The 139,308-nt window shown below is 49.5% G+C and overlaps 3 protein-coding genes and 1 long non-coding RNA gene across 6 annotated transcripts in view; 2 read left to right on the plus strand and 2 right to left on the minus strand.

Moving 5' to 3' along the window:
* Positions 1–1,438: 1,438 nt before the first annotated feature.
* SNAP29 (synaptosome associated protein 29) lies at positions 1,439–14,272 on the minus strand. Its single transcript, XM_064168482.1, has 5 exons — positions 13,797–14,272; positions 12,076–12,272; positions 10,191–10,276; positions 9,133–9,237; positions 1,439–5,477 (listed from the first exon to the last, which is right to left on the minus strand). Exons 1-5 carry the CDS (start codon positions 14,016–14,018, stop codon positions 5,320–5,322), a joined length of 768 nt encoding a protein of 255 aa, XP_064024552.1. The 5' UTR covers positions 14,019–14,272; the 3' UTR covers positions 1,439–5,319.
* Positions 14,273–14,477: 205 nt separating this feature from the next.
* Positions 14,478–108,461, plus strand: PI4KA (phosphatidylinositol 4-kinase alpha). 2 transcript variants are annotated; one of them, XM_064168770.1, is made up of 55 exons: positions 14,478–14,690; positions 20,898–21,014; positions 22,149–22,242; positions 23,382–23,470; positions 24,492–24,564; positions 24,882–25,141; positions 27,518–27,584; positions 29,574–29,722; positions 30,764–30,829; positions 31,081–31,177; positions 32,161–32,352; positions 32,871–32,971; positions 33,943–34,072; positions 35,296–35,428; positions 37,161–37,256; positions 38,392–38,575; positions 39,361–39,464; positions 40,858–41,026; positions 44,714–44,764; positions 61,195–61,303; positions 62,770–62,906; positions 64,238–64,371; positions 66,827–66,909; positions 67,188–67,258; positions 67,376–67,500; positions 67,910–67,991; positions 69,259–69,342; positions 70,894–70,983; positions 73,972–74,091; positions 75,843–75,935; positions 76,621–76,777; positions 77,052–77,179; positions 78,396–78,554; positions 80,062–80,213; positions 80,689–80,796; positions 84,249–84,376; positions 84,457–84,576; positions 86,128–86,207; positions 86,932–87,125; positions 88,066–88,156; positions 89,146–89,313; positions 90,242–90,295; positions 90,927–91,047; positions 91,883–92,012; positions 94,111–94,181; positions 94,958–95,030; positions 95,150–95,220; positions 97,660–97,769; positions 98,336–98,440; positions 98,883–99,008; positions 99,318–99,438; positions 101,925–102,084; positions 103,277–103,366; positions 104,666–104,749; positions 107,757–108,461. In XM_064168770.1, the coding sequence occupies exons 1-55, from the start codon at positions 14,478–14,480 to the stop codon at positions 107,806–107,808; spliced, it is 6,366 nt and encodes a 2,121-aa protein (XP_064024840.1). In that variant the 3' UTR covers positions 107,809–108,461. The 2 variants fall into 2 exon arrangements, with proteins under 2 accessions (XP_064024840.1, XP_064024841.1); XM_064168771.1 differs by having other exon boundaries at positions 14,570–14,690; positions 35,299–35,428.
* On the minus strand, positions 47,522–59,538 carry SERPIND1 (serpin family D member 1). 2 transcript variants are annotated; one of them, XM_064168772.1, is made up of 5 exons: positions 59,378–59,538; positions 57,253–58,124; positions 51,160–51,433; positions 48,961–49,105; positions 47,522–48,013 (listed from the first exon to the last, which is right to left on the minus strand). In XM_064168772.1, the coding sequence occupies exons 2-5, from the start codon at positions 58,106–58,108 to the stop codon at positions 47,822–47,824; spliced, it is 1,467 nt and encodes a 488-aa protein (XP_064024842.1). In that variant the 5' UTR covers positions 58,109–58,124; positions 59,378–59,538; the 3' UTR covers positions 47,522–47,821. The 2 variants fall into 2 exon arrangements, with proteins under 2 accessions (XP_064024842.1, XP_064024843.1); XM_064168773.1 differs by lacking the exon at positions 59,378–59,538 and adding an exon at positions 58,397–58,444.
* Positions 108,462–114,846: 6,385 nt separating the features above from the next.
* The window catches only part of LOC135188711 (uncharacterized), a 114,963-nt gene continuing 90,501 nt past the window's right edge, over positions 114,847–139,308 (plus strand). The window contains exon 1 of the long non-coding RNA XR_010307796.1: positions 114,847–115,508. This is a non-coding gene — a long non-coding RNA (uncharacterized LOC135188711). The remainder of the gene's footprint in view (positions 115,509–139,308) is intronic.

Here is a 139,308-nt window from a genome sequence, read left to right on the forward strand (position 1 = left end):
TCTGAACACAGTATTGGTAGGGAAAGGTATTCCCCTGATTGATAGAAGCCAGCATTTGGAGGAAGTATGTGCATGATCTAGGGTAGGGTGTCCCTGCCCATGGCAGGGGGGTTGGAACTGGATGATCTTTGTGGTTCCTTCCAACCCTGCCTGATTCTGTGATTCTATGACAAGCTCTGGTCAATGTTTTCTGATGCAATTCAGCACAAAGGTTCCAGTTACCTTTTTTTTTGTTCAACAGGAATGACTCTGCCACACAATTAGGGTGAGAAAAGCAGACCCACTAATGCTCTTTTGTTTCTAAAAGGCCATTTTCATGCCTTTTGAGAGCAAGGCTACTTTTGATGTGCCACAAATGCCAGTATGTTGCATGCTAGAGTTGTTCTGTAGCTTAACAGGGTTGATGCATTGATATCAGGACCCTGACAAGCCAGTTTCCTCACCTGCACTTTGCTTAATGTTGCAGTTCAGTTTTAGTTCATTGGATCTTGCTGAATGTACCAATAAAACTTAATCCATTACTGCAACCATATAATTTAGGAGAGAGCTTCCTTCTCTCCCTTTTGCAACACAGCATGCTCTGATGTTTTCTACCTGGCTGCTGTGTGCAGCTTTGGGAATGGAAATGTCAACAGCCTGGAACACAGCAATGCACAATGAAGCAGATAAAATGGCTCAAAGGTCTCCTCTGCTATGGTGCTAGCAGCCTAAATATTTTTTAGGCAGAAAGATGCAGATCTTATAATGGGAAAGGATCATAGAATGGTTTGGGTTGGAAGGGACCTCCTCATTCAGTCCAACCCCACTGTAGTCAGCAGGGACATCCTCCACTAGAGCAGATTGCTGAGCCTCGCCTTGAGGTTCTCCAGGGATGCACCTCAACTACCTCCCTAGGCAACCTGTGCTGGTGTTCCACCACGCTCATGGTGCAGAACTTGTTCCTCACATCCAGTCTAAATCTGTTCTTTAATTGCAAACCATTGACTCTTGTTCTACCACAGCAAGGCTTTGGAAAAAGTTCCTTCGCAGCCTTCTTGCAGACCTACTTCAGCTACTGGCAGGCTGCTAGTAGGTGTCCCTGGAGCTTTCTCTTCTCCAGGCTGAACAATCCCAGGCTGAGGCCTCCTGGTCATTTTTGTGGCCTGCTTGTAGACCTGCTCCATCAGGTCCATGTCCTTCCTATGTCGAGGGCTCCAGAGCTGGACACAGGACTGCAGGTGAGGTCTCACCAGTGCAGTGTAGAGGGGCAGCATTCCCTCTCTCCATCTGCTGGCCACGGTGCTTTTGCTGCAGCCCAGGATGCCACTGGCCTGGGCTGAAGCACACAATGTTGGCTCATGTCCAGCTTCTCATCCACCATCATCCCCAAAGCTCTTTTTTGAAGAACTGTCTAATGAAGTAGTAACCAAAGAATCTGAGGAAATAAATAGACCACCTCTGCAGGAACAGTAAGCATCTTTATTGATCATCTTACCATTCAATACTCATTGCATTCCATCTCCTAAGCTGCTGAACTACAGTCCAGTTTAGTGTTTAAATAAAAGAAACTGCTAATTTTAGTTTGTCTTGTATCAAAAGGGGCAGAGAATTAACATACTAATAAAAAGACACATAGACACAAATAATCCCTGCCTGTGATTCTGAAAATCAAGTGCCCTGTATTGCCAAGTCAAAATGAACACATATCCTCTAGATGATATTATGCTTGTAAAAACACCTTAAAAAAAAAGAGTTTGTTCAGAAGGCAGAGTGGTGGGAAAAGTACTTCCTACTTCACCATTTCACAAATGACATCACTTCACAAAACCTACCAGGCAGCAAAATATTTCAGATGAATTCCACACATGAAAGCCAGCCCTGACACCAGTTTCAGCAAGACAATTAAGAGTTCAGCACAGCAACAAATCTTCATAGTGCATCATAACACTCAGCTACATGTCATTTGTTACAGCATTTAATTCAGTGCTCAGGAGACATAAAATAATCAAATACCCCTAAGAATCTACCAAGCAGACACTGCTTATTCCCATTTGCTTTCTTTTTTTTCTTGCTGTTTTCAGAGTATAGTTTATATTTGTTCTAAAGGATTTGCTACTTCCCAACTTTTAAAACCTCTTCCAAGATTTCTTAGCAAACTTTGGAGAAGTGAGAAAATCTTTCAGGAAGACTTTTAAGCCTTTTAGAAAGAAGACTTGAAATATTACTTTTTTTTGTTTGCTACCTTCTTTTCACCTTAACATTAAACTTCTACTCAAGCCAGTAATAAACTTAACCAGAGTTATTTTGCTGCAATAGGGATTTCTATGCCAACATAATGTATTTAGGCAGATACATTTAACTCAAAGCCAGCATTTAAATGCAAATTCAGTTTCTTCTGAAATTCCTACACCTTACACAGGTTTTTCAAGGTTATCCAAGACATAACACCCTGATCTCAGGAAGCAGTAAGAAAAGCTACTGAAATAAGTCCTTCATAAGACATGCAAAATGACATTTCCAGGAAAGGCAAAAATCATATGATGTGGGGATTTCCTCCCCCCTTTACATTTCCCCTTTCTGCAGGAAGCACAAAAATGCATTGCTCTTACAAGAGAGTCTTGTCTCATGTTACTTAGGCTCAAGTTCTTTATCAGCATAAAGCATCTGTATGAAAGCTGAGACAGGGAATTCAGTCTGCAGCTGAAATTCAGTTATACTCACGCATAAACTTTTATTCCCCACAAAAGAAACCCAGTGTGGGAAACAATCCTTTAAAATAAGGCCATTAAAACAAACTCCCACAAACACAAACCAAAAATAACAGAGCAGGAAGGCATAAGCACAGACATACATCACTGAGGCAGAGGCTAGGACTGGTAGAAGTGGGAAGTTAGACCTCTGTCTAATTTCCACATGGCTGAGATCCTGGGTTTCTAGGCTGCTAGGGCCATGAGGTGTTCAAAGCAGAAACAGGGATTCATTTTTTATCCCCCTTGCCTGCCTGTGGTTTTGAAGGCATCAGAGATATCCAGGATGCAGTAAACGTTTTGTAAGGCTGATACAACCAAGCAGTCGACCAAAATGTTGAGTTTGTTTGGTGAAAACATGTAGATTGAAGACAAGGAATTAGCTTCCAGCAGAGAGGCAGCACACTTCACTCTTAGATCAGCTAATTTTTAGCTTAGATTCAAGCTCCACATTTCCTATTACAACACAGTCAGATCCTCCAGCTGCATTTTCCATCTGTTGGCTGTAACTTCATGCAGAAAGTCTCAGCATTCATCCAAAGTCTTACTTTGGATAAAATGGAGCTGTGAAATAGCTGCATACAGGTGAAGGCAGATTTCACACTTCAGAAGTGTAGTTAATTACTGTGCAATTTTTCAGTGCTCTGTTCTGGAGAGAATGAATGTATCCTTTCTAAGATGCAAGTCTTAACCAGCACTGGCATTAGGAAAAAGTCTTTCTAATGAAAGCAGAAACTCAACTAAGAAACTAAACCAAGTATCATCAAAATTCCAATTTCCCTTCACCAAGGTACTTAACATTTTGAAAGCTGATGACTGTATCATTTACTAAAGAAATGTATCAACTGTCTCAAGACATCAAATCATGTAACTCATAAACATTCCAAGAGAGGAGGCCAGAATTAATCGTGGGATACACTCAAAGTTAGATGATACATACATGTTAATACAGTTTGTTATGGTTTCAAATGAGCAGGAATGACACAAAGTGAAAATTAAAAAGCAAAGAAAGGTTCTTACTAAAATCTAATTCACATTTCTACTTTGCTAATGATTCCAGGAAGGCTTTTTTTGGTTATGTAACACCATGTGCAAGCAGTGCAGCTTTGAGTGATAGATCTGTCTCCAAGTGCACTTTCAGCAGACACAGTAAAACAGAGGAGACTTGAACTTTCTTTTATCTCCTCAACAAGTGGGTGTGCTTTGTAGCAAGTGAGCTCAAGGTAACAAATGCCTTGGGGAAAAAAAGAAGCAGCAGAGGGTGTGAATGAAGGACACAAGCTTGATAGCCCTAAACACCAAGGTCTTCCTTTAACTCACAAGATAATGCGGCACCAGCTTACAAAAGCAAGGATCTGCTCTGAGCCACCCATTGCCGCTTGTGATAGGGAGGGTTGCAATATTGACACAGGTCCCTCAGCCTCTCCAAACCAAAAGAACTTCAAGGCAGACACCAAGTTCTCATTGTTCTATTAGGCTGAGGCAGAATTGTATTTTGTTCTGCAGAAGAACAAAAATAAGAACGAAACAAATTGGAAGGGTCAGCTTCTAGCTGGAAAACTCAAAACACATTTGGAGCTTTTCTTCATGTGCTAGAACTTTTCATACCCACTGAGGTGAAGCAGAAGTGTGTGAACCACACACACCTGAGTGTCTTAAAAGCAGCCACATGACCCAGGACAACACAGCATCTGCTCAACCCTCAGCCTCTTTGGAAGTAAATGTTAAAACCCAATCTCCCATGGTCTGTTTGGGCACTATCAGCCCAATTCCTCCTTTCTAACACAGCTGCTGTTTTTCAAACAGCCATCTAAGGGAACAAGCCAGAAAAGGGCAGAAAATAAAACATTTAAGTCCTGGTTTTGTTACCCAAACTTTTTGAGCCACTGTCAGTCAACACTACCTGCAGAGAATACTGGAAAGGAGATACCATTTAGTGACCCAAACATAAACCCCACAATTTGTGGATCAACCATTTGGCTAAAAGTCAACTTAGGGAAAGGAACATGCACAGGATATTATCATTATTGCACAACACCCTTGGTATTCTACAGCTTCCACAGAAGAGTTTGTTCCTTAAGCCCCAGAAGTACCAGAGAATGCTCACTTCAAATGATTTTTCCAGCTGGAAATCAGCATCTTTTTCAGAATTTAAAACAGCTGCAGGTAGACAGAATTAGCAACATTGGTTCTGAACAACACACAGCACATTCTGTTCCCCCTGCCCCCTGCTCAAAACAGAGGTAAAAATGCAGTTACGTTTTATATCAGAGCAGGCCAAGGACACTGAAGCTCTGCAGATGGCAAACTCCTCCCAGCAGGTGACTCTGAGTTGGACAGCTGAGCACAGGGCTTCCAGCCCCAGGCATTTCCAAGTGCTGGGAGGTTTTACTCACTGTACATCAAGAAGAAGTTGAAGGTATTATGCTGCACTGAGAGTTATGCATTTAATGACAGCAAGACCAATAACATGTCAGACAAAAAAAATCCCAACCAAAACCCAGCAGATATTGTCCAGGACTTTTTAAAGGCCTGGTTGAGAGGAGACATCCAAGAAGAGCTGATGCTGGACAAGAGAATGTCTACAAATCCTCTAAAGTTGTCGGACTTTCTTGTCAGTGCTTTTAATGTTGACGTCCAGCGTCTCTACTTTCCTGGTCAGCCGATCCAGCATTTCATCCTGCTCATCTATCTCTGTCTGCAGACCAAGAGCTAGGTTCTTCAGACGACTCAACCCAGAAGACATCTCATCTGTCAATGAAGAGAGGGGCCATAAGGAATCAAGGCAGTATAAAGCACACTGTTAAACAGACACCATCAGGATTCTCTCGTCTGCAACAGCCTGGGCTAGAAAATGTTAGTTGCATCTGCTCCAGCCTGAGTGTTCTTCTCCAGGAGTGGAAGCACTGATATTTAAACATTTCTACTCATAGAATGACTTTAGTTGGAAGGGACCTGAGATCATCTACTCCAACGCCCTTGCCATGGCTTGGGATGCCTCTCAACTAGACTCAGATGGCTGCAGGCCTCCTCCAACCTGGAACTGAACACCCGCCAGAGAGAAGGCATCCACAGCCTCCTTGGGCAAACTATTCCAGAGTCTTACCATCCTCATCACAGGCTCACAGGATGTCAAGGGCTGGAAGGGACCCAAAGACAGTCTCAACCACCCTCCCATAGCAGGTCCATACAGTCTAGCTCAGGTCACACAGGAACACATCCAGATAGGCCCTGAATTGCTCCAGAGAAGGAGATTCCACCACCAGTGCTCTGTGACCCTTACGGTAAAGAAGTTCCCCCTTGTGTTGAGGTGGAACCATCTCATACCAAACAACTTCTTAAGATCCAGTCTAAATCAGCTTCAAACCATTTCCTCTTATCCTGTTGCTAGACTCCCTTATGAAAAGTCTCTCTCCTGTAGGATCCCTTCAGGTATTGGAAGGCAGCTCTAATGTCCCCCTGGAGTCTTCTCTAGGCTGAACCACACTACTTCACTTGGTTTTTAATCAGCTTCTTGCAGGCATATTGTCAACACATTGAAGATTTAAGCAGTTAAGATATTTAACCTAGATGGGAAAAATCCCATTTCTGGATTTTCTGATTTGCCTACAAGGAAACTACTTTATTGCATGCTTGCCACAAAAGTGCTTCTGAGGCTGGTGAGTTTTGCATGGCTTGGGAGTAGAACAAATGTACTTCCACTAACTCTATGCTTGACTGTTCCTCTTTGATCTGCTCCTTTCAGATTTCTTTCCAATCTCTTCTTTCTAGGTCAGCTAAAAGTTGACACATATAAGCAAAGAGGCACTTTGTATAGATACCACAGAACAAAGAAAGAGAAAAATCAGTTGAACAGTTTGGGGAAGCAGGAAAAGAAATGCAGCAAATGCACAAATTAAATATTTAGTGCATTTCAATTCTATTTGATGCAAAATGTGTTTATTCCAAAACCACAGCTGTGCAAAATGATGTGCAGTTGAGTATCACAGTATCACCAAGGTTGGAAGAGACCTCATAGATCATCAAGTCCAACCCTTTACCACACAGCTCAAGGCTAGACCATGGCACCAAGTGCCACGTCCAGTCCTGCCTTGAACAGCTCCAGGGACGGTGACTCCACCACCTCCCTGGGCAGCCCATTCCAGTGTCCAATGACTCTCTCAGGGAAGAACTTTCTCCTCACCTCCAGCCTAAATCTCCCCTGGTGCACCTTGAGGCTGTGCCCTCTTGTTCTGGTGCTGGCCACCTGAGAGAAGAGAGCAACCTCCTCCTGGCCACAACCTCCCCTCAGGTAGTTGTAGACAGCAATAAGGTCTCTCCTGAGCCTCCTCTTCTCCAGGCTAACCAATCCCAGCTCCCTCAGCCTCTCCTCATAGGGCTGTGCTCAAGGCCTCTCCCCAGCCTCGTTGCCCTTCTCTGGACATGCTCAAGCATCTCAATGTCCCTCCTAAACTGGGGGGCCCAGAACTGAACACAGGACTCAAGGTGTGGTCTAACCAGTGCAGAGTACAGGGGCAGAATGACCTCCCTGCTCCTGCTGACCACACCATTCCTGATGCAGTCCAGGATACCACTGGCTCTCTTGGCCACCTGGGCACACTGCTGGCTCAGGTATGTGAGTATCTGAGCTTTGCTCTCAGTTAGCAAGTTGAACCTGTTTCAGTGGCAAGCTTTAAGAGAGGTGGTGAGCAGCCATACTGCTGTAATCTGGATGTCAATTTGAAGCAGTGTTTCTTTATTAATAATACTAGTACCTGCTTAAGGGATAACCCTGCTTGTGCCAGTGATACTTCACTCAAAGAAACGTTTTCATGTCTTGAATGGCAGCACTGTGGTGCCATTACAGCACCATTTCCCCATTCAAACGACAGAGATTTGCAAGCATTCACACCTGGGAAGAGTGGCAGCCAGTCATTAGCGGTGTTCCCCACGGGTCAGTGCTGGGCCTAGTCCTCTTCAACATCTCTATTGATGATCTGGATGAGGGGACTGAGTCCTGCATCAGTAAGTTTGCAGATGACACCAAGCTAGGAGCAGGTGTTGATCTGCTGGAAGGTAGGAGAGCCCTGCAGAGGGACCTGGACAGGCTGGATGGGTGGGCAGAGGCCAATGGGATGAGATTTAAGAGGGCCAAGTGCAGGGTTCTGCACTTTGTCCACAACAACCCCAAGCAGCACTACAGGCTGGGGACAGAGTGGCTGAGAGCAGACAGGAAGAAAGGGACCTGGGGGTACTGGTAGATAGTAGGCTGAAAATGAGCCAGCAGTGTGCCCAAGTGGCCAAGGGAGCCAATGGCATCCTGGCCTGCATCAGGAACAGTGTGGCCAGTAGGACAAGGGAGGTTATTCTGCCCCTGTACTCAACATTGGTCAGGCCACACCTTGAGTGCTGTGTCCAGTTCTGGGCTCCTCAATTCAAGAGAGATGTTGAGGTGCTGGAAGGTGCCCAGAGAAGGGCAACAAAGCTGGTGAGGGGCCTGGAACACAAACCCTATGAGGAGAGGCTGAGGGAGCTGGGGTTGTGCAGCCTGGAGAAGAGGAGGCTCAGGGGTGACCTCATTGCTGTCTACAACTACCTGAAGGGAAGATGTAGCCAGGTGGGGTTGGGCTCTTCTCCCAGGCAAGCAGCAACAGAACAAGGGGACACAGTCTCAAGTTGTGCTGGGGAAAGTATAGGCTGGATGTTAGGAGGAAGTTGTTGGCAGAGAGAGTGATTTCCCATTGGAATGGGCTGCCCAGGGAGGTGGTGGAGTCACCATCCCTGGAGGTGTTCAAGAAAAGACTGGATGAGGCACTTGGTGCCGTGGTCTGGTTGACTGGCTAGGGCTGGGTGCTAGGTTGGACTGGATGATCTTGGAGGTCTCTTCCAACCTGGTTGATTCTATGATTGATTCTATGATGTAAGAGGATTCATGCTTCTGGTGCAGGCTTTTTTTTCCTGGTCTCTTTGCTTAAGGACAGTTCAAAATCCAACTATTCTTAAATCACAAGCATATTGCAGAAGAGTTGACGTGTAGTTGCCAACAGCTTCTCAGCAGATTTATACCATTCCAGGTATCCCAGCTGCTTTGTTTCTAGCTGGTTTCACCTGAAATGCATTTCTAAGATTGGTTACCAATATTTGCAAGTAGATGACCCATAGCCATCCAAATAATGCATGTTTCAATCCAAAGTTTGGATTCTGCCATGTAGATGGTTTTGAGATGCAGAACCCAAGCAGTTTGGGGTTTAACAAAAGATGTTCTTTTGTATTTTAGTTAATTCAAAAAAAATCTATTCAAATTTCACATATTAACTGAACAAACCCAGAGTTTTCTTGGCAATGAGTTGCTTAATCATTTTCTCTGCCTTATGAACCAAAACCTGGAAACTGTTTCCCATCAGATAACTTCACTCATCTCACTCACCTAAGTTGTTATCGATTTTCTGGTGGTAAGCTCGTAGATGTTGGTTCTTCGGGTAGGAGTCTCTCTGCACTGAGGACACTGAATCTGCTTTGCCAAAATCATTGTCTGTTGAGAATTTCAAATACAGAATATTATATAGTAAAAGAGCAAGCAAGAAGAGGCTTTAAACTTTTAGAAGGCTTGCTGTCAGGTAATCACATAACCTTTTAGCAGAACCATCCAAAGCATCCCAGCACCACTATCTACAGAGCACCTCTCAAGGTGAACAGTTATTAAGCTACAATTATCTTCTTTTGGGCTGCCTTTTGTAGTTCCACTAGGCAGCAGCGAGAAAAAACAAAACCCCAAACCAGCCATGCAACCAACAAAGCAGGCAGCTTGGTAACTTGTACAAGCAATCCGTGTCCCCAGGTGAAGCCACCAGAGAGTTCTTTCTGCCCTCTGCTGGGCAGATTGTTCATGTTGTGTGGAGCGGAACAGAGACCAACAAAGCCAAAACCCGTTTATTTACTTGCAGAACTACAACCCTAAACACACCCAGCTGCGTTCTCCCTCTGACTTCACTAAATAACCAAACGCTGTCTGTTTCCTTGCTTGAACCAAGTAGTGACTTCAGCAAGAAAGGTTATAGCCCACGTTTGAAATAACAAAGAAAACATCAGAAAACAATGACAAATGATAGTACGAGAACCTCTGATCATTTGACAAGGCTACCTGCACACTGCATGCATTCTTGGCTGTACTCTGCTGCAAATATAAGCACTGGATGGTTTTAAAGCCTTTAGTATAACCCCCAACTCCCCCAAAACAGCTAAATAAAATCTGTACCCAAGTAAAAAAAGTAACTTGAAAAATTATGTCTTCAGGATGGGTATAAGAGTCTTAGGGGAAACAATCCTGTGGAATTCAAAACCACAAAGGCTGAGATCCAGATCTGCAGACAGTAGGCAGCAGTGTAAGTCAGCACCTGGGTCAGCTGAAGGGTCTCTGCATTCACCACTCTGCAAGTTTGCCCCACACTGATGGCAGACATTCAGTGTAAGATAAAGTTAACAAACCTGAATTATCCAGCCTCCTTAAGTTTGGGTGACTTTCCTGGTATTTTGACTCTTGTTCTTTACTAGACAGCATTGCTTCTTTTAATCTGGTAATAAAGAGAGCAAGAAGAAATCATTCCTAGGGACTGCAGGCCTCCTTCTGAATCTGTGAGCAAGCTGAGGAAGTGTGGGATGGAAAGGCAGACAGTGAGGTGGGTTAGGAACTGGTTGCAAGATAGAGTTCAGAGGGTGGTGATCAATGGTGCCAGGTCCAGCTGAAGAGCTGTGACCAGTGGTGTCCCCCAGGAGTCAGTGCTGGGGCCAGTCCTGTTCAACATCTTCATCAATGACATTGATGAGGGCACAGACAGAGTCTGCTCAGCAAGTTTGCTGATGACACCAAGCTGGGAGGCTTGGCTGAGACAGCCAAAGGCTGTGCTGCCATCCAGAGAGACCTGGACAGTCTGACAGCTGGGCACAGAGGAACCAGATGAAGTTCAACAAGGACAAGTGCAGAGTCCTGTATCTGGGGAGGAATAACAAACTGCACCAGTACAGGCTGGGAGGTGATGTGCTGGAGAGCAGCCCTGTGGACAGGGACCTGGGGGTACTGGTGGCTAACAAGTTCCCCATGGCACAGCAATGTGCCCTTGTGGCCTAGAAGACCAATGGGATCCTGGGGTGTATTAGGAGAGTGTCCAGCAGATCCAGGGAGTTTCTACTCCCCCTCTACTCTGCCCTGGTGAGACCTCATCTTGAATACTGCCTTCAGTTTTGGGCTCCCCAGTTGCACAGGGACAGGGATCTGCTTGAAAGGGCCCAGCAGAGGGCTAGGAGGAGGATTAGCGGACAGGAGGGCATGGCTAATGAGGAGAGGCTGAGAGACCTGGGGCTTTTTAGCCTGGAGAAAAGAAGACTGAGAGGGGATTTGATAAATGTTTATAAGTATCTGAGGGCTGCCAGGAGGGGGGGACAGGCTCTGCTCACTGCTCCCTGGGACAGGACAAGGAGTAGTGGGTGTAAATTGCAGCACAAGAGGTTCTGCCTCAACACAAGGGGGAACTTCTTTACTATAAGGGTCACAGAGCACTGGAACAGGCTCCCCAGGGAGGTTGTGGAGTCTCCTTCTCTGGAGCCTTTCAAGGCCTGTCTGGATGTGCTCTGTGTTAGATAGGATTGTCCTGCTCTGGCAGGGGGGTTGGACTCGATGATCTCCTTGGGTCCCTTCCAACCCCTGACATCCTGTGATCCTACGAACATGTATCAAGTTTATACAAAACCCCTGCAAATATGTTAGACCTGACCCATAATATTCTTCTAAAATGAACTACTGGTATCGGTCTTCAGTGAAAGCAGAAGTGGTTGCTCTAGTGCTGAAAATAGCCCATGGAAACTTTGACATCAAAACCAAAACTGTACCTTCCTGGAGGCAGCCTACCGCTTTCCTCTAGTGACAGAGGGAGCAGGAAGGGAAGGAGGAAATCAGCCCATGCAGCATTAGCAGGCTTTATGTACATCTCTCAGGTACTGTAAGATAGCAACTTCACAGCAGTTGTTTTTTATGTACAGCTTTTAACAGAAGCTAGAGGCATACAGACACTACTGAACTGAAAGCCTGTCAGTGCTACAAATCAGGGTTTCCTGCTACGACTGCAGCAGGCAGGATAATTCCAGAGACTCTGAAGAATTTCTTGTGTCATTCTGTGTAACAATTTGAATTAACTTCCCACAAAGTTATTCTTATTACTACAAACATAACTAAAGGCAGAACTGTTTTTCTCAGGAAAAGGGAGCTAGACATCCTGCCAGCAGATTGCTGGACAGAATCTTAAGTTCTGAAGTTTTGGTGGCACTTCAGAGATGCTGTCAGGAGAGAAGTCCCATGTGAAATGTTTCCTTTACTCACCTTGTGTTAGCAGAATATTCAGGGGTTCCATTCTGCTCTGGCTTGTTCTCTGGAGGTTTGGCTTTGAAGTAGTTTACCAAGCCCCCCCAAACACTCTTAATGCTATTTATGTGCTTCTGACTAGTCTTCAAGTCCTGCTCCATTTTATCTACCATCTGTTCCGTGCGCTTCAGCGCCTCTCCTTGACGTACCAGCTCCTAACAGATAAGGACAGAAAAAGAGAGGCCAGTCAAGCCAAGATAAACTGAAACATCAAACACTTAACAGCATTCTAAAGAAAAAATAACAGGGCTCCCTCATCTGTGTAGAGTCTTTCTAAAGGCATACAGCTTCTTCACTCACGCCTCTTCCTCCAGGACATTTCACTCAAGAGCTGGTAGTCAGCCACAGCATTACCAGCTATAAAATCCTCATTGCCATGCAATGCCGGGTTCCTGACACCTATTACAAGCAGCAGCCAGGAACAGTCTCTGCTGCCCTTTCATCAGCTTGACATTTGTATTTCTTCTTGATGGAATAAGTGTGGCACCAGATGGGTGCTACAGTGAAAATGCAACGGTTTCTGGCAGGAAAATGAGCAAGCAGAACCCCTGGTAGTCATGATGCACACATTCATTGGGAAGGGACTCTATTTCCACATCACTGGGATGTTCCTGGCTATTTTAGGAACAGGAAAACCAATGGAAATGAAGGCAAACAGAATTTCTTCATCCTGCTGGAATCCTTCTTCATACTGCTTTTAGCTAACGTTAATGGTGCAAGACGCAAATATTTTGACCCACACAATTACTTTGTTTTGCCCATTCAGCAGCATAGCCACAATCCCAAAGTGATGGAAAGATGGATTCTGCCTGCAGCTATCAGTAATGCAAAACAAAGAACTCATGCTCATATTCTCTCCAAACTCCAGGCAATTCTTCCCCCTTCCCCCAAAGCAGTAAACACAGACACTTCAAGCCCCGCGTTAAGCCTAAACTCTTGGTTCCTCATTTGTGTTTCTTCTGGACGAACAAATCACAGGTCCACAAGTTTGCAGAAGCGCCACCAAGAGCCATCTTCAGCATAAGCATCTGCTGCATGCAGCCTGTGGATGCTCTCGGGTTAATTCAGGCAACCACGTTACCGACATGCAAGGAAACATCCCATTAGCAGGTGACACAGGGGACAAGACCTTTATGAGCTATGCCTCTGAGTAAAGTCTGTTCTGAAAGGAGGCCCAAAGAATGAAGGAAATGATTAATCGGGATGAAGGGAGCACAACACAAACAACTAACCCAAAGTTGGCTCTTTGTCTACCCGAGCAAACCGCTGGAGACCAGGCACTAATGCCACCAACAAGGCTTAGTCAGAATTGCTAAAGGCAGGTGAAAACGCGAGTCCCAGGCTCGGTGGTACACAGGTAGGGAGGATCTAACTGCGAGTTTTTGCCCGTGAAAACCAAAACTTCTGCACCCAGAAAAGCAGGCTGCGGTGACAAGAGGGACACTGCCCCGATACAATGAGGAACTCTAAATCCCCACGTTTCGAGCAGCTTTCGGGGGAAAAAACCAAGGCAAACAGGATGCCTCTCCTCGAGTTCAAGCCGGCCGCTCCTCGCTGGAGGCGGAGGCGCAGGGCAGCCCCTCGGTGCTACACCGCAGCGGGAGAAGGCTCTGATCTCGGTTCGCTCCACGTCCCCCGAGCTGCGCTGCGCTGCGCTGCCCCGCGGGGCCGCGACCCACCTCGGAGGCGGCCACGCCGATCTGCTCCGACTCGTAGAGGAGCGAGAGGGAGCGGGCAGTGCTGTCGACGGTGGCGGCGGAGCGGCGCAGCACCTCCTGTTGCAGGTACCGCTGCCGGTCGGCCAAGCCCGCCTCACCGCTGCCCTTCGCCGACCACGACGACACCTCCTCCTCCTCTTCCTCTTCGGCGAAGGGGTTGTAGCTCCTCGGGTGGGCCGACATTGTGCCGCCGACAGCGGGTAGCGAAGGATGCGTCTGCGGTAAGCGCCTCAAGGAGGCTGCGCCTTCACCCTCAGCTCTTCACAACGGCCAAGCACGGCCGGGCCTGTCCCACCGCTCGCCCCCGAACCCTGCCTGCTCCGCTCCGCTGCTTCCGCCCGGCGCGGCCTGTGGGCGGAAGCGCCGAGCGCCTTCCCGTCCCCGGGCGGGGCGAGCGCGGAGAGCCCTGCAGGATAGGCTGGAAGGGACCGAGGCGGCGGCTGGGCTGGGCTAAGCCAAGCCAAGCAAGGCCGCTCGTAGGGCGGTGCGGCAGGGAGGGAGGCAGGGCAGCGGCGGGAGGAGGAGCGGGCAGCCGGCGGCAGCGAAGCCGCTGCGGGCGCTGCCATCTTCGCGCTCCCGCGGGAAGCGGCGCGGGGCGGGGCGGGTGGCGGCCGCCGGCGCTGCCCTCACTTCCCCCGCAACATGGCGGCCGCGGCGGTCGCGGCGGCGGCGGCTGCTGCTGCGACGGCTGCGACGGCGGCCGCGGCGGCCACCCCCGCGGCACCCCCGGCCGCGGTTCCCTCCGCGGGCGCGGGGCGAGGGAGCGGCGCCGGTACCGCGCGCGGCTTCTACTTCAACACGGTGCTGTCGCTGGCGCGGTCGCTGGCCGTGCAGAACCCGGCGCCGCTGGAGAAGGTGAGGGGCGTCCGGCGCGGCCCCGGCTGTGGGGAGGGTGGGAGGGGTCGTCTCCCGTGGGGACTGCGCCTGGAGGGAGACAGTGGTAGTGTCATAGGTGGAGGGCTGCGCCTGCGAGGGCTGTGCCTGCCGGGGCTGCGAGGCTGTCACGCGTGGGGGACGCGTGTCTGTGGGGCAGAGAGGCGCTGCGTGTGCGTCACCAGAGGAGTCTGCGTGGAAGGGTCGGCATCGTGGGGGCCGTGGGGCCTTGTCTCTAGGGAGTATTTGCGAGGCGTGGACGCCGAGGGTGGTGGGTCATGGCCCTGCGTGAGGTGGGGGTGTCTGGGCCACTCAGTTGGTGCTGTTGTGCGTTGGGACCTGTGACACGCGTGGGGAGCGGGACAGAGCCAGCATGCGTGCCCGCGGGCTTCTGCTGTGGCCCCGTGGCGCTGTGCCCGCGGGAGGCCAGCGCTAGCACACCTCTGTGCCCAGAGGATGCTGTGCCCCTCAGCGCGGGCTGGCCTGGGGCGTCGGGAGTGGGCTCCCACCCTGGCGGCGTGCGTGGGAGCTTCTGGGCTTGCATGGCCCACCCCGACCCAGAGCTGCCATCGTGACGGGACGCGCCGGCGGAGCAGCCGCCCGTGTCCTCGGGAGGAATGTGGGACCCGGCAGCGGCTGCTCAGCCCTGGAACCCCTGGTACACGGTCCTTAGAGGCACAATTAGGCTGAGCCTAATTGGACCTGGTTGCTTTGCCTATCTGGTTAAATCCAAGCGCTGCAGTCAGCTCAAGGTAAAATGTGCCTGGTCGAAACGAACCCCTGCAGGATGTGAAACCGGACAGGGGAGCTCCGACTGAGCCGCTCCCCTCGGGTGTCTCCGCAGCTGGCATGCACCACCCGGTGTGCTCAGATCTGCTGCCGCCGAGCAGAGAGGTGGGCAGCGAGGAGGTGCAGGAGGTGGCTTCTCCGAGCACAAAGTGGCTGAGGTTGCCTCCTGAGGCACTGAAAGGTGACTCGGTTGTTCAGAAGCACAGCTCTGTGCTGACCAGAACTAGTGCTTGTTCTTGGCCAGCTGTTGCAGGCTTCTTTTCTTGCTTCTTGCTCTGGAAATCTACCACTGGTCTGATGTCCCAGTTGTGAGTGAGGTTTTTAAGCCCTGGTGGTTCACTAATATGCAGGAAGTTTTTATTTCTTTGTTTACTTTCCATTTGAGAGGCTACAGGAGAGTTAAATGACATTAACAATTCAATCTAGCTACAGTTATTCATGGAATCAGCCAGGTTGAAAGAGACCTCCAAGCTCATCCTGTCCAAGCTATCACTCAGCCCTAGCCAGTCAACCAGACCATGGCACTAAGTGCCCTCATGCAGGCTTATCTTGAACACCTCCAGGGATGGGGACTCCACCACCTCCCTGGGCAGCCCATTCCAATGCCAATCACTCTCTCTGGGAAGAACTTCCTCCTAACATCCAGCCTAGACCTCTCGTGACACAACGTGGGACTGTGTCCCTTTGTTCTGTTGCTGGTTGCTTGGGAGAAGAGACCAACCCCCACCTGGCTACAGTCTTCCTTCAGGTAGTTGTAGACAGCAATGAAGTCCTCCTATGTCTGAGCTTCCACCCACTGCCCCTTGTCCTGTCACTGGGCGTCACTGAGAAGAGGCTGACTCCAGCCTCCTGGCACTCACCCTGCACAACTGTAGAAACATGAATGAGGTCACCCCTTAGTCTCCTCTCCAAGCTAAAAAGATCATGGCACTAAGTGCCCCATCCAGGCTTTGCTTCAACGCCTCCAGGGATGGGCACTCCACCACCTCCCTCAGCAGCCCATTCCAGTGGCAATCTCTCTGGGAAGAACTTCCTCCTAATATCAAGCCTATTCCTCTCCTGGCACAACTTGAGACTGTATCCCCTTGTTCTGCTGCTGGGACCTCCCAGGCTCACCCAGCCCAATCTATCCCCCAGCCCTATCCAGTCAATTAGACCGTGGCACTAAGTGCCCCATCCAAGGCTTTGCTTCCACACCCTCAGGGATGGCGACTCATGTTGCTTCAAACCCAATCCTGATGTGGAGCACAGACCCCAGAAGTGACCTTCCAAGATTCCCATTTCCTCTGCTGTACTTTTTTTCTTCTCTTTTGAGTTAAGAGGATTATTTGTGTTGTGTTTCAGGTCTGGCAGTTCTAAGGAGAGCAGGATCTTAAATTCCACTGAGCATCCAGTAAATTCTTCTAATCCTCTAGAGAAATAGTTTCATGGTTTGGAAATTTCAAGGCAGATTGTTTATGGAGCTATCTAAACAGGAAGTAGGTTGACACTGAAACAGAGGTCAGTCACACTTGGGTGTGTATTATGACAGCAGTTTTTAGGTAGTATTTATTAATATCAAGGTGATCTATGAAAAGACAACATCCTTGATGCATTTTCCCCTTCTTAATATTTCCATAAGAAAACAAAGTACTTGGGAGTTTTGATATACTCTTTAGAATCATAGAGTCTACCAGGTGGGAAGAGACCTCCAAGCTCAGCCAGCCCAACCTAGCGCCCAGCCCTGGCCAATCAACCAGACCATGGCACTAAGTGCCCCAGCCAGGCTTTGCTTCAACACCTCCAGGGACAGTGACTCCACCACCTCCCTGGGCAGCCCATTCCAATGCCAATCACTCTCTCTCTGAAGAACTTCCTCCTAACATCCAGCCTAGACCTCCTCTGGCACAGCTTGAGACTGTGTCCCCTTGTTCTGTTGCTGGGTGCCTGGGAGAAGAGACCAACCCTCACCTGGCTACATAGTATCATAGTATCAACAGGGTTGGAAGAGACCTCACAGATCATCAAGTCCAACCCTTTACCACAGAGCTCAAGGCCAGACCATGGTGCCACGTCCAACCTTGCCTTGAAGTGCCCCAGGGACGGCGACTCCACCACCTCCCCGGGCAGCCCATTCCAGTGTCCAATGACTCTCTCAGGGAAGAACTTTCTCCTCACCTCAAGCCTAAATCTCCCCTGGCACAGCCTGAGGCTGTGTCCTCCCTTCAGGTAGTTGTGGACAGCCTCCCTTCAGGTAGTTGTACACAGCAATGAGCTCTGCCCTGAGCCTCCTCTTCTGCAGGCTGCACATTCCCAGCTCCCTCAGCCTCTGCTCATGGGGTTTGTGTTCCAGGCCTTTAGCTGTGTGTTTGCTGGATATGGAGTGAGGTGAGAAGTAGTCAGAAAATAATAGTTTTGACAACTGAATCTGTGTTGTTAAAAGGATGTGAACAAAAGTTGTACTCAGCTAAGTAGCAGTTCAGTAATGTACATGAAGAAGGCATTGGTGCAGCTGTAACTAAAACTCCATCCACCTGGGGTTCTGTTCCCAGGAATTGAGCCTGCACATCCAAAATACCCAATGAATCAGTGGAAAGAAGGTTTTGTGGTGCCAAGGGATGAACGAATGAGCTCAGGTTGGGTGTTGGGGGGAAATTTTTGGCAGAGAGAGTGTTTGGCATTGGAATGGGCTGCCCAGGGAGGTGGTGGAGTGCCCATCTCTGGAGGTGTTGAAGCAAAGCCTGGATGAGGCACTTAGTACTATGATCTTTTTGGCTTGGAGAGGAGACTAAGGGGTGACCTCATTCATGTTTCTACAGATGTGCAAGGTGAGTGCCAGGAGGCTGGAGCCAGCCTCCTCTCAGTGATGCCCAATGACAGGACAAGGGGCAGTGGGTGGAAGTTGACAAATTGGAGATTCCATGTGGACCTGAGGAGGAATTTTTTCACTGTGAGGGTGCACTAGAATGGGCTGCCCAGGGAGGTTGTGGAGTCTGCCTTTGTGGAGATGTATAAGAACCATCTGGATGTGTTCCTGTGACTGCCTCTAGGTGATCCTGCTCTGGCTGGGGGGCTGGACCAGATGAGCTTTCAAGGTCCCTTCCAGCCCGTAACAGTCTATGGTCTAGTTGATTGGATAGGACTGGATGATAGGTTTGACTAGATGATCTTGGAGGTCTCTGCCAACCTGGTTGATTCTATGATTCTCTGTGACAATCACAGAATGTTAGGGGTTGGAAGGGACCTCTAGAGATCATTCCAGTCCAACCCCACTGCCAGAGCAGGATTACCTAGAGTAGGTCACACAGGAACACATCCAGGCAGGTTCTGAAAGTCTCCAAAGAAGGCAACTCCACAGCCTCTCTGGGCAGCCTGCTCCAGGGCTCCCTGCTGGCAGCTATGCACCACACAGCTCCTCCCTTCCCCTGGTGGGATGGGGTTGAGAATGGAAAACAAGTAAAACTCTTGGGTTGTGATCAGAACAATTGAATAATTGAAATAAAAATGTAACAATAGCAGTGAAAAAAGGAAGGTAACAGAGAATGAAATAACCTCAAAGACAGAGAAGTGATGCTCAGTGCAGCTGCTCAGCACCCACTGACTAATGCTCAGCCGATCCCCGAGCAGCCATCTGCCCCTCCCAGCCAGCTCCCACAGTTTGTGCTGGGCATGACATCACACCATGCAGAGTATTCCTTTGGCCTGTTTGAGTCAGCTGTCTTGGCTGTGTTCCCTCCCAACTTCATGGGCATCCCCATCCTCCTGGCTGGCAGGGCTTGAGAAGCTGAAAAGTCCTTGGCTTAGTGTAAACACTGCTTAGCAACAGCTGAAACCATCAGCGTGTTATCAGCATTGTTCTCATGCTCTGTCCAAACCAGGGCACTGAACCAGCTACTGGGAAGAAAATGAGCTCTGTCCCAGCCAAAACCAGGACAAACCAAACAGCTTGGTTGAATGTTGAAAACCAAACCTTTAACTGCCTTGAGATTTTTCTTTCTTCCTCTAGTTTCAGCCATCCATTGCTTTTGTGGCCCTTAGATGCTCTCATTAGGGTTGGTGACTAGAGGAGGGTAATGTGGCTGTCTGTCTGCCAGCAGATGGAAGGACTGCTGTCCACATCGAGCACAGGAGGCCAGGATGAGCCTTGGAAACCACAACCTGTCAGCTTGTGAAAGTGTTTGCAGTTGTTTTAGCGTCCCCTGGGGCTGCTGCTCGGTGTGCTGTGGGGCATGGCTGTGCCAGCTGCTTCTGCTCTCTGGAGAGAAGCTGGGGGCTATTGGCATCGCTTTCCTCAGGTCTGCTGGTGGAGTTTTGGAAGGCTTTTAACACCTGTGCTGTTCTTCATAGAATCAGATAACAGTTTGGGATGGAAGGGGCCTTAAAGGCCATCCAGTTCCAACCCTCTGCCACGGGCAAGGACACCTCCCACCAGCCCAGGCTGCTCAAGGCCTCCTCTAACCTGGCCTTGAACACCTGCAGGGAGAGGGCATTGTGCTGGTTTGAGGCTAATTGGAATATTTAATGAGAGAAATTAGATCATTGGTTGTAAAAATAACACAATGATCAAGTCTGTATCATTCATTAGTTTGCTGAGAGGGATAAAAAGCCAAAACACAAACACTTTGTCCAGCTCTGTTCTGCAGTGCTGCTGGTTGGTTTTGTTTGTCTGCCTGGGAAAGTAGAGAGGGTAGAGAGGGCAGCTTTGAGTCCTGTCTGGGCAGTTTCCTTTGTCTGGGAGGGAGCTTGGATTTCTGTCTTGTTTCTAATTGCAAATACTTGTAAATGTATTGTGTATATGAGCCTGTGAACGTTGCCATGCTGTAAAATATAGCTTCAGCTTACTTCCAGGATGTCTGAGTTGGTCTGGTACATGTCAGTAGTGGGGGGGAGGGAACGTTCCTAACCAACCACAGGCATCTGCAGCCTCCCTGGGCAACCTGCTTTGCTGTCTCACCACCCTCACTCTAAGGAATTGCTTCCTAATCTCCAGTCAAAATCTCCTCTCTCTCAACTTCAATCCATTCCCACTTGTCTTGTCACTCCCAGCTCTTGTCAAAAGTCCCTCCCCTCTCACCCCCTTCAATACATGAAGGCTGCTCTAAGGTCTGTCTGGAGCCTTTTCTTCTGCAGGCTGCACAGCCTCAACTTCCCCAGCCTATCTCCATAGCAGAGGTTCTCCAGCTCTCTGATCATCTTGATGGCCTCCTGGTCCTTCTCCAGCAGTTCCATGTCTTAGAGGCCCGAGAACTGGAGGCAGTGCTGCAGAGGGAGTCTCAGCAAAGCAGAGAGGCACAATCACCTCTGATTCTGCTGGTCACGGTTACGATGCAGCTCAGGGTGTGGGTGGCCTTTCCTTGTTCCCTTGGGTTGTTTTGGCTCCTCAGTCTTGCTCCAGTGTTCTTTCCCTCTGCTGTTTTTCAGGTACAGAAACTGCTCTGCATGTGCCCAGTGGATTTCCATGGCATCTTCCAGTTAGACGAACGTCGCAGAGATGCTGTTATTGCTTTGGGAATCTTTCTAATCGAATCTGACCTGCAGGTATTGCTCCCACTGGACTCACTCTGTTCCATTTGGCAGATTTTGGATGAGTTCAAGTTTAGTTGTTCAGAGAATGAAGACTCTTCATAAAAATAAACCAAAATGTCATGGGTAACAGATGGCTGCAGGCAGGAGAGCACGAAGAAATCAGGGCAGCACTGATGAGTGACAGACAGTAGTCGTGGCACTGCCACAGCCCAACTGCTGTCCTGGTTTTTGGTTGTCATAGCTTAAGATGGCAAAGGAAAGGATTTGCTCAAACCAGGTGGGTTGTATGGTGTTCTTCCCCAGATGCACCTAAATGACAGCACACTCCTGAACATCAGGTTTGTGCTTGGCTCTTTCATGCCTGGCACCAGCCAGGATAAAGAGACAAGTAGTGCACACAGGCTGCATTGCCATAGGGACTTGCCTTCTGTGCCTGCCAGCCTGTTTATGACAAGCTGGTTTTCCTCCCTCCCTTCCAGCTCTGGGTGTGGTAGTGTTGGGTGCAGAGGAAGGGATGTCCTAGGACCAAAGTCACTGGACCTCACCAAGATTTTCGGTCTTGCTGCATTTTTGCATCAGGCCTGAATTTCATCCTGCTCAGAATCTGTTTACTGTGCATGTGATTAGCATTGTGCTTTTTGCAGGATTTTGTGGTAAGAAGTTCAAGGCAGCTGTGGTCACAGTTTTCAGCATTTTAGTGATGTTTTCAAAGCCAACAGTTAGTATTAATTTATCCAACTCTGTGTGGAAGGCAAGTGCCATGCTTTGATTTGCAGATGAGGCAGCTGAAGCCTTGCACAGATGCCTTAAGTGGCTTGCATAAGGCCATGGGATGGATCACATGGACTGAACTGGGACAGGCACTGAATTTCTGGCTGCCTTCAAATTGTTTTGTGACCTTGCAGTAGACTAATAAATTGTTTGGGGTTACTGTTCTGGAACTTTTTTTCCCTCTAACTGTTAGAGAATGAGCCTGGAATCCCAGACCTGCATTTGTAGCACTCTGCTGCTTTCCTTTCCTTTGCCTGTGTCAAAATCAATTTTGCAATATTCAGGACTTCTGTGTGCAGCTGATGTTGTCATTCCATGTCTGTGATGGAGTTCAGCTTGTCTTCTCCCTGGTAAATAGAGTCTTTTCATCTCTAGCACAAGGATAATGTGGTTCCTTACCTCCTCCGACTTCTGAAGGGCCTTCCCAAAGTCCAATGGATCGAAGAAAGCAATGCACGGAAAGGCAGAGGTGAGGTTTGGGGTTGTGAGATAATCCTCATGGAATGCCAACCTGGAAGTAGACATCACAAAGGTCACTCAGAGCATGGTACAAGGAGAGGTGATAGGTCCTGCTGGGTTCTTAATTCCTGACTCAACAGACTTTAATATTGATTTTCTTTAGAAGCACAGAGGAAGTTGAATAGCTCCCAGCTGCTTTGCTTGACAGCTCTGTGGTAAATTGCACTTTCCAAATAATTCTACACTCAATCCATTTAGTTACTAAATTGGAGCAGGATTGTGTAGTGGTTGGAGCAGAGGAGTGCAACCTGAGATCTGTTTGCCCTGCTTTGAGCTTTGATGCTTAGTTGCTATTTAGACCACTTCACTGAGAAACTGGAAGGTGTCCAGAGAAGGGTGACGAAGCTGGTGAGGGGCCTGGAGCACAGCCCTGAGAGGAGAGGCTGAGGGAGCTGGGGGTGTGTGTGTATCCTAGAGAAGAGGAGGCTCAGGGCAGAGCTCGTTGCTGTCTACAGCTACCTGAAGGGAGGCTATAGCCAGGTGGGGTTGGGCTCTTCTGCCAGGCAACCAGCACCAGAACAAGGGGACACAGCCTGAAGTTGTGCCAGAGCAGGCTCAGGCTGCGTGTTGAGAAGAAGTTGTTGCCAGAGAAAGTGATTGGCGTTGGAATGGGCTGCCCAGGGAGGTGGTGGAGTCACTGTCCCTGGAAGTGTTGAAGCAAAGCCTGGATGAGGCACTTAGTGCCATGGTCTGGTTGGTTGGATGGGGCTGGGCGCTAGGTTGGGCTGGGTGAGCTTGGAAGTCTCTTCCAACCTGCTTGATTCCATGATTCTGTGATTTCTTGTTCTCTTAATATCTCTTTAAATGAATCCAGGAATATTTTTTCAGAGGGGCTGTTACAAAGCATTATTTATTTTCCAATCCCTGGAAGGCCTGGGTTGGTTGGTTTTTAACTGTCTTGTTCAAATAACTTCTGTGACATTTCAAACTCAAACGGAGGTGGTTAGAGTGTACTTGAGTTTTGTTTGTAGGATGTTTGTTTGTGATGTAAGAGTCACTCCTGTCTTAGGTTTTATTATCACTTGTTTTATCTAAGTTGAGTCTCCCTAGCAACGCTCAGGGCTTGATTTCTTTCTTGTTACTTTGCAGGCTTGCTTCCAGTTGCAGAAAACTTCAGCTTCTGCTTGGTAACGTTGCTGTCAGACGTTGCTTACAGGGATGCGTCTCTCAGAGAGCAGGTAGAGTTGAGTTTGGTTGTACTCTTGCAGTCCCCAGTGCTGCAGTAGTGACAAACGTCCAGAGAACCTCATCTTGAATACTGTGTTCAGTTTTGGGCTCCCCAGTTGAAGAGGGACAGGGATGTGCTGGAGGGGATCCAGCGGAGGGCTAGGAGGATGATGAGGGGACAGGAGGGCATGGCTGATGAGGAGAGGCTGAAGGACCTGGGGCTGCTCAGTCTGGTGAAGAGAAGACTGAGAGGGGATTTGATAAATGTTTATAAGTATCTGAAGGCTGCCAGGAGGGGGGAACAGGCTCTGCTCACTGCTGCTTGGGACAGGACAAGGAGCAATGGGTGTAAGCTGCAGCAAAAGAGGTTCTGCCTCAACACAAGGGGGAACTTCTTTATTGTAAGGGTCACAGAGCACTGGAACGGGCTTCCCAGAGAGGTTGTGGAGTCTTCTTCTCTGGAGCCTTTCAAGGCCTGTCTGGATGTGTTCCTCTGTGATCTGTGTTGGATAGCATTGTCCTGCTCTGGCAGGGGGTTGGACTGAACGATCTCCTTGGGTCCCTTCCAACCCCTAATATCCTGTGATCTGTGATCCTGTGAACAGGACACCGCAGCAGCTTCCTTTCTTGCAAAGAGGATTGACAGTTTCAGGGTGTGCTGTTGTGTTATTTTGCATGTGTTAATTATTAATCAATTACCCAGGAGAGAGTTACCTGTCTGCTGTTTCCCTTAGGTGTCAGAGAATGGCAGCTGCTGAGCCCTGAGCTTCAGAACTCAGGTTTTGATACTGAGATAAGGACTGCTGCAGTTTTATTCTGCTAGCATGCACAGCTAACTGCTTGCTGCAGCCTTGCCAGAAGCAGCTGTGAGTCAGGGCACTCTAGGCTTAGTCACACAGCAGTATAAAACGTCTTGTTTACAGAGGTGCTTATGATCATGTTTGCAAGTTCCATTTGTTGTAGGGAGCTGGGATAAGAAAAGGAACTCTCTTCACTCAAGGTATTTTTGCATCTCTCTCTTGATTACTTTAGATTTTGGATGCCATTCTACAAGTAATGCAGTTCCTGTTGGGAATGTGCCAGACCCCACAAATGCATGACAAAGGTACTGTTAAAATCGTTGCTCTCTTCGTAATTCCTGCCCTGTGAACTTCTCCTGTGTTTTCTAATCATCAGGAAGTCTGAGCAGCTTTTGCTTTCCACTTCCCTTAGCACTTATTTGTTCTGTTTGTTGCTGACTGCTGAACTTGGAAGCAGAAGTGTATCGATTTGCAATGCCTTCCTAGTTTTAACTCTGCTTGCACAGATAAACCTAAGGCAAGCTGGGCTGAAACAGTGCAGCCAAGCGGCGGCAGCACGTTGAAGGAAGAGGCAGTTGTGAGCTGCTGTGGCTCTGCTGTGACAGGTGTTTGTCTTTTGCAGAGTACTTATGCAAGTATGCAGTGCCCTGCCTGCTGGGCATTTCCCGGGCCTTCGGGCGCTACAGCAATTCCGAGGAGGCTCTCCTCTCAAAGCTCTTCCCAAAACTCCCTCCACATGCCCTGAGAGTTCCAGAAGAGCTTGAAGGAATTCGCCGACGATCCTTTAATGATTTCAGATCCATCCTGCCCAGTTCTCTGCTCACTGTTTGCCAGGAAGGAACGCTAAAGAGAAAGACTAGCAGTGTGTCCAGCATCTCTCAGGTTGGTGTGACTTGCTCTGTGGTGGTCAGTGCTTAGGGCTACAAAGATGCTTAAGGATCTGGAGCACTACCCCGTGAGGAGAGGCTGAGGGACCTGGGGCTTTGTGGTCTGGTGAAGAGAAGACTTAGAGGGGATCTGATCAATGTTTATAAATATCTAAGGGCTGGGAGTCCAGAGAAAGGGGACAGCCTCTGCTCAGTTGTCCCCTGTGATAGGACAAGGAGCAGTGGGAAGCACAACACAGGACAGGAAGTTCCTCCTCAACATGTGGAAGACCTTCTCGACTGTAAGGGTCATGGAGAGATGGCAAAGGTTGCCCTGAGAGGTTGTGGAGTCTCCTTCTCTGGAGCCTTTCCAGCCCTGTCTGGATGTGTTCCTGTGCCACCTGCACTGGGTTCTCTGCTCCTGCTCTGGCAGGAGGGTTGGACTCAGTGATCTATGGAAGTCCCTTCCCACCCTTAACATACTGTGACTTTGTGATCCTTACTTCACAGACTTGGTGGAGTAGTTAAGGCACCTTTAACTGTCCAAACAGTCTCTTATCACATTGTTTGACTGGATACAGAGATTCAGTGCCCTCAGTGCCCATGGACCTGATGGAACAAGTCCAGAGGAGGGCCATGAAAATGATTGGGGGCTGAAACACCTCTGCTGTGAGGACAGGCTGAGAGAGCTGGAGTTGGTCAGCATGGAGAGGAGAGCTCACAATGTCCTTTCCAGTACCTGAAGGAGGCTACAAGAAGGCTGCGGAGAGACTGTTTCAAAGACCTGCAGGGACAGGACCAGGTGCAATGGTTTGAAATTAGAGAAGAGCAGATTTGAATTGGATGTTAGGAACTGAGCTATGAGGGTGCTGGGACACTGTAACACATTGCCCAGGGAGGTAATTGAGACCCCATCCCTGGAGACACTCAAGGCAGGGCTTGACAAGGCTCTGAGCAGCCTTATCTAGTTGAGGATGTCCCTGGTGACTGCAGTGGGGTTGGACTGGGTAACCTTTGGAGGACCCTGCCAACCCAAACCTTTTAGGATTTATGAATCTTTATTTGGGTCTGCAGTTGAGTTGCTAAATGATGTCACTACTTCTGAGCTACAGAACAATGGGTGACAGCTAAAGCAACAACCATGGTAGTAAGTCTTAACACACAGCAGCTGCCAAATCCTATTTCTGGTGGGATTCTCATGAAAAAGCTTTGCAGTCTGTAGCTGAGTGTTTGGGATGCTGCCACTTAATGGCTGAAGTGTTCAGAAGTGCTGAGCTCACACTGGTTTCTCCAGGAGCTGTAGATGTTTTTGCCTTAGGGCAAGAATGGATTCAGATGGTGGTTTTGGAACCACAGGTGATTATTAGCTGTGTTACATGCAGTCCAGGAACCACCATTCTGATCTCTTCCCTGCAGTCAGGAGCACTGATCTAGCTTTTTGAAAGCCTTCCAGGTTTGTCTGGCATTGAGCTGTTAGCCCATAGAATCATAGAATCAAGCAGGTTGGAAGAGACCTCCAAGATCATCCAGTCCAACCTATCCCCCAGCTCTAGCCAGTCAACCAGACCATGGCACTAAGTGCCTCATCCAGGCGTTGCTTCAACACCTCCAGGGATGCTGACTCCACCACCTCCCTGGGCAGCCCATTCCAATGCCAATCACTCTCTCTGGAAAGAACTTCCTCCTAACATCCAGCCTATACCTACCCCGGCACAACTTGAGACTGTGTCCCCTTGTTCTGTTGCTGGTTGCCTGGGAGAAGAGCCCAACCCCACCTGGCTACAGCCTCCCTTCAGGTAGTTGTAGACAGCAATGAGCTCTGCCCTGAGCCTCCTCTTCTCCAGGCTAAACAACCCCAACTCCCTCAGCCTCTCCTCATAGGGTTTGTGTTCCAGGCCCCTCACCAGCTTTGTTGCCCTTCTCTGGACACCTTCCAGCACCTCAACATCTCTCTTGAATTGAGGAGCCCAGAACTGGACACAGCACTCGAGGTGTGGCCTGACCAGAGCTGAGTCCAGGGGCAGAATAACCTCCCTTGTCCTGTTGGCCACACTATTCCTGATGCAGGCCAGGATGCCATTGGCTCTCTTGGCCACCTGGGCACACTGCTGGCTCATCTTCAGCCTACTCTCTATCAGTACCCCCAGGTCCCTTTCCTGCTGGCTGCTCTCAGCCACTCAGTCTCCAGCCTGTAGTGCTGCTTGGGGTTGTTGTGGCCAAAGTGCAGAACCCTGCACTTGGCCTTCTTAAATCTCATCCCCTTGGCCTCTGCCCACGCATGCACCCTTCAGTGTTGCTTCAGGTGTATGAACCATCCTTTGGAAGGTGATATTTCCTTTTTTTAATGTTTCATGGATAGTTTTTAAGTTCTGGCTTTTGTGTGGTGTTTCAGGTTAGTCCTGAACGTGGGGTTCCCCCTCCCAGCTCTCCTGGAGGATCTGCAATTCATTACTTTGAAGGTAAGTTATTTTGCAGAGGAGCAGTGTAGCATGTGAGCATTTTGTTGCTATTTATAGGAAATTGAAAGCCAAAAATCCTTTTGAGCCTTTTGTATCTGCCCCCCTTACAATAATTCTCTGGCATGTTGGCTTCTAGGACTCAAAAAAAATCAGGAAGAGAAAGACAGCAGAAGTTTATTACTAGCAGCAGTAGTTTGCAGGATCAGTTCACAGAAGCAGTCAGGTTGGAAAAGCCCCTCAGGATCACCAAGTCCAACCAGAATCCCAACTCTACAAGGTTCACCCTAATCAATGTCCCCAAGCACCATATCATAAGTTCTAAACGCATCCAGGGTAGGTGACTCCACCACCTCCCTGGACAGCACATTCCAATGCCTGACCACTCTTGCTGGGAAAAAAAATCCTAATATCCAGTCTAAACCTGTCCAGTTGCATCTTGAGGCCATTCCCTCTTGTTCTATTGCTAATTACCTGTGAACAGAGACCAGTGCAAACCTCTCCACGAGGTGTTTTCAGGTAGAGAGTGATGAAGTCTCCTCTCAGCCTCCTCTGGTTCAAACTAACCATCCCCAGCTCCCTCAGTCACTCCTCAGAAGATTTACTCTGCAGGCCCTTCACAGCTTCCTTGCCCTCCCCTGCAGTGGCTCCAGCACCTCTGCATACCTCTTGTAATGAGGTGCCCAAAACTGAGCACAGTACTCGAGTTGTGGCCTCACCAGAGCAGAGTACAAGGAGACAATCACCTCCCTGCTCCTGCTGGCAAGCTTCTGAGAGATGTGAATTCCTGGCTGCTAGGCTGTGCCTAGCACTGAAGAGCTCAATGCAGCTAGGCCAAAAATATTTCAGGAGATTAAGCTGAGTATCTTTGAGGAACAAGTGTTAATATGCTGAGTTGTGAGACCTTGGTGGCACATTGTATCAAACTCAAACGTTTGAAGGGAACGAGATGTGGGTCGTTGTGTAAAAGCTGTTCATTCGGTGAAGGGGGGGATAAGAAAGGAGACACTGGAGTGCTCGCTAAGATGTGTTAATCACTCCAGCTTAAAAGGCAGGAAGGGGAAACAACGTCCCGAGTTCAGGCACAGAGTCTCAGCGCTGGGTTTTGGCAGAGCTCTGACTGTGAGCTCTGTGTCAAAGCAGGGCTTAACCTTTCGTGAGTGATATGAAGAAGTAGCTCTGCCTCTGTGCTGTTTTGGTGTCTCTGGTTTTGTCTGTCCCGTTGAGGGTTTTGACAGCTTGGGCATTTTCTGTTTCTGGGCCATTCCCCTCTCCAGAGCCCTGGCTTCACTTAATTTCTTCCATGTTCCCTTTACTCTGCTGTTGTGAGACGGAATCACAGAATGTTAGAGGTTGGAAGGGGCCTCCCTCCAGAGTCCAACCCCACCTTGATTACTGTGTCCAGTTCTGCTGTCCTCAACAGAAGAAGGACACAGAGCTGCTGGAGTGAGGCCAGAAGAGGCCACAAAGGTGCTCCAAGGGTTGGAGCAGCTCTGCTACTAGGACAGGCTGAGGGAGCTGGGGGGTGCAGCCTGGAGAGAAGAAGGCTTCAGAGGGACTTTAGGGCTGCCTTCCACTCACTACCTGAAGGGATCCTGCAGGAAGGCTGGAGAGGGACTTGTGCTGAGGGTGTCTAGAGCCAGACCAAGGGGGAATGTTTTGAAGCTGAGGGAGAGCAGAGTTAGACTGGAGCTGAGGAAGAAGTTCTTCAGTCCGAGGGTGATGAGTCTGGAATAGGCATCTCAGGAGGGTTTTTGATACATTGAATTCTTCCATTGTGATTGTAAACCTGTTATGAACAAGTGTGTGTTTTTGTTGTAGTTCTCTGCTATAATTTACCAGTAGATTAGCTGAGTTGTGCCTCTTGATAGCTTGCAAGATAAAGACTACCTGTGTTGGAAAGAACTCTTGAGCAGCAGCTAAACATGCCTGCTAAACCAAATGTGTGTATCCTTTCCCTAAACTTGTATCTCTCTGTTTTCCTCTGGTCAGGTTCATATCTTCCTGATGGGAGTGCACTGGATCCCGATTATTACTTCTCTACAATCAGCTCCAGCTTTTCAGTTTCTCCTCTCTTCAATGGCATCAACAACAAAGAGTTCAACATCCCCCTGGAAATGCTCCGCCAGCTGCTGAACATGGTATGTACTGGGGGCATGCAGAGGCTGCAGTGAGACTGCATTCTGGAGACTCCTGCTAGGAATGGATCCAAGTTCAGGTTTAGCTTTTTGAATTGCAAATAAAAAGACTTTTTTTTTTTGTCTCTCAAGCTTTATGTTAATGTTATTTTTATGGCATTTAGTGTCATGCTTCAGTAGTCTTCCTAAAAAGTTCTCATGGAAGTTGTAAATAGTTTGGGAAATCAAAGAAGTTTATGGCAGCTTCCTCCAGTTTGTGCCCTGCAAGCCAGGTGATCTGAGGTAACTTACTGCTAGCTGCTGAAATACCCAACTGGTTTTGGCTGTGAGAATGAGACCCTTTTCTAGAAGGGTTTAGTTGCTGAGAATCACAGAATGTCAGGGACTGGAAGGGACCTTGAATGCTCAGCCAGTCCAACCCCCCTGCCACAGCAGCATCACCTGTACCAGATCACACAGGAATGCATTCAGGCAGGCCTTGAATATCTCCAGAGAGGGAGACTCCATGAACCCCCCAGCCTGGTCCAGTGCTCTGTCACCCTCACTGTGAAAAAATTCCTCCCCATGTTTCCATGGAACTTCTGTGCCTCAGCTTCCACCCATCGCCCCTTGTCCTGTTGTTGGGCATCACCCAGCAGAGCCTGGCCCCAGCCCCTTGGCACTCCCCTGCACATCTTTATAAACATTCATGAGGTCACCCCTCAGGCTCCTCCTCCTCTCCAAGCTCCCAGCCCCAGCTCCTCAGGCTCTCCTCAGAAGGAAGATGTTCCACTCCCTTAATCATTTCCATGGCTCTGTGCTGGACTCTTTCAAGCAGTTAAGCACACAAGTGCCACAAACTACTTGCCCTGGCTGCTTCTTGCCCCAGCTACTGTGCAGCATCCCACAGAGGCTCAAATCTGTTTATCCTTGTTGCAACAAGAAATTCTTGTAGCCTTGAAGTCATCTGACACTGTGGCTTGAGTTTCCTGTGCCTTGAGTTCCTACCTAAACCAGCCACAGCAAACATCAGGATTTTGTTTTCACCTCTTTCCCCTTCTGTAGGTCAAACAGATCGTTGGGGATTCTCTGCTGAAGACCTTGGATGCAGTTGTGGCTGAAGTCTCAGAGGTGTGTTTTCAAACTCCTTTTCTAGTGACTTTGGGTACTTCATTATTTGTCTTGGTTAGTAGTTTGGAAAATGAGTCTTTTCCCTGTGTAAGGTGAGAGCCTTTGCTCTCTGCAGAGCTATACTCACCCCCTCTTCTGAATTCTTGTTTACATGTGGAGGAGAACAATTATGTGGTTGGAATAAGAGGATTTATTCAGCTGTGTGATGGCAAAGACCTGATGCTGAGCAGGTTGTTTCTTCTCTCTTTCAGATGGGTGCTAGTACAGATCTCTACTATAAAGCATTCAGTGACCCTCTGTACCTTGCTCAGTTTAAAATGCTGAGGGACACATTATACTACATGAAAGGTAGAGTGTTTGGATTTATTGCCACCTATCACTTGGTATGTTTGGGATCCAAAGCATTGTGTCCTAGGTTGAGACTTATGTCTTTAAGGACTATGAAGCATAGACCTCCAAGAGATCCAGAGCAGCATTCTGAGGTTATTTCATTCCCACATTTCTTTTTGTCTTGCTTTCCTTAGGCTGGCAGCAAAGCCAGTTCGTGCTCTTCCTTCCCTCTCCCCCTGGGGAGGTGCTCTCTCCTATCTGCTAATGGGGAGGGAGTGCCACAAGCCTGTTTGGCCTGACTGAAGGAGGGGACAGTTCAGGCCTGGCCAGCCTGAGATAGCCTAACAATGAGGGGAGGAAGAAAGAGCACTGGGGCTTATGGTGGACCCCAGGAGGGAGAAGAAAAGGGCTTCTGGGGTTTTGGTCTGCTTGGAGGAAGGCTTGGAAGAATGTTAAGGCTTGAAGGGATTCTCTGTGTGTTTCATATGCTTCTGCACTGCCTTGCACGGTGGTTTGTAGTTATTGGTAGCCTCTTCTGTTCAATCTTTGAATGTGTTCTGTATTTCTATCCAATCCGGGGGGTGGGGGTGGTGGTTTAATTACTTTGAAAGTAATTTTAGAGCTCTGTCTTCCCCCACTGTCCCTTTAAACAAAGACAGTATGCTGCCTGCATTGTATCAAGTGCTGCAGCACCAAGATTTGCATCTCCTGGGAACTTCACGTGTGCTCCAAAAGTTGGATTTGGAAATGTTTCCATGTAAAATGTTGCTATTGAGATAGAAGAGATTCAAAAAAACCAAAACACCCAACATTTTGAGCACCACTGAGAGGGTTAATAGATGGCTGCTTATGCTGGACTCTGCTATGAAATTTATCTTCTAGGCAGGGGCTGAACTTCAGGGAAGAATTTCTTTTATAGCAGTGCACTTTATATATGTTGTCGTTCTGATGCACTGACTCACATCCTTCTGGTACAATGCCATTTCCTTTCCTTTCTTTAGATCTTCCCAACTCGTTTGTGAAGGAAATCCATGATTTTGTACTAGAGCAATTCAACAGCAGTCAGTCAGAGCTGCAGAAAATCCTTCACGACGTGGATCGGCTGCACAACGAACTGAGCCCTCTGAAGCTGCGCTGTCAGGCCAATGCTGCCTGTGTGGATCTCATGGTGTGGGCTGTCAAAGATGAGCAAAGTAAAAATAAGCCCTTCAGGGTCTGCAATGTCTCTAGGGGGTTTTAAGGTGTAGGAATAGAATCATAGAATGGTTTAGGTTGGAAGGAACCTCAGAGATCATCCAGTTCCAACCCCCGCCATAGGCAGGGATGCCTCCCGCTAAAACAGGTCACTCAAGGCTTCATCCATCCAGCCTGGCCTTGAACACTTCCAGGGAGGGAGCATCCACAACCTCCTTGGGCAACTCAGAAGTTCTCTGAGTGTAGATAGTGCTTAGAGAAATATAAAATAAACTTCAGTGGAGTAGTCTTTGCTGTTAGAATGCAAGAGTAGAAGTGTCAGAAAGCTGCCAGGGGAGTTGGCTGGGTGATGAGAGATCACAGAGATGGAGTCAAAAAGCTCCTAGTATGAGGAGAATTAAGCTGATCTATTTTCTGTATTGGTCTGGAGATTCCTTTACATGTTGGGTTGTGTGTAGGCTGTTAATGAATCTGCTAAAGGAAGTGTTTCTTTTGGATTGTACTTTCTGTGTGTCAGGTGCAGAAAACCTGTGCATCAAGTTATCGGAGAAGCTGCAGTCAAAAACCTCAAGCAAAGTCATCATTGCTCACTTGCCACTGCTGATTTGCTGTTTGCAGGTCTGTCTTTACAGCATTTGACACTGTCAGTGAGTCACAGTCTGAGGGGTTGTACAGCTTGCTAGAAGAACACCTTTGCTTTTGATATTACAGGATCACAGGATGTTAGGGGTTGGAAGGGGCCTTCACAGATCACCGAGTCCAACCCCCTGCCTGAGCAGGGTCATAGAATCTAGCACAGGTCACACAGGAATGCATCCAGACAGGGCTGGAAAGGCTCCAGAGAAGGAGGCTTCACAACCTCTCTAGCCAGCCTGTGCTAGGTGGGACCCTTAGGGTAAAGAAGTTCTTCCTCATGTCACTGTGGAACTTCCTGTGCTGTAGTTTACATCCACTGCCCCTTGTCCTGTCACAGGGCACAACTGAAAAGAATTTGTCCCATCAGTGGGACAAACTACATTGGGATTTCAGGGGTCTGATATGAAAACAAGAGATGCAGTAGGGTAGTACTTCCAAAATTGTCTTAGCTCAACTACTTCTCAAAGAGTGATCTTCACAAGGGGGGAGTTAACTAGTACTTAGCTTCTGGAACATTCAGTTTCTTAGTCATCACATAGGTAGTTGAAATACTGGGGCCAGCAGATCACTGAGCTTTAAGACTTAAGGTTTGGCTATTCTAAGTTTCATGTCTTCTTAGGGCATTTACAGCCCTACAGATGTGTTTTCCAGCTGGTAGTAAGTAACCAGGAGTCTCTACATGTTGGAACTTGCCCAGTACCTCTGATTTTATGGAGTGCAGCTCATTTCATGTAACTCCTGTGAAATCACCCAGGAGGAAAGCAGCAAGGCTCAACTGCATGCAGCACTCATAGCATCAGAGAACATGAGGCTTGAATCTCCTGTTTAAAAACTGAACCTCAGAGCTCTGTGTGCTTTGGTTTGGGTGGGTTTGTACTGAGCTGAAGTTGCAAGCCCAAGCTGCTGTTAGGTTCTAAAGCTGTTCCCTTTCCTCTCTTTGTTTGTTTGTGTAGGGTCTGGGCCGTTTGTGCGAGAGGTTCCCTGTTGTGGTTCATTCTGTCAATCCATCCTTGAGAGACTTCCTTGTGATACCTTCCCCAGTGCTTGTGAAGCTTTACAAGTATCACAGCCAGTATCACACAGGTAAAGGAGCAAAAGGCCACGTTCCAGAGGAGATTCTGCTCAGTGTGGCTTTGTGGTGCCTTTGGGTATTTTGTGGGGATACAGCTGCAGGGGGAAATGGAGATGCATTTGTGGTTGTGTTTTGGGGAGAGATGGAGAGGGAGACTGCAAATACACTTTTGGTAGCATCACAGAAGTGACCTCTGGAGGTCATCCAGTCCAACTCCCCTGCCAGGGCAGGATCACCTGGGGCAGGTCACACCAAAACGCATCCAGGTGGGTTTTGAATGTCTCCAGAGCAGGAGATTCTGCAGCCTCTCCAGGGCTCTGGCACCTTCACAGTGAAAAGGTTTTTCCTCATGTTTGCATAAGACCTCTTCTGCTCCAGCTTGCATCCACTGCCCCTTGTCCTATCATTGGACATCCCTGAGAAGACCCTAGACAGAAGTGTATTTAAAGGTAAACAGTGCTTCTAGAACTGCTTTTTATCCTAGCAGCAACCTTGCTGTGTCTGTTGTAATGAAACCAGGGTAAGATCACCAACAGCTGCCGTGCTGAAGGCTCTATTACAGGTCAACCTGTGCTCACTTCAGGGCTGTTTTCTTAGGGCTTTGTCCTCATCAGCCTTTGGAAACCTCCAAGGACATATAGGCTACAACCTGGCCCAGTGCATAATCATCCTTAAAGTGAGGGGAGAGAGAAATGACATATCCAGCTGGAACCTCCTTTCTTTCAAATCAGGGCTGTTGTGTCTCGTTCTTCCACAGAGCCTTCTCCTGTGCCCTTGAAACCCTACTTCACACTCTGGAAGGCAGCCAGGTCTGTCCAAAGCTACCTCTTCTCCAGGCTGAAGGAGTCTGTGCTCCTCACACTCTCCATACAGGTCCTGTGCTCCAGCCCCATGACCATCTAGGTGGCATTTGAGAGATTTTCTGATGTTCTTAAGCTGCAATGTCAGGTTATGATGTCCAAAAGGAAAGTCTTCTGTTGAAATCACTTGCTAATGCAGAAGCAGTATCATCATGCTAAAGCAGAGTAGGTAAAATGAGACCTGAAGGTGACTCAATTTAGAGTAATTATTTAGGCACATTGTAGCTATTGACAACATCTGCACTTCCAAAGCTCTTCACTGCAGCTCTCTGAGCTGTGCCCTCACCACAGGCTGCTCTGCCTGGGTGCTCTCATCTTTGGGGTGGGGGAACCTACTTTAAGTGATGTTGATTTCTGTACTCTTGTGTTCTTAGTAGGTGGTAATGACATCAAGATTAGTGTAACCAATGAACATTCAGAGTCCACCCTCAGTGTGATGCCTGGCAAGAAAAGTCAACCATCCATGTATGAGCAGCTGCGTGACATCGCCATAGACAACATCTGCAGGTGAGAGAGACCTGCACCACATGTCCTGCTTCCTTAGCAGAAGTGTTGTGACCCTCTAGAAGGTGCTGCTCTGGGCCTCTGGAAAGGCTTTTGGCCTTTTTTTGATTGTAACTTCATTTCAATTCAGGCACCTTTTGGTTCTGTTTATGTTCTAACTGTAAAACGATAGTTCAGTGTCGTTGTTTTGCTTCCCAGGTACCTAATTGGTGCAGTCTCTGTTTCAGTTCTCAGCAGGGGGTTCTTTTCTATTTAGATTATGACGTTGAGAGAGGATAGTGGGCAGAGTTGTTTTGGTTGGAAAGGGCCTCTGAGATCATCTAGTCCAACCATCACCTCTGCACCACCATGGCCACTAAACTATGCACCCAGGTGCCATGCTCAGATGTTTCTTGAACACCTCTGTGGGTGGTGTTCTGCAGCCTGTTCTGATGTCTAGAGAGCTAGAGAGAGCTGGAGGGAAGACACATAGCTGGTGACTCGAGACAAAAGGGTTGCTGTTTCTAAAGCAGCAGGGTCTGAATTTACCTTGTAGCATGTTGGCACTTTGTTGTTTGTGGAGACAGAAGCAGTAGAAACTCCACTCTCAAAGCATGTCTGCAGCCTTCCTAGGTAGTCAGTTCTTAAACTTAAGTGTAAACCTCTTTCCCTTGTACCTGCTGTGTACCAGTGGTGGTGAATGGTGCCACATCCAGCTGGCAGCTGTCACTAGTGGTGTCCCTCAGGGATCAGTGCTGGGCCCCATCCTCTTTAACATCTTCATAGATGATCTGGATGAGGGCATCGAGTCAGTCATCAGCAAGTGTGCAGATGACACTAAACTGGGGGCAGATGTGGCTGGGTTGGAGGGCAGAAGGGCTCTGCAGCAGGACCTTGACCACCTGCACAGATGGGCAGAGTCCAAGGGGATGGAGTTCAATAGCTCCAAGTGCAGGGTGCTGCACTTTGGCCACAGCAACCCCATGCAGAGATACAGGCTGGGGTCGGAGTGGCTGAGAGCAGCCAGACAGAGATGGATCTGGGGGTGCTGATTGATACCTGCCTGAACATGAGCCAGCAGTGTGCCCAGGTGGCCAAGAGAGCCAGTGGCATCCTGGCCTGCATCAGGAATGGTGTGGTCAACAGGAGCAGGGAGGTGACTCTGCCCCTGTACTCTGCACTGGTTAGACCACACCTTGAGTGCTGTGTTCAGTTCTGGGCCCCCCAGTTTAGGAGGGACATTGAGATGCTTGAGCGTGTCCAGAGAAGGGCGATGAGGCTGGGGAGAGGCCTTGAGCACAGCCCTACGAGGAGAGGCTGAGGGAGCTGGGATTGGTTAGCCTGGAGAAGAGGAGGCTCAGGGGAGACCTCATTGCTGTCTACAACTACCTGAGGGGAGGTTGTGGCCAGGAGGAGGTTGCTCTCTTCTCTCAGGTGGCCAGCACCAGAACGAGAGGACACAGCCTCAGGCTGTGCCAGGGGAGATTTAGGCTGGAGGTGAGGAGAAAGTTCTTCCCTGAGAGAGTCATTGGACACTGGAATGGGCTGCCCGGGGAGGTGGTGGAGTCGCCGTCCCTGGAGCTGTTCAAGGCAGGACTGGACGTGGCACTTGGTGCCATGGTCTGGCCTTGAGCTCTGTGGTAAAGGGTTGGACTTGATGATCTGTGAGGTCTCTTCCAATCCTAATAATACTGTGATACTGTATTTTTTTCCCCTCTGGCTGTTGTGACAAGTTCTCTGCTTGTTGTGTTTCCAGGTGCTTGAAAGCTGGCTTGACTATAGATTCTGTGATCGTGGAGGCCTTTCTTGCCAGTTTGTCTAACCGGCTGTACATCTCTCAAGAGAGTGATAAGTAAGTTGTCAGCCATCAAACCAACTTTGCCTTCACTCAATCAACCCAAAGCTTCTATCTTAAAACAAGTACAAGCAGCATTGTTTTACAATTAAGCATCTATGTGATGAGTCAGCTTCTGTGTGGGGTCAAGATCTTCCCATGCAAATCTTGGCAGAGCTGACCCTTGTTTTCATACTGAGAGCTGTAGGTTTGGTTTTATCTGATTGAATCAGCAAATCTTTGCTATGTGTTAGCCAGTTATGACTCATAGATTGACAGATATTCTCTCAGCTGCATCTTTAAAGCTTCAACTGCCTTGTGTGGCTTGATACAGCTTGTCACTTCCAGCAGTTGACTTGCCAAGTTTTCAAGGGACTCACCAACAAGTAAACCTCCAGCAGAAAGTCCTTTCATGGCTGGTCTGAGTCTCCTGTTGTGAAGTTCTGCTGAACATTTAACCTCTTTTCACTATTGTCTCCAGCACAAGTCTGTTCATGGATTAGTGTGGGGTTTGGGGGAGATGTTTTTGGTTTTCATCTTGAAAACCAACTTAGAATCATAGAATTGGTTGGGGTTGGAAGGGACCACAAGGAGCAGCCAGTTCCAATGCCCCTGCCATGCCCAGGGACACCCTACCCTAGAGCAGGCTGCATACAGCCTCAGCCAGCCTGGCCTTAAACACTTCCAGGGATGGGGCCTCAAGCACCTCCCTGGGCAACCCCTGCCAGGCTCTCACCACTCTCATGCTCAACAACTTCCTCCTCACCTCCAGCCTCACTCTCCCCACCTCCAGCTTTGCTCCATTCCCCCCAGTCCTGGCACTCCCTGAGAGCCTAAAATGTCCCTCCCCAGCATTTTTGTAGGCCCTCTTCAGATCCTGGAAGGCCACAAGAAGGTTGCCTGGGAGCCTCCTCTGCTCCAGCCTGCACAACCCCAACTCTTTCAGTCTGTCCTGGATGCAGTACTGCAGGTGCAGGTAGATCTCTAGTGCTAGTGGTGGGAATGGATGTGTGTGTAGAGTGGCAATGTTAAAGCTGTTAGTGGTGTTTAAGTTTAAATTCTTTCTTAGATGAAGTGCTTGGAGGTCTGTGGAGCTGTTCAATAGTTACATGCAAGGTTTTGGGGTTGTTTGTTTGTTTGTTTTTTCTAATAGGGAAGCTCATTTGATTCCTGACCACACAATTCGTGCTCTAGGGCACATTGCAGTGGCACTGAGGGACACCCCAAAAATGATGGAACCCATCCTACAGATCCTACAGCAGAAGTTCTGCCAACCACCTTCTCACCTTGATGTTCTCATCATTGATCAGCTGGGCTGCTTGGTCATCACTGGAAATGTAAGGAAAGAGCTGACCTAGAGAGTGCCATTTTGTGATCCCTTTAGTTCAGAGGAAACATTTCAGAAACTACATTTGCAGAAGTTTATTAAGGTTTTCCTGCTCCCGTGGCACCTCTGCTCCAGCTGGCACCCAGTGCCCCTTGTCTTGTCATTGCACATCCCTGGGCAGAGCCTGGTGCCATCCTCCCAACGCTGCTCTACACGTTTTTAACAGCAGCACTGAGGGCAGCCCTCAGCCTCCTCTGCTCCAAGCCCCAGCTTCCTCAGCCTGGCCTCACAGGAGATGATCACTGCCTGCAGCAGCTTGGGGGCTCTGAGCTGAGCTCTCTGCAACGCTTCCCTGATGTCCTTTTTGAACTGAGAAGCCCAGAACTGGACACAATATTCCAGCTGTGGCCTCAGCAGGGCAGAGCAGAGGGACGGCAGAACCTCTCTGACCTACTCACCACAGCCCTTCCAATCCACCCTAAGATGCCTTTGTCCCCAAGGGCACATTGCTGCCTGGTGAGCATCCTTCTGCCCACCAGAAGTTTACCTTCTCTGAATGTAATTCTGAGGACTCAGAAGGCTGAGTTAAAAATGTCCATCAGGAAGGAGGAGTTAAAGAACTTTGCAATTTGAACAGTTAAAACCACTTCCACTGGGTGCTTGATGGAAGCCAAAACTCTCAGTCTAGAGGCTTCTCAGAAGAGCTTGATAATACTTAGTGTGTTTTATAGGCTCGTTGAGTTTGTATTCAGTAGGTTCTGCTCAGTGATTTGGGCTTTGTTTTTGTCTTCACAGCAATACATTTACCAGGAAGTGTGGAACCTCTTTCAGCAGATCAGTGTTAAAGCAAGCTCAGTGGTTTACTCTGCCACAAAAGATTACAAGGATCATGGATACAGGTAACTCTCAGCTGTCTGGATGCTCTACCCAGTGTCCTTTGTGCCACACCAGGGGTTGTCACTTTATCCCAGTCTAACTTTTATAGTGAGGCTATAATTAGTACTCTTTGCTTCTAAAAAGTAAAATGTTAGTTCAGAAATACAGCACTTTTTAACCTAGGGATGCCTAAAAGTGATTTCCACTGCAGGGGATTCTGATTGACTCTTTGGCCTCCATAAGAAGCTAATGTTTGTAAATGATAATTGACATTGATGCTTTGTGTGTGGGGAAATGAATCTCTTAGCCTAGCAAAGCTGTTGAAGTTTCACTGAGGTTTCTGTGGGGGAGGATTTTGGGTGTTGTTAGCCATTGACAAGGTAATTCTTAGTGTGTAAGTGTGCATTTTAGTTCCTGCTCTGCCTGAAGGCTATCCCTCCTGCCTTGGTTGGGGTGGGTATCTCTCAGTGTAGTGTGTGAATAACCAAGAGGTCAGTTCCTGTGAACATTTCAACATCCTCTGGCCCAATGCAGCCATCCTCTGGCCCACAGTGACTGATGCTGCTTTTGATTCTGCTCCAGAAGGTTCCCAGTCCAGCAGCTCTTTGCTGCTCGTTGGCTGCAGCCATATCTGCTACAGGAAATTGATGTCCTTTTGGCTGTGACAGCATCAAAAATGAAGTGTCCTCTGGAGGCAAAGTTTACAAAGCATTTTTCACTTCAGTGCTGAGTGCATTTCAGTTAGCAGCAAAGTGAGGAGCCACCAATCCTTAAAAACACCAAACCAGCTCTCCTGAGTGAAAAACTGCCAGTTGCAAGAGTTATTAGGACATTACTATGTCAGACTCCACCTGGAGTCCTGTGTACAGTTCTGGAGCCCTCAGCACAAGGAGGACATTGAACTGTTAGAGCAAGACCAGAGGAGGGCCACAAAGATGCCCAGAGGGCTGCAGCAGCTCTGCTCTGAGGACAGGCTTACAAGAGTTGAGGCTCTTCAGCCTGGGGAAGAGAAGGCTTCGAGGAGACCTTGTAGTGGCCTTCCAGTATCTGGAGAGGACCTACAAGAAGGCTGAGGAGAGACTATTTACAAGGTCTGGTAGTGACAGGACAAGGGCTAATGGGTTTAAACTGGCAGAGGGGAAATTCAAACTAGATGTTAGGAAAGGGCTATTTCCAGTGAGGGTGGGAACAGGTTGCCCATGGAGGTTGTGGATGGTCCCTGCCTGGAGGTGTTCAAGGCCAGGTTGGATGAGGCCTTGAGCGACTTGTTCTATTGGGAGGTGTCGCTGCCTATGGCAGGGGGTTGGAACTGATCCTTGTGGTCCTTTCCAACCCAAACCATTCTGTGATTATGAAGAGAGGACTGAAAACAGGGCTTTGGGGAGCTGCTTGTTCATAGCTGTTCTCTCTCCTCAGGCACTGCTCCTTAGCCGTCATTAACGCCCTTGCTAACATCGCTGCTAACATCCAAGGAGAACACCTTGTGGATGAACTTCTGATGAACCTGCTGGAACTCTTTGTTCAGCTTGGGCTGGAAGGAAAGAGGGCCAGTGAGAGGGCAAGTGAAAAAGGACCAGCCCTGAAGGTCAGATATTCACTGGTTTGTATTCACTGAATTTTAACTGGATGCAGCTCTGCACCTGCACAGCCAGCACAAGTAAAGCATGAATACAAGTGCTGAACATGAGCCAGCAGTGTGCCCAGGTGGCCAAGAGAGCCAGAGGCATCCTGGCCTGCATCAGGAATGGTGTGGTCAGCAGGAGCAGGGAGGTCATTCTGCCCCTGTACTCTGCACTGGTTAGATCACACCTTGAGTGCTGTGTTCAGTTCTGGGCCCCCCAGTTTAGGAGGGACATTGAGATGCTTGAGCGTGTCCAGAGAAGGGCAACGAGGCTGGGGAGAGGCCTTGAGCACAGCCCTACGAGGAGAGGCTGAGGGAGCTGGGATTGGTTAGCCTGGAGAAGAGGAGGCTCAGGGGTGACCTTATTGCTGTCTACAACTACCTGAGGGGTGGTTGTGGCCAGGAGGAGGTTGCTCTCTTCTCTCAGGTGGCCAGCACCAGAACGAGAGGACACAGCCTCAGGCTGCACCAGGGGAGATTTAGGCTGGAGGTGAGGAGAAAGTTCTTCCCTGAGAGAGTCATTGGACACTGGAATGGGCTGCCCGGGGAGGTGGTGGAGTCGCCGTCCCTGGAGCTGTTCAAGGCAGGACTGGACGTGGCACTTGGTGCCATGGTCTGGCCTTGAGCTCTGTGGTAAAGGGTTGGACTTGATGATCTGTGAGGTCTCTTCCAACCTTGGTGATACTGTGAAGTGAATTTTCTGTGTGTCTGAACCAGCCCCTCACTCAGAAGAAAATCAGACTTCCTTCAACTTAAGAATGTTCTGATCATGAACTGAGTGTCCTTCAAACACCTGCAGATCTCTGCAGTGGTGTCCCTCTTGTCCAGCAGAGTCTGATTTGTGCGAGGCTGAGGAGACCATCCAGAGTGCTGAGCTGTTGGAGACAGAGCTGCAAAGGGAAATACAGAATGCTGAGTCCTGGACTCCTCATAATACTTCTTGGAGTGTCTTTAGATGTGACAGAATTCTAATTCTAGTGGTCTCATGGGATCATAGGAAAATGCAGTTTGGAAGGGACCTCAGGAGGTCATTAGGCCAAACTGCAGGTCAGTGTAGCCAGTTTCTGTTGGATGCTGAATTGCTCTAAGTGGATGCAGCTTGATTGTTGTTGTTTTTTTCCCCCAAGGTCCAAGCTGCTGCAGGCTTATAATGGAAACAGTGCAGTGAAGTGGGTGGAAAACACTTGTTTAAATTCTCTGCTGACTTTAGGAGTGCTTTATTTAGAGAGCAAGATTACCACAAGAAGCTTGCCAGAGAAAGAGGAGACTTCTCCCTTTGGTAGGGTAGGAATGCTTTGCAGAAGAGTCAATCTGACTGGCTGTGAAATAGAGAGCTTTTCAAATGCACTGACCTAAGGATGTCTGCAGACAGGAAAATCTCTGCTTGACTTTTGGTGGATTTGAGCTAGGAGGCAGTGTTTCTTTATTCTGAAGATACTGGTAGCAGGTTTTGGTGGAACACTCTAGATTCACTCTTCTGGTTGTCTCAGCTTGCATCTCTACTCAGACTGCAGCAGTGTCGTCTGTCCTGATGCTAGCAAGAGTTACAGTGACCTTTTTTTCCAGTCATTTCTGCCCCTTAGAGTGACTTCAGTGTTGTTATTACCTCCAAAAACATCTAAGGAGATGTCTTTTGTTTTGCTTTATCTCAGGCACTACAGGAAAGATAGCTGGAATGTGTTTGAGTTGGGTTGTAGCCTTATTGTCGCATCTCAAAACTATTTGTCTGCACTTTCCTCCTCTTCCTTTTTTCCTCTTTCTTTCTTCCCTCCCCTTGCCCCTTCCTTTTTCCAAGAGCAAATGCAGTCATTACTTGGAGTGCAATTGAAAGCATCCTCAGGAGTGAAAGGAGATTTATTTTCCTGCTTCTTACATTTCCCTGGAGAGGGCAGCTCACCCTGCCGGAATGAGCATTGAGCCTGGTGTCTGGAGAGGGCAGCTCACCCTGCTGGAGTGAGCACTGAGCCTGGTGTCTGGAGGGGTCAGCTCACCCTGCTGGAATGAGCACTGAGCCTGGTGTCTGGAGAGGGCAGCTCACCCTGCTGGAATAGCACTGAGCCTGGTGTCTGGAGAGGGCAGCTCACCCTGCTGGAATAAGAAGCACTGAGCCTGGTGTCTGGAGAGGGCAGCTCACCCTGCTGGAATAGCACTGAGCCTGGTGTCTGGAGAGGGCAGCTCACCCTGCTGGAGTGAGCACTGAGCCTGGTGTCTGGAGAGGGCAGCTCACCCTGCTGGAATGAGCACTGAGCCTGGTGCCTTTTTGCAGACTTGTTGGTTTTGGCTTCATTTTGGTAGTCAAATTAGACTCTTGGTAAACATGTGCCACTTGTTTGTGGACACCCATTTGAGTGGAGCATTTCTCTTGCAGTCAGTGGGTGTCAGAGTAGACATGGCATCAAGGAGTATTTTACCACCCCCTTTAGCTCAAGGCATAACATCCAACTTGCAAATATAGCAGACCTTGTGCTGAAAGAGGAAAACCTCCTTTCCATCATTTCAGTCCATGAGGAGTCACCTCAACAGCTGTTTTCACAGAATCTCAGGATGTTAGGGGTTGGAAGTGACCTTGAAAGATTGTCCACTTCAACCCCTCTGCCAGAGCAGGATTACCCAGGGCAGGCCACACAGGAACACATCCAGGCAGGTTTGGAATGTCTCCAGAGAAGGAGTCTCCACAACCTGTCTGTGCAGCCTGCTCCAGGGCTCCAACACCCTCACAGCAAAAGACTTTTTCCTTAGAATCACAGAATCAAGCAGGTTGGAAGTGACCTCCAAGATCACCCAGCCCAACCTAGCACCCAGCCCCAGCCAGTCACCCAGACCATGGCACTAAGGCACCGTCCCTGGAGGTTTTCAAGCAAAGCCTGGATGAGGCACTTGGTGCCATGGTCTGGTTGACTGGCTAGGGCTGGGTGCTAGGTTGGACTGGATGAGCTTGGAGGTCTCTTCCAACCTGGTTAATTCTATGATTCTAAGTGCCCCAGCCAGGCTTGGCTTCAACACCTCCAGGCACGGCCACTCCACCACCTCCCTGGGCAGCCCATTCCAATGCCAATCACTCTCTCTGCCAACAACTTCCTCCTAACATCCAGCCTAGACCTGCCCTGGCACAACTTGAGAATCTGTCCCCTTGTTCTGTTGCTGCTTGCCTGGCAGAAGAGTCCAACCCCGCCTGGCTACAACCTCCCTTAATGTAGTTGTAGACAGCAATGAGCTCTGCCCTGAGCCTCCTCTGCTGCAGGCTGCACACCCCCAGCTCCCTCAGCCTCTCCTCACAGGGCTGTGCTCCAGGCCTCTCCCCATCTTTGTCACCCTTCTCCAGACACATTCCAGTATCTCAGCATCTCTCTTATGTTCACATGGAACCTCTTCTGCTCCACCTTGCACTCCTTGCCCCTTGTCCTTTCGTTGGACATCACTGAGAAGAGCCTTTGAAGGGCTCCTGGGTGTCTCAGGGTGTCTTTGGATTTCTGGGCTGCCCTCTGGACCACCTTGTGCACATCCACTGAGATGATACCGAGCTGTAGCTGGCAGTGTCTGTTTTCATTGGCATAGGCAGTAGGAATGTTTGATGCTCAAACTAAATCTTGCAGCAAGTATTTTAGAAGTGCTTTTGGAGATGTTTTGATAAGTTCCTTGTTTCTGTTGCAGGCTTCCAGCAGCGCTGGGAATCTGGGTGTGCTCATTCCTGTTATTGCTGTGGTGAGTATCCACTGTTTGCTTTGCTGCAAACATTTTTTTCTTGCTGCTCTTTCATGGTCCAGCACTTTGGTTAACAGCTAGTGCAGAAGTTTGCCAAAGTGTAACTAGTAATTCAGTCAGAACTTGGTGTGCAACCCTTCTAGATCTCCAGCAGAGCATTTGCTGTGCCCAGGCTGGCTTTCCATGTCTGTAAGTCTGCTTGCCTGACTGACATAGCTTCTCCAAAAAGGAGTCTAAAAGACCTAGAAACAAACTTAAACTTACTGGAGAACAAACAAAAAACCACCCAGCACATCACTTTATTACCTCCTGAAGCTGAATTCTCCTGCACAGCTGATGAGAACAGCTCTTGCAAACCTGCAGCCAGCGTGCCTGCTTGCAGCTTGCTTCTACTACACAGCCATTGAGAAGCAGAAGCAGATAACTCATTTCATACTCTGCTCTTCCACACCTCTTTACTGAAGCTTTTCAAAGAGAAGAGCCTAAACTTAGCATCAGTTAAAGATCAAAGAACTGCTCCTTTGCTTCTCCTGTCTGTCCCACCAGCTTCCAGCATCAGCTCTTCCTGAGTTTACCAGGGCCAGACCCTCGCTGTACAGAAGTGTGTTTGTCCCTGTCTTGACTTGCTGTGACTCGAGAGGTGGTCAGGTTTTGCACATAGTGCCTACTCCTGGGATGGGAGATATGTTCTAGTGAGCCTTACCTTCTAGCAGTCACTAATGCCAGCACTGATTTGAGTGAAAGCAGATTGAGAAGAGGTTAGTGCTTGTTGGAGTCTTAGTGTCCAAGTTACTCCTCTGTTTCAGATTTCTGTTGATGGTAGCTTGGTTCTGAAGAGCTGAGGACAACTGCAGTTTTCTTAATCCATGTGACCTTTAAATGCAGTCAGATAGTGCCAGAATCTGAAGCAAGAGTTAATGGTTACATTATGGTGGTTGAAGCAAATATTTGACTGTGTTGCACAAGGTATGAAGATCAGGAGTTTTGAGCAGTAGCTGATTTGCTTTACTGCTGGAGTTCTTGCTCTTGAATAATTCTTCCTACTTAGGTCTCAAAACCCCTCTGCTTCAAGATACTTCAGCTCATTTAATTATTGATAAACAAATTGAGTTCTGAGACATGAATATTTACTCCTGAATATGCTTTTCTTTTAGAATATAGACAAACCAACAAAGTGTGTGGGTGAATGTTAGTGATTCCTGTTGGGAACCTTTACTACTGAAGGTTGTCCCACTCAGGGGGGGCTTTTAGTACTGAAAATTGCCCCCCTCATGGGGGGCTTAAGTAAGCACAGTGTGAGACAGGAACAGGGAAACCTCTCAGCTTCCTAGTCAGTAGCAGCTCTTCATTATCCTTCATCTATGGATCCTCCATATCCATCATCTAATACTGAATTTAACTGGTTGCAATGTTAAAGAGTTTTGTGTGTAGGGCAAACAATTGTAGTAGGTATCAGGCTACAACAGAAAAATGAAACAAAGAAGTTCAACTTAAGAATTACCTTTAAAAGGAGTTTCCAATATTAGGAATCTTCAAAACAACCTGGGTTTAGCATAATTTGCATGGTTTTGTTAGCATCAGACCCATTTGTACTGTGAATCTGTTTAGATGGGTACAATATTTGATAAAGCAGATGCTAATGAAATGTAAAACAGGCTTTTGTAGAGCATTCCAGAAAGATAGAGAAGGTTTCCAGGGTGTTTTTTTTTTCCATTGAATTGAATATAGAGGGGACTGTATTGGAACTCTTAACATGTGCTGGAATTGCTGTAAACGGCACTTCTGTAGGGAGGATCAGGAGATATATAGCACAGGAAGGACATGGACCTGATGGAGCAGGTCCACAACAATCCTTAGGAGGCTGGAACACCACTGCTGTGAGGCTGAGGGAGCTGGGGTTGTTCAGCCTGGAGAACAGAAGGCTCCAGGGAGCTCTAATAGCAGCCTACTGGTACCTGAGTGGGCTGCAAGAAGGCTGCAGAGAGACTGTTTGCAAAGGTCTGCTGGGACAGGACAAGGGGCAATGGTTTGAAAAGAGAGCAGAGAAGATTTAGGTTGGATTTTAGGAGCAAGCTCTGCACCATGTGGGTGCTGGAACACTGCAGTAGGTTGCCCAGGGAGGTAGTTGAGGCCCCATCCTTGGAGATCTTCAGGGTGAGGCTCAACAAGACTCTGAGCAACCTGATCTAGTTGAGGATAAGGTGAGGTTCAAAAAGGCTCTGAGCAACCTGATCTAGTTGAGGATGTCCCTGATGACTGCAGGCGGTCTTGGACGGGATGAACTTTGGAGGTCCTTTCCAACCCAACCCATTTGCTGGTTCTATGTTGAGATGATGCAAAGAACAGTTTTGAGTTGCTTTCACTAGAAAAGGTGCTCTCAGGATTTCTGTGTTGTTTATGTGGGTGGCCCAAGGCTGATACAGCTTGCACTAAGGAGATGAGAGAACTGTATGGAAACCATACAAGTTAGGCTGGGGGAAAGTAGTGAATCCATTTGTATTTCATTCTTCCAAACCATTTCTATCTCCTGTTTGCTACCCCAGTCCATAAGGGTCATGGTGTGTAAGTCTGCTGACTGTTCAGTGATGCAAACCAGAGAAAGAATGTAGAAGCCTGCTCTTTTGCAGGGTAGGTTGTGTAAAACACCCAGGAGAGACTCAGGCTTCTGAGGCTCCTCAGGTGTTCCGCACCTTATTATTCCTATTGATTGTAAGGAGTCATCCTGGCACAAATGCAGAGCTAAAGTGCAAGAACCCAGACAGTCTAAGTATTTTATTGATTACATTTTATACACTGAAGTAGAAACACAAAGTGTAAGTCACTTTGTGATTTGGTTGGGTTTTTTTTAGTACACTTGTATCAATACCTGGCACTAACCCTTTCAAACTGCAGTCAAATTACCTCCTGCTGTGAGTCCATCCCTCTCAAGCTACCTGCAGATAATCTAGTTTCTTTTGCTACCTGTGCTTTCTGTGTTAGATAGTAGGACAACAGCGTTTCCTTTACAATACAGGGATAGTAATGTGTCTAACAGCCTGGGGGAGGCCTCGTCTGCACTTAAGAGGTGGCTGGGTTGACAACTCTGCCCATGAAGAGGAGGCAGCTGGTGCGGTGCTCGTAGATGAGGAACAAGAAGGGGCGGTCGACGATGAAGCGAATCTGGGTGGAGAGAGGCATGAACCCCACGGTGGTCACTGCTGCAGCCTCTGTGCCTTCCTCATTCACAGTTATTGTGCCTTGGTGATTGAACTGGTTAAATGAAACAAGTGAAGGAAAGAGATTGAGGAGCTCATGAGGTGCTCACAGCCTTGCCCCGCTCTGTACCCCACGTGTGGCTCCCTTGTGACGCTCTGTCTGGTAACTCCTGCACAGCAGCCAGCCTTTGGGCCTGGGCTGTGAATCACAGATTTAACCAGGTTGGATAAGATCTTTGAGTTCGAGTCCAACCTATCACCTAACACCTTCTAATTACCTAACCCATGGCACCAGGTGCCTCATCCAGTCTCCTTTTAAACACCTCCAGGGATGGGAACTCCACTGCCTCCCCGGGGAGCCCATTCCAATGCCAATCACTCTTGCTGTGAAGATCTTCTAACATCCAGACCAAACCTGCCCTGGCACAGCTTGAGGCTGTGTCCTCCTGTCACTGCTTGCCTGGGAGGGGAGACCAGCCCCACCTGGCTACAACCTCCCTTAATGTAGTTGTAGACAGCAATGAGCTCTGCCCTGAGCCTCCTCTTCTGCAGGCTGCACACCCCCAGCTCCCTCAGCCTCTCCTCACAGGGCTTGTTTCTGACTGGCCACAGCTTTTAGTGCCTTTGACATCAGATGAAACATGTTGCTGGTCACATGAATAGACAGGGGCATGCAGAGAAACCCACATCCCTTCTGCGTTCTCCAAGGTAGGTGAGGAAGAAGACTATTTGTGGGTGTTAGGAGGAAGTTCATTCCAGTGAGGGAGCTGAGACACTGGAACGGCTTACCCAGGGAGGTCATTGGTTGCCCCCTCCCTGAAGGTGTTCAGGGTCAGGTTAGGTGAGTGGCCTGGGCTCGTGGGGGTAGGAGGGTTGGAATGAGATGATCTTTAAGGTCCCTTCCAACCCAAACCTTTCTGTGGCTCTCTGATTTGTGCCATGCTACCATGTTTTCAGGTGCTGCAGTATCATCAGAAGGGAACTGAAAAGAGGAGTAAATACCCTGTCGATGGTGACTTTCTCCTCTGCGATGCCGGAGTAGTCGCCGTTTCCACTGAACAGTTCTTCTATTCCCATGGATTTCAGATAACCAATCAAGTTATAACTCTTCTCCAGCTTAAATTTAGGCAGAACCACTTCTCTTGTTCTAGTAAAAACAGAAACAGAAATGAAAGGTCATTGAGGAGGTCCACGTTTGCCTGATTCCATTGCTGTACATATCTGTGCTTTGGGTTTTTTGCTGTCTTCTGTACAGGGCTGTTACTTGCAGACCTTGGGCATTGTTACTGTTCAGCTAACTAATTCCTCTCTCCAAACCTTCAGTTTGTCAGTTTAATGTTTTCCTATGCTGATTTACCTTCTCTAGCTGTATAAGAGCCATGGCTTAGAGCAGTTCAGTACATGTCTGTGTGCACTTGCAGTAAATGTTGAGCTGTCAGATTCCTGGAGTACTAAACTGGAGATTTGTAACTTCTTATATAGACAAGAAATAAGTTGGCTTCCTGAAGAGCACATCAGAGCAGCTCCTTTTATCTTTTCATCCAGTCTGCCTTGGCTGTCACTTTGCAGAAGACAGGCTGGATCATTTTTTTCTCTGCTGTGGTTATGATGTCCATTGCTGCTTAGCAGACATGTGCCTTGGCACAGCTGCTAGGCTGAAATGCACAGGGCTGAGATGAACCCAGGCTGCTGTCTGGCTGATTGAGATTGTTCTGCTCAACCAAGCTGTAGTTGCCTCACTCCTGTGTCTGGCTGATTGAGATTGTTCTGCTCAACCAAGCTGTAGTTGCCTCACTCCTGTGTCTGGCTGATTGAGATTGTTCTGCACAACCAAGCTGTAGTTGCCTCACTCCTGTGTCTGTCTGATTGAGGTTGTTCTGCACAACCAAGCTGTAGTTGCCTCACTCCTGTGTCTGTCTGATTGAGGTTGTTCTGCACAGCCAAGCTGTAGTTGCCTCACTCCTGTGTCTGGCTGATTGAGATTGTTCTGCTCAACCAAGCTGTAGTTGCCTCACTCCTGTGTCTGTCTGATTGAGGTTGTTCTGCACAACCAAGCTGTAGTTGCCTCACTCCTGTGTCTGTCTGATTGAGGTTGTTCTGCACAGCCAAGCTGTAGTTGCCTCACTCCTGTGTCTGGCTGATTGAGATTGTTCTGCTCAACCAAGCTGTAGTTGCCTCACTCCTGTGTCTGTCTGATTGAGGTTGTTCTGCACAACCAAGCTGTAGTTGCCTCACTCCTGTGTCTGTCTGATTGAGGTTGTTCTGCACAACCAAGCTGTAGTTGCCTCACTCCTGTGTCTGTCTGATTGAGGTTGTTCTGCACAACCAAGCTGTAGTTGCCTCACTCCTGTGTCTGGCTGATTGAGATTGTTCTGCTCAACCAAGCTGTAGTTGCCTCACTCCTGTGTCTGGCTGATTGAGATTGTTCTGCACAACCAAGCTGTAGTTGCCTCACTCCTGTGTCTGGCTGATTGAGGTTGTTCTACACAACCAAGCTGTAGTTGCCTCACTCCTGTGTCTGTCTGATTGAGGTTGTTCTGCACAACCAAGCTGTAGTTGCCTCACTCCTGTGTCTGTCTGATTGAGGTTGTTCTGCACAACCAAGCTGTAGTTGCCTCACTCCTGTGTCTGTCTGATTGAGGTTGTTCTACACAACCAAGCTGTAGTTGCCTCACTCCTGTGTCTGTCTGATTGAGATTGTTCTGCACAGCCAAGCTGTAGTTGCCTCACTCCTGTGTCTGTCTGATTGAGATTGTTCTGCACAGCCAAGCTGTAGTTGCCTCACTCCTGTGTCTGGCTGATTGAGGTTGTTCTGCACAGCCAAGCAGTAGTTGCCTCACTCCTGTGCCTGGCTGATTGAGGTTGTTCTGCACAACCAAGCTGTAGTTGCCTCACTCCTGTGTCTTTCCTATTTATTGTTAATTTGATCAATAAGAATTTTATCTTTGCATCTACAACATCAAATACCTAATGTAACAAATTCTGGAGCTCCATTAGAATTCACCACCTTCATTTCTTGGCAGCATTTAAGAGATCACTGCTCCTGATTTTTAGTTAGTCCATCTTTGGGGGCAGGGAGGGAGGATTTTAATGGTCTTGAACAAAAATGTCCTGTTATTTTCTGTCCTCTTTACTTCCCCTTGCCAGCCTCATCAAGGAAACACACAAAGACCTTAAGCAGATGTACTTTGCAGCAGGTACCTGTTAGTCATGCTCTTCTGCCATTTTTCCACCACTTGAGGTATTATCTGCTTTTCTAGGGCTTTCATGCCAGAGAGTTTGTGTGGGAGCACAATCAGCATGCTGATGTTCCCCACGAAGGGCAGCTGGATCACGCCGCAGTCCAGCTCGGGGTCTGCAGCAGCCAGAAAGGTTCCTTTAGTCTGCATCATGGGAACCTTTATGGTTTGCTTCTCGTTCAGGCGGAAGCTTCTCTTGGTTGTCATTTCCACTGGGAACTTATTCTCCCAAGTTCCTGTTAATACAGTGCAGAAGACAGACAAGCAAAGAACCCCAAGGTCCTCTTTTAGTAAAACATTCCCAGAATAAGAGGTTACATTAAGATTAAACTCCTGAGAGTTGTGAATTACCATTGGAGTTTGATTGCAGTGGAGCCCCAGTGGAGCAAGTGTTGGAGTTTGATTGCAGTGGAGCCCCAGTGGGGCAAGTGTTGGAGTTTGATTGCAGTGAAGCCCCAGTGGGGCAAGTGTTGGAGTTTGATTGCAGTGGGGCCCCAGTGGGGCAAGTGTTGGAGTTTAATTGCAGTGGAGCCCCAATAGGGTAAGTGTTGGAGTTTGATTGCAGTGAAGCTCTGATGGGGCAAGTGTTGGAGTCTGATTTCAGTGAAGCCCCAGTGGGGCAAGTGTTGGAGTCTGATTTCAGTGAAGCCCCAGTGGGGCAAGTGTTGGAGTCTGATTTCAGTGAAGCCCCAATGGGGCAAGTGTTGGAGTCTGATTTCTGTGAAGCTCCAGTGGGGCAAGTGTTGGAGTTTGATTTCAGTGAAGCCCCAACAAGGCAAGTTTTAAAGTCACTAAAATTCCTGGCTTGCTTTCTTACTTAACATTGGTCTTATTTGGATGTTCTGCATTGCAAAAGCAGGTAAACAGAAGCTGGGGGTTTCAAAGACCTGGGTGTGTCATATTTTTTCCCTACAAGGAACTTAGAAATGACAAAGTTCAAACAGATTCAAACTGTTTGACAGGGTTTGCACCTAGCAAAACAACTGCCACAGCTGAGAGATGTGAAAGAGATTTTCTGAGAGGTCTGATTCTGGAAACCAGACCCTTTCAAGCCTCAGAAACATCAGGCTGAATGATGGCTGGTTTCACATTGCACAATAGATGCTGTGCTGAGGACATCGCCTTGACTTAGTCCATTCTGTCCAGTTAACCTTCTGTGTTAAGACATCCTGAGGAGTTTTGGGTGTTGACTGCTTTGTTCTGTGACCCAGCTTGGTGTGATTTCAGCAGCCTGACAGGTTTATGCCCAAAGAATACAAATCAACCTGGTTTGCAGCCCAGAAAGCTTTGCCATCAGAATTTGAGTCTTCTTGTGTGAAGATTGTTTGGGTACCCAAATATTTATTGACTGTAAGTGAAAGTGTTTTTTCCAAAGCAGTGTTCCTGGTAATCTTATTTGAGGACTCAGGCTCTGGCAAAAACATTCCTCTTTTTTTCCCCTAATGGGCAGACAAAGCTGGAATTTTAAAGTGGAAATAGTTATTGGTACTTGCTGTTAAAACTCAGGATTGTGGGGCAGCATTGGCAAGGAAGTACCTGAGGAGTGTGGCTGTAGCTATGTGGAGAGTGCAAAGTTAACATTCACAGAATCACTTAGATTGGAAAAGACCTTCAAGACTGTTGAGTCCAGTCATTAGTTTCACACTGACAAGTCCTTGACTAAACCAACCTCTAATCACTCTGAATTGCTGTGGTTGGAAGGGACCACCAGGAGCATCCAGGCCATTCATTGGTAACCTTTCTTTAGAAGGTTGCAGGTGATCCTCAGCTCCTTCAGCTTTGGCAAGACACTGGAACAGGTTGCCCAAGGAGGTTGTGGATGCCCTGTCCCTGGAGGTGTTCAAGGCCAGGTTGGATGAGGCCTTAGCAACCTGGGTTAGTGGGAGGTGTCCCTGCCCATGGCAGGGGGTTGGGAGTGGATGATATCTTCAAGGTCCCTTCCAACTCAAAGTGTTCTGTGAATCTGGCTTTGCTGAACTGTGAAATAATAAAAGAGTGTCTGAAGTCCAACTTCCATTCTCTTAGTTTCTTCTGATAGGAGCAGCTTGAGAAGTGAGTCATGTTCTGGTTGAGATTCTGAAGAGAATGAGCTATAAAATGGGTGATGCTGTTCCCAAACTGATTGGCTCAGTTCTCTGGAACAGCCAGATTCTGGCTTCTTCAGGAAGCAGAATTCAGAGGCATGGGACTCTAGCTAGCTAATGACACAAAGCTGCTGTGGGAGCTTCAGCAGCACTTCATCACCTGAGAAACACTCCTCAGTTCTTCCTAGTAAAAGAGAGAAGCTGGACAAGTTTTTTTCCTTGAGTTCACTTTTGCAGATGCATTTGTCTTGGGGCTGAACACTGTGCTGCAGCAGGAGGCATATGTGCCTCTGGGGTCGTCTGAAACCAGTTGGCACTTTGACTTTTGTGACATCCTGTTTGGGATCTTCCCATCAGGATGCATTTTAGATCTGTCTGTGGTGGCAGAAGTTGTCTCCTGATTGAATTCTCTCTTACAGTTGTGGCTAGAATCTTACAGAAGCAGACTTGGAGACATCTAAATTTGCCAGCTGTCAAAATCTGCTGTCATCAACCATGGCTTAAAGAGCCTGCTCCTCCTTGAGAGGAATCTTACAGTGGCTCAGGTTGGAAGGGACCTCAGAAATCACAGCTGCAGCACAGGAGGTTCCACCTCAACACAAGGGGGAACTTCTTTGTTGGAAGAGTCCCAGAGCACTGGAACAGGCTACTCAGGGAGGTTGTGGGGTCTCCTTCTCTGGAGACTTCCAAGGCCTGTCTGGTTGTGTTCCTGTGTGACCTGAGCTAGATTGTGTGGTCCTGCTCTGGCAGGGGGGTTGAACTGGATGATCTCTTTGGGTCTCTTCCAACCCCTGACATCTTTTGATCTGTGATCTACTGCAGCCTCCCCACCATGGGCACCTCGCAGCCAGACTCGGCCGCTCAAGGCCTCATTCATTCTGGCTTCAGACACCCTCAGGGAGGAGGCAACCACAACCTCCCTGGGCAACCTGTTCCAGAGTCTTACCACCCTCAGACTGAAGAACTCTTCCTAAGCTCCAATCTAATCCTACTCTCTCTGAGTTTCAAACCATTCCTCCTTGGCCTGCCTGGAGACTCCCTTAGAAAAGTCCCTCTCTGGCAATCTCTGGCTCCCTTCAGCTACTGGAAGTTCATAAATGCTTCTTCACACCTCTGCAGAAGGGAGGGTGCATCTTATTTGGAGGTAGACTGGACACCTATACAAGATAAAACTTGCTTCTTACCAAGCCACATTGTTCTGGGAATACAGATTAGCTTCTTGATGATGCTTAATACAGAAGGAGCTTGAGACTTGATGACAGCATCATGTGTCATCCTTGGCAAGTGTGCCCTTGCTCACTGTCACCTGTAGTGAGCATCTCTGTGTCCCTGAGAAGACTTGTAGGCTTCTTAGCTCTAGTGCTGTGGCAGAGCTTGTCTGCAGTGTTCCAGACAGTGCAAATACTGTAAAGAGAGAGCTGTGGACAAAAATCAGCACGTCTGGAAGGACTGCTAGGAAAGCAAGAGCAGAAGCTGCTTTTGAAAAGGTTAGTTCCACTGGAAAGGAATTGCCAGGAGACCATCACTGTGAGATGAAAGCATGGGAAAGGCCAACGTTGAACTGATCTTTGGGGGGTTGAGGGTTAGGAATTGCAGCCTTCAGCAGACAGCACCAAGGCAGCTAAGAGGCTTCCATGGGGAAAAGAAAGAAGCAAAAGGCTTGTTGGTCTTCTTGACTCAAGAGGTCCAGTACTAAGATGGTTTAGTGTTTGGTGATGTTTTGTTATTTGTGGAGAGCACAAATGTTGAAGGGTTACAGAGTAACCCCAGATGGTGAGAAGATGAGATGTCTGTTTCACTCTGCATAATCCTCCTCTTAGGGTGGCCACATATTTCCTGTACCTAAGGACACAAATGAGTCCCTTTTGGATGGTACTTCAAAACAGGAGATCATTTGGATCTTATGCTAAGGACTGCTTCAGGTGTTTAAAAAGACAAGTGGTAAGGAAGTAAGACCTTGCAAAGAGCTTATAAGGATGGTATTCCAATTAGTTCCTGTAAGTAAAGGGCTGAGAGGGAGGTATAGGAAAGCCCTGGGGTGTTTGTTTCCTGGAAGCAGGGACATAAGTGGGAAAAAGCCAGGAAAGAAAGGAGTGTGTTGTACTTCTGTGCCCCTTCTGCACTGAAGCAGGTACAGAGAAGAGCAGCTAAGCTGGTGAAAGGTCTCAAGAATGATGGAGGAGCAGCTAAAGGAGCCGAGACTGTTTAGTTTGAGGAAGAGGAGGCTGAGGGGAGATTTCATTACTCTCTACAACAATCTGAAAGGACAATACAGAGAGGTGGGTGCTGGTCTCTTCTCACAGGCATTTAGAAGGAACAGTCTTTAAGCTGCACCAGGGAAGATTAAGGCTAAAAAACAGGAAACATTTTTCCCTTAAAAGGTGGTCAAGCATTGGAAGAGGCTGCCCAGAGAGGTGGTGGAGTCATCATCCCTGGAGGTGTTTAAAGATGTGGTGCTTAGAGATAGGGTTCAGTGGTGAACTTGGTAGAGTAGGGTTAATGGTGGGACCTGGTGCTCTCAAGGGTCTTTCCCGACCTGAATGCTTCCATGATCTGTCTTTCCTTAGCAGTGCTTTAAGTCACCTTTATCTGATTTTCTTCTTAAAGAGCAGGAATTCCTCAGTCTCTCCCACCTCTTGCTCTTTCAGTGCCATTAAAGGATGTGTGGAAAAGTCCATTCACTTCAACCCCAGGCAGATACCTCCCACTGAAAATCTCACCACAGCCTCTCAGTTTGAGTTTATAGACAATAATTAGTTATGGTAAGAAGTTCTTGTGCAGTCTTTCCTTCAGGCCTCTTTAACTGTTCAGCCTATCCATGCTGGATGAGGAGAGTATTCCTAGTGACTACATTTTGCTTGGGACTGTAGAATACTCTTCTGGTTATTATCTTTAGCTTGTTGGCAAGGGTCATGCTCTGCTCATATTAAAAACACATACCTTAAGCTGGAATTCTTTATAGTCATTTCTGTTCTGAATGCCTCAGGAATGTAGAGTGTGATGTGACATCAGCCTGTACCCTTTTGGTGAAGCCAGTAACTTGAAGCAGGACTGAAGATAACTAATAACTTAAACATGGATCAGCACCTCACCATCTCAGACTTCTACAGCACTTGTGCTTTTGGAAGCCATTCTGCATCCATGTCTTGTTTTTCAGTCTCCCTTTTAGACTAGAAGTTTTTGGATGTAACAAGCATTTGCTGTGCCTGTACTATAGCCACTGACATCAGGCCATTGCTGGAACATCAGGGTGCTACAGAACCATGCCACAACAGGTTAATAATAGAGATTCTTCTTAATGAGGGAGCTGATAGGCTTTTCTGAACTGTGGGATGATGTAATTTCACGGAAGCACAGAACTGTCAGGTTCCAAAGGGACCTCAAAAGTCATCCAGTTCCAGACCCCCTGCCGTGGACAGGGACACCTCACACTAGAGCAGGTTGCTCAGAGCCACATCCAGCCTGGCCTTAAAAACTTCCAGAGATGAGGCTTCCACCACCTCCCTGGGCAACCTGTGCCAGTGTCTCACCACCCTCATGCTCAAGAGCTTCTAACATCCAATCTGCATCTACCCACTTCAAGCTTTGCTCTATTCCCCCCAGTCTTATCACTACCTGACACCCTAACAAGTCCCTCCGCAGCTTTCTTGTAGCTCCCTTCAGATACTGGAAGGTCACAGTAAAGTCTTATTAGAGCCTTTTCATCTCCAGACTGAGCAGCCCCAAGTCTCTCAGTCTGTCTCCATGGCAGAGGAGCTCTAGCCCTCTGGTCATCCTCATGGCCCTTGTCTGGATGTGCTCCAGCACCTCCAGATCTTTCTTGTATCAGGGACTCCAGAACTGGATGCAGTACTCCAGGCGGAGTGTCACCAGAGTGGAGCAGAGGGATCAGTCTGGGATGTCTAATGAAGTATGCAGTGAGTTGCAAACTGAGAACATGCATTGCTGAGACTGAAAGAACAGCTTCTTACCTTTGAAGTAAAGACAGTTGAGAATCATCATCAGCGTGGTGGGGTTTACGTTCTCCAGAGCTTCCTTTATTAATCCCTTGGTCAGCTTCGAGATGCGTTCGTTGGTTTTAGTGATGAAGTTGGGATCAGAAAAATTAGCTGGTTGGGCATCAGCAAAGTAGAAGGTTTTCATGTTGCTTCTGAAGTCATTCAGGATGGAGAAGTCCTTCTGGATGTAAAGATCATTGACAGACCTCAGCGTGTAACCGAAGTTGCGCCTGAAGAGCCTGTGAGTGAGCTTGCGGAAGAGGTTGTGAACGGTCATCAGCTCGTACTTGCTGCTGGCGTTAATGAAGTCTTGGAAGCCGAGAACTGACAGCACTTCCTGCTGGGTTTGACCCTTCAGCCCCAGAGAAATCATTGCCATGGCAGTGGAAATGCCCACAGGGGCCATGAGGATGTTGTCTGAAGAGTTGGCTTTGTCTGCCACGCTGCGGTAGAGGTTGAAGCCGAAGTTGGCGTTGAGGATGTTGAGGCGCTGGATTCTGGTTTTGCCCTGGAACAGCTCAAGGATATTTCCTTGCTGAACTTCAGAAACCATGTACGGGCCAGCGTCGATGATGTCACCGTAGTCATCTTCCCCCAATATCTTGTCAAGGTCTAGGTAGTCCTCTTCCTCCTCCTCCTCAGCAATCAAGTCATTAGTGATGGTGTTCTCCCTGTGGAACTCCGGGGGGAAGTCTGGCATGTCATAGGTCCCATTTTCACCTGCCTGCGCAGTTTTAAGGCTCTCAAAATGCTCAGTGAAGTCCTTGACTCCCCCAAACGTGGAGGTTATGATGACAGCAAAGGCAAGCACATGAAACAGGAGCTTCATTCTGACAGGTCAAGACCTGAAAGACAACAACAGGCAGTTGAGACAGGGCAGGGGAGTTGTGTTTCGGTTATCTGCTCCTTCCTTTGGGGTCCACGCTGAATTCTGGCACAGCAGAAGGTCCATAGTTAGCTTCTTTGACAGCACTGTTTTCAGTGGGACAGTGCTGAGCTGGTTTACTGGTAATCAGGTTGGCTTATGTAAAGCCTCCAGCCTGCCAAAGAATCCCTTGACCTCCTCCCGTGGAGGTTGTCATTAGTGGCATATTTGAGCAGTGACAAACCTCCTTACCTGAAACGTGTGGACTCTATTTATACACCTGCAGTGCTTCGGGTCTGTGCTAACTGTGTTACTAGGGTGTGCTAAAAATACGACGTGAAGAGGCGTTTGAAGATGTGAGCTGGAGGAGGAGGAGGAGGAGGGACTAGGCAGCTGCTAAAGGAGCATACCAGAGGGCTGACACGCACTGAAGCCTTTGAAAAACAGACGTTTTGTAGCTAGGAGAGAAAATGAGGAGGGTGATAGGAGTGTCTTCCAAAGTGCAAAGCTGAAACGGGATGGGGTAAAGATCCAGGGGGTTAGCAGCAAACGTGGAGAGAGATGTGGGTCTGTACTGAGCACCCTTAGTGGGGACTGCACTGGTAGAACAAAAACCTTAGCCCGGTGTTAATTAGAGTGGGGTTTGAATTGGCAAATGGTCCAAAGAGCTGTTCCTTAGCAGCGCAACAGAGAGATACACACCTGGGAGTAAAAGCAGGGCTCAAAGGAAAACATTTTCAAACAGATTGCAGCAGGACAGGAGTAACTGAGCCATGTAATATTCCAGACTCTTCCCCCTGCACTGATTAGGCTGAAGTCCTGAAAGCATTTACGGTGATTATCCCGCACATAAAAACCCAACAACCCCAAATGAGTTCTTTTGCAGCAGGAAAGGTTCTGCAGGAGGTGCTTTTGAAAGGCTTTCTGCACCGTGGCCCAACGACTCAAATCAGCCTTTTTTTCTTGTTGTCTCCTGGTAAAATCATGGCTCTTTTCTTTTCCCCGCCCCCAGAAGTCAGGCCCTTAGGGCTGAGATCCTCTGTCCATTGAGGGATGTTTTCAGCTCTTGGCACAGAAGAATTTGTTGTAAGCAGTTCCCAGCTTTACATTGTCACCTTCCCCAGCCTTCAGTTACTGCTCGGGAGCACTAACACAGCCAGAACCTTCCCCCACGCTGCAATGTAATCATCTTTGGTCAGATCTACCTAGAAGAGAGATGGAAACGAAGCTTACCTTTAAGCCACTGTACAGAAAGGATGCGTTGAGTAGCTCAAGTTAGGGGAATGGCTGAGTTTAAGTCTGAACTTTGACGCTAGGGTTTTGTGTGTCTCCCAAAGTAAACAGTCCTCCAAACCAAACACTGCTAAACTTACTTCGTCAGCCAAAGTCCCTCCCTTGCCTAGTGATCCCTGCTGGATTGAATGCTGTTTGCTGAGCTGCTTTTATAGCTCTGCAGGTACTTGCTGGCTTTTGAGGAAGATCTTTGAGCAGCAATGAGTGTGTGTGGAAAGTTTCAAAGTCAAGCACAAATGTAAACTTGACAGTTAGTGCCTGGGAAAAGCCACATCGCTGCTGTTCCCTGCTGGAACAGGGCAGGGTCTTGCTGCAGATGTGATTGAGGCTGCTGCAGTTGTGGTCAGGCTTCAGCAGGCAGTGTTCTATGAGTGCATTGCACAAGCAGCTCTTTCTCACAGTGCCACTCACCAGCTTAAACACAGATTAATTTTACTGTAACAGAGGGATTTGTTGTTGTTGGGTTTTATTAAATGAACAACCTGCCTCATCATTTACAAATCCATCCAAAGTTGGCTTTAGAGATTTTGCTGAAGCACTGCTGCCTCTCACACCTCAAGAGAGTTATTAATGCAGTTAGAGGTAAAACTAAGTTTTTAAAGCTAGATTGGTGTCTCCTGTTCTCTTCATAAACATTTGCTTCACACCTCAAGGGAATTGTGCAGGTAGAGGTAAAACTAAGATTTTAAAGCTAGATTGGTGTCTCCTGTTCTCTTCATAAACATTTGCTTCACACCTCAAGAGAATTGTGCAGTTAGAGGTAAAACTAAGTTTTTAAAGCTAGATTGGTGTCTCCTGTTCTCTTCATAAACATTTGCTTCACACCTCAAGAGAATTGTGCAGTTAGAGGTAAAACTAAGTTTTTAAAGCTAGATTGGTGTCTCCTGTTCTCTTCATAAACATTTGCTTCACACCTCAAGAGAATTGTTGTGCAGTTAGAGATCACTAAGATTAAAAAAACCAGATTGATGTCTAATATTTTCTTAATGTCACAGTAATAAACCACTGTCACATGGAATAACTCTTGCAGTTTAATGTCTTGAACACTGCCCCTCCTCCTAGCACTTTTTAGGGTAACAAATGGTGAGGTTTGGGTTAGGAATTTCTCTAAAATTGCATTATCAGGTTGATTTGGGAGTATAAACTCTGCTCCTCCAGTGGCAGCAGCTGCTTGTGCAAAAAGCATCAGAGAATGTTAACAAATGCGTTGAAAATGCTCCTTTGCTTGCTTGTTTAGATAGTAAATTCCCCAGAACTGATGTCATTTTGTGCGTGGGAGCAAACAATGAAAGAGCCCCAGTTGGTGCCTCAATGTATTTCCACCAAGCCAATAAACAATAGCAGCCAGAAGTATGCCTGACCAGTATTTGTTTGGGTTGGAGTTCCTTTTGCACTGCAGCAAAGCTGCATGGCATTGTGTTCAGCACAGCCTAAGGGACACACCTGGGCTCTTGCTCTCTGCACTTGAGAGTGCACTGTTATGGCTTCTCTTCAGAGGTTACCGTGTGGGCAGTGTGTAAAGCAAAGGAAGTTGTGGCAGCAGGCACATCAGATGCTGGCATCTCAACTGCTGGCATCTCAGATGCTCTGCCAAGATCTTACCATTTTCTGACTGTGTAGCAGTGTTTTTAGTAGGTGCCCAAGAACAATACCTTTGTATGTCCCAGTAAGGAAGGGTCGTGAACTGATTCCTTGGCATAGAACTTAACCCTTGTAGCTGCTGCCCTTTCTGACGTTGGCTTTTCTTTCTTTGGTAGCTCACCAGACGCCTGCCACCCATCAAGGAGGCCAAGCCCAGGCTGCAGAAGCTGTTCCGTGACTTCTGGCTGTATTCGGTGCTGATGGGCTTTGCTGTGGAGGGATCAGGTAGGGTCACAGAGTCATACAATCAGTCAGGGCTGGAAGGGACCACAAGGAGCAGCCAGTTCCAACCCCCCTGCCATGCCCAGGGACACCCTACCCTGGAGCAGGCTGCACACAGCCTCAGCCAGCCTGGCCTCAAACACCTCCAGCCATGGGGCCTCAACCCCCTCCCTGGGCAACCCATTCCAGGCTCTCGCCACTCTCATGCTGAACAACTTCCTACTCATGTCCAGCCTGAACCTACCCATCTCCAGCTTTGCTCCATTCCTCCCAGTCCTGTCATTCCCTGATATCCTGAAAAGTCCTTCCCCAGCTTTTTTGTAGCCCCCTTCAGATTCTGAAAGGCCACAAGAAGGTCATTTCAAAGAGAGCCACTTTGTTGCTCGTATTTAAACTCCTGGTGAGTCTAAGTGTCACTGGTGACAGCAGGCTGAGCAAAAGTTAGAGGCATAAAGACATTACAAAGCAAACAGCCTACAGGGCAGTTCTCTGCTAGGGTTTCTTTACATCTTGCTCTGTTTTGCCAGGAGATTGAGCACAGCACAACTTCTGCTTAGGTTTTCTTTCTCCAAGCTAATACAGCAGGTCAGCCTGAGTTGAGGAGGAGCTTTGGTAGCGAGGCCCCTGAAGTGGGAGATAAGACACATGAGGTAATCAGGCAGAAACTTCCTGCCCATAGAGAAGGTTCACTTGCACTTTAACCTAAAGATGCTGATTATGTGCAGAAGTTGTGCTGCTGGGGTTGAGTGTTTGTTCTTAAATGCATGAAAAATTGGCCCTGGAGAGGAGCACAAAGCTTGATGCTGCCAGGTGACTTTGTGAGTCACAGGATGCTAGGGGCTGGAAGGGACCTCCAGAGATCATCCAGTCCAACCCCCCTGCTAGAGCAGCACCATTTAGAGCAGGCCACACAGGAACACATCCTGGGGGGACTGAATCAGTGTCCATAACTATCTGAGGGCTGGGGGCCAGGAGGAGGGGACAGGCTCTGCTCACTGCTCCCTGGGACAGGACAAGCAGCAATGGATGGAAGCTGCAGCACAGGAGGTTCAGCTCAACACAAGGGGGAACTTCTTTCCTGTAAGGGTCCCAGAGCACTGGCACAGGCTGCCCAGAGGGGTTGTGGAGTCTCCTTCTCTGGAGCCCTTTGAGGCCTGTCTGGATGCGTTCCTGTGTGCCCTGAGCTAGATTGGATGGTTCTGCTCTGGCAGGGGAGTTGGACTGGATGATCTCTTTGGGTCCCTTCCAACCCCTAACATCCTGTGAATGTCTCCAGAGAAGGAGACTCCACAGCCTCTCTGGGCAGCCTCTTCCAGGGCTTTGTTACCATCACAGTGAAAAAAACTGCCCTTATGCTCACATGGAACTTCCTCTGTGCCATCTTGCACCTGTTGCCCCTTGTCCTATTATTGGAATCTGAATACTGTTTTTCTCTCTGCCCCCACCTTCCCCTTTATACTGTGCTGCAGGTCTCTGGCCAGAAGAATGGTACGAAGGGGTGTGTGAAATTGCCACCAAGTCTCCATTGCTCACATTTCCCAGCAAGGAGCCTCTTCGGTCTGTCCTGCAGTACAACTCCGCCATGAAGAACGACACTGTGACTTCTGTAAGAGTTCATCTCTCCTCTTCTCCCCTTCCATAATGTCCATCACTCCTGAATGATGCAGGAACAGGGTTTATTACAACAGCACCACCGTGATTGAACCTGCCTCCTGTTAGGGCAAACCAGCTTGGTTACACCACACTTAGGCCAGTAGACTACATCAATGACTTGGCTTTGGGTTTAGTGTTTAATACAAGTGGCCAGGGTGACAGCTACACTCTTTTTCTTAGGTGTAGAAACAAACCTGTAGTGCAGATGGAGACCTTTTAACACTACTTCCATTTTGTATCACATAAACAACACTTGCACTGTTTTAAAAGCCAAAGCAAAGGAACTTTGAAAGGAAGCAACACATTCAGTCTTTGAAAGAACTGTTAATTGAGATGGGTTCTTAGGTTTTTTTTCTCCTTCGGTTTTGTGCTGGTGTATTTTTCTCCTCTAGTGTTTGCAGGATAGATTTTGCCTGAGGGCTATTTGTGGCAGCTTGCTGCAAGACTTAGTTCAAGCATCAAACATTCCTCCTGCCTATGCCAATGAAAATAGATGTTGTCAGCTACAGCTCTGTATCTTCCCAGTGGATGTGCATAAGGTGGTCAAGAAAGCAATCCAGAAATCCAGAGGACTGTCCTGAGGCACTCAGGAGTCCTTCAAAAGGCTCTTCTCAGTGATGTCCAATGAGAGGATAAGGGGCAAGGAATGCAAGGTGGAGAGAGGAGGTTCCATGGAAACAGATTGGAAAACTTTTTCATTGTGGGGGTGCCAGAGCCCTGAACAGGCTGCCCAGAGAGGTTGTGGAGTCTCCTTCTCTGAGGACATTCAAAATCTGCTTGGGTATGTCCCTGGGTGACCTGCCCTGAGTGACCCTGCTTTGGCAGTGGGGTTGGACTGGAGGATCTGTAGAGGTCCCCTCCAACCCTTGCCATTCTGATTCTGAAATGTCTTTGGCTCCCAAATAACACAGAAGTCTGCTTTGTGTCTATGTATTCGCTTCTGTGACATCAAAGATTGGCACAACAGATCCATGATGTTCAAGAAGCTGGGCAAGGTTGATGCTGATCAAAGTGGCATGGGTTTAGTGCAGGAACTGTGTCTCTTCCTTGGTGTAACTGCATGGAAACTAGCAGCTGCTTCAGCAAGGAGCTCAACCTGAGTGCTTATTTCTGGTTCATTCTGTATTTGAAGAGCCATGACTTGCTGAGTCAGAGTCAATTGGTTTTAAGATGCAGACAGAGGGGATCCTGGCATGTTGTTTGCAAAGGTTCAAAAGCTGAATGTTTGCAGGACACCTATGCTAGAGCCCCCCCACTTTGATAACTTTGTGTGTTCCTTTCTAGGCTGAGCTGAATGAGCTGCGGAGTACCATAATAAACCTCTTGGATCCTCCTCCAGAAGTGTCAGCCCTGATCAATAAGTTGGACTTTGCCATGTCTACCTATCTCCTTTCTGTTTACCGCCTGGAGTATATGAGGTACATGTTCATAGGTCTGCTTCTGTCACTGCTCCACTTAGAAATACATAAACCCTCTGTGGTCAAGTCAGGATTGACAGAGACTGAGCCGTGGTCGGCAAGAGCAGGGAGGTCATTCTGCCCCTGTACTCTGCACTGGTTAGACCACACCTTGAGTGCTGTGTTCAGTTCTGGGCCCCCCAGTTTAGGAGGGACATTGAGATGCTTGAGCGTGTCCAGAGAAGGGCGACGAGGCTGGGGAGAGGCCTTGAGCACAGCCCTACGAGGAGAGGCTGAGGGAGCTGGGATTGGTTAGCCTGGAGAAGAGGAGGCTCAGGGGAGACCTTGTTGCTGTCTACAACTACCTGAGGGGTGGCTGTGGCCAGGAGGAGGTTGCTCTCTTCTCTCAGGTGGCCAGCACCAGAATGAGAGGACACAGCCTCAGGCTGCGCCAGGGGAAATTTAGGCTGGAGGTGAGGAGAAAGTTCTTCACTGAGAGAGTCATTGGACACTGGAATGGGCTGCCCGGGGAGGTGGTGGAGTCGCCGTCCCTGGAGCTGTTCAAGGCAGGACTGGACGTGGCACTTGGTGCCATGGTCTGGCCTTGAGCTCTGTGGTAAAGAGTTGGACTTGATGATCTGTGAGGTCTCTTCCAACCCTGATGATACTGTGATACTGTGAAATGAAATCAGGATCTTTAGTCACATCAGGCTCTGTTAAAGATTCAGAAACTAGGAAGCCATCTGTGCACAAATGCATTTAAGGCAGATAAAAAGGATGGGATGGTACAGCAGGGCCCCAAAAATGGAACCACAAATAGCAAATGGACAAAAAGGTTCTTCAAGTGAATGTCCTTCAGGCATAATGCATCCTCTGCACACATGTGCTTGCACTTTGACAGGCCTCTGTAGAGCTGTCCTGTGGGACAGGAGAATCATTGAACCATAGAATCAAGCAGGTTGGAAGAGACCTCCAAGCTCATCCAGTCCAGCCTAGCACCCAGCCCTGTCCATTCAACCAGACCATGGCACTAAGTGCCTCATCCTGGTCTTTCTTGAACACCTCCAGGGATGGCAACTTCACCACCTCCCTGGGCAGCCCATTCCATTGCCAATCACTCTCTCTGGGGAGAACATCCTGAGAATGATGTTCTGTAGTGCACTTTTTTCCCTCAGTGTTAGGCTGTACTAATCAAACATACTGAGGTGTGTGTGTGCTCTTGCTGCTCAAAGAAGTGTGTACCTGGAGAAAGGCTGAGAGAGTTGGGGCTGCTGAGCCTGGAGAAGAGAAGGTTCCAGGGAGACCTTAGACCTGCATTTCAATATATGAAGGGGACCTCCAGGCAGGCTGGGGAGGGACTGTTCAGAAGTGCCTGTGGGGCACTGTGAGGGCAATGGTTTGCAGCTGGAGCAGGGCAGAGTTAGATTGGACATCAGGAGGAAACTCTGCACAAAGAGGATGGTGAAATACTGCAGCAGGCTGCCCAGGGATGTGGTTGAGGCCCTGTCCCTGGAGATATTCAAGATCAGATTCAGTGTGTCCCTGTGCAGCCTACTGCAGATGGAGGTGTTCCTGCTGCCTGCAGTGAACTTGGAGAAGATGACCTTTGAGAGTTACTTCCAAGCCAATGCAATCTGTGACTCTGACAGCTGAAGTGGAGGTCTAGCAATGAACAAAATAGAAAGAAAGGTCTCTAGCACATTTTTACTTTGCCAATAACTGCCAAGAGGGACAACTCTTTCCAGAAAGCATTGACTGTGCTTCAGAAACAATTGTAAATGGATTCTCTTTCCCTTGTGTGCAAATTAACCAGATGCAAAGCCTTTAGAGATGCCAAAGATGGTTCCATGTCTGTATGTTTGTGCTGACTGATTGTGTATCGTCATCAGGCAGCTTGGGCTAAGCAGGAGGTGTCCCTGCCTGTGGCAGAGGGGTTGAACTAGATGATTGTAGAATCAGTCAGGGTTGGAAGAGACCACAAGGATCAGCCAGTTCCAACCCCCCTGTCATGGGTAGGGACATCCTACCCTAAATCAGGCTGCCCACAGCCTCATCCAGCCTGGCCTTAAACACCTCCAGGGTGGGGGCCTTAACCACCTCCCTGAGCAACCCATTCCAGCCTCTCACCACTCTCATGCTCAAGAACTTCCTCCTCATGTCCAGCCTGAACCTTCAAGATGATCTTCAAGGTCCCTTCCAACCCAAGCTTCTATGATTCTGTGGCTTCCCACTCCTGATGTTTTGAAGGTCACTGCCTCAGTTGATAGCATTTTGTCATCCCAGCTCTGTTTATTGAATGCAGAAGCAAACAGCAATATCCCACTTGCTAGAGACTTGAAATGAGCAATGCCCATGTGTGTGGTGTGATGCCAGTGCACATGGATCGGTGCTGAAGCTCTTTAAAAGAAAGAGAAAGAAACTGAAGCAAGGAAACCCAAACAAATCAACCCAACCCACGAAACTCTTCCTTCCCTAGAGTGCTGCGTTCAACTGACCAAGATCGCTTCCAGGTCATGTTTTGCTACTTTGAGGATAAAGCAATCCAGAAAGACAAATCAGGTAAGGCCACCTGGCTCGTTTCTGTTGCAACGAGGCACTGCAGAGCTCTTCCAGCTATGCAGAATTCAAAGGAGGCAGATCCCCACATAACAAAATGAATCCCACTCACCAGGCTGCTGCTGCCGCTTTATTGTTGACAAGAAATGCTGGGTTTGTTGTGAAATAACTCACTTCAGTGTTGGCTGAGTAAACAGTGAACACTTTTGAACTGCTGAAGGTGGCTTACACAGCAAACATCACTTTGCTAATCAAACCTGTCACTTCTCTCTGCTCCCCAGGCATGATGCAGTGTGTGATAGCTGTCGCCGATAAGGTGTTCGAAGCTTTCCTGACAATGATGGCTGATAAAGTAGGTTACATGGAAAAGAACCTCTGAAATGTGTGGGAATGTTCTCACTTCACTTTGTGAAAGAGTGCTTGTCATGTTCCTGAAGAGCTTCACAGCTCTCTTTGACATGCTTTGCAGCCTAAAACAAAGGAGAACGAGGAGGAGCTGGAGAGACATGCTCAGTTCCTGCTGGTGAACTTCAACCACATCCACAAGAGGATCAGGAGAGTTGCAGACAAATACTTGTCTGGTCTGGTAGACAAGTGAGTACAGGTTTCATTGCTCTGCTCTCTTTTCACATTGACTGCTTAGCCACCCCTTGTGCAGTTGATGGCAACAGTCATGTGAATTTCCTGGCCGGTAGCTCTCAAACACCTCCTTGAAAAACGACTTTTAATACTTTTTTAAAGCTGGGCTCTGAAAGTCCTGCTTAAAATGTCTGTCTCCTTAGTATTCTTGTGGCTGGAGCAAAGCAGAGTGCCTGGGAAATGAATGCAATCTCAGCTCTTAGAGAGCTTTAAACAGCACTGAGCTAGGCTCCTGTGAGCCCTGGCAAGCTTTGTGTCTTCCACTGAGCTAACCTTGTGTATAGCAAACTCCATTGCTTCATCAGATCATTTCCTTCCTCAGTTCTCCATGCTTACTGTGTTACTCAATCCTGTCTTGCTCCAGATTTCCTCACTTGCTGTGGAGTGGGACTGTGCTGAAGACTATGCTGGATATTCTGCAGACACTGTCACTGTCTCTCAGTGCAGTAAGTTCACTTTACAGTGATGCTCTTAGGGGGATCAAGTTTATGCTTCGGGCTTTACTTTACAGAACTGAGGGTTTTTTGCACTTCTTTGGTAGTTACTTGAGTGCTTCATTTGGTTTTGCTATCATCACTAAGATGGATAACACTTTCATTTTAGCTTCTGTGAAATCAGTGCATTTGCACACCTGCTTCCTAGGCAGGGAAACTGCTGCAAAGTTACTGTCACATGTGGTTCAGAAAGTCACACTTAGCGTCACAGAATGGGTTGACTTGGAAGGGACATCCAAAGCTCATCCAGTTCAGCTGCCCTGCAGTCAGCAGGGACATCCTCCCCTAGAGTAGGTTACTCAGAGCCTTGTCAAGCCTCACCTTGAAGATCTCCAGGGATGTGGCCTCAGCTACCTCCCTGGGTGACCCGTGCCAGTGTCCACCACCCTCATGGTAAAAACACTTTTTCCTAACATCCAATCTAAATCTCCTCTCATTTCAAACCATTGCCTCTCATCCTGTCACTGCAGGCTTTTGGGAACAGTCCCTCTGCAGCCTTCTTCTAGCCCCTTCAGGTACTGCCAGGCTGCTGTTAGGTCTCCCTGAGCCTTCTCTTCGTCAGGCTGAACAACTTCAGCTCCCTCAGCCTGTCCTCATAGCAGAGGTGCTCCAGACCCCAATCATTTTTGTGGCCCTCTTCTGGATCTTCTCCATCAGGTCCATGTCTGAGGGCTCCAAAGCTGAACACAGCACTGCAGGTGAGGTCTGAGCAGAGCAGAGGGGCAGGATCCCCTCTCTCCACCTGCTGCCTACACTACTTTACGTGCAGGCTGGAATGTGGTTTGCCTCCTGTGTACAAAACACAGGCTCACCAGCTGTGGGTTGTAACTGTTGGACTGTCTCATCTGAAAGAAGCATTTGCTGGTTTTTTGTTTGTGTTCTTTTCATGCATTATGGTTGTCATCTTTTTTCCAGTCTGTGTCTGTATGCTGGTGTCCCATATTTGTATTTTTTAAGGTGGTAATGCTGTGTAGAGTTTTATTTTTGACCTAAATGCCAAGGAGAGGGCCATGGGCAAATGATTTCTACAGAAAACTAAGCTGGTATTAAAAAAAAAAATCCAAGCCCACAGTTCTTGGAGGTGTTGAGGTTGACTTGGAGAGCAAGCAAAAAGGTTTAGTGAATCAGAGTTGAGTTTGAGGAGAGTGCTGCTTGTAGGGTCCATCTTAAGTGAGCATTACTTTTACCTTGTTGACAGTTCATAATTGTTTCTCTTTAGGACATTCACAAGGACCAACCATACTATGACATCCCTGATGCTCCTTATAGAATAACTGTCCCTGACACACATGAGGCCAGAGAGGTAAGCAAGCCTGGTTCATATCCATTTGCTCTTAAGCCAAGGAGAGCTTCTCTGAATGGTCCTTTTTTAAAGGTGACTTTCCTGGGGAAGGTTTTTTCTACTACTAAATGACACTTTGGTATCTGTGTTTTTTCTGATTCTCCCTGTTTTGTTTGACTTGAAGACTGAGAGTTCTGTCCCTGGAGGTCTTCAAGAAAAGCCTGGATGAGGCACTTAGTGCCATGGTCTAGTTGACTGGCTAGGGCTGGGTGCTAGGTTGGACTGGATGATCTTGGAGGTCTCTTCCAACCTGGTTGATTCTATGATTCTGTGATTCTCTTCCAAGGTGAATTGGTTGGGGCAATTCATGAGGCAGGGATTACAAAATATGTAGCTAATTTTATTTCTGGAGAGCCTCACCCACAGCTCTATACTAATTACTTACATTCTGGTTCTAATTCAGTCAAGAAACTCTTCCCAAGGATGCTTATGAGCAATTAATTCATTTAGGAGAATCAGAACATTGGAAAAGTTTAGCCACAAAATGGCTTTGCCTACTTACAAATAGGCAGCCTGGAGCCCCAGAGCAAGGCTGTGCAGTGGAGTAGAAGTTACAAGCTAGTCCTTGGCTCCTTTGTGGCAGTGCTTGGCCATTGAGAGGCTTCTAGATCTTCTCAGGGTGCTGGGAGAGAGGCAGACAATGTCTGACCTGATCCTGGTTCCTCTTGGCATGGAGGTTTGCAGAGGTGCAGGCAGCATCTCTTGCAGATGTGCAGAGCACCATGGTGGGTGCACTTCTTGCCACATCATGAGGCACTTAAATGCCTTCTCCTGGGAAACTTTGAGGCACTTAAATTTCCAGGTAGTTCAAGCCCCAAACATCAGGGCTAAGCTGGTGTGAAGCACGAGGCAGAGCAGAACATGTCCAAGAGCAGTGAGGCAGAGGCAGCGCACGCTGAGGCAGAGCACTGAGGTGCAGCAGTGAGGCAGAAGCAGGCAGGCAGAGGCAGCATACACTGAGGCAGAGCACTGAGGTGCAGCAGTGAGGCAGAGGCAGCATACACTGAGGCAGAGCACTGAGGTGCAGCAGTGAGGCAGAAGCAGCCAGGCAGAGGCATCACAACTGCTGGCAGCTGAGCTCAATTTCTATGACTTGCCCAAGTGCAAAGGCTCCTTTGGCCACAGAGCTTCACCAATCAAAATGGCATTTGCAAAACTCACCATATTAGGTGACCCCAGGCCTTGCTCACCCTTCTCTGGGCAAGACACCAACAAGTACCTGAACACCTGTGGGTACCTGTTTATCACTTTGGGAGGGGACATAATGGCCCAAGCCTTTGTTTTCCTCCCACCCTTGCTTTGCCCATCAGCAGAAGGGTGGGGCAAGCCAGGGCATCTAACAGCCCTATCAGCCTTCCAGGACACAAGGGTACATTTTAACTGTTACAGAAAGTATTGATGGTATCAAGTTGCTGCAGTTTGTCTTCCTCCCCGTGTTATTTACCAGCACCAGTGAAACCAGTGCCTCCTATTCAGTGTTTGCTTGCTTGTTCTGCTGCTCTCTCATTGTAGAGCATAGTGAAGGATTTTGCTGCACGCTGTGGGATGATTCTGCAGGAGGCGATGAAGTGGGCTCCCTCGGTGACAAAGTCTCACCTTCAGGTAAGCTGTCTGCTTCCAGGAGATGATTTGCTCTTTGCAGCTCATGCAATCACAGAATGGCTCAGGTTGGAAGGACCCTCAGAGATCATCCTTTGTGCTTCCTTCCAACCCCGACTGATTCTGTGGTTCTGTTGAGGTTCTGGCCAATCTGGTCTAGGGTAGGCTGTCCCTGCCCATGGCAGGGGGATTGGAACTAGATGATTCTTGTGGTCCCTTCCTGTGATCTTCTCCAACCTCCCCACCATGGGCAGGGAGACCTCCCAGCTAGACTCAGCTACTCAAGGCCTCATCCAACCTGGCCTTGGACACCTCCAGGGAGGAGGCAGCCACAACCTCCCTTTACAAGGTGGAACCAGTTTTACTCTTTGTGTATTTAGGAGAACATTCAGAATTTCTTGCAGCCAGGGGAGCAAGGCCTTGAGCCACCTGCTCTAGTGAGAGGTGTCTCTGCCTGTGGCCTGGGGTTGGAACTGGATGATCTTTGAGGTCCCTTCCAACCTAACCCATTCTGTGATTCTAATAGGAGCAGAGACAGTCTGTTTGTTGGCAGGTGTTTGTAATTGTCCTGGTTTGGGTGTTACCTGCCCCCTCAACACACACACCTTGGAAATCACCCAGACTAGCCTCAGCTGGCTCTGGAAATTGAAGGAAGCTTATATTTACAGCTAGCACAATACACAAGCAGATAGTTACAGTCTATACAGTTATAGACAGAAATAGACAAGGGAAAAGGCAATACAGACACACAGCAGCCCTCCCAGAAACCTGAGTCCCCAGGTGGGGCTCCCAGCCTCCCTTCCACCTTCTCCCGCCCCTCAGCCTTACCCCAGACGTTGCCTTGTGCCCCAAGGAAGAATGGAAGTTGGCCAGGGGGATTAAGGAAGCAAAGTGGATAAATCAGAGAGGTGGAGGGTGAGGTTAGAGAGAAAAATGCAGCCCAGAGCTCAGGCAGTGCCCAAGCACCTTAAAGCCTTATCTGTGTTTGTACTCTTGTTCTTACACATCTCAGCAAGCCTATGAGTGAAGTAGACATCAGCATTGTTTCTCTTTCACAGCCTGTGATCTAATCCTGCTCACCAAAACATTCTAGCTAGCTTCAAGCCAGCACAGTCGTTGTCCTGGTTTGAGCCATGAGCTGCCCAGGGTGAAAGGACAGGAACTCTTTTACCCCCAAAGGAGTAAATAAAACCAGTGGCACAGAATGGGAGGTGAAAGGGAAGATGCTGTTTACAAGTGACCAAAAGTACCAGAGGTGTAAAAGCACAGAGGAAATATGTACACAAAATCAGAAGCAGTCTTGGCCCAGTTCTCCACCAAGCCAACCTTAGGAAGTTCAACAAGACCAAGTGCAGGGTCCTGTATCTGGGTGAAGGCAATCCCAAGCACCAGTCTAGGCTGGACAGTGCCAGGCTTGAGAGCAGCCCTGAGGAGAGGGACTTGGGGCTGCTGCTGGACAAGAAGCTCAACCTGAGCTGTCAGTGTGCTCTGGCAGCCCAGAGAGCAACCAGAGCCTGGGCTGCAGCAAGAGCAGTGTGGGCAGCAGGACCAGGGGAGTGACCCTGCCCCTCTGCTCTGCTCTGCTGAGACCCCCCTGGAGTACTGCATCCAGCTCTGGAGCCCTGGGACAAGAGGGATGTGGAGGTGCTGGAAGGTGTCCAGAGCAGGGCCAGGAGGATGCTCAGAGGCTGCAGCTGCTCTGCTGTGGGAGAGACTGAGGGAGTTGGGGCTGTGCAGGCTGGAGAGGAGAAGGCTCCCAGGGGACCTTCTTGTGGCCTGGGGAGCTGGGGAGGGACTTTTTAGGCTGTCAGGTAGGGATAGGACTGGGGGGTATGGAGCAAAGCTGGAAATGGGAGATTCAGACTGGATGTTAGGAAGAAGTTCTTCAGCATGAGGGTGGTGAGAGCCTGGAAGGGGCTGCCCAGGGAGGTGGTGGAAGCCTCATCCCTGGAGGTGTTTCAGGCCAGGCTGGCTGAGGCTGTGGGCAGCCTGCTCTAGTGTGAGGAGTCCCTGCCCGTGGCAGGGGGGCTGGAACTGGCTGATCCTTGTGGTCCCTTCCAGCCCTGATGGGTTCTATGATTCTACCAGGCCTCACTGGGTGTCCTCCAAGTCAGACCCTTCCCCCCAGCCCTGCTCAACCTCAGTAGGTCCTGAGGAGGCCAAACTGCTCCCCTGCCCCAGGAGAGGCCTGCCAGGCCCCAGCACACTCCCCCGGGCTGGGCCCAACTGCGCAGTAAGGAGGGAGGCTGCCAAGAGAGGCTGCAGAAGGCCACACTGCCCCACAAAGCAGAGGTGACAGCAGCACACAGGAGGGAGAGGAGAAGAGAACTGGTTGTGAGCTCCTTATCCAGGGAGATGCAGGATTCTGGGATGGAATAACACAGTTACAGTTTCCTGTGTCCACCCTCTGTGGACCTTCCAGCCCCTGGGACTCTCTGATGCTCTGCAGGAGTTTCTCGCTCTGGCAGGACACTGAGTCCTCAACCTGTAACTGCAGTTGAGGTTTCTGATGGCTTGCAATGGTGCAACAGTTATGAACTGCTGTGTTTTGAAAAGCACAGTCCTTGCCCACCCAGCTCTTGTCCAGCTGGGGTTGTTGAGCCTGGAGAAGAGCAGGTTCACTGTCTGCAGCTACCTGAAGGGAGTTTGTAGCCATTTGCAGTTGGTCTCTTCTCCCAGGCAAGCAGTGACAGAACAAGGGGACACAGCCTCAAGCTGTGCTAGTACAGATGTAGGCTGGATATCATGAGGAAGCTCTTCACATCAAGAGTGATTGGCATTGGAATGGGCTGCCCAGGGAGGTGTTGGAGTCCCTGGAGGTGTCTGAAAAAGAGACTGGATGTGGCACCTGGTGCCATGGGTTAGTTGATTAGATGATGCTGGGTTATAGATTGGACTTGATGATCTCAGAGGTCTTTTCCAAGCTGATGAGTTCTGTGATTCTGTGAATGATTTACCTATTTGTTTGTTTTACTGCTTTCTGTTTTGCAGGAGTACCTAAACAAGCATCAGAACTGGGTGTCAGGTTTGTCCCAGCACACAGGGCTGGCCATGGCTACAGAGAGCGTTCTGCACTTCGCAGGCTACAACAGGCAGAACACCACTCTGGGCGTGAGTGTGGGGCACAGTTCTTGCCTGTTTGTCTGTCTGGCAGCTGTGTAGCTGTTGTGTTGATCCTGTGGCATTCAGTGCAGCCACATAGCTCAGGCTTCCTAGACCACCTTTGTTGTAGCATTTGAACGTTGCTCAGATACCTTAGTGCACAGCATAGCAAGGGCTGGGTTGGGTTGGAAGGGACCTCCAGAGGTTATCTAGTCCAACCCCTCTGCAGTCAGCAGGGACATCCTGCACTGCAGTTTAGTGACTGGACCTGATGATCTTGAAGGGCTTTTCCAATCTAAGAAATTCTGTGGTTCTGTGGAAGAATGTCCTAAGAGGAGTGTGGAGAGCAGGTAGAAGGAGGTTCTTCTCCCTCTCTACTCTGCCCTGGGGAGACTTCACCTGGAATATTGCATTCAGTTTGGGCTACCCAGTTCAGGGGGGATGGGCATCTTCTTGAAAGAGTCCAGGGGAGGGCTGCAAAGGTAATTAAGGGGCTGAGCACTACCTTGTGAGGAGAGGCTGAGGGATCTGAGGCTTTGAGAAGACTTAGGGGGGGTCTAATCAATGTTTGTAAGTGTCTGAGGGCTGTGGATCAAGAGGGAGGGGACAAACTCTTCTCACTTGTGCTCTGGGATAGCACAAGGGGCACTGGAGGTAAACTACAGCACAGGAAGTTGCACCTCAACATGAGGAAGAACTTCACTGGGAGAGTCATGGAGCAATGGAGCCCAGAGAGCAGGCTGCACAGAGAGGTTGTGGAGTCTCCTCTGGAGACTTTCAGGACTCACCTGGATGTGTTCCTGTGCAACCTGAGCTAGATTCCATGATCCTGCAGGGGGTCATACTTGATGACCTGTGGAGGTCCCTTCCAACCCTTAACGTCCTGTGATCTTGTAATCATCTTGTCCTGGAAAACACTGAAAAGTAAAATGGTGCAAAGAAGAGAATAAAACTGTATCTGGTCCTGGTTAAGAGGTTTCTGTAGATGATGTTTAATGCTTTGAAACAAGTAAGACCGAGCCAAGCTGCTTTCTGGAGTAGTGGCATGGGTTAAGAGTACTTGTTTGCATCAGGACCCTCCTGCATGCCAACCAGGTGGCAAAAGCTCTTTCAGATTGCTAGCAGTTTAGTTGTAATATCCAAGGCATGTAGTAAGAGGCTCAGAAGTTTCTCTGTTGCTGAGCTGAGCTGGGCTTTTGCAGGACTGAAAGAGAGCATTGCAGGAGTGTTGAATTTTTGATGGCTTGCTGGCCCTATGTTTTAGTAGTATTGAATCCTTCCTATTATAAATTCAGTGTACACTAGAAAGAATCACCACTCTTGTTGGTTGATTGGTTTTGAGGAGAAGCCTCTGAGGCACAGAGCCCTGAGTGCTTCTGCAAAGGGAGACATGGATTATTAGTGTGCTTCTTAAAGATGGGAACAAAACAGTTCAGCAAGCTGCTGTGTGGAGAGGACAGAACCAACCACAGCTGCTCTTCTGTCATCTTCCTTACCTCTTCATGAGAAGGGAGCAGCAGCCCCAGAAATTCTGCCCTTTCTCTGCCCTTCCAAAAGCAGACATAAATCCACCTACCCAGCTTGAAATCTAGATGTGATCAATGCACATTTCTTAGGTCACTTGTATCAGTCCAGGAGCTGTTACACCTCATAGTCACAACACTGTTTGTTGGCAGAAAAACATCTGTGACTGTCTAAATGTAAGAAACCACAAGCAGTTGGATGTGAACTCAAAACAGCTCTTTGTGTTCTGGTCACAGGCAACTCAGCTAACTGAAAGACCAACTTGTGTGAAGAAAGACTACTCCAACTTCATGGCTTCTCTGAACCTGCGCAACCGCTATGCAGGAGAGGTAAGTGCAGGCTTTCTCCCAGTGAAGAGTGTCCAGGAGCTCTGGCATGGCTTTCCAGGCTCCCTTCCTACCTACCTGAGTGCATGGGCCAATGTTATTTTGACCACAAACCCCCAAGTTAAATCCCTTCAAGATAAAGAGCTTCATTTTCCTGGTTATTGAACAGATCATTTTATTGTTGGTCTTGCAAAAGCTTTGTAGCAGTTAGCTGGGGTTGTTCAGCCTGGAGAAGAGGAGGCTCTGGGGAGACCTGATGCTGGCTTTCCAGTACCTAAGAACACAAGAAAGCTGCAGAGGAACTGTTTCCAAAAGCCTGGAGTGATAGGATCAGAGGGAGTGGTTTGAAATGACAGCAGAACAGATTTAGATTAGATGTGAGGAACAAGTTCCTCAGCATGAGGGTGGTGGAACACAGGCACAGGTTGCTCAGGGGCGTAGATGAGACCCCCATCCCTGGAGGTACTCCAGGTGAAGCTCAACCAGGCTCTGAGCGACCTGATCTAGTGGAGGATGTCCCTGCTGAGTGCAGGGCAGTTGGACTGGATGACCTTCAGAGGTTCCTTCCAACTGAACCCATTCTGTGGTTGAGCTCAGCACTAATAGAAGACATCTCTGTGGAGTTGCTTATTCAGCACATGCCCAATGCCAAACTAGATTCTGTTGAAAACCTCATTCTGTTTTACAGGTTTCTGGAATGATTCAGTTCTCAAATGCTACAGGACGAACCTCTGACCTGAACAAACTGATGGTCAAAGAGCTGAATGATGCTCTTGAATCAGGCCACGCTCAATTCTACACCCAGGCCATGTTTAAGTTGACTGCACTGCTAATAAGCAGCAAAGGTAATGGAAAACAAATGGGAGCTCTACTCTCTCTGGCTGTGAATGCCAAGAGTAATAAACCACAAACCCTATCTGTGTACAAACCCAGGGTGCACCCACTGGAAGAAAAACTGTGGCTTGAGTTCTTTCAATTAGCTTATAGTGGGGAAAAGCCTTCTTGAGCTAGAAGCTCTTTATTGGGGATTGATTATTACCTACTGTGCACAGGGATTTCACGCTGATGTGAAAGGCATTTATTCATCTTGGAGAAATCTGAGTGCAGGTTTGTTTTCAGACTGTGATCCCCAGCTCCTCCATCATCTGTGTTGGGGCCCCCTGCGAATGTTCAATGAACATGGCATGGAAACAGCAATTGCTTGCTGGGAGTGGCTGCTTGCTGCCAAGAATGGGATAGAAGTGCCGGTAAGAAGCTCTTTAACAGCTCTTTCCCTGCCCTTGCAAGTGGGGAAGAGAGAAAAATTGGAAAGATTCTCAGCTATTGTGAATCTGTGTTTAGTGAGGGTGGTAAATGCACTGTTAATCACTTTTGCCTGCCAGGAAATCCCAGTTCATGCCCTCTTGGAAGCATGAGACCCCTTGCAAAGTGGACTGTGGGAACTGGATCTTTCTCAGCAGCAGGCATGATTTAGCAAAGGAAGTCTGTTAGGATCTCAGCTGCACCATTTACTTGCTGCTGAGATGCTTGAGCTGCTCAGGAATCAGGTTATGAACTACCACAGGTTATAGAATGGTGTTTTAAAACAAAGAGAAATCAATGCCTCTGCTCATCAGGCAGAGCCTCTGGGGCCTGGCATTGCACCCTTGCATTAAAAATAGGCTTTTAAGTGTCCTTGTACTGTAAGAGGCTGAACCAGCTGTATTTTGTGGAGTGGAGATGAAGCTGACACTACTAAAGCAACTCAGCATGGTGTGGTGACAGCCCACACACAGCTGCCCCTGGTGACTGCTGCAGTGAGTGAGCACTGTGTGGGTGATCATCCACCTCGGGCTCCTGAGGTCAGCTTACATCCACATTTCAGTGAGTAACTTCTTCAGCAACAGTTTCCATTTTGCTTTTAGGTTTCTGGGGAGTTCTTTATATCTCACCAAAGAAATCAGATAAGGACTCTTTGTTGCTGGCCTCCTTTCTCCGGGGTGATGCTGCTCCCTAGAGCAAGTTCAGCAGGAGTGAATGCTGTTTGAGGTGCACTTCAGCAGTGTGTGTTCGTGGGCCAGACTGTGGCCTGCAGCACATGAGAGCGTCTCTGCTGTCATGGTGTTGGAGGCAAAGACCCTCAGTAGAGTGGAAGAGTGGCCAGCACCAGCTGGTCTAACACTTTGGTCTCCTCCACAAAACACAGCCCTCGTCTGCTGTTGCCCTTAGCCTTTCAGCTGCCAGCTGGAACATCCAGGGGACTCCTTCTTCCCTTTGGAATTTAGGATGTGAAAGAAACATTTTCTTTTAGGTGGGATGTACAACCTGTCTCTGCCTCTCCATAAGCACTGCAGTGAGTTGGAATTGCTGTATGAGGTTCTTGAGTGTGCTGTGGAGGAGGGCAGTGCTCTCTGTGTGGTGTGAGAGGTGCTGCTGGAACAGAAACACTTGAGCCAAGCAGTGCTGTTGTCTTCCTGGTTGCAGTTCATGCGGGAAATGGCAGGAGCCTGGCAGATGACAGTGGAGCAGAAGGTTGGCCTGTTTTCTGCTGAGCAGAAAGAAGCAGATCCATTAGCAGCCTCAGAAGAGAGCCAGCCAAGGCCTTGCCCGCCAGAGGTGACCCCACACTACATCTGGATAGAGGTGTGTGGCTGTGAAAGCCCCGAGTGTGGCAGCACTGCCGCAGGGCTGCATTGCTCTGCACTGTTTGTTGCTGTGACTCAGGCAGGGAATGGAGTCACTGCAGTGGGCGACCTGATCTAGCTGAGGATGTCCCTGCCCACTGCAGTGGGTTGGATTGGATGACCTTAGAGGTCCCTTCTAACCTGAGTAATTCTGTGACTCTCTGGTTGTCCTTCTGCCTCAAAGGCAGGAGGCACAGTATCACCCAGCATCCCAGTGTCATCAGGGCTGGAAGAGACCTCACAGATCATCAAGTCCAACCCTTTAGCACAGAGCTCAAGGCCAGACCATGGCACCAAGTGCCACGTCCAATCCTGCCTTGAACAGCTCCAGGGACGGCGACTCCACCACCTCCCCAGGCAGCCCATTCCAGTGTCCAATGACTCTCTCAGGGAAGAACTTTCTCCTCACCTCCAGCCTAAATCTCCCCTGGCACAGCCTGAGGCTGTGTCCTCTTGTTCTGGCGCTGGCCACCTGAGAGAAGAGAGCAACCTCCTCCTGGCCACAACCACCCCTCAGGTAGTTGTAGACAGCAATAAGGTCTGCCCTGAGCCTCCTCTTCTCCAGGCTAACCAATCCCAGCTCCCTCAGCCTCTCCTCGTAGGGCTGTGCTCAAGGCCTCTCCCCAGCCTCGTTGCCCTTCTCTGGACACGCTCAAGCATCTCAATGTCCCTCCTAAACTGGGGGGCCCAGAACTGAACACAGTACTCAAGGTGTGGTCTAACCAGTGCAGAGTACAGGGGCAGAATGACCTCCCTGCTCCTGCTGGCCACACCATTCCTGATGCAGGCCAGGATGCCACTGGCTCTCTTGGCCACCTGGGCACACTGCTGGCTCATGTTCAGGCAGGTATCAATCAGCACCCCCAGATCCCTCTCTGTCTGGCTGCTCTCAGCCACTCTGACCCCAGCCTGTATCTCTGCATGGGGTTGCTGTGGCCAAAGTGCAGCACCCTGCACTTGGAGCTGTTGAACACCATCCCCCTGGACTCTGCCCATCTGTCCAGGTGGTCCAGGTCCTGCTGCAGAGCCCTTCTGCCCTCCAACCCAGCCACATCTGCCCCCAGCTTGGTGTCATCTGCACACTTGCTGGTGACTGACTCCATGCCCTCATCCAGATCATCTATGAAGATGTTAAAAAGGATGGGGCCCAGCACTGACCCCTGAGGGACACCACTAGTGACAGCCGCCAGCTGGATGTGGCACCATTCACCACCACTCTCTGGGCTCAGCCCTCCAGCCAGTTCCTAACCCAGCACAGAGTGTTGCCATCCAAGCCATGGGCTGACAGCTTAGCCAGCAGTTTGCTGTGGGGGACAGTGTCAAAGGCCTTGCTGAAGTCCAGACACCCTTTATAGATGAACATCATAACTGAGGAGGAGGAAGGTGTCTGAAAGAGAAGAGGCTGGAGGTTTGCTGAGTTGAAAAGGAGTCAGAGGAAGCACAGCACATCTGTCTCTCTCTTTCAGTTTTTGGTGCAGAGGTTTGAAATAGCCAAATATTGCAGTTCTGACCAAATAGAGATCTTCTCCAGCCTGCTCCAGCGCTCTCTGTCGCTCAACATTGGAGGGGCAAAAGGCAGCCTGAATCGGCACGTGGCAGCAATCGGACCCCGATTTAAGTGAGTAGGTTTTCTTTTACCCTTGGTGGGAGAAATAAGGTTATAGAGGGGTGGGAGAAAAAGAAAGACCAACCTCAACCTCTAAATTTGTAACTTGTGCTTGAAAGTGGTGAAAATTTCCTTAAAAGCCTGGAGTGATGTAGTCTAAGCTCTGCCTTTACCCTGAAAGTCATTTTTGGTGCTTCAGAAATTCTGGGAGTGAACTGCCCACATCGTGGATCCAGTCACTGTAGCTGTGGGGGTAACTTTGCTCCTTCTGTTTCCACCTTCTGTGGCTTGAAGGCTTTGGCTCACTGTGGTTCAGTAGTCACAGCTTTAGGAACAGTGCTGATAATGAAAACAGTTTGCAAAGAGCTCTAGGTCAGATGCTTTGCAAAGAGCTGAATGGATGCAGCTGGAGCCATGCTTTGGCTGGTGTGGCACTGGTCACTGCTTTGGGAATGCCAAACTTCTTGTTCTCTGTTTTGTTTATTAGGTTGCTGACCCTGGGACTGTCTTTGCTGCATGCTGATGTGGTTCCAAATGCAACTATTCGAAATGTGTTGAGGGAAAAGATTTATTCCACTGCCTTTGATTATTTCAGGTACTTTTTGTTTGCAGCTACTCACCAAAAGCAGGGGGAGGGTGGTGATTGCCTCAACATTCCATGAGGCTTCAGAGCAGCAGTTGTCTTACTCTTTGAAGCTGTCCCTGCCCATGCAGGGGGGTTGAAACTGGATGATCTTTAAGGTTCCTTCCAACTCAAATCATTCTATGATTGCCAGGTTCTGCACTTTGGCCACAAGAACCCCATGCAGTGCCACAGGGTAGGGATAGAGTGGCTGGAGAGCAGCCAGGCAGAGAGGAACCTGGGAGTACTGCTTGGCAGCAGCTCAACATGAGCCAGCTGTGTGCCCAGGTGGCCAAAAAGGCCAATGGCATCCTGGCCTGTATCAGGAGCACTGTGGTCAGCAGGACCAGATAAGTCCTTCTGCCCTGTGCTCAGCACTGGTGAGGCCACAGCTTGAGTGCCGTGTCCAGACCTGGGGCCCTCAGTTTAAGAAAGATGTTGAGGTGCTGGAAGGTGTCCAGAGAAGGGCAGCAAGGCTGGGGAGGGGCCTGGAGCACAGCCCTGTGAGGAGAGGCTGAGGGAGCTGGGGGTGTGCAGCCTGGAGAGGAGGAGGCTCAGGGCAGAGCTCATTGCTGCCTGCAGCTGCCTGCAGGGAGGCTGTAGCCAGGTGGGGTTGGTCTCCCCTCCCCAGGCGAGCAGTGACAGAAGGAGGGGACACAGCCTCAAGTTGTGCCAGGGCAGGTTTGGTCTGGATGTTATGAAGAAGTTCTTCACAGCAAGAGTGGTTGGCATTGGAATGGGCTGCCCAGGGAGCTGAGGCACTTAGTGCCAGGAGGTTGTTAATTAGAAGGTGTTAGGGGATAGGTTGGACTCGATGGCCTTGAAGCTGTTTTCCAGCCTGGTTAGTTCTGTGGTTTCTCTTCCTCCTTTACTTTTTCACCCATTTTAACAAAACCTTTTCCTTTCCTTGTGCTGTTGTGCAATTCATAAAGCATTTCAGAGAGGCTCAAATCTAAGTTCCAGTTTTTATGTGCAGTTTATAAAGCAGTACCTTCACAAATCCTTCTGCTCTTTCCTTATTGGAGAGTTTATTTGCTGCTCAAAAGTGTACCTTAGAATTTGTTGTGGGTTGGATTTGCCACCCAATAAATTGGAAGTTTACCCTCTGGAGTGAATTTCCCACAGTTCCTGAGCTTTTTGGAAGTTAAATGAGATTATTATTTACAGAAGTAGACTCAGTATGAAAGTATAGAGGGCAATAAACATACAGAAAATATATTTACATACATTTACAGTTCAGCAACAGCACAGAGCCACCCCCCATGGACACACAGACCCAGAGAGGCTGCATTGCAGCCAGCACAGTCTCTACCTACCCATCCACAAGAAGGGTCGTAAGGAGGAGCCAGAAAACTACAGCCCTGTCAGCCTGACCTCAGTGCCAGGCAAGGTGATGGAACAGGTCATCTTGAGTGCCATCACACAGCACCTACAGGATGGCCAAGGGATCAGGCCCAGCCAGCATGGGTTTAGGAAGGGCAGGTCCTGCCTGACCAACCTGAGCTCCTTTTATGATCAGGTTCCTGCCTGGTGAATGTGGGGCAGGCTGTGGATATAGTCTGCCTGGACTGCAGCAAAGCCTTTGACACTGTCTGCCACAAGCAGCTCCTGGCCAAGCTGGCAGCTCATGGTTTGGACAGATTCACTCTGTGCTGGATCAAGAACTGGCTGGATGGCAGAGCCCAGAGAGTGGTGGTGAATGGTGCCACATGCAGCTGTCAGCTGTCACTGGTGGTGTTCCCCAAGGATCAGTGCTGGGCCCAGTCCTGTTCAATATCTTTATTGATGATCTGGACGAGGGGATTGAGTCCAGCATCAGTAAGTTTGCAGATGACACCAAGCTAGGAGCAGCTGTGGAGCTGCTGGAAGGTAGGAGAGCCCTGCAGAGGGACCTGGACAGGCTGCATGGGTGGGCAGAGGCCAACAGGATGAGATTGAACAAGGCCAAGTGCAGGGTTCTGCACTTTGGCCACAACAACCCCAAGCAGCACTACAGGCTGGGGACAGAGTGGCTGGAAAGCAGCCAGGAGGAAAGGGACCTGGGGGTACTGATAGAGAGTAGCTGAAGATGAGCCAGCAGTGTGCCCAGGTGGCCCAGAGAGCCAATGGCATCCTGGCCTGCATCAGGAACAGTGTGGCCAGTAGGACAAGGGAGGTTATTCTGCCCCTGTGCTCAGCACTGGTCAGGCCACACCTTGAGTGCTGTGTCCAGTTCTGGGCCCCTCAATTTAAGAGAGATGTTGAGGTGCTGGAAGGTGTCCAGAGAAGGACAACAAAGCTGGTGAGGGGCCTGGAACACAAACCCTATGAGGAGAGGCTGAGGGAGCTGGGGGTGTGCAGCCTGGAGAAGAGGAGGCTCAGGGCAGAGCTCATTGCTGTCTACAACTACCTGAAGGGAGGCTGTAGCCAGGTGGGGTTGGTCTCTTCTCCCAGGCAACCAGCAACAGAACAAGGGGACACAGTCTCAAGTTGTGCCAGGGAAGGTCTAGGCTGGATGTTAGGAGGAAGTTGTTGGCAGAGAGAGTCATTGGCATTGGAATGGGCTGCCCAGGGAGGTGGTGGAGGCACTGTGCCTGGGGGTGTTCAAGCAAAGCTTGGCTGAGGCACTTAGTGCCATGGTCTGGTTGACTGGCTAGGGCTGGGTGCTAGGTTGGACTGGATGATTTTGGAGGTCTCTTCCAACCTGCTCGATTCTATGTTCTATGATCAATCCCTCTCTGTACCTCACAAAGGCACATAGGACATGTGGGCACCCAGAAAGTGTGTAATGGATTGGAGGGTCTGACTCTGAGGCTGTTAGCCAGAAAGCTACATTCAGATGAATCAGAGATGCTGACAGATTGCTGCTTAATTTGTACTCTTCAGTCAGACAGTAAAGCAGTGAGGATAAAATGTGGCCTCTTGCCTGTAGATCCTGGTCAGAATACCAGATATGACTTGATTAGATTTGTTCTGAGGGTGTGTTTCTTCTTCCTGATGCTTTTGACTTCACATTAAGTGTGACAGATTGAAAGACTGTTTGGTCAGACAGACTGAGAGTGTTGAGGATGTGTAGTCTGGCGAGGAGGAGGCTCTGAGAGGTCCTTACTGTGGCCTTCCAGTATCTGAAGTGAGCTACAAGAGAGCTGCTGAAGGGCTTTTTAGGGTGTCAAGTAGTGATAGGACTGGGGGGAATGGAGCAAAACTAGAAGTGGGGAGATTGAGATTGAGTGTTAGGAAGAAGTTCTTCACCATGAGGGTGGTGAGACACTGGAACAGTTTGCCCAGGGAGGTGGTGGAGGCCTCATCCCTGGAAGTCTTTTGTGCCAGGATAGATGTGGCTCTGGGCAGCCTGATCCAGTGTGAGGTGTCCCTGCCCTGAGGGGTTAGAACTGGATGATCCTTGAGGTCCCTTCCAGCCCTGACAATTCTGTGATCTCTTGAAGTTGTCCCTCTAAGTTCCCTACACAAGGAGAGAAGAGGCTTCGTGAGGACATCAGCATATTGATCAAGTTTTGGACAGCAATGTTCTCAGACAAGAAGTACCTGACAGCCAGCCAACTCGTGCCACCTGGTGAGTTCCCTTAAGTGCTGCTTCCAAAGCCTGTTGTTCCTCTGACTGCATTCTACATCAGACCTGTGCTCTGTCCTTAGATAATCAAGACACCAGGAGCAACTTGGATATCAACGTTGGATCTCGGCAACAGGCTACACAAGGCTGGATAAACACTTACCCTTTGTCCAGTGGCATGTCAACTATATCCAAAAAATCAGGTAGCTTTCTGGTTGTGACCAGCTGGGTGCATATTTTATATGCAGGTACTGCTGGGAGTCAGTATTTGCCTTTAGGATTGGGCTCCTGTTCTTCTGGCAGTGTTTAGTTACCAGTGTTGGAGAGGAGGCTGGAAAAGTCACACTGGTAGCAGGCAGCAAAGTTCTGAAGTAATCTGGTGTTTGAATAGTGTTGGCTCAGCAGTGCAGGAGAAACAGGGCTGGAGGGCAAGATGGAGTGAAATCCTGTAAGGAGAGTTTGGGAAGCCATGCCCCAGTCCTTTGTGAGGGCAGCAGAGTGACATTGGATTGTAGGCTGTGAGGTTCTGCAGTTGTAAACTAGAAGCTGTCATGTTGCTGAAGGAAGTGCAGTCCTGGCTAGAAATTGGTATCCATGTTGCAGCCTGTTGTGCTCTGTGTGGCCAGGGAACAGCTGTACATGGAGGAACTGGAAGGTGTCCAGAGAAGGGCAGCAGGGCTGGGGAGGGGCCTGGAGCAGAGCCCTGTGAGGAGAGGCTGAGGGAGCTGGGGGTGTGCAGCCTGGAGAGGAGGAGGCTCAGGGCAGAGCTCATTGCTGTCTGCAGCTCGCTGAAGGGAGGCTGCAGCCAGATGGGGTTGGGCTCTGCTGCCAAGCAAGCAGTGACAGAACAAGAGAACACAGCCTCAAGCTGTGCCAGGACAGGTTCAGGCTGGATGTTAGAAGAAGTTCTTCACAGCAAGAGTGATTGGCACTGGAATGGGCTGCCTGGGGAGGTGGTGGAGTGCCCATCCCTGGAGGTGTTCAAGAGGAGACTGCATGAGGCACCTGGTGCCATGGGTTAGTTAATTAGAAGGTGTTAGGTGATAGGTTGGACTCAGTGATTCTAGAGGTCTTCTCCAACCTGGTTCATTCTGTGACTGTGTGAATCTGAGCTGCAGTGCTGACTTTCTTTCATCCAGTTCTGGAGCCCCTGATACAGGAAAGATCTAGAGGTGCTGGAGCATGTCCAGAGAAGGGCCATGAGGATGATCAGAGGGCTGGAGCTGCTCTGCTATAGGGGCAGGCTGAGAGAGTTTGGCCTGTTCAGTCTGGAGAAGAGAAGACTCTGAGGAGACCTTATTGTGGCCTTCCAGTACCTGAAGTGGGCTACAAGAAGGCTGCTGAGGAACATTTTAGGGTATCAGGTAGTGATAGGACTGGGGGGAATGGAGCAAAACTAGAAGTGGGGAGATTCAGAATGGATATTGGGAAGAAGTTCTTCACCCTGAGGGCAGTGAGAGACTGGCACAGGTTGCCCAGGGAGGTGGTGGAGGCTGCATTCCTGGAAGTTTTTAAGGCCAGGTTGGATGTGGCTCTGGGCAGCCTGATCTAGAGTGAGATGTCCTGCCCTGGGGGGTTAGAACTGGGTGAATCCTTGAGGTCTCTTCCAACCCTGACAATTCTGTGATTAGAGTTACAAATGTCCTGTGGTTATTCAGTTCTGTCACTGATGCCAGGTCTGGGCAGCTTGAAGGCTCAGTTGAAACACAGAGAACAAAAGCCACTGCAAATGTAATTTTTATCCCTTTCTCCAGGAATGTCTAAGAAGACAAACAGAGGCACACAGCTGCACAAGTACTACATGAAGCGGAGAACACTGCTGCTGTCACTGCTGGTGGGTCACCAGAGAACAGGGCAACCTGGGGGCCTGGGGGGCAGAAGGATGCCCAGGAGCCAGCAATGTGCCCTTGGGGCCAAGAAGGCCAAGGGCATCCTGGAGTGAATTAGAAGGGCTCTGGTGAGTCTGTCCAGATAGGCTCTCCTGCCCCTCTGCTCTGCCCTGCTGAGGCCACAGATGGAATCTTGTGTGCAGTTCTCAGTCCCTCAGCTCTAGAAGGACCTCATGGAACTGCTGCAGAGAGCCAAGCCCAGAGCCCCCAAGCTGCCGTCTGCAGTGAACAACTCCTGTGGGGCCAGGCTGAGGGAGCTGGGGCTGGCAGCAGAGCAGCCTGAGGGCTGCCCTCAGTGCTGTGCTAAACATGTGCAGGGCAGTGTCAGGAGGACACAGCCAGGCTGTGCCCAGGGCTGGCCAAGGGCAGCACAAGGGCCACTGGGTGCCAGCTGGAGCAGAGGAGGTGTCAGGACAAGAGGAGGGGAAGCTTTGTCCCTGGGAGGGTGCTGGAGCCTGGAGCAGGCTGCCCAGAGAGGCTGTGGAGATTCCTGCTCTGGAGCCTTTCCAGTCCCACCTGAATGTGTTCCTGTGTGATCCTGCCCTGGCAGGGGGGTTGGACTGGCCACTCTCTGGAGGTCTCTTCCCAGCCATGCCATGCAGTGACTCTGAAATGGGGAGTTTCTTCCTGCAGGAAGCACTTTGGCTTTATCTTTGTTACCTTCCTCAGGCTACCGAGATCGAGCGCCTCATCACGTGGTACAATCCACTCTCTTCTCCTGAGCTAGAGCTGGATCAGACTGGGGAGAGCAGCGTAGCAAACTGGAGGTCGAAGTATATCAGTCTCAGTGAGAAGCAGTGGAAGGATAATGTAAATCTGGCTTGGAGCATTTCCCCTCATCTCGCTGTCCAGCTGCCTACCAGGTGAGATCTCTCCAAAGGAAGAACTGCTCTTAACTCCTGCTGCCCTAGAAGTGGTCTGAGTGTGACTACTGCTGCCACTTGCTCCTGTTTACAGCCCCCTTGCATACTTCTGCAGCTGATGGAGTGCTTTGAAGAACTAAATTCCTCCATATACTTCCTTGGCACAGGCTCTAGCAGGGTCCAGCCACCCGTTGTTCAGTACCACTTGGATGGTGTTTGGTTAGCAGACAGCATGTTTGAGTTTTAATTCCATTGAACCCATTAGCAGGCAACAGCATTTAAACAGCACTGCAAGTGCCATGGAATGAGCTGTCCTGGCTAGACATTGCCTTGCACTTGAGTAAGTATCACAGGAAAATAGTTGGCTCTGGAAGGGGAAGGAGATTCTTTCCCCCTTACAGCAGTGACAGTTTTTGCCAAGTGGAGTTCTGCAGGCTGCTTTCTGTAGAAGCCCAGACTGTATTTCAGCCAAGGATCCAGCAGAGAGCTGAAATACTGTCCCAGTGCTTGATACAAAAGCACTGGCTGGGAAACAGCTGATCCTCTTTTGACAGCATACTGGTCCCTCAGTGCAGCATTTCAGAGCTGGTCTGTTTGTTTATTAAGCATATACTTTTTGTCCTCATCTTCATAGAAATAGAAGAGCCTGTCAGAAATGTAGTGGTAGAAGGAGAGGGAGCAGCTTGAAGCTCGAGGAGGGGAGATGCAGACTGGAAATTAGGAAGAAATTCTCAACAGTGAGGGTGGTGAGACACTGGAGCAGGTTGTGAATGAACCCTCTCTGAAGGTGGTCAAGGTCAGGTTGGATGAGGCCTTAAGCAACCTGGGCTAATAGGAGGTATCTCTGTCTATGGTGTGGGGTTGGACCTGGATGATCTTCAAGGTCCCTTCCAGCCTAAACCATTTAATCTATGAATTTTCTGTTCCTGTTCCTACTTAGATTTAAGAACACTGAAGCTATTGGAACAGAAGTGACTCGGCTGGTTCGGCTGGACCCAGGAGCTGTTAGTGATGTTCCTGAAGCAATAAAGGTACTTCTGACCAGCCCCAGTGTGCCCATTTCATACAGGCTTAGTGGAAAACAGAGCCTTTGCTCAGCACAAGGTATAATCCCGTGCTAGGAGAGGACAGAACAGCTGTGGAAAGAGGGTGCTGAGGCAAGAATCACAGTAATAGGAGCAGGTTAGTTAACAGTGCATCTTGCTCCTGGGTATGTTCTCAGCACACACAAAACGTCCCAAAACTCCCTTTCCAGTGCAGCCTCCACTTCTGCTCCTTTTGCATTGCAGTGCAGCCTCCACTTCTGCTCCTTTTGCATTGCAGTGCAGCCTCCACTTCTATTCCTTCTGCTTAATGTGTAAAAAGACCACTGGTGAGGCTGCTGCTGAAATTATTTCTGCATGCCAGGAGCCAAACCTCTTTGGGTGGAGGAGATTCTTGTGCTGATCTGCAGTGAAGCACTCTGGTCATGTGAGGGACACTTTGTCAGGGCTTCATATTCCACACATCAGCTCTAAAACAGGAGAACTGAGCCTTGTTTGAGTCTCACAAAAGGGCTCATCCCTTCTTCTTTCTCCCTATGTTAGAGAGAGTGATTTCCCATTGGAATGGGCTGCCCAGGGAGGTGGTGGAGGCACCGTCCCTGGAGGTGTTCAAGCCTCTGGCTGAGGCACTTGGTGCCATGGTCTGGTTGAATGGATAGGGCTGGGTGCTAGGTTGGACTGGATGAGCTTGGAGGTCTCTTCCAACCTGCTTGATTCTATGATTCTATGAATTTCTGCCCTGTCCCTTTAGTACCTTGACTTCATTAACTTCATTTGGTAATCTGGGAGGTGAGGCAATTCCAAACTGTTGGATTTCCAGGGGGGGAAATGTGCTTTGGATAAAACAGCTGTGGTAAACTGCAGCATGTTTTGCATCCTCTGCTGTGGGAAGCTTGATGGTAGCATTGCTGCCTGATGTGCCTTAGCCAGACCTTCTGGGGCGCTCTGAACTCTAATGTGTCTGACCTGCTTTTCAGTACCTGGTTACCTGGCATACCATTGATGCTGATGCACCTGAGCTCAGCCATGTTCTGTGCTGGGCACCCACAGACCCACCAACTGGCCTCTCCTACTTCTCAAGCATGTATCCACCTCATCCTCTAACAGCTCAGTACGGGGTTAAAGTTCTGCGGTCCTTTCCTCCGGTAAGTTGGGTTCCAAGAGAGCCTTAGCACCCCGGGTGCTGGAGGTATGGCCTTAGGTGCTGTGGCCACAGGCCTCGTTGTAGGGGATGAAAAGTTAGAGGTGATCATCCCACCTGATGGAGCAGGTCCACAGAAATGATCAGGCAGCTGGAGCACCTCTGCTGCAAAGACAGGCTGGGAGGAAGCTGGGGTTGTTAAGCTTGGAGAAGGCCCCAGGGAGACCTAACAGAGGCCTTCTGGTACCTGAAGTGGGCTACAAGAAGGCTGCAGAGGGACTGTTCCCAAAGGCCTACAGTGACAGCACAAGGAGCAATGGTTTGAAGTGAGAGCAGAACAGATTTATGTTTGATGTGAGAAACAAGTTCTGCGCCATGAGGGTGCTGGAACACTGCAGCAGGTTGCCCAGGGGGGTGGTTGAGGCCCTGTCCCTAGAGATACTCAAAGCTGAGCTCAGCAAGACTCTGAGCAACTTGCTCTAGTGGAGGATGTCCCTGCTGACTGCAGGGAGGTTGGATTGGATGACCTTTGGAGGTGCCTTCCAACCATTCTGTTATTCTATAATACTGCCTCTTGTGCTTGCAACTTTTTTGTTGTAGCTTACACTAAGATGACTCTTGAGGATTCTCTTCTCCAGTTGTTCCTTTCAAACCTTGTCTCAGTGGAGAGCTTTTTCTTTTAAAGCAGCAGAAGGCTGAGGTTTGGCCCTTGTCAGACCTGTAAAGCCCATCACTATTAAGGATGTTTTTGAAAGGGGTAACTGGACAGAGAAATGATTTGAGTAAGTGCCATCCATGCAGTGTGAAATAGAGGCAGTGGTGCTTTGTTCATCCCCTCCCCAGAGGATGCTTTTCTCTGTGCATGTGACCTGCCTTCACTTTCAGCTGCTGAAAGCATCCCAACAGACCTCCTGCACCCTCCTCTCTTTCAGGATGCCATTTTATTCTACATTCCCCAGATCGTGCAGGCACTTCGGTATGACAAGGTGAGGATGTCAGACAGCTGCATGGGAGCAAATAGATCTTCAGAGCAGCTCTCAGACTTCAAAATGCAAATCAGATGCAAATTTAAACTTGGTGCTGCTCCTTACAGACTTAGGTTGCTACTACCTAGAGGAAAACAACGTCTGTAGGGCTGGCTTGTTTTGGTTACACCTCTTTTCTGAACAGGTACCTGGAGGCCAGGTTACACACCTGTGAGGAAGGAGATCTTTATGGGAAGCCCCAGATGAGGACTGGTTTTGAAGGTCTGCATGAGACAGGCAATTCTGAAATGAAATCACTGTGTCCCTAACCATTTTGCTGTGGAGTTAACAGAGAAGGTATCTAGAAGAGAAGGCTCTGGAGACACCTAGTAGCAGCCTTCCAGTACTGTAAGGTGGCTACCAGAAGGCTGCAGAGGGACTGTTTGCAAAGGCCTGCAGTGATAGGACAAGGAGCAGTGGTTTTAAACCAGAGGGGATTGAGATTGAATGTTAGGAACAAGTTCTGCACTGTGAGGTTGATGGGACACTGCAACAGCTTCCCAGGGAGGCTAGCTGAGGGCCATCCCTGTGGTATTGAGTCTGCTAGAGTGGCAATGATCTTTGACCTGAACTGCTCTGAGTCTGGTTGCAGATGGGTTACGTTAGAGAGTACATCCTGTGGGCAGCTGCCAAATCCCAGCTCTTGGCTCACCAATTCATCTGGAACATGAAAACTAACATCTACCTGGATGAGGAAGGACACCAAAAAGATCGTGAGTGCTTTGAAATGCAACCTAGCTTGACTCCTTCCCTTTCCTCAGAGAGTCTGCATCTCCTTCCTGCTTCCCTCTTGGCAGGAGGAATCCTTTCAGCTAGCAACTTCTCTTTCATTTGTGGAGGTAGAAGTGCAGACATTACCTGCTGCAGTAGGAGCTCAGAGAATGCATCCAGAGAGATGCAGCAGTGTTTGTATCAGGATGTTCTTATGAGCCCTGCCTGAAGGGGGCTGTTTCCATCACTGTAGTGGTTCTGGGCGTTACCCTCACACAACGAATTTCACTCAGACTAGACCCAGCCAGATGGAAGTTAAGGCCTGAAGCTTTATATTCACAAGCAGATATTCACAGTACATTGCAAATATATACAGCTAGATACAGAAATACACCAGTTTAAACTAAGACAGAAACACAATGCCCCTCCCAGCAATCTGAGTGCCCAGGAGGGGTTCCCAGCCACTCTTCCACCTTATTTTCACCCCTCTGCCTTGTCCCAGAGTCTGCCTTACATGCAAGGTGAGTTGCAATAATTGGCAAGGGGAGATAGAAGCAAAATTATGAGCTGGGTAATGTGCACAGTCAGGCAGAAGCAGTTAATAAGGCAGAAGGCAGGGAGAGACTCTGACTGCCTTATGTGTGTTTGTGTCCTTGTTTTCCTAAGTCTAAGCAAGCCTATGAGTGGAGTAGACATGATAGTGTTTTCTTTTCACAGCCACTGACCCAATGTCTCTCGTGAAGGTATTCCAGTTAGCGTCAGACCAGCACAACCACTCATATCATTTAGCTTTCTGAGCTCAGCTTCTGACACAGGTTCTTCCCTTCTCACATGCAGCTGACATTGGAGAACTTCTGGAGCAGCTGGTAGAGGAGATAACAGGCTCACTGTCGGGGCCAGCCAAGGAGTTCTACCAGCGGGAATTCGACTTCTTCAACAAGATCACCAACGTCTCAGCCATTATCAAGTGAGTGCTCTACTCCAGAACTGGGCTTCTGGGGGGCTTGCTGGGCTGGTGGGCTCTTCTCCCAGGCAACCAGCAATAGAACAAGGGGACACAGTCTCAGGTTGTGCAGGGGGAAGTATAGGCTGGATGCTAGGAGGAAGTTCTTCCCAGAGAGAGTGATTGGCATTGGAGTGGGCTGCTCAGGGAGGTGGTGGAGGCACCATCCCTGGAGGTGCTCAAGCAAAGCCTGGCTGAGGCACTTAGTGCCATGGTCTGGTTGATTGGCCAGGGCTGGGTGCTAGGTTGGAGTGGATGATCTTGGAGGTCTCTTCCAACCTGGCTGATTCTGTGATACCAGTGTCCTGACTAAGAGGCTAAGGTGCTTTTAGGGGTATTAGGATAGAATTAATTTTTTATATGAGAAGAAATTGATTGATTTTATTTTTCTTAAATGTAACTTAAAAACTGCAAAGCCTCAATTTAGTTTGACTTTTAGGGGTAGTACCTCTCTGGTAGGATACAGAATTGAGCTGGTGTGAAGCTTGCCAGTGGATGGCAGCAGCTCAGCACACAACCTCTAAGTGTGGTTTCGTTGCATAGTTTTAACCCATTTGAAAGCCATATGAAATTTATATCCTGGGACACATCTCCTTTAAAAGGGAACTTTGCCAAGCCTTCAGTGTAAGGGCATCAGGCTAAGGGACACTGACATCACAGAAGCAATTGGGTCCCTTCTATGTGTGTGTCATTCAGGACAAGTTAGAAGAGGTTAAATTGCAGCTGACACCAAGCTAGGAGCAGCTGTGGATTTGTTGGAGGGAAGGAGATATCTGCAGAGGGACCTTGCCAGGCTGGATGGGTGGGCAGAGGCCAATGGGATGAGACTGAACAAGGCCAAGTGCAAGGTTCTACACTTTGGCCACAACAACCCCAAGCAGCACTACAGGCGGAGGACAGAGTGGCTGAGAGCAGCCAGGCAGAGAGAGCCATGGGGGTGCTGGCAGAGAGGAGCTGAAGCTGAGGCAGCAGTGCCCACCAGAGCCAATGGCATCCTGGGCTGGCTCAGGAGCAGTGTGGGCAGCAGGACAAGGGAGGTTCTTCTGCTCCTGTGCTCAGCACTGCTCAGGCCACACCTTGAGTGCTGTGTCCAGTTCTGGGCTCCTGAATTGGAGAGAGATGTTGAGGTGCTGGAAGGTGCCCAGAGAAGGGCAGCAAGGCTGGGGAGGGGCCTGGAGCACAGCCCTGTGAAGAGAGGCTGAGGGAGATGGGGGGGTGCAGCATGCAAAAGAGGAGACTCAGGGCAGACCTCATTGCTGTCTACAACTACCTGAAGGGATCTAGGCTGGATGTTAGGAGGAAGTTGTTGTCAGAGAGAGTGATTGGCATTGGAATGGGCTGCCCAGGGAGGTGGAGTGGCTGTGGCTGGAGGTGTTGCAGCCAAGCCTGGCTGGGGCACTTAGTGCCATGGTCTGGTTGATTGGCCAGGGCTGGGTGCTAGGTTGGGCTGGGTGAGCTTGGAGGTCTCTTCCAACCTGGTTGATTCCATGATCTGATTATCTTGGTATTTAGAATGAAATCTCTCCACTCTTTGTTAGTATGAAGTCATAAGTAAGCAACAGATAGTAACTCTGCTTTGCAAGCACTGCATTTTGCACCTCAGCTTCAAACTGAATCTGTTTGTGCATCTGCAGTGTCCTGCAGCCATACGAAGTGTGTGAATGAATCAGGCATGTAGGCATTTCAAGGCTTTGTCCTCTTCCACTTAGCAGTGTTGTGATTCTAGGAGTCCTGCAAGAGAAGATTACATTGCTCTTACTACAGCAGTGCTCACAGAGGGGGTTGGGATGCTCAGATGTCTGTACAAGGAAGAGTTTCATACATTTCTTTCACACCTCCTATGCTGTTTGAGTTTGTCAATCTGCAAAGCAAAAGCTTTAACTTTTGTTCTGGTCAGGCATTGAGCCTGGAAGGTCTCTGGAAGTGCTGTGGTAAGAGATCTGCACCATTACAAGGGGAAATGTTTTTAGTGAAGTTAGCAGGAATTTGAGACAAATTTGAGGCTAGGATATAGACTAATGTGTAGCATGCAGATAAAACATAAATAATTTCCCCTTTTTAGGCCATTCCCCAAAGGAGATGAAAGGAAGAAAGCTTGTCTGAGTGCTCTGTCTGAGGTGAAAGTGCAGCCTGGTAAGAAGCGATTTGCTAGTACCGTGCTGTGGGGGTTCTGCATTCCACAGCAGGGCTCTGTTTTCTGCAAGCACATCTGGAAATCTCTGCAAGTGGCAGCTCTCTGCTCCTGGTGCTGGTGGCTGCTCTTCTGTTACAGCTGCAGGAGCAGCTTAGAGCATGTACAGCCTGGATAAAAGCAGAAGCACCTATCCGAAGAGGGAAGGAGCTTCTTTCCCTTGGGCCACCTGTTCTTTTTTTCAAGATGAAGCACTCTTGAGAAGTTATCTCAAGAATGAAGCATGTCCAGATCCTTTCATTCTCCTTTTTGTCCCATCAGGCATTCCCTTGAAACGTGGTTGTCTGAAGGTCCTTAGGCCCCTAGGACATAGCTTTCCCAGGCTGAATCTCCTCTTTCCGATGGAGTTTGATGAAAGCTTTCCCTGATCCCTCTCTTAACAGGTCTCAATTGTCCTACCATGTGCTGGTCGCTGAGGCCCCTCCCCTAGCTGGGACATGCTGCCACATTTTGCTAGGGCCTGCTGCAAGAGAAGTGCTGTCTGTCCATCTCTGTGGTACAGATGCTGCAGTATTAGCTCAAAAGTCTCTTCTGTTCCTTCCTGGCCCTCACTCGCTGGTGCACAGGATGCAGCAGCTTTTGTAGCTCACAGGCTGGCATCTGCATTTGGCCTGTAAGGTTGTATTGAAGTCAGAACTGTGCACAGAAGTTACAGACACATCACTGCCTCCCACCCCAGCCATCAGATTCATTCTTGGCTGTCTGCTCCACTTTGCAGGCTGTTACCTGCCCAGCAACCCTGAGGCTATTGTTCTGGACATCGACTACAAATCAGGAACTCCCATGCAGAGGTACTGTGCTCCAGTTCTCTTCTCCCATGCAGTGAATTCCTGATATTTAGGTGTTTGTCTGGGAATTCTTGTCTGGCTGACTTGCACTCATCACCACCTTTGGCCTTGCTCCCATTTAGTGCGGCGAAGGCACCCTACCTGGCCAAGTTCAAAGTGAAGCGGTGTGGAGTCAGTGAGCTTGAGAAAGAAGGTTAGTAACTGCATCTTAGTCCTGGGCACTACTGACTGAGAGGCAGCAGCTCTAACACTGCCTGCCTGCAGGGACCTGCACTGCTGCAGTGGAGCTGTCTCCATGATCAACTTTCTCTGCAGTGATTCAGCTGGAAATAAAACTAGATTGAAGGAATCATAGAACGGTAGAATGGTCTGGACTGGAGGGGAGCTCCAAAGGACATTCAGTCCAACCTCCCCAGAGAGTCAGCAGGGACATCCTCAACTAGATCAGATTGCCCAGAGCCCCACTGAACTACAGGATTTCACAGAATCACCCAGGCTGGGAAAGGCCTCGGAGACCATCGAGTCCAGCCTATAACCTAACACCACCACACCCAAACCATGCCACCAGGTGCCACATCCACTCCTTTCTTAAAGACTTCAGGGATGATGACTCCACCACCTCCCTGGGTAGTCCATTCCAGTGCCTGGGGACTTTCCATGTGGAAGTGCTTCAAAACATCCAGCCTAAACCTCCCTGGTGCAGCTTCAGACCATGCCCTCTTGTCCTGTCACCGGCTGCCTAGGAGCAGAGCCTGATTACAGCTTCCCTTCAGGTAGTTGTAGAGAGCGATAAGGTTCCCTCTAAGTCTCCTCTTCTCCAGGCTGAACACCCCCAGCTCCCTCAGCCTCTCCTCATTAGACTTTCCCTCCAGCCTCCTCCCCAGTCTTGTCACTCTCCACTGGACCTGCTCCAGCACCTCAATATCTCTCTTGCAGTGAGGGGCCCAGAGCTGCACACAGTGCTCGAGGTGAGGCCTCACCACTGCCAGTACAGGGCAGAGTGGCAGACCTAGTCCTGCTGGCCACACTGCTGGACAGCCATTGGCTTTCCATGCCAGTTGGGCACACTGCTGGCTCATGCTCAGCCAACTGTCACCCAGCATTGCGAGGTCCCTCTCTGCCAGGCTGCTCTCCAGCCACTCATCCCCTAGTCTGTACCTGCAGGAGATTATTGTGCCCAAAGTGTAGGAGCCTGCACTTAGTCCTGTCGAATCTCAGCCCGTTGACCCAGCCTGGCCAGGTCCCTCTGCAGCTGAACACCCCTTCCTACCCTCCAGGAGATCAACACTCCCTCACCTTGAATATCTCCAGGGAAGGGACCTCAACCACCATCCCGGGCAACCTGTTGTAGTGTTCCACCACCTTCATAATAAAGAAGCCTAAGAATTTAAATCTCCTGCCTTTTCCCCCCCCTTTCATGTTTTTCAGTCCCAGGAAGCAAGCCAGATGGGTATCTTGAAGACCTCTTAGCAGTTACTTTAGACCGACATAAATTGATTGCCTGTGCCTGGTTTTAGGCTGTAGCAAGCTCCAGGGTTTGGCAGTCAGTTCTCATAATAGCTCCAAGTGCAGGGTGCTGCACTTTGGCCACAACAACCCCATGCAGAGATACAGGCTGGGGTTGGAGTGGCTGAGAGCAGCCAGACAGAGAGGGATCTGGGGGTGCTGATTGATACCCACCTGAACATGAGCCAGCAGTGTGCCCAGGTGGCCAAGAGAGCCAGTGGCATCCTGGCCTGCATCAGGAATGGTGTGGCCAGCAGGAGCAGGGAGGTCATTCTGCCCCTGTACTCTGCACTGGTTAGACCACACCTTGAGTGCTGTGTTCAGTTCTGGGCCCCCCAGTTTAGGAGGGACATTGAGATGCTTGAGCGTGTCCAGAGAAGGGCAACGAGGCTGGGGAGAGGCCTTGAGCACAGCCCTACGAGGAGAGGCTGAGGGAGCTGGGATTGGTTAGCCTGGAGAAGAGGAGGCTCAGGGGAGACCTCATTGCTGTCTGCAACTACCTGAGGGGTGGTTGTGGCCAGGAGGAGGTTGCTCTCTTCTCTCAGGTGGCCAGCACCAGAACGAGAGGACACAGCCTCAGGCTGTGCCAGGGGAGATTTAGGCTGGAGGTGAGGAGAAAGTTCTTCCCTGAGAGAGTCATTGGACACTGGAATGGGCTGCCCGGGGAGGTGGTGGAGTCGCCGTCCCTGGAGCTGTTCAAGGCAGGACTGGACGTGGCACTTGGTGCCATGGTCTGGCCTTGAGCTCCGTGGTAAAGGGTTGGACTTGATGATCTGTGAGGTCTCTTCCAACCTTGGTGATACTGTGATACTGTGATAAATGCTTTGGGATGCTGTGAGAGCAATTCAGGCCTTTATCTGGTAATCCTGAGCACTGCTCTGAGGAGGTTTGGCAGTGCTGGGCCAAGGGTTGGACTCGATGGTTTTAAAGGTTTCTCCCAGCTAGATGATTGTGTGAGTCAGTGATGTGTTCAGTGGACCAAAGCTCTCCTACAGCATCCAGCCTGCGAGACAGAGAGCTCCATAGTGCACCTGCAGTGAGATGTTGTGCAGTGCAGAGGACTTGTCCCAGGAGAAAGGTACTAATTAAAGTCACTGTCTGGGTTTTGGTTGTACTCTTCTTGCAGGTCTGCGCTGTCGTTCTGATTCCATAGATGAGAGTGCAGAGGAGGGGGTGGACAGCAAGAAAATCTGCTGGCAGGCAGCCATCTTTAAAGTGGGAGATGACTGCAGACAGGTACGAAGCTATCAGCCTTTGCTCTGAGAGGAGACAGACCTGCAGATGACATCCATGAGCAAGAGAGCAATTTTAGCCTAGGAACATTCTTCCTTGGGATTTTGAGAGTCTCCAGTAGTTATGGAGTGAGGGAGAGAAGTGTGAAATGCTGCTTTGGAAACAAAAGCCATCATCTCAGCACAGCTTACCAACCTTTGACATTCTTGGTCAGGGTTTCTCTTGGCAACACAGCAGTAGCTTCTGAGGTTTGATTGGTTTTGATTAAGAGGGAGTGCTGCCTGTTAATCCCTGGAGTTATCAGCAGCCCTCTTACCAGAGTGATGGCAGAATGGTGTTCTTCATAGGTCAGCAGTTGAGTCTTCACTACTGCTTGCTGCCCACTTAACCACCATTCATCTCCTCCCATTTTGATGCTCTCCCTTCTCCCCAGAGCCACAGTGCATGCAGCAGCACACATCTGCAGACCTGCTGGGGTAACTTCGTGCTCACTTCAGAGGTTTCTGTAACCTTAGCTGGTGATCCATCTGCCCTGCAGTGCTTGTGCAATTGGTTTCTTCTCTCACCAGGACATGTTAGCTTTACAAATCATCGATCTCTTCAAGAACATCTTTCAGCTGGTGGGCCTGGATCTTTTTGTGTTTCCATACAGAGTGGTGGCCACAGCTCCTGGGGTAAGTGGGCAATTAACTGTACTGCTGCAGAAAATAGTTCCTCGTTAAGAGACATTTCCTCTTCCAGCACACTTAACAATCCCATGTTCAGAGGAAGTGCTGCTCACATCACTCCTGCCAAATATTTGAAGTACCAGTGACAAAAAGACTCTTTCCTCTCCTGCTTTTCTAAAGCTGCCTGTGGTTCTTCACACTAGCTGCTTGATTTTTGGGGCCACGTTGTGCAAGTCAGCAGGAAGTCACAGAGCTTGTCCTCCAGTGGGTGGAAATGATGAAAAACTGGAGATGTGTTTCAGGAATCAACTTGAAATTCTGCATTCAGTCCCCTATGGCCTTCCCCACATCTCCTGGGGAACCAGTCTGAGTGCCAAGAGCCATGAGGGGAGTACTTGTGGAGAGATCTGTCAGCTTTGCAGCCCTAAGCTTCTCCCTTTGCCCTCAGTGTGGTGTTATTGAGTGCATCCCTGACTGCACGTCCCGGGACCAGCTGGGCCGGCAGACGGACTCGGGGATGTACGACTACTTCACCAGGCAGTATGGAGATGAGTCCACCCTCGCCTTCCAGAAGGTAAAGGAGCACTTGGCAAGCACAGCAAACTCTCAGCTGAGTGACATTCTAGCTAGAAGGAATAATGGCAGGGAATTGGATAATGGCTACCCCAGTGCTGAATCTGCTTTCCCCTTTGTAGCTGTAAGTGACGTAGCTAAGGAAGTTATTGCAGCTGTAGATGTATGGAGAGTGTCATGGGATGTTCCTCCGAGCTAACCATGAGTGGGAAAGATGAAGAAGCCTCCTTGAGCTGTATCTGTTCCTGGCATGGAGGCTTATTAAGTTCTCCCTGGTTTTCTGATTCCTTTTACCTTCTTGTTTGTACAGGCTCGCTATAATTTCATCCGCAGTATGGCTGCCTACAGTCTGCTCCTGTTTCTGCTCCAGATCAAAGACAGGCACAATGGCAACATCATGCTGGACAAAAAGGGACACATCATCCACATTGGTCAGTCACAGCCGCGCTCGCCCCTTCCTTCTGCTCTGAAGTGCTGCTCGCAGAAGACAGCGAGCCCCTTCCCTTCGGAGCTCAGTCTCCCTGCTGGCCATAGCTGGCACACACTCCTGGGGCTTCCTCCTGCCTTTTCATGCAGCTGCCGTGGGTGCAGGGCTGTGGCGGGCACAAGGCTGCTGTGGGTGTGTGGCTGCAGTGGGCACAGGGCTGAGGTGGGCACATAGCTGCTGTGGGTGTGTGGCTGCAGTGGGCACAGGGCTGTGGCGGGCACATGGCTGCTGTGGGTGTGTGGCTGTGGTGGGCACAGGGCTGAGGTGGGCACATAGCTGCTGTGGGTGTGTGGCTGCAGTGGGCACAGGGCTGAGGTGGGCACATAGCTGCTGTGGGTGTGTGGCTGTGGTGGGCACAGGGCTGAGGTGGGCACATAGCTGCTGTGGGTGTGTGGCTGCAGCAGGCACAGGGCTGTGGCGGGCACATAGCTGCTGTGGGTGTGTGGCTGCAGTGGGCACAGGGCTGTGGCGGGCACATAGCTGCTGTGGGTGTGTGGCTGCAGTGGGCACAGGGCTGAGGTGGGCACATGGCTGCTGTGGGTGTGTGGCTGCAGTGGGCACAGGGCTGAGGTGAGCACGTGGCTGCTGTGAGTGTGTGGCTGCAGTGGGCACAGGGCTGTGGTGGGCACGTGGCTGCAGTGGGTGTGCGGCTGTGGCAGGCACAGGGCTGAGGTGGGCACGTGGCTGCTGTGGGTGTGTGGCTGCAGTGGGCACAGGGCTGTGGTGGGCACGTGGCTGCTGTGGGTGTGTGGCTGCAGTGGGCACAGGGCTGTGGCGGGCACATAGCTGCTGTGGGTGTGTGGCTGCAGTGGGTGTGTGGCTGCAGTGGGCACAGGGCTGTGGTGGGCACGTGGCTGCTGTGGGTGTGTGGCTGTGGCAGGCACAGGGCTGTGGTGGGCATGTGGCTGCAGTGGGTGTGTGGCTGTGGCAGGCACAGAGCTGTGGCAGGCACAGAGCTGTGGTGGGCACGTGGCTGCAGTGGGTGTGTGGCTGCAGTGGGTGTGTGGCTGCAGTGGGCACAGGGCTGTGGTGGGCACCTGGCTGCAGTGGGTGTGTGGCTGTGGCAGGCACAGGGCTGTGGTGGGCATGTGGCTGCAGTGGGTGTGTGGCTGTGGCAGGCACAGAGCTGTGGTGGGCACATGGCTGCAGTGGGTGTGTGGCTGCTCTGGGTGTGTGGCTGCAGTGGGCACAGGGCTGTGGTGGGCACCTGGCTGCAGTGGGTGTGTGGCTGTGGCAGGCACAGGGCTGTGGTGGGCACGTGGCTGCTGTGGGTGTGTGGCTGCAGTGGGCACAGGGCTGAGGTGGGCACGTGGCTGCAGTGGGTGTGTGGCTGTGGCAGGCACAGGGCTGTGGTGGGCACGTGGCTGCTGTGGGTGTGTGGCTGCAGTGGGCACAGGGCTGAGGTGGGCACGTGGGTGTGTGGCTGTGGCAGGCACAGGGCTGTGGTGGGCACGTGGCTGCAGTGGGTGCTCTCTGGAAGTGTAGCTTTGCAGAGTTTTACCAGCTTCAGGCACACATGGACATGGCTCTGGAGCTCTCAGCACAGGAAGGACATGGACCTGATGGAGTGGGTCCAGAGGAGGACCACCAAGATGACTGGGGGGCTGCAGCACCTCTGCTATGAGGACAGGCTGAGGAAGCTGGGGGTGTTGAGCCGGGAGAAGAGAAGGCTCCAGGGAGCCCTTAGAGCAGCCTGCCAGTACCTGAAGAGGGCTACAAGAAGGCTGCAGAGGGACTGTCTCCAAAGGCCTGCAGCAACAGGACAACGGTTTGAAACCAGAGGAGATTTAGATTGGATGTTAGGGACAAGTTCTGCACCACGAGGCAGGTGCAGCACCGGCACAGGTTTCCCAGGGAGGTTGTTGAAGCCCCACCCCTGATGATACTTAAGGTCAGGCTCAAGAAGGCTCTGAGCAACCTGCTCTAGTGGAGGATGTCCCTGCTGATTGCATGGGGGGTGGACTGGATAACCTTCAGAGGTCCCTTCTAACCCAAACCATTCTCTGGTTGTATGTGAGGATCACGCATGTTACACATCTGCACGCGTGGAAGTGTGTGTAGAGGTACAAGGATAGAAATGTATCTGTAGGTTCCTTTCATCACTGTGTGAGTATGAATTAAGTCTGACAAGTAAATGAATGTGAGGCTGTAACCTCTGCCTTAGCTTTGCTTTTCTGGAACTGCACAGATGCTTCAGCAAGGCTTTTCTTATTTGATGTCATCATTCTTAAGTCGAGTCTAATGTCACGGTGATGATTCTTTTGTTGGGGTTCTTACACTACATCAAAGCCTTTTTTCCAGTTGGAGTTGAAATGTTGGTAGAAAAAGTAGATGTTAATACAAGAAATCCACCTCTGCTTTCTTCTGTGAGCTTTGACAGCACACAATTAACCAACCAAGTTTCTGAGGCAGCTTCTCTTTTGTGCACAGATTTTGGATTCATGTTTGAAAGCTCACCTGGTGGAAATCTGGGCTGGGAGCCTGACATTAAGCTGACTGATGAGATGGTGATGATAATGGGAGGAAAAATGGAAGCAACTCCCTTCAAATGGTTCATGGAGATGTGTGTCAGAGGCTATCTGGCAGTCAGGTGAGGTGTCCTTAACTGCTCAGAAGAGGAAGTGCTTGCATGCCACAACCAGATGAGAAGACAAATAACAATGAATATTTGTCTGCAGGGGGTCTGAGCCTGTCAGGCTGTTCTGGTACATCTTGAATCTTTGAAATGACTTCATCCTGCAGTTTTACAGCCTAACTTTGTGGGGTTTTCTTGTTCTTAGGTTAGATTTGAAAATGTAATGTCTTGTAGCCATTTGATAAGTGGGATATTACCCACACTCCCTGACAGGATTTAGCCTGCTGTTAAAGCTCTGCAGTGAGAAGCCTCAGGAGAGGAAAACAGTCTCTTCTATTCCCAAATAGGACAATCACATCCAGCACTGTTGCAGTTAGAGTTAATTAGGTAGGGATGTGCAAAACCTGCCACAGCTTTCTCTTGTAGAATGTGCAGCTGTTGGGCTGTGGTTGCCAGCCTGTCACTGCAAGGATTGCAGCTTCACCTTCTGCCATGCCAAGCAAGCAGGGTTTGCTTTCACACACAGGAACACTGATACATCTGGATGGAGAGGGTGCTGCATGTGGGGAGGAGGATACCACAGTAGATGAAAGCTCCTACTGCCAGCAGTAGAAAGTATGGTTGATATTATCTTACAGAGCCAAAGTTTCTTCAGCCCCAGCAGGGGCTGTCTTGGAGTCAAGATCAGTTTGGTTCCTTGAGGGGGAGCAGACTGGAGAAAGTTCCATGTCAAGGCAAAAATGTCACCCAGGTAGTAGAGTAATAGCTAGTAATGTTCTAAGTGGGAGGAGAGGAAGGAGGAGGGAGGCTGAGCTGGTGTAGCAAAGAATTACATGAGGTAATTAGGAATTAGAAGATAATCTGACAGTGCTGGTTTCAGCCTCCTGTACCGTTTGGATGCACTGATTCACCTTTCTGGTGCTAAAGAAACATTGGTTACTGGAGCATGGCTCTGTGTAATCCTCCCTGAGCCCCTTCATCTTGCAGCATTCCGAGGCGGTGGGACACAAAGCAGTGAAATGTAATGAAAACGACAGATTGCAGGCACTGGTGGAGCTCCACCAGCAGATGTAAGAGGCTTAGATGTGCTGATTTAATTACAGAGCGAGGTGTGATCCAGCTCCTCGGACTCCTCGGCCTGCCTGCTTTACCTGCTGAGGCTGCAGGAGTTGGAGGGCTGTAACCTTGTTGTCCTCTCTTTCTCCAGGCCTTACATGGATGCTGTGGTCTCGCTGGTTACCTTGATGTTGGACACGGGGCTGCCCTGCTTCCGTGGGCAGACAATCAAGCTGCTGAAGTAAGTTATCACAGTATTATCAGGGTTGGAAGAGACCTCACAGATCATCAAGTCCAACCCTTTACCACAGAGCTCAAGGCCAGACCATGGCACCAAGTGCCACATCCAGTCCTGCCTTGAACAGCTCCAGGGACGGCGACTCCACCACCTCCCCGGGCAGCCCATTCCAGTGTCCAATGACTCTCTCAGGGAAGAACTTTCTCCTCACCTCCAGCCTAAATCTCCCCTGGCACAGCCTGAGGCTGTGTCCTCTCGTTCTGGTGCTGGCCACCTGAGAGAAGAGAGCAACCTCCTCCTGGCCACAACCTCCCCTCAGGTAGCTGTAGACAGCAATAAGGTCTCCCCTGAGCCTCCTCTTCTCCAGGCTAACCAATCCCAGCTCCCTCAGCCTCTCCTCGTAGGGCTGTGCTCAAGGCCTCTTCCCAGCCTCGTTGCCCTTCTCTGGACACGCTCAAGCATCTCAATGTCCCTCCTAAACTGGGGGGCCCAGAACTGAACACAGCACTCAAGGTGTGGTCTAACTAGTGCAGAGTACAGGGGCAGAATGACCTCCCTGCTCCTGCTGGCCACACCATTCCTGATGCAGGCCAGGATGCCACTGGCTCTCTTGGCCACCTGGGCACACTGCTGGCTCATGTTCAGGCGGGTATCAATCAGCACCCCCAGATCCCTCTCTGTCTGGCTGCTCTCCAGCCACTCCGACCCCAGCCTGTATCTCTGCGTGGGGCTGCTGTAGCCAAAGTGCAGCACCCTGCACTTGGAGCTATTGAAGCCATCCCCTTGGACTCTGCCCATCTGTGCAGGCGGTCAAGGTCCTGCTGCAGAGCCCTTCTGCCCTCCAACCCAGTCACATCTGCCCCCAGCTTGGTGTCATCTGCAAACTTGCTGATGACTGACTCCATGCCCTCATCCAGATCATCTATGAAGATGTTAAAGAGGATGGGGCCCAGCACTGACCCCTGAGGGACACCACTAGTGACAGCTGCCAGCTGGATGTGGCACCATCCCGTGCTCCTCACGGGGCGTGCCCGGCAGCTCAAGGGCACTACAAAGGTAGTTTAAAAGCGGCAGCTGCCGTTCCTAGAGCTGCTGCTGGGCTGATGAACTTCCACAGCCACCTCCTCCGCTGGCAGCCAGGGCTAATTAAAGCATGATGTAATTTGTGTGAGGGAGTCTCACAAGGAGGAGCTGCTTGCAGCAAGTGAAGCCAGCACCTGGCTAAGCTCGTGCAAAGACACCTTCTTGCCATGCTCAAGGGAAACCTCACTGACTTTACTCTCCTTTGCAATTTCTGTGTAGGCACAGGTTCAGCCCCAACATGACCGAACGGGAGGCTGCAACTTTCATCATCAAGATCATCCAGAATTGTTTCCTCAGCAACAGGTTTGGCATCTATGCATGTCTTCTTCTCCCTATGGCCAGAGCAAGGTCATCAAGCTCTGAGCAAGCTTTTATCAGTCAGATGCTTGAACGTTTCTGAGTTGTGGATATTGAGATAATGCAGGATAGCAGCTTTACCTCTGAAGATGCTGCACCTCTTCCCTTTTACACTGGGAGGAAGGCTTATGCCCAGGCTGGGCAAACAGCAGGGCTGCCTCATCTAAAGAGTGGAAGATTTTCTGTCAGAGTGAATCTCTGGCTGACAAATGAGGCATTTTGGCTCCTGTGTTAGAGCATGACCAACCATACTGTTAGGGTGGTTATGTCCAGCTGTGATATCCCCTTTTATGTAGGGTAGGGTCACCTCTACCATTAAAGGCATAAATAGGGAAAAAAATACATTGCCTGGCAACAGGAATAACATCCCTTCTGGGCAGAGTGGAGAGGGATTGATCTTGAAGCTTGTTGCATTTCATTTTGCAAGGAGAATGGTTCTTAAGCAATGGTATGCATGGCCCATTGGTCTGAGTAAGAATGAAGCAGAAACAGGACTGCAGCGACCTGCCAAAAGCTTTTTTCAGTGCCTGTAGGCATTAAGCTGCCTGAATATCCTCCTGAAATTCAAACCTGCTATTCTGTGCAAAAGCAGATTTGGCTTCTCTAGAAATGAGCTGTAATTACTCATTATTTTCCTTCATGACTTGATACTACATTAACAAGCTGAGCATTTTGCTAGACCATATGGCAGCTGTTGTGTAACACTGGCTAGGGAAAGTGCCTCAAGTAGAGAACGCTGCCAGTGTGCAGGGTTGGAATGGCCTTTGCAGCTGGGCCATCTACTGTTCAGTGTTCTGGATGGAATAATCAGTTCTATCAAATCCCAGGCACAGATCCAGGCTGGGTGCAGAAGGGATTGAAAGCAGCCCTGAAGAAAAAACCTTGGTGGGGGTTGGGTGCTCAGCAGCTGCCCAGGAGCCAGCAGTGCCCTCCTACAGCCCAGCAGGCTGGGCTGCAGCCAGAGCAGTGTGGGCAGCAGGGCAGGAGAGGGCATTGTGCCCCTTGGCTCTGCTCCTGATCAGACCTCACCTCCAATCCTGCCTTCAGTGCTGCTGGAGGAGGACACAGAGCTGCTGGAGTGAGGGCAGAGGAGGCCACAGAAATGCTGTCAGGGCTGGAGCAGCTCTGCTGGGAGCACAGGCTGAGGGAGCTGGGGGGGTGCAGCCTGCAGGGCAGAAGGCTCCAGGGGCAGCTCAGAGCTGCTGCCAAGAGCTGAACGGATTCTGCAGGGAGGCTGCAGAGGGACTTGTGCTGAGGGGGTCTGAGGCAAGCCAAGGGGAATGGTTTGGAGCTGAGGCAGAGCAGGGGGAGAGTGGAGCTGAGGCAGAAGCTGTGCAGTGTGAGGCTGCTGAGACTGGCATGGGCTGCCCAGGGAGGCTGTGGCTGCCTCCTGCCTAGGGCATTCAAGGTCAGGCTGGGTGAGGCCTTGAGCAGCTGACTCTAGTTGAGAGGTGTCTCTGCCCATGGCAGGGAGGTCGGAGCAGAAGATCTCTGAGGTCCTTTCTAACCTGAGCTGTTCTATCAAATAATTAGCAGTTTTAAAGCTCACTTAATCAGCAGCTCTCCAGTCAGCTGCAGGGGTTTTCCCTTCGTGTATCCAAATAGTTTGATATCTTGGGCAAAGCTTTTGAAAGAAGTAGCCATGAAGGGCTACTGTATTTGATACTGAACATGCAATAAATGTAATGCTTGAACATCTCAAGTGCATGTTTTATCTTTATCCCAGATACTACAGACTTCTGGGACGTATTGGAGAGTCTAATCCATACTCTTGTGTGGTTCCATACAGGGTTAGCTTGAGCCCAGGCAGGTTGGCTGGCTCAGGTGCAGCCCTGCTAGAACTGAATTGGATTTTCTAGTGCCTGCTGGTGCATCTACTCACAGTCTCAGGTTGATGTTGGGGGTTGTGGAGGCAGCCACCCTGCTGCGTGACTGCCGCAGCTTAGCTCTGCCGAGGCTCAGCTTCTCTCCCTGCAGCGTGGTTAGTCTGTGACCTGCGTCAGCTCTGCCCGGGGGTAATTGAGTTAGCCATAACAAGGCTTAGGTTTGTCTGCTCAGGCACTCAGCAGAGATGCTGCTGTTAATGCTGCCATTTCCCCTGCACTTCCATTTTCATTAGCAGCATTCTCCTTAATTAAGAGTGCTTTGATTTCCATCTAATCCAGTCTCCGTGCAGCCCTGATGATCTTGCTTTGCTCATTATGCATTTCCTTCTCCTAAAGCAAAGTGCCAGTGCAACCTAAGGGGTTCTGGCTTACCCAGGTACAGGATCCAAGCTGCTTTTGTTGTTGCCACACTGAGAAGTATGGAAATATTTTTTCCTTTCTATTCCCCCCTTAGTTTAAACCTGTTTACTCTTGCTTGTGAGACTCCACCTCCAATCCTGTCTCCAGTTCTAGTGTCCCCAGCATAAGAAGGACACAGAGCTGTTGGAGTGTGTCCAGAGGAGGGCCACAAGGAGAGCTGGAGCATCTCTGCTATGAGGACAGGCTGAGGGAGCTGGGCTTGTTCAGCCTGGAGAAGGGAAGACTCCAGGGAGACCTCAGAGCTGCCTTTCAATACCTGAAGGAAACCTGCAGGAAGGCTGCAGAGGAACTTTTGCTGAAGGTGTCTGAGCCAGGCCAAGGGGAAGTGGTTTGGAGCTGAGGCAGAGCAGGGTTAGCCTGGAGCTGAGGAAGAAGCTCTTCAGTGTGAGGGTGGTGAGACTCTGGACTGGGCTGCCCAGGGAGATTGTGGATTGGGGGTGTTCAAGACCAGGTTGGATGAGGTCTTCCTTGAGCATTTGAGTCTAGCTGGGAGGTGTCCCTGCCCATGGCAGGGGAGTTGAAGGAGATGGTCTCTGAGGTCCCTTCCAGGCTAAGCCATTCCAGGATCTTGATGTTTGTCCTGTGACAGTTGCTGCAGTCTATTTTCAGAGCTTTCTCTTACCTCTGGCTTTGTTTTTCTTCTCTAGGAGCAGGACATATGACATGATCCAGTACTACCAGAATGACATCCCATACTGAGAGGCACTGGAGAGTCACTGCTGAAGTGAAACCTGCAACCCTGTGCCCTCACTGCAAGCTTGTACCGAGTAGGAGCTGCTCAGTCACACCTCACTGTCCCCATCGTCCCTGTCTGTGTGTGTGGGGCCCTGGTTCCTGGCCATGGCAACAACTGCTCCAGTTCATTCCTTCCTCTGTACCGGGTTCTAGATACTTCTGGTTTCCTCTGGAGTTGTTGAGTTGGGCTGCAATCACAAGACAAGTAGTACCACGATTATCAGTGTGTGAAAGAGGCAGAGCCAGTGGGGTTCTAGGAGTTTTCATGCAATGCAAGGGTTTTCTAATACCTTTAAAGAGTCAACAAACCCTTTTCCTGCACAATCCCCCTCTAAATGCTATGGAAGGGAAGGGTGTGGATTGCTCTTGGGAAGCAGAAATGTTAACTTGGTCTGATTTTACTGTAGAAAAAGCCTGATAATCAGCCAGGGCAGTGATGTCTGTGTAGCTGTGTTCATACTTTGCACTGTACATGGTCCCTGTTACGTGGTCAGTATTTCCTCTGTACATGAAGAATGTATTTTTTCCTTTTGTGTGTTTTAAAAAAGAGACTCTACTGAAGATATATTTAATCTATAAAATGTAATAAAAGACCTTAGAGTTTGGGTCTGGTTCAAGTCTTTTGCTGTGCACTGATCTTTGTTTGCAGCCTGCAGCACTCTGCGTATTTGTATACAGCTCTTGCAGCGTGACATTGCCTCAGCCAGAAATCAGAGTACTTCTCAGCTTTTTGCCCATCCCAAATGTCATTTTTCATTCAGAACTCAGAATGGTTTGGGTTGGAAGGGACCTCCAATCGTCATCTAGGCCTACCCTCCTGCAATGACCAGGGGATGGGGCCTCAACAATGTAGCTGGGCGACCTGTGCCAGTGTCCCACCACTCTCATGGTGCAGAACTTGTTGCTAACATCCAATCTAAATCTCCTCTAATTTCAAACCATTGCCCTTCATCCTGTCCCTACAGGCCTTTGGAAACAGTCCCTCTGCAGCCTTCTTGTAGCCTCCCTCATAGAATCAGAGAGTTGTCAGGGCTAGATCATCGAGCTCAAACTGCCTGCCATGGGCAGGGACACCTCACACCAGATCAGGCTGCCTGGAGCCACAGGCTGCCTGGAGCCACATCCAGCCTGGCATTTAAAACTTCCGGGGATGAGGCTTCCACCACCTCCCTGGGCGAACTGTTCCAGTCTCTCACCACTCTCATAGTGAAGAACTTCTTCCTAACATCCAATCTCAGTCTTCCCACTTCTTGTTTTCCTCCATTCCCCCCAGTCCTACCTGACACCCTAGAAAGTCTTTCAGCAGATTTCTTGTAGCGCCCTTCAGATACTGGAAGGCCACAGTAAGGTCTCCTGGGAGCCTTCTGTCCAGACAGAACAGCCCCAACTCTCTCAGCGTGTCCCCCTAACAGAGGTGCTCCAGCCCTCCCTCTGATCATCCTCATGGCCCTTCTCTGGACACCTTCCAGCACCTCCAGATCTTTCTTGTAACAGGGGCTCCAAAACTGGCTGCAGTACTCCACGTGGGGTCTCACCAGGGTGCAGTAGAGGGGGAGAGTCACCTTGCTCGACCCACTGGCCACATTTGTCTTGCTGCGGTCCAGGATCTGGTTGCTCTTGAGCTGCAGGCACACACTGGTGGCTCATGTTGAGCTTCTCATCCATCAGCACCCCTAAGTCCCTCTCCCCAGGGCTGCTCTCAAGGCAGTCACTGCCCAGTCTATATTAGTGCTTGGGATTGCCCTGACCCAGCTGCAGGACCTTGCACTTGCCCTGACCCAGATGCAAGACTTTGCACTTGCTCTTGTTGAATCTCATGAGGTTGGCTTGGGCCCACCTCCCAAGCCTGTCAGGGCCTGGAAGGCTGCTATTAGGTCTCCGTAAAGACTACTCCAGGGTGAACAACCCCAGCTCCCTCAGTCTGTCCTCATAGCAGAGGTGCTCCAACCCCCTGACCATTGCCAAGAATGTGTCGTGTAAGACCTGCAGCCTGAGGAACTGCAGTGTAGGACCAAGGTAAGCTTCCCCCCCGTGCTGCTTTACCAAGGAGCCTGGCTCTGGGCTGGGACACAAGTCTTTGGGATTGTTTTTCACCTTCATCCTCTCAACTAGGGAAGGAATACATCCTGGACACAAGGAGGCTGGCAGAACTTCAGAAGTTGCTCAGGTAAGAGCAGACAGTACTGAAACCCGAAGAAAGAACTAATTTGGAAGCTTTTTGTCCCTGAACAGAATCACAGAATATATCTGTTTGGAAGAGACCTTCAGGATCTTTACCCCAGCACTGAAGGCTCAGCACTAAACCATGTCCCTCAGTGCCAGGTCCACAAGCTGCTTGAACACCTCCATGGTTGGTAACTCCACCACTGCCTGGGCAGACCATTCCAATGTTTGAGAACCCTTTCAGTGAAGAACCTTATCTCAGAATATGTCTTGATGAGTCCTCAGCCCTGGGAGAAAAGAGATACCATGAAAAGGGGAGAAGTGGTCTTAAAAAAGAAGCTTCTATGGTTTGTCTGTTCCTGTGGTTTCTCTGCTCTCAGAAATTCCAGGTCATAGTGAGAGGCAGAACTTCCCTGGCTGAACCCAGTGCAGTTCTTTCTGTGTTGGCCATGCATATAAAGAGCCCTTAAGAAAGGAGTAAAATTGATAGTGATTTATTTGCATCAGCTGGACCCCGGGTTCAGTGCCACCGGTGACTTGATCAGCACTATTGAAATGCTAATCTCATCCTGCGTGCTGGAGGCCGAAGAGCAGCGATCCACCTCCATCAGCGCTGTGCCTGTGTGATGTTCTGGCTGGTAGGCATGGTCGAAGTACCCCCTGCGGGCACCCGGCACACGCTGCACACCGTCAGGGTGGATACGGGCAGGCAGCCAGGGGAATGAGCAACCATGGGAAGAGCAGCTGTCCTCCTTGGAAAATGATGGAGAAGGGGGGAAAGGGAGTTTAGCTTTTCCCTCCCTTTTCATCATAAGTGTCTCCACACTGTGCCCTTGTTGCCACATGAATGCTGTCAATAAAAAGCAGCAAACAGAAGAATCTGTCCCGACCACAGATGCAGCTCAAAAGCGCAGTTAATAATGGTTGGAGCTCATGAAGAACACTGTGCCCGTGCTGCCTGGTGTTCAGAAGTGGCATTTTTGCACGTCCTGTGTAACAGGGACTAAGATCTGCTGGGCAGCATGTGGCACCCTCACATGGCAGCCATGCACAGGCTTATGACTGGATAGAGGCTCTCTGGCAGAACCTCCTTACCGAAAGCATCTTGCAGCATTACTTGGGAGTGCTGCCATCACTTTCCAGCCTGAAGTGAAGGGTGCCCAGCCTAGGCTGCAGTATGGCTGCTCTGAGGCTTTTGTGCCTCATCTGCATTTGTTAAGGACTCTGCGTTTAGGAGGTCGCAGGAGTTACAACCCTGAAGAAGCAAGATCTGTAAGGTGACAACAGTGTGCTTATTAGATAAGCTCCTTAGCTGGCCAAGCAGATGAGCTCTGATAAGGCACAATCCTGGCATCAGCTGGCTTATTAAACAGCACAGGCTCCCCAGAAGGCCCCTGTTACTGATGGGCTGCTCTGGCTGGAGCTTTGTAGCCAAGCCTTGGCGTTTATTTGCTACAGGATGGGTTGCCTAATAGCAGTGGTGGTGTTGCTGTTATTCTGAGGTCCCTCTCCAGGGTCAGCACTGCATGGTCAGCCTCGGTGCTTACTGTAGCAACAAGAAACCACCAACACACTCGTGTGAAGGTTTATGAACCTGCTGCCTGCCTGGGGAGAGCAGAACAGAGAGGCTGACACAGTGACACAGGTAAGCAGCCACACAGGCAGACAACAATGGCTGGCAGCTCACTGCAGGGAGAAGTGCCCTCCCTGCCTGCATTCAGGTGTCTCTTCCCAGGGGATGCCTGGCAGCCCAAAGGGAACAGAACTGGGAGTGACTGTTGGCGGTGTGGGTGTAAGTGCCCACACAAAGACCATGCCACAGACCCTGACACCCCACACGTGCCTTTGGGAATTAAAAGCCCCTCCATGACAACACAAACAGAGGTAGGAATGTGTCTTGGTCTGGCTCAAGTGAGCTGTCTCAGCTTTGCAGGGACAAGCCTGGCGAAGGGAATTCTGTTTTGCTGCAGGAGGGGAAAAAGGGCTGAGCCGTAGCACATCTAGGAGCCAGTCCCAGCTGCATGGATTGCTTTGGAGTCAACATCTGGGGTGGTAACTTTGGGCCTGATGTAACAAGGGCTGACTTGTGGAATTCCACGCTTGTAGAGGTACAGGAGAGAGCACTCACAGAGGGGAATGACAAAATACCTCACAGAGAGGGGTAACATAACGATAAGTTTAAATCCTATACTGCTACCATGCAGTCTCTTCCCCGGTGCGAGTTGTGGTATTCAGAGGGCCACAGCCAAGCATTTGGAAGATGCTTGCTGGGGGTGTGCAGCTGCAGACTGTATGTGTGCATCTCCATATGCAAACCATTTCCTTGTGGAGAGCCTCACGTTAGGCCAGCGCACGGAGCCTCACTGCACGGAGAATCACGGACATGCTGCCAAGCTGCTTCTGCAGGGCAGTGCTGTGTGAGAGCTGACTGCAGTCAACCAGTGAGCCAATAAAGCTACCTGTGGGTGTTACTTTTAAAACAGCTCCCTTAGAAGAGCTTTATTAACCCAGGGAAAGAGCAGATTGCAGGAACACTTTGTGCCCAGGCACTGAGAGTCAGAAACTTGAATCTTAGGCTCAGGACTGGCTTCCTGTATCAGCTTGAACAGAAAGAGGGTCAGGGTAGAGAAGGACTCTTGGACCTGTGAGGACAACCAACTGACTTGTTCTTCACAGAGAGAGTGATTGGCATTGGAATGGGCTGCCCAGGGAGGTGCTGGAGTCATTGTGCCTGGAGGTGTTGAAGCAAAGCCTGGACGGGGCACTTAGTGCCATGGTCTCATTGATTGGCCAGGGCTGGGTGCTGGGTTGGACCACATGGGAAGAGACCTCCAAGCTCATCCAGTCCAACCTAGCACCCAGCCCTGGCCAATCAACCAGACCATGGCACTAAGTGCCTCATCCAGGCTTTGCTTGAACACCTCCAGGAGCAGCAACTCCACCACCTCCCTGGGCAGCCCATTCCAATGCAAATCACTCTCTCTGGGAAGAACTTCCTCCTAACATCCAGCCTAGATGTCCCCTTTTTCTGCTGCTGGGTGCCTGGCAGCAGAGCCCAACCCCACCTGGCTACAGCCTCCCTGCAGGCAGCTGCAGGCAGCAATGAGCTCTGCCCTGAGCCTTCTCTGCTGCAGGCTGCACACCTCCAGCTCCCTCAGTCTCCCCTCACAGGACTGTGCTCCAGGCCCCTCCCCAGCCTTGCTGCCCTGCTCTGGACACCTTCCAGCACCTCAACATCTCTCTGCAATGGAGGAGCCCAGAACTGGACACAGCACTGCAGGTGTGGCCTGAGCAGTGCTGAGCACAGGGGCAGAATAAGCCCCCTTGTCCAGGTGGAAGCGAGGGGTAAAGCTGCCAGGAAAGGCTCCGCAGCAGTGCCAGTGCTGCTTTTTCTGCCAGATGAGAACTCGGCAAGAGCTCGGTGGGGCGCGGGAGGCGAGCCCGGAGCGCAGCGCTGGCAGTGGCTGCTCTGGGCGGCCCTGGCAGCGGCCGCGCTGAGCGCTCCGCGAGTTGGCGCCAAAAGCTGAGCTCAGGCCTCCTCTCTGGCGCTGCGCCCCCGAGGCGCCCGGGCGCTGCCGCCTGCTCGTCCGCCGCCAGCCACAGCCTCGCAGCTCTGCGGGCTGGGCAGCAGAGGGTGCTCGGAAACAGGCGGTGGAGCCGGGGGCACAGGGAGGGAGCCGGCGAGCAGAGGCAGCCCGGCGCTTCCCGCCAGGCAAGCGGGGCTGCGGCGAGAACCTTGCCGCGACCTTTAGCTGTGGCAGCTCTGTCACGGCAGGCTCTGTCACGGCAGGCTCGGCGAGCACCTGGATATCAGCTAGGAAACGGCCCAGGAGCCTGCTGCTTTGTGCTCCAGCCGGTTCTGCTGGGCAGGCTTTTGACCTTCCCTGGGACAGCAAGGAAATGTGTTTTGCTGACGCTGCGTTGTTGTCTCCGGCGAAGCCTTTAAACGCATAGGTCTGCTCCGGCACTGCAGCGTGCAGAAATCCCTGGTGTGTTCCTCCAGTGGACATCGCCATGCTTCTCCTCCTCCCTGCCGCCTCCCTGCGCTGGGTGAGCAGCAGCCGTGCCCAGCTCCAGACGTTGGCTGCACTTCTGTGGCTCCGTGCATGTGCTTTTTTGGGAAGCTGCTTTGGGGCGGAAGGTCCTCAGGAGAGAGCCTTTGGTGCAAGTTGTCCACATTTCAGTGTGCTTGCTGAAATAACTCCCTATGCACCAGTGCTGTGGTGTTCTCTCCTACTGACTAGCAGTCCTCCGTGGGCTTCCCCTTCCCAGCAGATGCAGTGGGCAGGTGGCAGTGTCAAGCCTTCAAATCATAGCATGAGTCAGAGTTGGGAAGGACCACAAGGATCAGCCACTTCCAACCCCCCTGCCACGGGCAGGAACACCTCACACTAGAGCAGGCTGCCCACAGCCTCATCCAGCCTGGCCTTAAACACCTCCAGGGATGAGGCTTCCACCACCTCCCTGGGCAGGGCAACCCCTTCCAGGCTCTCACCACCCTCATGCTGAAGAACTTCCTAACATCTAGTCTGAATCTCCCCACTTCCAGCTTTGTTCCATTCCCCCCAGTCCTGTCACTACTTGACAGCCTAAAAAGTCCTTCCCCAGCTTTCTTGTAGAAAAAAAAAACCACTTTGGTGCAGCTGCAAAGAGTTCATTGATTAGGAGTAATTGCCGTGGTCCCTTTGAGTGCAGACAAGCAGCTGTGAACAGTTTTCCCCATGCTGTCTGTGTCCAAGGTGGGACCAGGTGTTTGGAACCCTCTGCTATGAAGGTAGCCCTGGTCTGTGCTGTTACCGGGCTTAAAAAGCACTGCCACCAGATGGGTCCCAACAGAAACCCGGGCCCTGAGAAGAGCTTTCTCCTTCTTATCCCACGTGTGAACTGGGATTTGAATGTCAGTGTTCCTCAGCAACAAGCCTGACCCATAAGGGTGCAACTCCAGACAAGAGAAAAAGAAAAGCATCCAGCTACAGCTGTGATTGTATCAGACATCAGAGCTCAGAGGGGCACACCAATGTACCCTAATTTCAAGCTCATTATCTTGCAGACAGGCTGACTAGATCAGAGGGAGGGGTTAAGGTCTAGATAAGAAGACAAACCTTCCAAGGAAACACCGGAGTGGAATCCATGTTGAAGCCTCAGAAGGACCTCAGGAACCTGAAAACGCAGCTGGCTTTCAGGAGAGTGCTGAAATGACTTTTTGCTCTGCTGATACTGTGATCCTTCTTCCAATCTGAAGAGAGGTTTCTTTCCTTTGAGATGTAGCTCTTAGCAGCTTGTGGGGCAAGTGACTCAGTGCAGTGCCTGAGGCTGCAGGAGCAGGGCTGATGGTAACTACCAGCAGCTGAGCCTGGGAACCTAATCACATTTCTGTTCCTGCTTCATCTCAGTTGAAAGGTAAAACTCCTCAGCTAACATCTCACCAAAGGTTCCTTAGAACTGGAGCAGGCTTAAGAGCAGGTACATCAGTTCCCAGCGTCACTGAGGAGCAGGAACAGGTAATGTTGCCATAACCCTGCCACATGGGATATGGGGAGGGGCAGATACCTTTAGGAATGCTTGAAGTGAGGCCTGGGGAGCTTGGTTTCTAGCAAAAGATGTGCTCTGACTTTGGGAGCCTCTTTCAGTTGTTAGGGCATTTGAACCTGATAGGATGTAAATTGGGAAGCCAAAAATCAGCCACCATTGCTTGAGAACTGAGCACGTTTGTGTGCCTAGGCAAGGGACCTCTCAAAGCCCAAGGTGGAAGTGGAGTCCTTTTCCCTCTAATTCCAGTTACTGGGATTTCTGAGGGCCATTTGTACCGGTATATGTAAAAGTGGCATTGCAGCAGATGCAACTTTTGCCCCGAGAGCGACTCTGGAATTTCAGACTTGTTTCCAAGTGAGCCTGCTGCTGGTTGCTGTCCCTCAAAGTTCTCCTGGTGCGCCCTTTTCCCGGCGGGCTGTGATTGTAAGGAAAGGGCAGGAAAACCGCGGCTTGCCTTTCACTTAACCAGGCAGCCTTGGCAAAGAGCTGCACTCGGGGCGTGGAAGGGTTGTGCCGCAGCGGTGGGGCCGCTCTGCCGCTCAGCGGCTGCCGCTCCTCGGCGGGAGGCTGCTCGCCGGCGCTGCCGCTGCGAGGGGCCGCGGGGCAGCGGCGCTGGTGCTGCGAGTGCGCCCTGCGAGCTGTCGCCGCTAGATGACACCGCCACTCTGGCAACGAGGTCCGGGTGGACCCTAAACCCGAGGGCACCTTGCCTGTTCCGGAGGGTTTGATGCGAACCCAGAAAGCGGCCTGGATTCGCAAACCTTTCGCTGAACCGGGGTCGAGTTTCCCCCAAGCGCAGGCTGAGGCTTGAGCGGAATGGGCTCGGTTCCAGGTGACAGGGTGGGATTTACGATTTGGGGTGGAAACCATCTGAATATTTGACTTGCAACCAGGCTGATCTTGGCTGTGGTTACACTTGGAGGGCCTGTGTGTATTTGAAAGAAGATCTCGGGCCGAGGTTCGGGGAATATGAGCCTGCCAGAGCACCAGGAGGGGTTTGCAGGACCCTGCTGACAAGTGCTGCAAGAAGCATTCATGTGACTTCGTTGCTCCCCCATGGTCAGCCCAGGCACAAACCTGAAGGCAGTGTCCAGACCTGGTCAGTGGTAGCCCTGCTCCTTTTTAACCCGTGGGTAGCACAGGTGGTGTGTAACTAAACCCTTGGCAGGGAGTCACTGTGGGTCCCTCCCCACTCTGCACCATGCCTAGCTGGACAGCTCGCCATGGTAGCTCAGCTCTCTCTCTGGCACCACTTTGCTTTCTGACCAGCTCCTTACCTGCCACCAGAGTGTATCTCTTTCTCCTGGAATACCTTTCTGGACTCCCTCTGCCTTCAAGCTGCACAGGATCAACTCTACAGCTGCTCATCAAGTACTGGCTGTGGCTTGCTACTTCTTTCTCTTTTTTTTTTTTTTTGGCAGAGGAAATACTTAGTTATTCCCTAATGTGAAAAAGCTTCTCTACACTGGGATTACAACCTGAAAGGAGGTTGTAGCCAGGCAGGAGTTGGTCTCTTCTCCCAAGCACCCAGTGGCAGAAGAACAGGACATAGTCTCAAACTGTGCCAGGACAGGTTTAGGCTGGACATTAGGAAGAAATTCTTCACGGAAAGACTGATTTGCATTGGAATGGGCTGCCCAGGGAGATGGTGGAGTCACCATCCCTGGAGGGGTTTAAGAGGAGGCTGGATGAGGCACTTAGTGCCAGGAGTTAGTTAATTAAAAGGGTTAGATGATAGATTGGACTCCAGGACTTCTCTTCTTCTCCCAAGACTTCTCTTCTTCTCCCAGGCAACCAGCAATAGAACAAAGGGACACAGTCTCAAGTTGTGCCAGGGCAGGTATAGGCTGGATGTTAGGAAGAAGTTCTTCACAGAGAGAGTGATTGGCATTGGAATGGGCTGCCCAGGGAGGTGGTGGAGGCACCGTCCCTGGGGGTCTTCAAGAAAAGCCTGGATGAGGCACTTAGTGCCATGGTCTGGTTGATTGGATAGGGCAGGGTGCTAGGTTGGACTGGATGATCTTGGAGGTCTCTTCCAACCTGGTTGATTCTATGATTCTATGATCCTAGAGGTCTTTTCCAACCTGGTTAATTCTGTGATTCTGTGATTTCCATGTGTGTTCACCTACACTCAAGTCACCCTGCCATTGTTTTTCATCCCTCGCAGTGAGGCTTGGAGGGCATTCGCATGAAGCATGCTAACAAACCAACCTGCCTGGCTTCTGCTCTTCCAAAAGGTAATTCTGTATCCCAAAGTTTAGCAGCTATCATGTAATTGTGTGGCTCCGAGGATAGATTCAGGGATTGGATAGTCTGAGAGATGTTTGTGTGATGCTCTGTTGCCTCCTTTGAAATTCATGTCTTCCCACTGCCACCTCAGCAACAACCCTCACATGCAAACTGCTTAAATATCTGGTAGCAAGGAGCCAGCACAGAGCAAGGGCACTCTGCTACGGAGCACACTGTGGGTAACTGCCCCCTGACATCTGCTCTCCTTGTGCACCACACCAGTTGTGACCTAGAGGGGTGCCAGCTGTTTGAGAGACCAGTCTTCCTGGTAACGCCGACTCCCTGCAGTGCTTGGAGATTTGGGGCTTGTTTTGGCAAACCTGTAGTGCTTGGGAGTGTCCTGAGCTCTTCCTATATTGCCGTTTCCATACGATGCTGGCTGAAACAAACCATCTGCATTGATAAGATTGTCTCATGCTAAGCTGTTGGGGGGGGTGTGGAGAAAACTCTTTCAAAATAACATCCATAAGAGCTTCATTGCTGTTGTAAGGTTAAGGATCACAGAAAAACCCATGGCAAATGTTTTGATTTATTGGCTGGGTTTGTAGACAGAATAGTGGAGTGTTTGCCTCACACCATTGTAGAATCATGGAATGGCTGGGGCTGGAAGGGACCTTCAAAGGTCATCTAGTCCAAGCCCCCTGTAGTCAGCAGGGTCATCCTCCACTAGATCAGAGCCTTGTGGAGCCTTACCTTGAATATCTCCCTGGGTAATCTGTTGCAGTGTTCCATGCCCCTCATAGTGCAAAACTTGTTCCTAACATCCTGACACATTCAATGTAAATCTGCTCTGTTCTCATTTCAAACCATTGCCTCTCATCCTGTCACTGCAGGCCTTTGCAAGCAGTCCCTCTGCAGCCTGCTTGAAGCCCCCTCCAGGTACCGGCAGGCTGCTGTTAGGTATGTCTGCAGCCTTCTCCTCTCCAGGCTGAACAATCCCAGCAGAAGTGTTCTAACTCCCTGATGTCCTTGCAGCAGAAGTGTTCTAACTCCCTGATGATTTTTCAGGCCCTGCTCTGGACCTGCTCCATCAGGTCCATGTCCTTCCCATGCCGAGGGCTCCAGAGCTGCAGGCAGTGCTTTGCTGCGGCTGGAGTTGATGCTGCAGGTGCTCAGCCATGCTGTGTGCTTGCTGCACTCACCAATGCAGTCAGAGAATTCTAAATGGTTCATTTTACAAAGCCTCAGCACAGATCTGCAGGATCACCATTCCCACTTTTAATTAACATCTAAATTAATTCAGCAGCTTACAGCATTTGAGTCTCAAAACCCTCAGGGCCTTCTTGCAGTACAGGTACACTTGTTACCTTGCAGGGCTGCAGCTCTGTAGCTGATGCTAATGAGAGACTGCATATTTTTATTCACAGTCCAGACCCTTCATCCTTACAACCCTGCACATGGTTAAGCATTGTTTGGTGGGAGCAGCAGAACTAAGAGGCAGCCTCTTTGCCTTTTACACTGTGATAGTTCTCTGCTGCAAGTGTTGTGTCTAACTGACACCAGGATAGATCAGGGGAAGCAGCAGATCTGGGTAGATAATAGAAGTAGAACAAATGGTTACTCATGGCCTGGAATGCCAATAGTAGTATGGATGTGCTGTCTGTACCAGGTTGTACCTGTCCAAGTCTGGCACAGCAGAAGTGGTATTCATAGAATGACTCAAGTTGCAAGGGAGCTCAGAGATCATTTGCTCCAGCTTCCCCACCATGGGCAGGGATGCTTCTCAACTAGATTCAGCTGCTCAAGGCCTCATCCAATCTGGCCTTAAACATCCCCGGGGAGGAGGTATCTACATCCTCCCTGGGCAGCCTGTTCCAGAGTCTCACCACCCTCCAGCTGAAAAGCTTCATAAGCTCCGGTCTAACCTTGCTCTCCCTCAGCTTAAAACCATTCCCCCCCACTCTCATGAAAATTCCCTCTGCAGTCTTCCTCTAGGCTCCCTTCAGCTATTGGAAGGCAGCTCTAAGGTCCCTCTGGAGTCTTCTCTCTCCTCTAGGCTGAACCACCCCAGAGCAGAGGTGCTCCAACCCTTGGATCAGCTTTGCAGCCCTGTCGCAGGGGGAAGGAAGTAGGAGCTCAGTCAGTCTCATGTGATGCCTCTGCTGGCACCGTGAGGTAGTTTCATCTCTGATAAACCTTCCAAAATTCATTGCATTCTTTTTCCTATTAAAAGCTTTTATTGCTTGAAGTTGCTACTTTCTGAGCAGTGTTGTGCTGCAGTTTCCTTCCTGTGTCCAAAGACATAAGATACAGCTATGGCCAGCATTCAGCACTCTGCTGTCTAAGCTTCTGCTGCTCAATGTTTTCCTGAAGCTCTGTGTGAGCTTTTCTTGTTCCAAAGTGCCAACATACTGCAGGCACAGCTTCTTTCTTTCACCTGCTAAGTACCTCTGGAGCCGCTGTGTGAGGGAGTTGAGTGGAACTGCTACAAGCACTCTCAAGGGCTCTGTGCAGCTCTGACTGCTCAGATTTATTGGGCCATGGTGTCTGTGGATGTTGACACCATTCTGTAGATGTTTCTTAACCTTTCTCCACTGCCATGAGTAGAGGATGGTTGAAAGAATATGGTGAAAAGAGTCATTCCTGTATTTCTTAAGCCACCTTCCACCCCTGCTATTAGGTCTCCCTGGAGCCTTCTCTTTGCCAGGCTGAACACCCTCAGCTTCTTCAGCCTGTCCTCATAGCAGAGGTGCTCCAACCCCTTGACCACGTTTGTGTCCCTCCTCTGGACCCACTCCATCAGGTCCATGTCCTTCCTGTGTTGAGGGCTCCAGAGCCAGATGCAGTACACCCAGTGAGGACTCAGCAGAGCAGAGGGGTGGGATCCCCTCTCTGGATCTGCTGGCCAAACATTTTTTGCTGTAGCCCAGGCTGCCTTTGGCCTTCTATGCTGCAGGCTCACACTGTTGGCTCATGTCCTTTTCCACAGGGCTGCTTTCTGTCACTTCCTGCTTTCTTTCCCTTCCTCCCCCAGCCTGAATTGATAGAGAGGATTGTTCTAACCCAGGTGCAGAACCCTGCACTTGCTCTTGATGAACCTCATGAGGCTCCCTTGGGCCACCTCTCCAGCTTGTCCAGGTCCTTCTGGCAACCTCCAGCAGGGACACTGGAGTGAGTAAAGCCCAAACCTCTGTGCCGGGAGCACTGTCCACTTGCAGGAAGCAGCAGTGTTGCAGGGGCCTCACCAGTGCTCGTGGATTTGGGTTTCTGATTTACCCTCTGACTTGTGAACCTGGACACCTGGAAAGCCAACTGATGCAGAATGCCTGAGAGGTCCAATGGGACTTTTGGGGTGTCACTGCAGGAAGCCTCTCTGATGCAGATCTCTGCAATGCTGGGAGCTTTCTGTTTAGCTGGGAGTAGGGAATGTCTTGCCTGGGAAGTGATGGCCTGTGAGTTAGTGCTTGCTGCCTGCTTGCTTTCTGCATGCTGATATGATAGAGAAGCATCCTGCATGCATGCAGAAGTCCCACAGGTTGCTCATACAGATAACCAGAACAGTGAGTGGTGCAGGGAGCTGCCAAAGTGAGCAGCTCTTTCTAGCTGTGCCACTCAATGGGCTCCCTTATGTTGGGAAGGTCAGCAAACCAGCCCTGGTCCATTTGCCTGTCTGTAACACAAGGTGATGTGACAAGCCTCACATCGAGAGGTGATCCCTAGTCTGGAAGTGGTAAGGACTGGCATTTCACCAGAACTGTCAGGCTCCTGGCATTGCTCCTGGTTTTGGACCTGTGAGACCCCACTGGGGAAAGATTTCATCTTCTTCTTTACAGCTGGGAAAGCAGAGGCCTAAACAGACTGGAGCCAATGGTGCAGACTCACAGGTGCCCAGCTCTAGCCAAGGAGCTGCTGGTGCCCATCACTGAGAGATTTCAGAGCTGAAGGGCTGAAGCAGGGCACTGAAGCTCTCTCTAAAAGTGAGAGGCCATTTAGTGGGGTCTGAACCAGGAGCTGTCAAGAGGTCATGGCAGAGTCAGACAGATTCCCCCTTTCTTTAGGGGATGAGAGTGTAACTGGAGGGGATGAAGATGCAGGAAAGGCTTCTTGCTTGGAGTCCTGCCTGTAGAAAAGGAGCTCCACCAAAAGCTGTCACTCTCCCCTTTGCTTTTTCTTTCTGTCTCTCTTCCATCTCCCTGCCTGACCATTTGTGCTGCCTGCCTGTTTGTTTGTTGGCTGAGTGCCTGCTGAATTATTTACCAGCCTGACTGAATTAAGCAGCAGCAAAAGCAGGCGAGTGAAGCCCACCTGAGACTCTTCCAGGGAGAGAGAGAGGGTGGAGAAGTGGGGTTGCGTATGGGGGTATTGATACAGTGTTTAATTAAACGTACCAGCCCGTTCCAGGCAAAACCTTGTGGGAGGAGAAGCTGCTCTCTTGCCCTGGAGGGAGCAAGCGTGTGGCTGCCGCACCAGCTCAGGTGGCAGCCTGCCCATCTCCAAGCTGAGCCGGGGTCCTGCCGCTGGGATTTGCCTTCAGCCCTTGCCAGTGTCATGTCAGCAGGCTGGGATGTGGCAGGGCTGTCAAGCAGCCATTGCCCTCCACCACATCAGTGGCGTTGTTTGTGATGGTTGTTGTGCTGCGTGGGGTTAATTGGGTTAATGAGCACATTGTACATTATTAGAGGCTGAATTGGCAATTATGCTAATTATTGTGTTTCCCAAAGTGCCACAGTTACTGAGGGTGTTTAAAAGGACTGAGGTGCTTGTACCACACACTAAACCAGAGCTGAGTATCTGGGCACCGCAAAGACCTCTCTACCAAATGGTGGTATACTGAGTGTTTGATGTAAGGAAATGTCTGCTGGCTGGCACAGCCCTCCCAGCACGGCTGGCAGAGTCCTCAGCTCATGCAGCTCCTTGCCTGTCTGTGTGTCTCTGAGTTATGAAGTCTTACAGATGAGGGAAATGAGACAGGGATCATTCTGTGATATATCTGGTTGGGTCACCTACTTACTAGGGCATGCTCCAGCTGCTTTCTCCAAACCAGTGCTCCCTAGCCAGTGGTGAACACAGCCTTGTGGCTCTGGGACATGCCCTTTATGGCAATTATTCAGGCCACAGCACTTGCTAACAGCATCTCCCATACTGCTTTTTTGTTCCCCAGAAGAGTTTTTGTCTCACTTGTCTTAGCAGGGAAAACAATAAAAGTGTCTTGCAGTAGTTCAAGTGGAAATGGTTTGAAGCTGAGGGAGAGTAGGAACTTAGGAAGAAGTTCTTCAGTATGAGGGTGGTGAGACTCTGCATAGGCTGTCCAGGGAGGCTGTGGATATCTCCTCCCTATGGCTGTTCAAGGCCAGGTTGGATGAGTCTAGTTGAGAGGTGCCCCTGCCCATGGCAGGGAGGTTGGAGTAGGTGATCTCTCAGGTCTCTCCTAGAGTGGCTCATGTTGGGATTCAGTGGTGATGATCTGTCCACTAAGCGACTTCTGAACGTGCATGTGTTTTAGTTGTGCATGTGCAGTAGGGAGCATCTTTGTCTTAGGCCAGCTGATGGAGAACTGATTCCTCTCAGCCCTTTCTTCCATGTAGGGAAGATGCTTGAGTTCATTAGGAGAGACTTAACCTGCCTGACCACCTGCTTGTCCTGCTGCTTCCCAGACTACTGACATCTTAAGGCACTGCTTCCCTTCCAGAGTGTGACGTGTCAGAAGAGGTACCCAACACAGCCCGGTCCTTTTTGTCTCTAGCATCAGTGTGCCACGGGAGGCAGAATGCTGTCCCCAGAAGGTGGTTACAGAGGCAGGTGGAAATAGCAAGGCATGAGAAAAGCACTGTGTGATCAAAAGCACATTGCCTCATGAATTTATCATGAACTAACTCTGTGGGACTCTTGCTACATAAATCAACTGATAGCTCACCATGTGAAAGATCATATACAACAACTGGGCATTGCCTTCCCATTTCTGCTATATCCCTCTTTCTGGGAGTCACTCTGCTTTCAGTGTGATCCTGCTCGCACTGCTGTGCTGCAGAGATAGGTGTGTGGCACATCAAGGTCATGAATTTCTCTTCAGTAACCTATGCAAGTACTGTCATGTTTTGCATCAACAGTGACTTCGTGTTGCATAAAGCAAGGAGTTTAAAGGAGTTGATGACCCTTTCTGGCTTTATTCCACATGGGGTCATGTGTCTGGGTTACTGCCCAACGTTTTCCAATAAGCTAATTCCCACTCTTAGAGCTGTAACAGCTGCATTGAGCTGTGCTGCTCTCCATAGTGGTTGCTTACAGACAAGCAAAGTCTTTTTTTTTCACTGAACTCCAGCATTCTTCCTTCTGCCCTGCCAGCTTTTCATGCAAGAAGGGCTATGAAGATGCTGAAGGGGTTGGAGCACTGCCCTGTGAGGAGAGGCTGAGGGACCTGGGGCTTTTTGGTCTGGTGGAGAGAAGACTTAGAGGAGATCTAACCAATGTTTATAAATATCTGAGGGCTGGGAGTCAAGAGACAGACTCTCCTCAGTTGTGCCCTGTAATAGGACATGGGGCAATGGATGTGAACTGCAGCACAGGAAGTTCCACCTCAACATGAGGAAGAAGTTCTTTACTGTATGGGTCCCAGAGCCCTGGAACAGGCTGCCCACAGAGGTTGTGGAGTCTCCTTCTCTGGAGCCTTTCCAGCCCTGTCTAAATGTGTTCCTGTGCCACCTGTGCTACATTTTATGGTCCTGCTCTGGCAGGGGGGTGGAGTTGGTGACCTGTGGAGGTCCCTTCCAGCCCCTAACATCCTCTGATCCTATGAAGTCCTTACACTTTGCACTTGCTGTGAGAACTGAGGCATGAGGTCTGAAACGACTGCTGTTGTGAGCAAGCGTGTCACATCCTGAGGCTCTGCAGAAGATTTGAGTCAATTCTGTGCTATTCTTGCTTCTACAACTAATGTAATGTATTTCTTTAATAAGACAGCTTAAATGTCTTGGATCCTCATCAGACGTCTAGCTAGATTTCAGCAGAGCACTTTAGCAGGTGTCTCATGGGAATATTTTAGTCTCGGAGAAGATGGGGATTAGCACATGGCTTGTTCAGTAGGAGAAGGGCTAAGGATGGGAGACTGCACAGGAAGGAAAGTCATAAAGGTGGAATTCTGCCAGCACATGGCTGAAGCATTTATGAATGCTAATTGTACCACTTATGTCGAGCTGCACTGGGCAACGTGAGGATTCTGCAGAAGCATCTGCAAGCACTAATGTATGGCAGGAGCTGAGGGCCCCTCTGCCTTTGTAGGCACCCAGAGGTGCTTGCCTGCTCTAGTCTCTGCAAGAGGAAATGACCCTTTCTGCTGCTGCAGAGATTTACTGCTCTCCGCTTGCTGGCTGTACTCAGGGGCTGGTGTAAAAGCAAATACCTACAGGATGCCTATGTCAGCAAAACTTCTTCTCCTTGATTACTCGAGTTAGGCCAGGGGTGGCTTTTCTATCAAAGGCAGGACTGTAAGTCTGCATCTGTTTTCCTCAGGCAAGGTCAGGATTTCCCTTGGAGTCTTCTCCTGTCCACATGTCTGAGCTTGGAAGGAAAAGTTGATAGTCCTACCTAGAGTGTCAGAGGCAACATTCCTGGCCAATTCCAATGTCAAAGGGAGATCTTTCTGTGGCACTTCAAGCAGCTGGCTGTATGTGGGCATCAGGATCATCCTGCCTTAGGCTTGTAATACTCAGTGCAGCTGCCACTGCTGGCAAAGTGAAGTAATTTCCCTGCTTGGAGAATTCAGCAGGGAGATGATGGAAGAGATGCACCTCAGGGAGCAGCTACTTGGGTGGAATGTATGAGGGAGCCCCAGATAGTACAAGGGGTAGAGATTCAGAGATGAGAATGGAGAAGAGATCATATGGGACTGGAAGAGAGGAAGGGAGGTATTCAGAATAAAATAAACCCCAGGGAGCATCATGAGAGGATACAGCCAAGGACTTACCTTGGCAGCAGTCTGGAGTGCATGATTTTCTTCACTTTTTCTTTCTCAGCCTTTACCTATTCTCATCTTTCCCACACCATAGCTTGGTTCCTCCATGGCAAGTCAATCCACATCTGTTCTGCACTGCTCAGCTCTCAGCATCAGCTTGATCTGTGCTGTTTCTTTTTACTGAGATGCCCTTTTCTCTTTTCCCTTCTTTCCTGTGGGAATTTGCTATCAAGGACAATCCTTTGGATGTGTCTAACCGAGAGGAGGTGACATGTTAACTGGGAGAAGGGAAGGGAGCCATCCCTACCCAGCACTTTGGAGCGGTTCCTCTCCCACTCATGGATGTTTGCTAAAGAGCTGTTTTGCTTTAACTGTAGCTTATTGGATTATGTGATTATGGCATTTGAATTCTTTATTAGATCTTTCCTACCTTGGTCCCTGGGGCTGAGGGGGACTTGTTTTCTGGCCTTTGATGTGCCTGAAAAGTCAGGCTATTTGTATCACTGCTCCCTTCCTCTGGCTCTTTGACTCCTCTGGGGAGCACTCTGACATGCAGAGCTCAGCTTCGTGTGTGTCTGCTGCATGGGATGTCTTTGTGGTTGGGTTTTGTACCGGGCACAAGTCACCCCTCCTGCTCCCTTCTCTATGAGTTAGAGAGGTTACAAAACAGGTTACTGCTGAGCCCTTCTTCGGGAAAACCTGTGTTTGCTGACAGCTGTTCAGAACAGGCAGCGTTTTAGGAGGGCAGTTCCTTTGCTTGGAGGGGATGGGTGGCATTGCAGCAGTGCTCCCACTTCTCCTCAGCTCCTTTCTCTTGTGTCCAGAAAAAAAAAATCTTCTTGCTCAGTTCACTTACTGAAAGAATATTCCTCATGTTCTGCTGTATCTGCTCTTTCCTGACGATTTTGGCTGAGGTGCCAGGAGAGGAGGAGGACTCCTAACCTCATGGTGGGAAGTGAGAAGCTTCTACTCCGGTGCTTCACCACAAAGCAGCACCCTGTGAGCAGAATATCAGAGAAGGGAAATTTGCTTAGCCTGCAAGAAAAGGTCAGGCCCAGCCCTGTAAACCCTGCCAAGAAGGGTCAGTGTGGTGAACCAACTTACGCTTCATTTGTCACCTGTCAGCGCCCAGCGCGATGCACTTAATAGCACAGCAGTGGAAAGGACAAAGGGGATTTCTGCTGGGCAGTTGTGAGGTAAGCCATAATTAACTGGAATGATGAAGGGAAAGCTCCATCTTGGAGCTGCCGAGTTTCTCTTGTGAGCTCAGATGTTTTCACACAGGCATGGCACAGCCCCTCCTGTGCACCCTAACATCCATCCAAGGTTGCGTTCTCCACAGGGTACGGTATCGGGAAGTGGGACCTAACAAAAGGCTGACCCAACCTTTGTGGACACAGGCAGTGAATACAGGATGCAGATCCCTGGAGCTGTGTTCCTGCCAGTGCAGAGCATGGGCTCAGTCTGTGGTGCTGACTGAGGAAGCAAAGTCTCTCATGCTTCTGTTCATTCTGGAATTAATCTCTTCACCCAGCGTGGGTGAGAAAGAGGCTCACTGGCCCTGAGGAGAACAGCAGTGTCACTAATGGCACCCCCAGCACAAAACAAGGAGGTTCCATCCCCAACCTGCCCTTTCTTTGCCCACAGGGTGAGTTGATGTCTCTAGTGGCAGGTTGTGTATAACCTCTCCCACGTGAAAAGTTACTGCCACATCCCTGCTTTTCCCAACACTGAGAACATGCATGAAAACATGTTCCTTTTGTCCCTGAGTAGTGCCCAGCCAGCACCATGTCCCTGTGTGTTGTACCTACCTGTACCCCCTGGCACAGGCTGCTCCAGTGTGGAAGCACACATTAGTTGTGAACAAGCAGTCTGGTGACCTCTTTTTCTCCCAAGGCATAGTTTGGAAACAGCTTTGCAAGGGTGGCCAGTGCCTGAGCAGTGGTTTGGTTCCCACATCCTGCTCTTCCATCTTGGAGCTGCTCTTGTTTTGCATGGCAACAACTGGTAGAGCAGGCTGTGAAGGCTGAGCCTGCATTTTCTGTCTCACCCTCCAGACCTGTAGCTTGAGTGGGCCTGAACGATTTTTAAGGGAAACCTTTCGAGTGTCATTAGCAACAAAGTCCTAATGGCAGCCTCACCAGCTGGGAAAGATCTGCAAACACTTGGAACAGGTAACAGTTTGACGAGGGCACAGTTGCATTGGGCTGCACACAGCTCTTGAGGATTACAGTCCTTAGCTGGTGGGGTTAGCACAACCTCTGCTTTGGAGCTCGGGAGCACGTTGTGCTCAGGCAACGTTGGTCAGTTGTGGCAGCTTCTTGCTCCTGTGGAGTGTCAGGATGGAGGATACCAACTGGAAAAGCTCATTAACCTGGCAATGGAATTTTCTTTGTGAATTTGCTCATTATTCTAAAGCTGTTTGGTTTCTGTGCCACTTTTAAGGGTGGGGAATGAGCTTTTCTGGTTGTCATAGGCCGTCTTTTAAACAGCTGCCTGTGCTTGGTAAGTGTGGTCACTCTTTGTGGTGAAATGACTAATGTTTTACATTCCCTACCCTTGGAAATAGTTATGGGGCAGATTTTCCTGGGATTAGGTTTGTTCTGTTTCTGTAAAGACTCAGGCAAGTGGCTTTCTGCTGATGCAAGCAATCATGGAGAGTATCTTTGTAGCTTTTTATTCACAGAAATTATAACAAGAGCACAGCAGTGACAAAGAGTGATTCCCACAGTCAAATAAATGTGTTTCTTTTGCTACATTTGCTCTGTGGAGTGTGTGTGTGGTCAGGATGTTATGATTTTTATGTTCCTGCTCTTTTGGCTGGATATGTGTGTGGTGGCAGGGAGACCATAAGGTGGGAGGACCACACCACGTTGTAAATACAGTGTTGTGGTCTGTGTCCTCTCTCCTGCCACCTCAGGATTAGCATTGTCTCAACAACTTTTTTTCTTTTTTAATTGAAATCATAGAATCAGTCAGGGTTGGAAGGGACCACAAGGATCATCTAGTTCCCATTCCACTGCCAAGGGCAAGGACACCCTACCCTAGAGCACACTGCCCACAGCCTCATGCAGCCTGGCTTTAAACACCTCCAGCCATGGGGCCTCAACCACCTCCCTGGGCAACCCCTGCCAGGCTCTCACCACTCTCATGCTCAACAACTTCCTACTCGCATCCACCTCCAGCTTTGCTCCTTTCCCCCCAGTCCTGTCACTCCTTGATATCCTGAAAAGTCCCTCCTCAGCTTTTTTGTAGCCCATGCAGATCCTGGAAGGCCACAAGAAGGTCACCTGGGAGCCTTCTCTTCTCCAGCCTGCACAGCCCCAACCCTTTCAGTCTGTCCTCGCAGCAGAGCTGCTGCAGCCCTCTGAGCATCCCCATGGCCCTTCTCTGGACACGCTCCAGCACATCCACATCCTTCTTGTAATGGGGGCTCCAGAACTGGATGCAGTGAATGCCAAGTAAATTAGATTTAGACATCTGCTTATTTTCTGGTGGTTATGGAGCCATTAAGCACTGCAGTTGCCCATAGATGATGCTGTTGCTCCTGATGTCAGGAAAGGCACAGGTCATCTCTTTTTTTCACTCTCCTAATACAACACACTTCTCGCTTGAAGCAGGCACACTCAGGGAGCACCTCTCAAGTGCAGAAAAAGGAAGCAGAGCTTCAGTGTTCCAACCATCACTCACAGTGTCCTCTGGACCTGCGTGGTGCTGTTTGGCAGAGCAGTCCAAACTGCTACTAGATAAGATGTCCACTAGAAAGGTTCTGGTTTTATGAGCCTCTCATTTTATCAGGTACACTTTATACAGAGTAAACAATGTCAAAAGACCTTGTTGGAAAGACCATGGCAGAAGTTCTGTCTCTGCATGGTAATCTGTGTGTTGGAGACACTATTACAGGGTCAAGGTTTACCAAGAAAGCTTTTCAGGGTTTGCAAAGAAGAGGAGAGGGCTTGGAGTTTTAAGCTTGAAGGGGAGAATTCACTTTAAATGTTTTATTCCAGTTTCAAATCTGATTTAAGACTCTCTCAAACAACAGCAAATATTCTTCCTCACCATATGCTTTTAAAATCCACTGTAATACTTGAAGCAACTGCTTTGTGTCTCACTGTACTGATCACCCAGGACTAACCCATCTAAAAGCTTCTCTGTGGGATGGCCTCAATTTAAGCATTCTTGGACTGGACCAAGTAGGCAAGAGCCCAGCAGCAAAACAGGGGAGCTTGGTCTGTACCCCACTTCCACGTCTGCATAAATTGTATCTGTAAGGAGTAAGGCTCTTTGTCAAAAGCACTGCCACAGCCTTAGGCTATATAAAATTATGCAGAGATGAGGGCATATTAATAACTGCAGATGTTAATTCATTAACATGGTCCTCCTTCCCTAAAGAAAACACTTGCATCACCCACAGAGGAGAGGCAAACCTCATCTCCCCGATTCCGCTGAGCTAAAAGATGTTACCTCACTGTGACTCTGATCAGCGGAAGAGCCCCAGGCACAGCTGAGTGTGTGTCTTAAGCAGTTTCATTTGTGTGCCGCAGCAAACCTGTTGGCTCTGCCTGAGGAATATTAGGGAGTGCCCACAGGAAACCTTCCTCTGGCCAATCGATGGAAACGAAACCAGAAGAGGTGGGAAGAAGGAGTAAGTGAGCAGCTGGAGGAGGTAGGCAGTGGTTTGGGGCGAGGAGGATTGGCCGCATCCTCAAACAGGTTTGCACCACTGCAGCAATGGCAGAGAACTGTGTAGGCACATCTTTTGTTACTGCTTGCCAAGGGAAGTTTCAACAACTCTTACATGACTTCTTCAGGGTTGTTTAGTCTGGAGAAGAGAAGACTGAGGGGGAGGTCTTATCAGTCTCTACAACTTCCTGAAAGGAGGTTGGAGTGAGGCTGGTGTTGGTCTCTTCTCCCAGGTAATCAGCGATGAGATGAGAGGAAATGGTTTTCCAGCTTAGTTATTCCAGCTTAGTGATTTCTTAGTGAACACTCTGTGCTGGATCAAGAACTGGCTGGATGGCAGAGCCCAGAGAGTGGTGGTGAATGGTGCCACATCCAGTTGGCAGCTGTCACTGGTGGTGTTCCCCAAAGATCAGTGCTGGACCCAGTCCTGTTCAATATCTTCATTGATGATCTGGACGAGGGGATTGAGTCCAGCATCAGTAAGTTTGCAGATGACACCAAGCTAGGAGCAGGTGTTGATCTGTTAGAAGGTAGGAGAGCCCTGCAGAGAGACCTGGACAGGCTGGATGGGTGGGCAGAGGCCAACGGGATGAGATTTAAGAAGGCCAAGTGCAGGGTTCTGCACTTTGGCCACAACAACCCCAAGCAGCACTACAGGCTGGGGACTGAGTGGCTGGAAAGAAGCCAGGAGGAAAGTGACCTGGGGGTACTGATAGAGAGTAGGCTGAAGATGAGCCAGCAGTGTGCCCAGGTGGCCAAGAGAGCCAATGGCATCCTGGCCTGCATCAGGAACAGTGTGGCCAGTATGACAAGGGAGGTTATTCTGTCCCTGTATTCAGCACTGGTCAGGCCACACCTTGAGTACTGTGTCCAGTTCTGGGCCCCTCAATTCAAGAGAGATGTTGAGGTGCTAGAAGGTGTCCAGAGAAGGGCAACAAAGCTGGTGAGGGGCCTGGAGCACAAAACCTACGAGGAGAGGCTGAGGGAGCTGGGGTTGTGTAGCTTATAGCAGATGTGGCTCAGGGAGACCTCATTGCTGTCTACAACTACCTGCAGGGAGGCTGTAGCCAGGTGGGGGTTGGGCTCTTCTCCCAGGCAACCAGCAACAGAACAAGGGGACACAGTCTCAAGTTGTGCTGGGGTGGGTATAGGCTGGATGTTAGGAGAAAGTTCTCGTCAGAGAGAGTGATTGGCATTGGAATGGGCTGCCCAGGGAGGTGGTGGAGTCACCATCCCTGGAGGTGTTCAAGAAAAGCCTGGATAAGGCACTTAGTGCCATGGTCTGGTTGACTGGTTAGGGCTGGGTGCTAGGTTGGACTGGATGATCTTAGAGGTCTCTTCCAACCTGCTTGATTCTATGACTCTATGAGTCTATGATTTACCTGCCATAAAGAAGCAAAATAGAGTAAGTACCACTTTTATAGGTCTTCTAAGGTTCCTGCCCAAGGTTATGTGAAGTTGGTGGCAGTGACAGACCTAGAAGCATAATACAGGAGTCTTGGCTTTTTAGCTATCTTCCCTAACCATTAGATGATGCTTCCTCCAGATGTTTCAGTAAGGAGGGCTATAAAAAGTTCTTGGTGTTGCTGTTGCAGTTCCTCATTTCCAAGGGGTTGCCTGCCTTTATGTTTTTAATATCACTGCTTTGAAGCACCATGGCTAGAAGTGACAGTGCCAGGAATAATAATAACAATAATAATCTGCATAGCACAACAGGCATTTTACCAGCGTGCAGGAAGACAAAGGTCTCTGTGTGTTTCCTATTAGCACCTTGGAAAAGTCTTATTGAGTCTATCTGGAATGCATAGGTGGGAACCTTAACCCCTCATATGCTGAGAAGAAAATTGTATGCAGACCTGAGAGCTGAGTTAAATGAATAAAAGGGCACACAAGCTTCATTCCTTCGGCAGTGGGAGGTCTTTCTGGACCATATGCCTTGATAGCCTTGTTCAAGCTTATGTATTCAATATCCATATGACACCAGAGCAGTTAATTTGGAAGTGTTTGTCCAGTTTCTTCAGTCCTACTTAGTTATTCTTTACCATAGTCTAGAAGAGAGAGAGGAAAAGCAAAAGCTAACCCAAATCTTTACATTCTTTTTACCTCTGCAAATTCCATCCTTCTTTCTGCCATGGCCCACGTTCAAAACCCAAACAATAAAACATACAACTGTGACACAGGGGAATTGTCCAAGAAGGACAATGTCTGAAGGTTTATGATTAGGTTTTATATTCCTTCTGTCTACCGAGCAGCACTTCCTGAATGTTTCTGTGGTGGGAAAAGCATCCCAGCCATTTCCCCTTGTGGATGATGGTGTAATTAGAGCTGTAAAGAAAGAACCCATGACACTAAAAGGCTATAAGTGCTGCAGATTTAGGACAACAGGTTTCTATGGAAACCGAAGTGAAAATAGGACCTTAAATGGGTGAATAACAATAATACAGAGTTCTCAGTTTGGATCAGCCTGTAAGTTGCACTAAAATACAGCCTGTCTTTCTGGTAGTCATTTGCATAACCTTTTCCATGCTGCTCTCAATGAAACCTTGGGCCCTCAACTCTTAATATCCATACAGAAACAATATTTTTGTTCCTTAAACAAAAAAGGTGTGAGGAATTCCCCATGGATGGCATGCACCCATTTATTGAAGTTAGCAAAACAATTTGAGCTTAATATATGGAAATCTGGAAGGCAGTAAGTTACAGCATCCATTGTCATCACCAGGTGTGTTGGATTCTCTGGTAGAAGCTAAGAATTTTCCTGCACCAGCTGGAATATGAGCTCTTCTTTTATGCTGCTTCAGTGATGGTGCACCAGGAAGGTGGGATGATGCCAAGGATGCCTTTGTGATACCTCTGTGTAATCCTCTGTGTGCTGTACTTGCTGGCTCTCGATAGTAAAACGTCTCCTGAAATCCTGCTGGGATGTTTTGCAGCCTGAGTCTGGTTCTCATGTCTGCAGTGCAAGGCCCATTCCTTTGGCTCTCCAGTTTCTGAGGAAACTGAGAGCAGTCTCTTACTGCTAGGAAATCTTTGCAGGGTTTTCATCCTTGAATTCCTCACCACCTTGCATCTTGGAGGTCTCTTCCAACCTGGTTGATTCTATGAGTCTATGCTTCAAGCAACATCTGAAAATGCCACTGCCAGAAATGCACCAGGAAAGGACAAAAGGGGACTTGGCATTCTTTGCACTGTGATGCTGTTTGATTCTTTTCTTGATAAGCTTTTAACAACAGTGGAAGAGATGAAACTACAGCAGGGAAAAGACTGACCTGCTAGTGACTGAAATACCCACATGGTCCTATTTGTTTCTGCAGAAACAGCCCTGCAGACTTCCTAGTAATAAATAGACTAACTCAGGAATATTTAGGAGAAAACTGTTGTACATTTCAGACTCCTGTACAACTAACCTGTGTAGGCTGATTAAGTAGAAATATATAGGTGGAATTGTTAGTAAAATCAGTGGCAGCCAAACCAGGACCCATCTGTGCAGTAATTGACCCTAAGAGCTTATCATCCCCCTGGCACTCTGAATGGTTCACGTTCTCTGCAGCCTGAAACATGAATTAATTTTGCAAGCAGTGGGCTAAAAGTCACATAAGCTGCAATTTAACTCTTTGCAAACCATCCCAGAAGAAGAGGCAGCATTGTGGCATGTTTGGGTCTCTTTCTCTTCCTGCGTTGGTGCAAAATCCCTGTACCAAATAGGAACCACTTAAGGACTGGCAACAGACCAGTCTGGGTCTGAGTGAAGATCCTGGTTTGTAGGAGCAGGGTCTACAGCAACACTCTGTCCAAATGCCAGTGGTTTGGGGCTGAAGCTTGTGTTGTCGTGAAAGAATACAGGCTTCCCTGACTGTCCAGCTTTAGGGTGCCATAAATGAGAGAGAAGCTGTGTCTGTGCCTGTGTCCAGAACCCCTCATTGGAGGGCAAGCCAGGCAGATTCGTGATTCTGGCTGCTCTGCTTGTGCAGGCTCAGGGCATCATCCAGATGCTGACACGCTGGCTCCAGACAGCCTCCCCACAGAATAGATGCTGTTAAATTCTTGATCTGATTGGCAGCCCTGGGAATTCAATTCAGGTCCCTGGGGAGAGGCAAGAGAGCATTTCTTTTCTCTGTGGCTATTGTCATGAAAATGAATAAGTCCTTCTCCTTCCCTCCCCATCCCCAGGTTGTCACCGGCCTGGATTCATTCTGTGTATATTTTTCATATCCTTTCCCTAGCTGCAGCTTTAGGAAGGGTTTGGCTGATTCCGTGCTTGAGTGCAAACCGAAGCCAAGCGAGCTGGTGGGTGTGAATCCATGAAGGGGAGACAAGCGACCTGGCTGAAGCCTCTCCAGCCTGATGGCTCTGTGGCTGCCTGGTGTCGCCGTTGTGCAGCCTGGCGGCTCATGGGGGCTGGTGGGCGCAAAGCTGGTCACCGTCTCTTTCCTTTAGCACATCTCATCAGCCTCCTCTTCTCATTAGGTGCTACTTGATGATTTGCCCGTGGATGTACCCATTCTTTTAGGTAAATATAAGTTATTCAGGACTGGGCTGGGGCCTAGCAGGCTCCCCTTGTCTGCCTCCTATTCATCTGTGTGACATCTAACATGGGATATTAGCTCACGGCACAGAGCAGCGAGGAGAGCCGAGCCCCCGCGCTGCAGCCCGGGCGGGGTAGGTCAGGCACAAATGAATTGGAGGTGAACAGCAGCTGGGACCCAGCGCAGGGGCTGGGCGGCAGCACTCAGCCAACGCCGAGTGCCTTGGGGATGCTGCACTGCAGACGGGCAGCCAGCCCGCAGTGTCAGAGCCGAGACCGCAGGGACCAGCCCTAACATGCCTGGCGGAGCCTTTGTTTCAACGGAGCATTTAAGCACAGTTAAACTTCAGCCTGGCGGAGGAGTTTGCAGGGTGGAAAAGGAGAAACAGATTTTTGTGATGAATTATTTTTTGTTTACTCACGGAAACTTTTCTGCTCCCTCTTCCTTTTTAAGGGGAAAAAGATGCAAGCACAAATTTGGCTTTCTGGGAGGAAACTTGGCAGTTTTGAAAACACCTCCTGGTTTTTTGTTTGTTTGTTTAAATATGATTAGTGAAATCAAACGTTTGCATGGCAATCAACACCCTCCCCAGAGTTTCCTGCAGAAAAACAACCAGGATTTCCCAGCCAGCTTTATTTGTATGTTTAAAACCTACTGCATGCTGAAGCATCTTGCTGGATCAGAACTTGAAAGACAAATCTTTTCTTATCCTAGCTACAATACCCACTTTAACATATGAAGGGCATTAGCTGTAGTAGTTATATGTTCTCCCTTTTATTTCATAATTATGGGCCTTTAAAACCCTTTTTTCCCCCAAAAAAAGTATGTCATTATGATATAGATTGGAGTTTTTACCTTGAAGTGTAAGGCATTAGCATTAAGATTTACATACATTAATGCTAATCAGGGCCATAGAAAGAGAAGCAGAATTAGGGCTGCAGTGTCAGAGGTTGAACTGAAAAATACAGATGCTGACACCCAGCTGTGTTCCCCAAATCCTTGCACAACTGCAAAAGTGTCTGATGTTTTTGCTGATCATCTTCCTCCCGGGCTGGCCAGGAGTGCTGACACGCAGGCTGCTGCTGCTGCACTGTGCTGTTAACACCTCGCTGAGCTGAATGAGGAACTCGCACCTCTTTTTAAGGCAATTGATTTAGTGATTTACAATCCACGGGCTGGAGGCTGCCGGAGGCTTTTCTGAGAGTGCCGAAGGAAAGTGAGCCTGTTGTCAGTGTGCTTAGATTTGCTACACATAGGACAGTCACTGGGAAACTCTTAGGATCTGCACCCTGGAAGAGGTTGGTGTCTGTTTATTGTGACTGTCAGCAGACTCAGCAGCCAGAGCTGCTCCTGGACGTTTCCTCTCCAGCCTTCTCCCGGGTCTCTGGGCCCGTTCCCAGTCAGTGTTCACTGCAATACGAGAGGTGTGGGGATGCTGGAGCAGGTCCAGAGGAGGGCAACAGAGCTGGGGAAAGGCCTGGAGAATAAATCTGATGAGGAGTGACTGAGGGAGCTGGGGATGGTTAGTGTGGAACAGAGGAGGCTGAGGGCAGACCTCATTGCTGTCTACAACTCTCAGAAGGGACATTGTGGAGAGGCTGCTGCTGGGCTCTTCTCACAAGCACTTGGAGACCGAACAAGGGGGAATGGCCTCAAGCTGAGGCTGAGGAGGTTTAGATTGGACACTAGGAAAAAGTTTTTCACGGAGAGAGTAGTCAGGCTCTGGAATGAGCTGCCCAGGAAGGTGATTGAGTCACCAACCCTGGATGTGTTTTAGGTTTTTTTGGATGCAGTGGCTTAGAGATACTGCTTAAGGTGAATCTTGTAGGGCTATAGATTGGGCTTGGTGATCCTGAGGGGCTTTGCCAACCTGCACGTTTCTGTGATTCTGTGAAATACATTCCACAAACAGAAAGTGTTCAGGGAGAAGAAACATCAGGCACCTTCCAGGCAAAAAAAAGAGATTATTTAGGTGGGATGGAGGGGTTAATAATGGAGAGTTGTTCTAGAAGCATGTGAAATGAGGACTGATACAACCATGGTAAGGAACTCTCCTTTCTGCATTTTACAATAGAAGAGGAAGAAAATGTTGGGTAACTTTGAAAGGCAGCATTTTCAAAACACCTAAGGAAGATGTTCTGTCATTGTGCCCAAAGGTAGCACTGGGCCAGGAGTTCAGCAGGGTCCAAAGAACTAAAAGGGAGGATTTTCCAAGGGAGAAAAACCTATCAAACTCTCAGTGGAAATGAATTGAATGCTGATCCTGTGTTTGTGATGTTGAGACTCCCTCATTCTCCCTAAATACTGAGACCCTCAGCAGCTGAATTAGAAAGGATAAAGTGAAATGAAATGGTAGAGCTTCAAGAACCCTTTATGTCAAGGCACAGACCTCTGACTTATGTCTGCTAGGAAGGAGCTTTCCTTGGGCAGATCATTCTGTAATTTGCCTGCTGCGAAGCTCCCACCATTTACATCTTTGCAAGGGATCATATAACAGAAAGGAAAACAGGCAGAAAAAATCCAGTTTATGAAGCACTGAAATCCCAGAGTGCATGAAATCCTGAGCCTCTGATCAGAGCTTCAGTGCCTCTGAAGCAGGGTGGAGGTGCCTCTGTCCAGGCGAGTGGAACTGTGTTGCTCTGGCTGCCTGCCCGCAGCCGTCCCACCTGGCGCTTGCCTGGCTTGAATTTGCAGTGGGGAGGAGGAAAGCTGAGTGTGCTGGAAGGGGAAACTATTTTTCTGAACTTGTTTGAGTGTTGGTGTTAGTTTATCACGTTTCTGATAAATACTTGAGTGTCTGGAAGCTTTTCTTCTCCACAGTCAGTGTAACAAATCTGTGCTGGCCCAGAGCACCAGCACCTGCATCTCTCTTTCAAAGAACAGGCCTCTCACATACCTACTCAATGAACATATTCTCATTTAGGAAGCAATGAATTTGTGATGTGGGAGAGGTGAAAAGGAGTTGGTTACAACGGGGAGGCATTGCAGCTTTAGTTACAGCATTTCTATCTGTAGATAAACAGCCATGCTATAATAACATTATTCTGTCCCTCTGTGTAGCATGAGGGGGCACACACCCAGGTGAGCTCCTGGAAGGGAACCTTGCTATTGTCTCTGAGATCTGCCTTTGTGCTATTTTAAGATGGCATCAATTTTGTATAGTGCTAGCAGCAAGCTTGCAGTGCTTTATAAACCTTTAACTCAGCAGTGGTCTGGGATGGAAAAAGAGCCCCCCTACCTGCACGGAGCATCTGCCTGCATCCTGCTTGCAGTTCAAATGCTGCCAGATTAATATGTAAAAGCTAAGCTATGTCCAGTCGTCAGACCTCTGAGGCAATTGCAGTGTCAGTCTTTGAGATGATGATTTGCACCACGTATGCCTTTTAAAGTGTGCTCTGATTGAACGTGTGCACTGGTAAGGGCACAGCCAGCACCCACAGGCATCTAGAGTAGAGCTTAGTGTCTTTATTAGCATGGACTCTTTTTTACTCTTAATGGCTTTGCTTTAAATCTTTTTTCCCTTCTTAGTCACACTGAAAAAGCAACTAAACAAACCCAAACACTAGAATTCTTGACATTTCTGTTTGGTTTTGTTTTGTTTTGTGGAATCAATCTATAGTTACTGTCAACAAAACAGAAGGAAAAAGGGTTTGGTACAGATGAGACCTATGTACATTCAAGAAACCTTTTCAGAAAGCTACACTGCTAGAAAGTGGCACAAAAGGTAGAAGTCTCCCTTCCACACCTTCCATTCATATCAGCAGATCCAATTCTGCAGCTGTGGGTAGCAGTTTAACCCAGAATGACCCTGATTGTCCAGCTAGGGAGAAGCAAGCATACTATGATGCTCATACCTTAGATGAGAAAGGCAGAATCAGGCCCAAGGAGTGGTGAGGGCCAGGCAGAGTAAAGCTAGCAGGGAGAATGTCTTGTGTCTGAGGCTTCTGTTGGCCACTAATCTGTGCAAGGCACTGCAGAAGTTCAGTGCATGCCTTGGATAGAAGCATTGTTTGTAGTGCTCAGTGTTTGATCATTGCACTAATTTGCTAGATGCAGAGCAGTTGATGCAGGTTACACTGATGGCAGCTGAACACAGTTCTAGGACCTGCAGTTTGCTGCAGGGCAGTAACCCATGTGATAGAGATTAGGGGTCAAATTCTTCTCCCTTGTATACCATTGTAAATATCAATAATCCAATTGATCTTATCAAAGTAAGTCTGGATTTAAAGTGGTGTGATTAAGGGCGTCTGACCTCGTGTTTTGTTGTGTTTGTTAATACACACACTGCTCTACAGCAGCAGGCTTCGAAATGGGTGGGAGAGGAATCAATAGAAGAGATTCCAATATGTGGCTGAGAGTTTTGAAGGGCTTTCAACTGTAATG

Source organism: Pogoniulus pusillus, chromosome 30 (genome assembly GCF_015220805.1).
Source record: "Pogoniulus pusillus isolate bPogPus1 chromosome 30, bPogPus1.pri, whole genome shotgun sequence".
Lineage (NCBI taxonomy): Eukaryota > Metazoa > Chordata > Aves > Piciformes > Lybiidae > Pogoniulus > Pogoniulus pusillus.

What these genes read in the sequence shown, in the direction of transcription:
- PI4KA (XM_064168770.1), top strand. Translation starts at nt 14,478, where the DNA reads ATGGCGGCCGCGGCGGTCGCGGCGGCGGCGGCTGCTGCTGCGACGGCT. An exon ending in GCCATAGACAACATCTGCAG is followed by an intron (nt 35,429 to 37,160) that starts GTGAGAGAGACC and finishes TTGTGTTTCCAG; the next exon opens with GTGCTTGAAAGCTGGCTTGA. An exon ending in ATGTTCCTGAAGCAATAAAG is followed by an intron (nt 88,157 to 89,145) that starts GTACTTCTGACC and finishes CCTGCTTTTCAG; the next exon opens with TACCTGGTTACCTGGCATAC.
- SNAP29 (XM_064168482.1), bottom strand. Translation starts at nt 14,018, where the DNA reads ATGTCGGCCCACCCGAGGAGCTACAACCCCTTCGCCGAAGAGGAAGAG. An exon ending in GAATATTCTGCTAACACAAG is followed by an intron (nt 10,277 to 12,075) that starts GTGAGTAAAGGA and finishes CTTTATTACCAG; the next exon opens with ATTAAAAGAAGCAATGCTGT. An exon ending in GAAAATCGATAACAACTTAG is followed by an intron (nt 5,478 to 9,132) that starts GTGAGTGAGATG and finishes CTTCATTGACAG; the next exon opens with ATGAGATGTCTTCTGGGTTG.
- SERPIND1 (XM_064168772.1), bottom strand. Translation starts at nt 58,108, where the DNA reads ATGAAGCTCCTGTTTCATGTGCTTGCCTTTGCTGTCATCATAACCTCC. An exon ending in CAACTGTCTTTACTTCAAAG is followed by an intron (nt 51,434 to 57,252) that starts GTAAGAAGCTGT and finishes CTGTATTAACAG; the next exon opens with GAACTTGGGAGAATAAGTTC. An exon ending in CAGAAGAGCATGACTAACAG is followed by an intron (nt 49,106 to 51,159) that starts GTACCTGCTGCA and finishes TGTTTTTACTAG; the next exon opens with AACAAGAGAAGTGGTTCTGC.